The sequence below is a fragment of the Hibiscus syriacus genome, unplaced genomic scaffold, assembly GCF_006381635.1.
Source record: "Hibiscus syriacus cultivar Baekdansim isolate YM2019G1 unplaced genomic scaffold, ASM638163v2 tig00110621_pilon, whole genome shotgun sequence".
NCBI lineage: Eukaryota > Viridiplantae > Streptophyta > Magnoliopsida > Malvales > Malvaceae > Hibiscus > Hibiscus syriacus.
This window is the reverse complement of record NW_024062802.1, coordinates 1,295,699-1,438,710: the sequence shown is the minus strand read 5'-3', so window position 1 is coordinate 1,438,710 and position 143,012 is coordinate 1,295,699. Positions and strand designations below refer to the sequence as shown.

The following is a 143,012-nucleotide window of genomic DNA, read 5'->3' as shown; positions in this document are numbered from 1 at the left end:
GAAAAGGCCAAGGCAGCCAACGAGCGCCGCTACTTTGGTCAGTGACCCTATTTCCTAAAACTAACTCGTAGATGTTATCAATATACCTGAAATCAAAACAACTAGTATCATCTGCAGTCAATTTTATTCGCATCCATTTATACTATTAGTCTTCATATTTCAGAATGCTCCACTTACAATTTTATAGTCTCTCTCTTTTTTCTCGAAATTATTTCAGTGTTATATATGCATTATAAATCCCTAAATGAAGGAGTTGTCAAAAATTGTTGTTGCTTAAGATTAAAGTTGTGTATCTTATCTGTTTTTATACCATTGGTTTGACATAACATCTCCTTCCTTTCTCTTTCAACTGCAGATGATGATGATTAATGCTTTTGGCCTATCATCATATAAGACATTTCATGCACCAAGAAACCGTGATCATAAAACTGTTTCAGGTTATCGACAGATGATTTTGGACTGTTTGTTTATTTTCGATCCTGTTGAAGAACCTTTTCTTTGTTCCCTTTTTTTCCTTGTTCAATATAGCCTTGTGATTCTGGATGCAAAGTGCAAACTGGTTAGTGCAAGTGTTTCTCTTGTAATAAATTCATAAATGATTCAAAGAAATCGCACTATTTTTCTAGTGTGTCCTGAATTTGAAATTATGTTGCAATCTCATTCTAGATTTCATTTCAATTTGTTAACTTATATACCAATAAGCATTCACTTTGCAATGTTTAACATAATAATACTTGGTTTTTGTTCTTCAATATAATCTAGTAATCTGTATGTTGTTTGTTAAAAGCTGAACTTTGTATTTCTTTAGATAATATACGATTGTGGCTGCGTGCAAGATTGGTTTGTCATCCGCACAGCCTATTTTCTTGTTGTAAGATGACTGAATAATCGCATTACAGCTTCTTCGAAATAGTGGGTCAGTGCCTAGGGCTTGGATGGATGAGAGCTGTATTGTATGTGGAAGTTAAGAAGATATCTTGACGATCAATTTGCTTTAAAATTATTTATGAGAAAAATCTCAACAAAAACGAATCGAACAAGCTGGACTTTTCAACCATGTAGCAGTAACTTGAACTGTTTCATGCCCGTCCCTAGGTTTTTGGCACAAATTAGAGAGTAATGTGTTTAAATGGAAATAACACAATGTGAGGTTTCATCGAATGATAATTTCGACTTGTTTCAATTCGAAACTAGGTCATTTGTTGGGTTCCATATTCAACTTGTCAATAACCATCTTCCTGTTTTCCAATACCTGAATAAGGATATCACTGGCTTGGCTTGTAGGGGTAAATGGCCTCTTGTGCTTTCATTCAAGTTCACAACCAGTCCAAAACTGTATAAAAATGGAACAAAGCAAAATAGTCCATACAAAACAAGTTTTGGGTTCTTATAAAACACCGACATGTCTCACGGAACAAGCTTCCAAGCTAGCTGCATAGTTTGATCGTTGATGTAAGGTCGCAATGTCCACATCAGGGAATAGCTCTCTAGTTCTTCGGACGTTGACTTGAGATTTAGTGATTTAACAATCTTATCCTGCAAGAGAAGAAATCAATGAAAGAGAAAATAGAAATTGTTTCAGGACTCATCTTCGTTGATAATGATAGATGGGGTTTCTCTCAAGATCGAAAGTATGATAGTAGTTACGAGCAGTACCTGCATTGTACAATCCTGCTTCACCATACTATATATGATTCCCATCAGAACAGCATAATCTGTCACTTCGGGTTCTCGAAGACAAGATGAAGCCATTTCATCCTAAAGGGGAAAACAAAGGATCTTTCAGCTAGAAAGTCAACTTCCTATAAACAGAGAGTTGAAGTGTAAACACCTACTTCGCTGCTACTTTCATGCGGATGTAGTCCAACACTAGATTCAGCGTCCAGCAAAGGAGATAACTGTTGATTTGCCATTTGCAGCGTAGCTGTGGCATCCCTCAAGTGGCATTCGAGCTCATTCAGCAAGCATTCGACTGCACGCCATAAGTTTGCAAACACTTGTTGATCCTCGCACAACATTTTACTAGATAAAAGTACAGACAAAGACAGTAAGATTGCAAATAGAACATTACCTTTAATCCAATGATCATGTAGTCCATGTAGGCATGTGTATACTTCCGAAAAGAAAGATCATCATGTAAGTGCAAAAGAGAGATAAAATAAGCAGAATTTGGAGGGTTTTAGAAGGCAAATTACTACATATTATCCGATTATAGTACAAATCAGTATATGACAGAAGAAGACACTGAGTGCTCACTGTTTCCATTTATCAACCAGATATGCTTTATCTACGATGAATGAAAGTACTTACACTTGCTCGTATTATGTACACGGTCATGATTGTTAATACAACCAGCTTCAAGGTATGACTTTAAACTCTTTGTTTCATTGGCTTTAAGAACGTTCTCGATCAACTTGGACGCCTCGTTAATTGGAGGGCGCCGGAGAAACTCTGAAAGAGAATCAAGAAAATACTATCATCAAGGAATCTAGCAAGGACACCATCCTATCGATTGCAATGGATAAAAAATAATGTGGATTTTCAAATGAGCCGACCTAGTCCTTGCTGAAAGCCAGTAAGTAGTCTGCCTCCAACGGCCATCAATTCATCAAGTTTTGCCACCCTACAATGTCCCAAAGCATAATTTCGGAATTCGGTAAAAATTAAACGCTTTATCACTTTGATTTCTATTGAAAATGAATATGCACTTAAATTTGCAAATCCGAACCCTTGCTCTAAGGTGCCGACATACAATATCCAAAAGCAATTAAGGAATGAACAAATCAAACCAGATGTATAGAAGCATTGGAGTAAGTTCAACAACTGTGAAGAAAATTTTGTGCTTTGATTACCTTGTTAAAAAATCTGTATAAATTTGGAGCATCCTCTCCTTTGTTTCTCCTTTTAATTTCATATCGTCTTCACGTTCCATTCCTGCCAAAAAGAAGCTTCAAAAACTAGGTCATATAGGATATAACCAAAACAGGAAAAAGGCACGATTTTTAGCAGAGAAAAAACAATCAAAGGGTTAACCTAATTGTCGTAAAAGAAATTCCAGACATTCAAAAAAGGACGGAAATAAATTATCTCGAAGATTACAACATATGAGAATAAAAAAGGAACGAATGGACTCTTTGAAGCATATCATCGAACACCTTTCTTGCGTTGCATACTTACCCTTCTGTACAGTTATTGAACTTCAAGTAACAGTAATTTTATGGATTAAAAGATTTTCGAAGCAGCTATTGTGAAAACAACAGCTAGCAGGCGGAGGCCAAACCCGAACCAGCCAACTTTAAATCCAGCAATGGTTAGCCGTGTCTGTATACTGTTATCTGTTTCGTAAATTTGTTGGTTCTTTACCTGTTAGAAAACAAAATAAGGGGTAAACTAAATATTTAGTCACTTAACTATTCGATTTATTCTGTTTTAGTCACCTAATTATTATTTTTTGAATCATACCTAACATTACGTTTAGTTTTATTTTGGGCGCCCACTTTTAAAAAATTAATGGTGATATTGATATGTCACGTCATTATTAAAAAATAAAAATATCACGTCATTAATTTTGTTAATTTTTTAACGACAAGTTACTAAAACGAAATTAATTGTGAATTTAGAAAAACATGTCACTTTAAAAGAAAAAATTATAAACATGTCATTCAATTATTAATTTTTTATTATAAATATGTTATTTTGAGTTTTTTTAAGAAGATTAATATTTTTTATTACTTAAGTCACTCAGTAAGTTCAAATCTTAATATAATTAAATTATTAAAAATGTATTTAAAATTATCAATAATTAATAATTTTTAAAAGAGAATACTTGAATATTATATTAATATTGTATATATATAATAATATTACTTATTATTAAAAATTCAATAACTATCTGATATTTTATTATAGATTAAATTTATCAAATATTTCTAATCATATTTGGGATTAAACTGAAATAATTTATAAATAATAAAGTTTAAATTTATTTATTTTATTTAAATTAAAATTAAATTAATAAATATGTAAATATAACAGACTAAATATATTAGTATATATATTTACTTAATTGTCGCATTAAAAAATCTGTTTTAACATCAGGTGGTTTAATTAAAACTAATTTGATAATTAGCGACCTACATAAAAAGTATTTAATTCAGTACTCAAAATAAAATATATCTATAGTTTAGTGACTATTTGGATATTTTACCCTAAAAGATATTTTATCCAAAAATGAAAACGAAAACAAAAGTTGGGTCAAGCTTCGGGAAAAAATCAAAATCGGCAAAAAATAAAAGGAGTCCCACTGGAGGTCCCCTACTGTTGATCATCACTGGAGCTTCTCTTTCGCTTTGATTTGCCTTTCTTTTCTTCAATGGCGGGAATAATATACCAGATCTTAGCCTCCTCCACGCTTCTCTCTCTGGGTCTTTACCATCTCACCTGCACCGCCCGTAACTTCCTCAAATCCCCACAAAGCTACTCTGCCAAGCCCTTTTACCCTTTCCCTTTCTCACCCAATCACCGCCTCAAACACCTCCCTCTATATCTCCTTATTCTCTGCCTTTTCATCGCTTTCCTCCACCAATCCATCACCTCCTCCGACCCCGATCCCCTCGTGAAAGGCCGCACCCCCGTTTACCGCTTCATTACCCTCAACTCCGCCGCCGTTTTGTTCCTCTTCTTTCTCGTTTCCCTTTCGCTTCTAATCTCCGAAACTACATCGTTTCTTCCTTTCCCTCCTGATCTCTTCTTCGCCTTTGGGTCCGCTCTTTTCTTCCTCCATTACTCCGTTTCCGAATCCGCTTCTTCTGTTCAGACGTCTGACCTCCAGGCGAAATGCGATTCCATTTCCGCCCGCGTCTCGGCTTTGGCTTCCTTGATGTCTTTGACTCTGGCTTGTCAGCCTAAGCTTTTTGTGGCGGAGGTGGGTCTGGGGGCGGCGATTTGCTTGCAGGGGCTTTGGGTGTTGCAAACCGGGCTTTCGCTCTACGTCGATGCGTTTATACCCGAAGGGTGCCATAAGCTGCTGGATGTTGTGAGTGGGGTCGAGGGATCCACCAAGTGCGAGCTCGACGAGTCGCGGCTCAGGGCTGTGGCGATTCTGGATCTGGTGTTCGTTGTTCACGTTATGTTTGTTGTCATCGTTGTGATGGTCACTTACGCTCTTGTTGCTAAGACTGTTGGGACGAGGAAACTGGGATCGTACGAGGCATTGCCTGCCAATGCTGCTGATAATAATCATATTCAGATGAAGGCTTTGACTGGCACCCAAGCTTGATCCGTTTTCTATTTTTCTAACTCTCAGCTCTATATTTTCTTTCTTTCCTTTCTAATGAATTGTCAGTTTGATTCTTGTTGTGGCATTCATTTCAAGTATTATTAAGTATGTCAAAGTTTTGAACTATGTAAACTGTTGCCACTTTTTGTGTATACAAGCTATTTCCACCTTTCTCTACTTTTTGAGCTTGCTGGTGGTAGACATTTTCACTTCATTATTGATCTCTCTGTCGTTGAATTCTGTATTCATTGGATGTTAGTCATTGGTAAATGGAAATTAAAATTAGTCCAATGTTTAACAGCGTGAAGAGCGAAAAAGAAACTGATAGCTGATGGCAGTAGGCGATCTTTTTCTCTTTATATAAAGGGTTACTTTTCTGTTCGATTGTGTTATTGTTTGAACTACATGTGTTCAGAATCTGAATCTGTAACTTGATTCCGTGGAATAATTTGGTCTTATATCGTTACTTTGCTTTCTTATATCAATTTGTGCGCCATTAGTGTAATGATATAGAATATTTGATCTTTAAGCATCTATAATATGATTGTCATGTTGTTTTGAGTGCAAAATATACTCCATAATTGATTTGTAAGTTTTTTAGCACAAACGTGCATCTCGACTACAAAAGTCCTTTGCCTTACGCCTAGATCTACCCTTTGCGCCGTACTCATTTTAAAGCTAAGATGTCTGGCAGAGAAGACAGTGAATTATCAACCATGTCATTAATCTGTGTAAGCGTCAGATGGTAGATTTTAGCTGGAAAAAAAAAACAAAACAAAACTATACCATTTACCCGCATGGATGTACATCTTTTTAGTAAATCTTTGTTTGTGTATTTTTATATAATTAACATGAATTAGTGGATTTGGTGGAATGTGTTGGGACATTGAAATTTTGTCTATATTGATGAAAAATATAGTGTATAGGCTACCGGACTTGTCTGCATTATTAGCATTACATTTTCGAACCAGATCATATGTAGCCAAGATTTTATAAATGTATCAAGTAGAAGTTGGGATGAATATTTTCGAAATAGATTTCATGAAGCTGGACCGACAGGTATGTATAAGTAAAGATAGACTCGCATATTGAAATCATATTTCATACTTGAAGAACCTATTTGGTAGCCATTGAGTTTGTATTCATTCTTAGCTTAATATAAATTATCTGCAAGCAATGAGGCCTTCATTTTGATAGTGTAGGGACCTTTCCTTAAACTCTCTTGTCATAAAGATTATTTGTGCATGCTTTCTCTTTCTCTTCAGTTCAATTTGAATGGCACCTCTGGAAAGGCTCCTATCAGAACCCGTCTTCCAGCGTTTCTTCAAGAAAACATCAGAGTACGAACCAGACCATGGTGGCCAATTATGTATGATTTTCGCCTTACCCGATATCAAAGGTAGTGTCTTGAACCGAAATTTCCTATTTGTTGCACTTATGGATTTTCTTGCCATTCGTAACTGTGTGCTAGCAAGTTCATATTGTTTTCTTGTTGCTCTTGTGAAGATTAATATTGATACACATATCTATATCCATCTATTGTCTTTGCATTCGAGGAAAATATGTACCGTCTGATGAGTTTAGAATCCTGGTTATTATATGTCGAGAAAAAAAAGGAAAGAAGGTGCTGTGAAAGGGGGGAAGCTGAAAAAAAAAGGGGGGGAACAAAGGTCATAATGATTAATAACCATTTACCAAGGGCGTTTCTTGTATATCTTTTCAATTATGTACTTAAGCTTTCAACTTAGAACTAATTGGTAATAGCTAGAAGGTCCCAACGTGGGTATAAAACTATAGGAACCTAAGACTTTGTGGGTTACACCAATTAACACTTCTCCAACATGTAGCACAAGGGATGGCGTGTAATAGAGAGCAATCGAGCTACTGATGTGTGTTTTAGTTTCAACAAGCTACTGAAATCTAGTGTTACAGTCCAGTAGAGAGAAATCGAGTGTTATCGGTGGTGTCTGGAGAACCGAATCGTGTGTAATACATAGTGTCTGAATTTGGGGAGAGAAGGCTTTCACTTTCAGAATCTTGAAAAGCAAAACTGTTTTACCAAAGTTATGCTACTTGTGTGATGTTGCTCTTGGTCTTTCACGCATCCTGTGTTCCTCTTGCCGTAATGTCACATTTCGAGAGCTTGCATAAACTTTGGTTGTTTTCTCTTTTTTCAAAATCAGTTGCTCTCTTCTGTCTACACAATTCAAAGTTACTGGTTGAACAGACCGATCATCGGTTTCCGATTCAATCAGTTCAACCAACTAACCCCGTCTGGTTCAAACAATACTGACTGCAACCGGGAACCAACCATTCATTTTTCCCTGAGAAAGTGAAGTTTTTGAAATTTTCTCACCATTTTTGCGATTAGATAATACATTTGGTCAATTCGGCCAAAGATGGTGTTCTAGCTCTAATTTGTCCGTATATATTGTACACATAAATATGTGCATTTTTCAAAGTCTATATAAGCGTGTTGAATGAATTCTGAAAAACAATACCACTATTAGCCAAGAAAAATAGAAGGTTCTAAACTGTTTAAAGAGAATAGTATTTATAATAAGCGACATAGATGCAGGATGGGCCAAGGAGACGAGCATGGACAGTCGTCTCTTGAAATTTTAAAATATTCTTATATTTTAGTTTTGTTTTGTGTTTTCTATTGATAATCTATTTTCGATTCCTCGAAAATTTTATAAATTCGTTCTCCTTTACAATTTTATAAGTTTATCTTCCTAATATAAATAATATATCCGTCCCTTACGTAGATGCAATTACAGCATGTCTTGTCTACATTTTTAAGTATTCAAATTAATAAGCTAATAATATCTTAAATCCCAATCAAAATTAAAAATTTAATTTTTTTTATCTGATATTATCAACTTAAAAGTAAATTATATTAATCTTTTCTATTAAATAGAGCCTCTCCACCATTAGTATTTGTTCATGACAACTTTATTTACCGAAAACATGAATTTGTGATAGTTGTTAATTTAGGATCTCCGGCTTTTTTTTTAGATAACGCTTCAATATATCATGTTAATTTTTTATAACGAAAATCAATTAATAATAATTATAATAAAAACAAATTTTAATAATCAAAGTAAAAAAAATTCTAAAAATCCAGTGATCGTGAATATAATTTATTCTAAAATTTTAACTCCTCACCACGCATTTCAAAGTTCTATCAACCACGTTAAAGTTGTTTCGTTTCACTTTATCCCAGTTAGATGTTCGACTCGTTACTCGTTAAAATAATTTACTGCTCAACTCGACTCGTTATTCGTTAAGCTCATTAAAAAATTACCTTATTTTTTAACTAAAATTAAATTTTACTAATACTATATGAGGATATTAGGGTTGGGTTTTTTTTATTAAAATAATATTATTAATTAATAATATTTTATTATTTATTAAAAACAATAGATTAGTTAACTTATTTTTTTTATTATCTATTAATAAATTAATTATTATTATTTAGATTTATTTTTTGAATGAAATAATTTTGAAATAATTACTAAAAATATATTTTAAAAAAGTAACGAGCTGCTAGCGAACTTATCGAATCAAGTTAAATTTTGTTCGGTTCAACTCGTTAAATTCTTGAGTCGAGTTTGAATTCAAGTTGAACTAACTTAAAACAAATATTTACCAAATTTTAATCAAATCAAATTCAAATTCGTTAATTACCCATAATCCCAGCTTTTCACAATACAGATAATGATAGACTTCTTCATGCACTTTGACTTGACTTTGAGTGTGGCGGCCACCGCGGGTGGTCTTTTCTTTTGGCTCGAAAATTTTCCAATTTATTTTTTTTCCGATATTAAATAATTAATATTCTTTTGAAACGAATATTATTTTATATTTATTTTAAATTAATTAAAAGGATTCTCAATTTCTCCATTTTCTATTCAAGAAAGATTATTAAACTAATATTGTTGTAAATAATAAAATAATTATTTAATTTTTTAGGGTAAATTATCTATTTCGTGTTCTATCTATTTTTATATTTTTATTTTATGTCATTTAATTATATATATATATATATATATATTATAAAATTGTATCTATCTATATACTCTTTTCTATTATGGTAATTGATCATTAAATTTGATCATTAACTTAACGAAAATGATGATGTGTCATGATATAATGATAGTTTCAGTTTTTAAAACTTATACAGTTTATTAATTTGGTCATAATTTAAAATAATTCAACAATTCATTATACATTTTATGTCATGTCACTAGGGATGTACCTTTATGCTAGAGAGTGAACTTCTAAAATTTAATTAGGGGATAAATTATAAAATTAGAGAGAACGAAAATAAATTTTTAATAGAAATACTTAAGAAATCTAAAATATATGATAATTTTAAATTTTTAATGGGAGAATGCCCCACCTGCCCCCTCGATCTATCTCTTCATGTCACCAAGTCAACAATCAAACCTAACAACCAATAATCAAAATAGAAAAAATACAAGGTTAATACAATTTTGTCAAAAGAAAATTAGATAACTAAAACATAAACACAAGAATAAGTGAAGGATCAAATAAATAGTTTATCTATTTATTAAGTTAAATACTTAAAAATGAATTAAAAATATAAGAAATGATATTTTTATTTAAAGCACACACAAATGTTTTAAATTTACTAGTGGTAGGTATGGTTACCCTTTCATTTTTGCTGTTAGAATATGAATCGGCACATAAACATTGACTCTCATGTATTTTCACACAAAATTATAGACAAAAATCACATCTTTTTTTTGTTTTATTTTTCTTTCTTACTTTTAAAGGAAAATAAAGCTTTCGATTCTTCGATTTTAGATCCATTGCCCCTCCAAAAACAACTGCAATTGCAATTGCTCATCTGGTTCTCATTCTCCGTTAGGTAAAGTTTTTTTTTGGTGTTACGTTTTATCAACAAACAACAACAATATTGCCGCCCAGCATTGAATCCATCGCATTTAGATTCCGGAATCGATTGAACTTCGACTAGATCGGATCAGATATTGTGTTCATAGACTTGATCCTCCGCTTCGTTTCCCTTTATCTACACAGATGCTGGTGTATGATGCTTTTTCCCCTTTTATGTTCTTCTTTTTCGTATGGTTTGAACGATTGATGCTGCATTTATTGTCAATATGTACTGTAGCTCTGCTAAAGTTTTCTACTGCCTGTTGGTTTTTCAGTTTTTCTTAGGGGGAATCGAATTTCTAAATCATGGGAGATTGGGTCATTGGAGCATTCATCAACCTCTTTGGCAGTATTGCCATAAACTTTGGGACAAACCTTCTTAAATTAGGTCATAATGAGGTAACGGTAGTTGCTAAATTTTTTTCCTGTTCAGTATCCCCAACTCATGTACTTCTAGACATGGTTATGTTGCTGAATTAGCATTCAGCAACACTAGATCATGTCTGAGCTTTGTAAAACTCTTGCTTTTTTTTTGGATTACGTCTGAATTCCATTGATCTGGTGGATTAGTTAGTCTTTAGTCTTTACGTCCAAAGTAAATATTATTCTGCTTCTTTTTCCTAGCATATGGTGAAAGGTCGTCAAATTTGGAAATAAATGTCATTTCCTTTCCATATTTCATTATTGATTAATTTGTCCATTCCAAGTATAGTGTAACGGCTTTGAGTTTATATCTTAATACTATTTTGCTTGTCCGATTGGGTCATACTTAAATGTGCAGAGAGAAAGATATTCCACAATGGATGGGGAAGGAATGGCCGGAAAGGTTCCGTTGAAACCTATCATATACTTCCAAACATGGAGAGTTGGTACTGAATTTAATAAATGGGTTTTCTATTAATGCTATATGTGGAGTGAACTAATGTTGAAATGTAATTCTTCATTTGCAGGTATCCTAATTTTCATTCTTGGAAATTGCCTAAACTTCATTTCCTTTGGTTATGCTGCTCAGGTTAGTACCCCCACCAGCCTTCTGATCTGAATAGGCTCGATTTCAACAAAATTACATAGTAAGTTTCCTCCATAAGGAAGCTCTGAACAGCTTTAGCTTAAATGTTGTGGGCTTGATGTAAAGTTTTATCCTTAACCCTTTGTTAGTTGTAAGTAGCTTTAGAAAGCTGGACAATCATTAATTGTTTACTTTCTATTGTGAATTATTGTTTGTTTGGGACACTGCAAAATAACATGGCCATTTGTTTGTGGGTAAAGAGGCTGCTTGTTTCTTTTTCTGTCTCACATTTTCCTTATTTCTTCCTCTGCAGTCACTTCTTGCAGCCTTGGGATCTGTTCAGTTTGTATCCAACATTGCATTTGCTTACTTCGTGCTAAACAAAATGGTTACTGTAAAGTATGTTTTACTCTGAAGCTAGAGTTAAAGTTTGATAACTAGAAATGAGTCAATTTTATTTCCTGGAATAGTCTCCAATTCTGTCTCATTGACACTCTTGTTAGTTGTTATTTCAGGGTACTAGCAGCCACTACATTTATAGTTCTTGGAAATTTTTTTCTTGTCGCCTTCGGCAACCATCAGTCTCCCGGTATCTGATCTCACTTGATTTTTAGACATGATTGTATTAGTTTTCGAATCCTGGTTGCATCCCTTCCTCCTGACCATCAGCCAGTTGATGAGGAGGAAAGGAAGACATACAACAATACATGTATATAAATGTGTTGGGTCTCTCTCTCTCTCTCTCTCTCTCTCTCTCTCTCTCTCTCTCTCTCTCTTATCTGTCTATCTATTTATATATAAATTACTTGTAAATTTATTTATAAGCATTAAGAGAGAGAGAGAGAGAGACACTTGTCTACATGCAGGCATGGAGATTGAGCTTTGGTTTCACTGGTTCTAAAACAAATGCATGGACGGTTTCTGTTTCCTTTTCAGTTTATACACCGGAACAATTGGCAGAGAAATACAGCAATATACATTCCTTCTATACTGTCTAATTCTGATCTTAGTTGTTGCATTTCATCACTATATCTACAGGTGAGATTTGTGAGTCAACTGTTTTAGTGATTTGCATTGACATTTTTTTTTAACTGATTGACATGCCTTAATTTGCAAACATTCAGGAGAGGGGAAATTCTCCTTGCATTTTCTGGACACGAGCTTAGACCTTATTGGAACATGCTGCTTCCTTTTTCGTATGCTGTAGTTTCAGGAGCTGTAGGATCATGCTCAGTGTTATTTGCAAAATCTCTGTAAGTTGGCTGTTTTAGATGTCATTTATCTTTTAAGTAAAACTGCATTGTGATAAAGTCTAATTCTGAATTTCATATTATCCAGCTCTAACCTTCTAAGGCTGGCAATGTCCGATGGTTATCAGTTGCACAGCTGGTTCACATACTCCATGATTCTTTTATTTCTGAGTACAGCTGGATTCTGGGTAAGAATCATGGCAGAGTTTATATTTTATGCTTCTGCCATGAAGAGTATTTTAGGAGACTTATACTAAGCTTTCTTACCACAGATGGCAAGGCTGAACGAAGGGTTGTCTCTCTTTGATGCAATCCTTATAGTTCCCATGTTTCAAATTGCTTGGACTTTCTTCTCCATTTGTACAGGATTTATATATTTCCAGGAATACCAGGTTCTCCTTCTCTTCTCTCTCTCTCACTCACTTACACCCCAAAATGTATATTAGGTCAAGATTCTTAGTTCAAATCACCTCACTCCCTTCCTGCATTAATTAGTTTTCAGTGTAATATACCTCAAGTGCGGTAACATCGTTTTGCTGGACTTATTTATTTATTTTTGCTGCAGTTTCTTTTTGCGGCTATTGTTTGCAGAACAACCTTGTGTGATATTTGCTTTCAAATAAGTACTTGTCATTCAGTAAAAGAACGAAAGTGAAAATTGATGGCCTTTTCCATTTTCATATAGCTAGTCTGAACAAACCAGTATTCTTCAACTCTACTTAAACCCCTACCTTCTGGATAATGAAATTAGATGACCTCAAATGTGTATTTTTTTTATGAAACAGGTGTTCGACGCACTGAGAACAACTATGTTCATACTAGGAATGATCTCCGTGTTCATAGGCATTTCTTTATTGGCACCTGATGAGCCAAGAGGTACATAGATTGAGGACTTTATGTGATTCTCTATGTACAGATTTAAAAGGTGTGAGCTTATTCTGACTTCTATTTTTCCTCCTCTTAGGTGGTGAAGTAAAGGATAATTCGCATCTGAATTCTGTTATGTCTTCCAGCACTGAAACAGACAGGTAAAAGACAGATTCTCGGTGTTAATAACTTATGTCCGTCGTGGGTTGTGTTAAACGGGAGCTGATGAAATGTTGGGCACAGATAATTACTTTTGTTCACCATCATTGAAACTATAAGTGCCTTCTTCTACTTGCATAGCTGTGTAACTATACTTAACCAGCTGTTCTCATTTTTCCTCGTAGGTTTTTCCTGGCAACGGAAGATGCAGAAAATAAAGAGATGAAATCACTTACACAAAGAACGATGATGAAGGTCGCTGATATTCTTGCCAAGGCGAAGGTACTACAAATCGGATTCAGAGAATTACAATTTAACAAAACCATTATAACACTAAATTGGTGTGGATGTTGATATTGTTAAATCCGTTTTGCAGACATGTGCACTCTCACTAGGCTTCGGAGAGGATTCCATCAATGCATCTGCAGTTCTTGTAATGCCTATGATGTCATCAAAGATAACAGGGTTTAGAGGAAGCGGGTTCGATCGGAGTAGGATATTCTCCATGAGAAATTCAAGTTGGAGTAGGGGTGCGGTGGACGAAGAAAGTGCAAAGATGTTAAATGTAGACGGGGTGCTCCCTCAAAGCCCCTGACAGGGATAGCAATGAGCATTGATCTTGAATTCTTTGTTCTTTACATCATTGGTTGTTTAGTAACACGGTAGCCTAAGATTGATTTGTATAGTCTTGCGTACGTTATTGAAAGGAAAGGAAATAGGAGTATGTAATGTAAATTAAGAAAAGAAAATGCATACTGCCGGACTGGACTACTCTGAGACTCTCCCAAAATTATTGTATTCAAGTGTACGGCAAATAATTTTTGTCAGCAGGTTAGATTTTTACCCATTACAATAAATAAAGGTCAAATTATGGTTTTGATCCCTATGCTTTACTGATATTCAGAATTGAATTCATGTACTCTAACTTAGTATAATTTAGTTATCTACTTGTATAATGTGATTCCTTTATCTAAATAATTAAGACATTAACTATTCTAATGATGTATTATTTTAAGGTTTCAATCGGAATAATTAAAGCTCCATTTTTCTATATCGAACCAATTTTTTGTTCCAATTATTTGAGTTGAAGTTTAGAACTTTTTAGATTGGGTAATTACAAGTTAGCATCATAGTCCATGATTTTTATTTTTAATTTTTTGCTTACATTAGTCCTTGAATTTCTACTTTTTATTGTTATGAAGATGTGGTACAATATCAAAAATTCACGTCACTAAAAAGAAAGATTAAAAATAGAAAAATTGCAACCAACTAACCTAGTAGTTAAATGAAATGTTGTTATTTCTAGAGGTCATGGTGTCAAGGGTCAACTGCAAGGGTGATTGAGTATTTATTGTCAAATGGTTGTTAAATGAAATGTTGTTGATTTTAGAGGTCACAGGTTTGAGCGTCAGCGACTGCAAGGGTGATTGAGCGTTTATTGTCAAATGATTGAGATTACTTAAAACATATATTAATTTATACTCACGTTTAGTTTAATCAAAAAATAAAAAAAAAATTATCATATTTAAAAACTATCATGAACAAAGGAAATAAAAAAATAAATTAAAAAAAGGATATCGAATTTATAAATTAAAAAATAGTTTATTCTATATCAAGATATTTATTATCATTTCGAGTTTTTGTACAATTGAATTCGGATTAATTCTAGGACGGATCTTGTTGGAAGATAATTTGGGGGGGGATAAACAAGCAAACACCCCTCATCAAAAGCAGCATGCAGTTCAAGAAGAAGACCCCAAGCAAAGTGGAAGACACATGCATCTCCTTGATCAAGAAATGCAACACCCTCAAGTCTCTGAAAACCCTTCATGCCTCCATCCTCAGAACCGTCGTCCACCTCGATCTCCACCGCTTCACCAACATCATCTCCCACTACGCTTCACTCGGCTCCATTTCCTACGCCTACACTCTCTTTTCCCACCGCGACTCCTCCTTCTTCAGCGATGATTTCCTTTGGAACATCATGCTGCGCGGCCTCGTCGACAATACCTACTACCATCGCTCCTTGCTTCTTTATACCCGTATGCAATATCTTCCCATTGCGCCTGATAACTTCACCTTCCCCTTTCTTCTCAAAGCTTGCGCTTCTCTCCGCAATCTCAATATGGGTTCTCAGCTTCACGCGCATGCCTTTATATACGGCTATTCATCTCAGGTCTTCGTTGCTAACTCTCTTATTTCCATGTATGCTAAATGCGGCCTTTTTTATTTTTCCAAAAGAGTGTTTGATAAAATGCCTCAGAGAAGTATAGTGTCGTGGAGCGCAATGATTGGAGCGTGCTCGCAATATGGTTTTCATGACCAAGGGTTGTTGCTGTTTACCAGGATGCTGAACGAGGGAATCAAACCAAACAGAGCTTCCGTTTTAAATGCTGCGGCTTGCGTTTGGAGTGAGGAAGTGGCTCCTCGTATACATAGAGTCGTTGTGGATAATGGACTTCATAATGATCACTCCGTGCGAAATGCCTCCATGCTCATGTTTGGTAGATGTGGAAGAATCGACCTTGCCAGAACCTTGTTTGATGGGTTTGCATACAAGGATTTGGTTTGCTGGGCCTCGATGATCGACACATACGCTCGGGCTGACTTGTCTCTTGAAGCTTTGCATCTCTTTAACGAAATGAGATTGCAGTGTATCTTTCCCGATTCCGTCGTCATTCTTGCTTTGATTCAAGCTTGTTCGATACTAGCTTCTTCGCACCTTGCACGAGCCCTTCATGTTGTTATTATTCGATGTCTCCCTGATAGTCGGTTGATGCTGGATACCGCGGTACTTGACCTTTACATGAAATGTGGGAGCTTAGCATATGCTAGAAAAGTTTTCGGCAAGATGAAAGAAAATAATATCATCTCCTGGAGCACTATGATATCAGGGTATGGTATGCACGGCTATGGTGGGGAAGCGCTTTGTCTCTTTGATCAGATGAAGGCCTTAAGGAAACCAGACCAAATCGCGTTTGTATCAATATTGTCAGCGTGTAGCCATGCCGGTTTAATCACGGAAGGATGGGAGTGCTTTAATTCAATGGAAAGAGATTTTGGGGTGAAACCAAAATCCGAACATTATGCCTGTATGATTGATCTGTTGGGCAGAGCTGGGCAGTTGAACCAAGCCTTGGAGTTCATCGAAAGGATGCCTGTGAAACCAGATGCTGGTGTCTGGGGGGCACTGCTTGGAGCTTGTAGAATTCATTCAAACGTAGAACTGGCAGAAGTTGCAGCCGGATCATTACTCGATTTGGATGCCGAAAATCCAGGAAGATATGTTCTCTTGTCCAACATATATGCATCATTTGGAAAAAGAAAAGAAGCTTATAATATTAGAAATTTAATGAAAAGTAGAGGTGTGAAGAAAATAGTTGGTCAGACTAGTATACAAATTAAGGGCAATATTTATACGTTCGTGTCCGGCGATCGATCGAACCCCGAAACGGATCTAATCTATTCAGAGTTGGGCAAACTCATGGAGAGGATTAGACAAGAAGGGTATGTACCGGATTTAAGCTTTGCATTGCATGATGTGGAGGAGGAGACAAGGGAGATGATGTTGTATGCACACAGTGAGAAGCTGGCCATCGTTTTCGGGTTGATAAAGTCGGGATACGGAAGTTCAATTCGAATAATGAAGAACTTGAGAGTGTGTGGGGATTGTCATACTGCTACAAAGTTCATTTCCAAGGTTACAGGAAGGGAAATTGTGGTGAGAGGTTCCCAGAGATTCCATCATTTTGTGAACGGAACTTGTTCTTGTGGGGATTATTGGTGACCTCTGTTCTGGCATATTTATGAGCGTTGCTGATGCAGATTGAGTTCTAAACCCAGCTCTTTTAGAACTCGGGGTCTTTCAATTGATATGATTTACCGGCAAACGAAAAGAGATCGAGTATTATTTAAGTAGTTAAATAATTTGATTGACAAAATTAAAATAATAATGATTATATTAATTTTTTTTCATAAATTAAGTGGTCGTGAATGTAATTTATTCTTTTTTAGATGAGAAAAATAAAAATGAATTGTTGAAAATCAAACCACATATCTAATATCATTCAATAGAAAACGACATGTATGATCGATCATCGATAAATCACGTATTTAGTCCACACACTTTACAATTTTTTAACTCACCTAAATAGTTAAAAGTCAATGTACCAAATGGCTAAAAGAAGTCTTAGACTGGCTTTGGGCTGATTATAAGATATTATTTTATTGAGTCTTTGGTTATTAAAACTTATAAAATGATCATCTGATTATAGAGAGTTACTTTCTTGAGTCTCTCGACTATTAGAAGTTATAATATGGTCATCCAATTATTCATTATATTTTAAACTCGTCTTTTTTTGGTTAAAAACTTAACAATCGTCGGAGTTGGGCGTTAGCATATCGAATGAGATATGATAATCGTTTGAGATTATGATATAAGATTTTATCATAACTTAATTAGCATAGTAACGTCTAACTCAAATTGTTGTTAATTTTTTAATGAACAATGACAAGTTTGAAACGTAATGAATAGTGAGATAATCATTTTATAACTTTTAATTAGGCTCGGTAAAATAATTTTTTATAATCAAAAGATTATTTTATAATATTTTTAATAATCAAGGATTCGATAAAATAATATTCTATAATAAGGTATATATGTACTCTACCCTTTATTATATTACTAAAATAACAGAAATTTATGCCAACAGTGGCTGAGACAAATGGCTAAGGAACGAGAAGAGGAAATAACAAAGAAGCCATTGATAATAGCAATGAAAGGGCATCCAGGCACAGGCAAATCCACTTTAGCTCATGCCTTGGCCTCCACCCTCAAATTCCCTCTCATCGACAAAGACGACATCCGCGACTCCTCTTTCCCTCTCCACCAACAACAACCGGCTGCGTCTCGCCACCAGCTCAACGACCTCTCCTACGAAGCTGTCTGGCGAGTCGCCACTACTCAGCTCCACCTCGGCCTCAGCGTCATCATCGACTCTCCTCTCTCTCGGAGAATCCATCTCGACCGTTTGGTCGAATTGGCTGCGTCGGTCGGTGCTCGAATTGTGATCGTGGAGTGCCGGCCATCGGACGAGGTCAAGTGGAGGGAGAGGCTTGAAGGGAGGGAAAAGAGTTGGCACAAGCCTGCCTCTTGGGGGGAGCTTCAGGAGCTGATTAAAGGGTACGGCGGATGCTCTGAGTACGACGTCGGAGATGTGCCCAGGATGTTGGTTGACACGACGACGCCGAATCTTGGGGTGGAGGAGTTGGTTTCCAGTGTGGTGCAGTTCATTGCTTCTGTTTGGTGTCCGACCCCACCTCCGATGTAATTATGACGTCAATACCTTGTTTAGGGGTAATTTACTAAAACAATATCTAAATTGTGTAAGTTATTTACTTTCTACTCGAGTTAGAAAATTTTAAATTAATTAATTTGATGAAAAAAAAATTAAGTTAAGTTCGTGAAATTCGAATAAGATTGAGTTATTAGAATTTATATTTATATTTAATTATAAATATTTAATTTAAACGATTTTTTATAATCATATATTATATTTATTTATTTATATTTTTTATATGTAATATGTATATATCATGCAGAGTTAAAAAATTGACTTGAATTTGATTGATTAGCTTTGAATTATTCTAGTATTATTTTATGAAGTCAATCAAATTTATAAAATTATGACTCGAATAAAATTTTATTCATCCTTAATAATATATATTATGTATTTTTTTCTAATTAAATGATACCTTAAATAATTTTATCTTTAAAAACTAATATTTTTTTAAATAAAAACATGGTATATAAAATGTTTTTTATTAATCTAATGTGATTACAAATAATATATGTTCTAAAAATTCTTAACATTTTGACAATAAAAAGTTCACAAACACTTTTATAGCTTGTAATGCTCAAACCTGTGACCTCTATAGATAACAATCATCTCTTTAACCATTGAAGTAACTTGGTTCGTGTATATTAAATGCTTTTTAAAAGGCTTAATTTGTAAATTATCTTTATCAGCGTGTTAAATTTTTCGAGTAGAATCTTTAATATTAATATCATTCAAGATCAAATCGAAAGAAATAAGAATAATATGTCAAAACATAAAAAAAGCACATACAATATACATCAAAGATACATATTTATCCACCAACATAGATTGGTTCAAGTGGTAAGTAACTTAATATCGTTAAGTAAGGTTTCACTTAATATCGTTAAGTAAGGTTTCGAGTTCAAATCCTTGTGTATGCAAAAAATCTTTGACGGGAGATTCACCCACCAAAACTAAGTGCGCAATGCGGGTGAGCAATATATCAAACTCAAATTTTAGTCCATTTATTTTGTTCACATATAATTTCATCGTTCAAAATTTTATAATAAATTTATTGATATTATATTTTAAAATAAGATATTAACTTGTGAATCATGTAATAAAAAACGATGTCGAAAGGGATCTGAATGTAATATAAAACTAACAATTATACTTAAATTTAAAAATAAAAAATATTAAAATCATTAAAATAAAAGATTGAATAATTATTCCATCCTTAAAACAAACCTTACAAAATCATAAAATCCTTAAAATATAAGAAAATCGAAAATAATTGTGAGTAGAAGGTGAAAATAGACCCCAGGCCTTATCTTCGAAGGAAAACTTTGTCTGTACGAAACCAAATCCTTTGGTCATTGCCCCAAGATGACAAAAACGAATAGACCTACCCACAAAATTATTTTAATAAAATAAGAAAAAAAGAAGGAAAATTAAGCAAGGGCACTCTTTCCCCGGTAACCATATCCCGATATTTCCCGCAATTCCCGTTGATTTGTTGTGTTTGATTCCGGTACTCCTCTCCTTCGTTTCTGAACTGTTTTTCGTTTTGATTGTTTCGTTGTTGGAAACTTTTTTGGGGGCTTTTAAATTGTTTGGATGTTGTTAATTTGATGTTATGATTGCTTTCTCTGCTTTGATGTTTATGTTGAATGCATTTCTCTTGTTTTCTTTGTCTTTTGCCTTGCAGGATGATTGATTTAGTTGCCTTAGATCAGTGGTGAAGTTTTGTTTGCTTGTTTAGTTTTTTAAGTAGCTCAAAAGATTATTTGACGGAGGAGGATGACTGTTGGCACGGAGGTGATGAGAGGCAAAAGGCCGATGATGGAAGTTCAAAGATTTGGAAGGTATTTTTGTAGAGTTTTAGTATGGAGAAGGTGTCTTTACTAAGTTTGACTGCTGGCTCGCTCAGCCGGCCTTCCTCCATCTTCGGCTCTTATTATCTCCTTATGAACCACCATCTTCCTCCATCACCCCAATCTTGTATCAACTAGTAGAATAAATTATAAGTTCTTTAATTTTGCTGATGCTTTAGTGAAGTAATTGTATCTTAGGGCTGCAAAAAGATCATTGAGAAGGCTTGGGCTCTGCTTTTTTTCGTTCTTCTGAATCATACATATATGTATGTATTTAAATGCTATTTGTTGTCGATTTAACATGTTCACATTCAACCACCATTGGTGGGGATAAACCATGCATTCTTTATTGATATGAATTAATTGTATATGGTACTTGAATTTGATGTCTTGGTGTTTAATACCTTAATATGCCCTGGGATTTAAAGTAATTCCTTGTTGCAAAATTTTCTTGCGTGCACTCAAGATTGCTTTTACTGCAATGCAGCCTTAACTTAGATTACTGTTGCTTGATTGGTGAACTTGAAGATATGCCCATTGTAAATTAGTTTCCGAACTGCTAGCTTTCTTTTGACTACATGGTGTCCACATTTTCACATCATAACCATCCTGCCCTTACCTCTATATCTCGTCGTTCTTTTAATTGATATGGAAAAAAAATTTAGAAAGTCATATAAGATAATAATATGTTTCTCCGATTTTCTTTCAAACATCTTAGAGGAGAATGCAAAGTGGTGCATACTGTATTTGAAATGTCAACTGCATTATTGTTCAAATCAAAGCAAATTATGGATTATATTTTTTCCTTTTTTATTTCTTTTATGATATTCATTTTTTTTCTTAATATTGTTTTAGATCTTAATCATCACGAAGGAGGAGAAGAATACAGAATTGAAGACATAACAGAAATTTCATCTTTTTAGAGTGATTGATCGAGGATTTTGCTTTGATATCTGCTTCTGAAAGGAATATATGGAGATAAAATCTTACCAGAATCAGGCTGAGCTGTTTTGTGAAGGAATATTTACTATCCTATTCTATCATCCCATATACATCAGTTATTTGTGGGATTTGTGCTTTCATGATGGTACGTTTCTTAATCGATTTTTTTTTATAGGAATAGGAGGTCTCATTAAAAACCTCCCTCTTAGTGGACCTTACCCGTAAGGTAAAGCCCAACTAGCAGAAGGAGGAAAAGAGTACCTCAATTTATTAATGAAAGCCAAGTTACATAAGACTTAAAAACACTTTTACATACAACATAAGACCTCACACACTCCTCTAGCTTCTAAGCTCTGAAACAGACACCAACTGAAACAGACAAAATAATCACCCGATCCCCTCTTTTGCTAGCTTGTCAGCCTCACAATTACAAGACCTTGGAATCCACCTGAATTTAAAATTTCTAAAAGAAACAATAGATACAATTTCCTTAACAAAATTTGAAAGGGAAAGAGGAACCAAAGCTTGATCTTTGATCCAATCCACGACAAGCTTGCAATTACATTCAATAACGAGCCTGCCCTTGAACAACCATCCTGAAGAAACAAAGATATCAATGCCTCTTTTTACAGCTTTCAATTCTGCTAAATAGGGATGAGAAGGACCAACATTTTTTGAAAAAGAGATAAGTGTAACCCGATTCCAATCCCTGAGAAGACCCCCTATTCCAGCAACTCTCCCAACTCTACTAAAAGCCCCATCCACATTCAATTTAAAAAAATCTACTGGAGGAGGAATCCACCAGCACCCAGATCTGAGTAGTTCCTTAGAAACAGAGATACTATCTGTCAAGGAAGGATCACCAATTAAAGAATCCACCTTAATATAGGAAATAGGATATTTTGCTAGAAACCATCTTGCTAGCCTTAAGTGAACAGTGAAAAACAGTGAAAGCTTGTTTAGTTTACCATTATCAAAGATAATCTCATTTCTGATTCTCCAAATTGACCATAGCACTACACCCGGAATAAACTTCCAAATAACCGAAGAAGGCCTCAAATCAAACCAAGAACTAAGTAAGGAAGGAGGGTCAAATGGAAAAGCTAGACTTATACCCCCAATAACAAATTAATTTATTCCACAGCTCCCACGAAACTTGACAGAACAAAAAAAGATGCTGGACTGATTCATCACATAGGTTGCACAAAGGGCAGTTAGTGTTCTCCCCTATAGTAACCCCCCTTTTCATCAATTCCATTCTAACAACAACTTTTTGATGAGATAGCTACCAAAGGAAAGTCTCCACTCTAGGAGGGACTAATCCCAGCTAAACACAGTTTCTCCACTGAAATATATCCTCATAAACAGTCTCTAGAGATTTCTTGCACTCTTTGACAGAAAACAGCCCGTCTCCCAAGCCATCCCACAACAGGCAATCCTCCAAAGATTCAATCAGTTTAATGTCTTTAAGGCTGTTCAATAAGTCAACCAATTGCAATACTTCCCAATCACATAGATTCCTCCTTGTTTTAATATTCCACTCCCATCCATTCAAGTCAAAACTACCAAAATCAGCCACATTGCCACCTTTGTTAGTAGAAAGTGAAAAAATCCTAGGAAAAAGAATTTTTAATGGACAATCCCCAAGCCAAATATCCTTCCAAAAAGAGACAGATTTTCCATTCCCTATTTGTATTTTTGCATGAGATCTAAGGCACCCTCCAATGAAGTCATTCTTTGAGAAGTTATTAACAATTCCCCTCTAAATCCACGAGTCTTTATGAGATAGGGCCTTGGTGATATTCAAGGAATGACAACTCACATTATGTTTACTATAAAAGAATTTCTTCCATATCGAGTCTTTCTCATTTGCAAACTTCCATACTTACTTCCCCAACAACGCTCGATTGGTACAATTCAAATCAACTCCTAAACCTCCACTACTCAACGGCTTACAAATCTTTTTCCAACTAACCCAATGCATTCTCTTCTTCTCGCCCCCTCCACCCCAAAGAAAATTCGACATCAAAGAATTTAACTGTTGAGAAATAGTAGATGGCATCTTGAAAATGGATAGGTAAAAAATGGGTAAAGATGAAAGTACCAACTTTATAAGCACCAATCTACCAGCCATGGATAAAGATAAAGCTTTCCACCCCGCCAATTTTCTACTAAAATTCTCTATGTCCGGCTCCCACAACTTCTCTGAATTCTTTTTTACACCCAAAGGGAGGCCTAAATAAACTGTCGGGAAAGAGCCAATAGAACAACCAATATCCCTCGCCCATTCTTCAAGTAAGTCATTCTCCATATTAATACCATAAAGTTTACTTTTGGCTAAATTGAGATGGAGCCCTGTCATTAGGCTAAAAATCCTCAAAACTCTTCTAACATTCTTGATCTGGGTAATAGAGGCTCGACAGAATATAATTAAATCGTCCGCAAACTGTAGGTGTGATAAATTAAAGGAATTTTGATCATTGCCGAACGAAAACCCTTGAAACAGACCCAAATCCACTGCTTTTGTAAGCATCTTGTGAAGCAATTCCCCAACAACATTGAACAGAATAGGAGAGAGGCTACATCCTTGCCTTAATCCTTTATCAATAAGAAATTCTTTTGTAGGGGACCCATTGACTAGGACCGATATAGAAGCTATGGAAATACTTTGTGTGGTCCAAGAACACCACATATCACCAAAACCTATCTCTTTCAATAATCTTATAACAATCTGCCATTCCACTGTGTCATACGCTCTGTTGAAGTCTACTTTAAAGACAACATCTTTAAGCCCTTGTTTCCTCCAACTGTCAATTCCTTCATTGGCCACACAAGCATATTCCAACAATTGTCTCCCCGGAATAAATGCAAACTGATTAGGACTGATAATATCTTTGACACAAGAAATAAGTCTCTTTGAAAGCACTTTTGATAGAATTTTATATAGGCTGCCCACAAGACTAATGGGTCTATAGTCTTCTATACTCTCCGGATTACCTTTCTTTGGGATCAAGGTAATAAAAGCGTGGTTAACCCCGTGTACCCACTCCTTTCCTTCAAAGAAATCTGGAAAAAAAAACTCCATAACCTACTCCTTCAAATGATTCCAGTATTTCTTATAAAAACCCATGGTAAAACCATCCGGACCGGGAGTTTTAGCACTATCTGAAGAAGAAATTGCATTCCACACTTCTTGCTCTGTAAATTCCTCCTCCAGATAAACCCTTTGAACTGCTGATATTTTCATAAAATCAAAATCTAAACCCTCAACCTCAAAAGCTACTTTTGTGTTGTATGCAGTCTTGAAAAACTCATAAACACTGTTTTTTATCTTAACTGGATCCGAAAATACCACCCCTTCAATTTTCAGAGAATGAATGGTATTGACACTATTTCTTTTCATAGCAGTAAGGTGAAAAAACCTCGTATTTTTGTCTCCGTTTTTGATCCATCTATTTCTTGAATTCTGCCACCAAATGCTTTCCTCGATCCTTAACAATCTCCACAGCTCATTTTTGAATTCAATCAACTGATCCCATTCCCCCTTAGACAACATTCCACCTTGTGACTTTAAATCCAATTCGTTTATTTTCACTTCAAGTAGCGAAATAGAGTCTGCCAGCCCTAAATGACTGCTGCCAGGCCAATTTCTGATCTTCTTCTTCGCATTTTGTAACAACCTGAAAATCCCCCCTCTATTCCTCTTCTTCTTCTCATCAACCACACAACCTTCAACCAAATCATCAAACCCTTTCTCCTCTAACAGAAAATTAAAGAGCCTAAAGGGTTTGGGGCCCCAATTGTGACTAACATCCTCCAACAAGACCGGATTATGATCTGAAATTGATTTTGGTAAAAGGCATTGTGAAATCCTAGGAAAGCTGTTCAAAAATCTGCCACAAATTAGAAATCGATCTAGTCTAACCCATGTTGACAACTCTCTGTTACTGCACCAGGTGAAAGATCCTCCTGACATGGGCAGATCCATAAGGTTAGCTTGTTGTATAAATGATCTAAGAGTTTCAATAGCATGCCAATTTTGTGATCTCCCTTGCTTTTCTTCCGGAACAAGATACACATTGAAATCACCCCCAATACAAACTGGCAAATTCGTCAAATTAACATAACTTAGCAGCTCCCTAAAGAATTCCTCCTTTTCAGCTTCAATAACAGGTCCATAGATATTAATGAAGACAAACTCCTTTTGGCCATTCAAAAAATCGATTTTATGATTCGTTTAATCAGTTTGAAAACAGTTCAGTTGAATTAGAATGATGATTTGCATCTATATGATTATTAAGCTACATTTATACCTTTTCACTTACTGGTGATTCTTTTTCATTTAGCTTTTATTTCTTTTTAGTTTTTTACCGAAATTTCTCTCATTTCTTATGTTTTAAGTCATTCTTTTTTATTTCTTTTAATATTATTCCCCTTTTTTTCCTCCAAAATTTTGACCATTACCCTTTTCCAGGTCTATGATCATACACAATTGTTTTGCAATGTTTACTTTAAGAGCTACCCTAGTCTATCAAAAATCAAGCAGATTGAGTGGAGCAACCGGTGAGTTATATCTCTAGTTAACATGATTGTGTTCTTACTATTTACTCTTATCAATATATAATTAATATCTAGATGCTTTATGTAGATCCATATCAACCTTTCATGCCATTTTCATTGCAATGATGTCCTTGTACTTTGTGTTTTAGTCAGACCTCTATTCTGACCACCAATATACTACTGGCCTGGTTACTTTCCGAATTTCTGCACTGTCTACATTCACGTTGGGGGTGGAGATACTCTTTTCTTTTTACTCTTGGGCGAAAACTCTTGGATCAGGATTAACTTTAATCTTCTATGTTCTTTTATGCTTGGTTTAGCATATCTGATATTACGAAGAAGTTGATATGCCTTGACTTTAGTCAGATGCTTTAGGCATTTTACAGGCTTGTCTCATTTTATCTCCGGTGTGAAGATTTATTATCAGAATGAGTATCACCATTACATGCTCGTGGCCTTGTTTCCATTTTATCTGTCTGATAATCGATATCTGGTGCAGGGCTAGGTCAACACATACCTGTCTCACTAGAAGCTTGATCAGTGGCTTGTCTATGATGTGTCTTAAACTGCCTTGCAGTCAGTGTTAAGGGGCAAATAGTTCAGGTCATTTTGCTTGGAGCCTTTCTAGTTGAAACAATCAAAACCTAGGGAGCATATCTACCAAATTAAGTTTTTTGGCCTAGTATCTTTATTGTCATTACTAGGATAACTAAATCCCAAGAAAACTTGGGTGATAGCTCTTACTCACGTATGCCAGTACTTTCTGTCAGGACTAGGATAATCTAATCCCAGGAAACTTAGTTGATAGCTCTTGCTCTATCCATATATTTAGAACATGACGCAATATCTAGAACGTGCTTCTTTTAGGATTTGGTTGAAGTAAGCATTTTCTTGACTTCATTTCGATAGGCGCAAAATGTTAAAATGTGCCTCAAATCTCTCATCTAACCTGGAAAGAAGTTGATATTTTATGGTATTTACCCTCTTTTTATTGCAGAATGATTAAATATCAAATGAATTAATACATAAATATGCAAAATGTCATGAAATTACATACCAACCTCAGACAAATTTACTTAATATGCAACCGAAGTCGGTGTTTAACATCACCATAAGCCAATTGTTGCCTATTATACGTACAAGAGGGAGTGATATTGCTGTAAGTTCATCTTGCTGAAACTACTTTTTTTAACAGGTATCTGTTGGTTACTTTCTGGTTGACCTTGGGATGATCATTTGGTTTTACCCTTTTCTGGGTGGAGTGGAGTATGCAATTATTTTTATTGTTTGATTATTATCTTCCCCAATTGTCTCATCTTTCTATAGAGGCCTAGTTGGTGAGTGGGGGTTGATCTTATCGTGATGTAAATCAACCTAAAATCTGTTATCTTCACCATCTTCTGTCGGTAGCAGCTGTAGCGTACTCTATGTTGACAGGGGAGGGTCAGCTTTGTACGTTCATGGTACTCATCTCCGAGACTACAACCCCTGGGATCAACTTGAGATGGTAAAGACTCAACTATGTATCAGCTGATTCTTCCTGTAATTCATAAAATGCAATTCAGTTTCATATGTTAAGGACACCTGGGTTCATATAGGTATCTCGACACAGCTGGAATGAAGAGATCCAGAGCATACTTGATTAATGGAGTTGTAATATTTGTAACTTGGCTGGTGAGTGGAGTTGGTTTACTGCTTTCGGACCCCTTTTTTTCCTCGACAATTTCGGACTTGGGTTGCAAGGGTTTGAACCTGAGCTTTCATGCCATGCCTCACAAGTCTCTTGAACTTTGATGTTTTTGGCAGGTTGCAAGAATAATCCTGTTTGTGTATCTATTTTACCTACGGGCGAGTGTTAATCATCATTGTGCCATCGGTCCTATCGGTTATGAATCTAACGTTGTTCGGAAAGATTATCAAGGGAATGAGGAAGACATTAGCTAAGAGGCAGTGGAATGTGTTTCGACAAAGAAAGCCTTCTTTTTAGGCGTAATTATTGCCCTGTGCATCCCCTGTTCCACTTTGTTTATGTGTAAATGGTGAGATTTGACAAAGGAATCTTATAGTGATTAATATCATCAAGGAGGTTTAACAAATATATATATATATATATATATATCAATTTAAGTATGCGAGCTTTGAAACTACCAAGTGAACATCGAAACTCATCTTCTGAATATCAAAATTCAGTGTTAAATTTTGATTTCTTTAATCATTTTAAAGTAAAACTACTAAAGACTCCTGTTAAATTTCGAAACTTGATCTTAAAATACAGATTTAACCTTTCTTAAGTTAAACGAAATCCTTAAAAGCGTATTTATCACCAAACATGTATGATCATATTTTCACTTCGAAAAATATATCCTAAACATGCATCCACATTATATGCCGATATATCATTCTCTTTTAAATTTATATTATTCATTTAATACTTGAACATAAAGTTGAACTTGATTTTTAATTCATCAAGTAACCTAAATAGTTGAAGGAAGTATTGTTCTAGCTAGAGGTTTTAAGTTCAAGTAACTACGTCTACGTGTGTGCGTTATAAATGACTAAGAAAGATTTTGAACATATATTACCTTGTAATCACCTTAGACTATTCATAATTTGGGGATAAATTTAGAATGTTTAAAAGTTCATGGACCAATTTAGAATGAGAGTTATAGTTTTGGGATGAAATTAAAATGTGCAAAAGTTTGATATTCAATTTATAACTAGGGTTGTAGTTTGGAGATATGTAATGCAATTAACTCTTCAATGATTTAACAAATAGATTATCGTAGTTAAACCATGACGTTATCCTATGAATGACAGGAATCTAGACGGTGTAGAGTTGGACGATGTCTTGGTTGCTTATCCTTCTTGGCCAATTCATATGGTACTCAAGGAGTTGTTATGTATGTATGTATGTATGTATGTATGTATCCTTTCAAGGATTTTACAATCATCTTTCTCGATGCTATGCCTCGAAATAGCACGAGCATGTTCCATTGAACTTTGTAGGCTATATATTTGTCTTGTTCTTCAGTGACTATATTTCAGCAATCCATCAAGCTTAAGCTTAGATGTATCATGTTTACATGAGAAATTTGTTCAACAAGACAGACAAAACAAGCATCCTTGTATGCACCAAGCCTTGTGATAAAAAAAATGGCTGATACTGCCTTATGTGAAACCCTCAAGTGTTCATCTTTCACTAGCATAAATACGAATATCTCATGAAAGGAAAACCGGAAACAATAAACGGTCAAGGAAAATGATATCGACATATTCCGCACTCTAATACAAGATGCGGCTATCTAGCGTTCGAGCTCTAAAGACCATCTTTTAAGGTATGGGCATGGGCATGGGCATGGGCATGGGCATGGCATGTTCACTAAAATTCCAGAGAATGATTTCCCTATACCTCATCAAATGAAGCCCCAAGTGGGGGACTCCCATTGAATATCCAACAATTAGATTCTCTCAAGGTGGAGGGAGTTTTGAGATCTCTACAAATAGTTTGTGCAAGGCTTGAGGCTTTGAGAAAAATGGCGAGTGGTCGGCCCCTTTTAGACGGAGTACTTTTTCTGGTGGGCTTGAGTTAATCATCCTCTCTTGAAGCACCGTTGGTATGGCATTATCTTCGGGAGTTTCTATGTAAAAACGCCTCACGGACCCATATTTCATGTCAGAAAGTGAAAGCTTCTCCAAAACTGGTGCAAAAGGGATCGGCCTCATTGACACAGATGCTAACGCTACATCCTGGACCATAGAAAAGTGGAGTAAAACCAGCAGTTGCAATGGCACACGATCACAGAGGCATTACAGACACATATACAAGAGATGGAATAAGTCTAATTTGAACAAATAGAGAATCAGAAGACAAAAGTCATCGAAAAGTTTTAGACAATCAAGTTAGAAGGAGATGTTAAGATACTGATTGCATAATGCGTACACATTTCCATTTACATAAGAAATTTTACCAAACCAGGGGGGGCCAAGGGCCCTGCCACTTGCCAGCATGGTAGAATATCTAATAAGTAAGCCAAATTATCTTGTTATATGACATGCAAGTCAAATTAATTAAGAAAGAAATCATTAATCCCGAGTTCAGACGTACCTTGGAAGGACTTTGGTTGAATAACAAATCCCGCAATAAAGACTTGTCTAGATCTATAGCAGTTGGAGGATGGCCATTTCCATTAGCATACACAAATATCTGAGCTTGTCGCATTAGATCATTGGATCCTGACTGGAACAGTTTAAGCACTAGTTACATAAAGTCGTAAAGTTGTAATCGTTAGATTAATTGTTCATGGAAAGTATTAACAAGGTGTCAGATACGGATGTATGTCCAAACCAGGTATTTTCACATTTTTAGATTTTTTAAACATATTTAAAGGGTCATATCCCCATGCTTATGTCCAAAAATACATCAAACACGGATGTCAAATACTGATACTTAAAAGAAAAATGAAAAGTTGGAGCAACATAGTTAACAAGTACCATATAGGAATATGGGTGACTTAATATATTCAATGTTGAGAGATAAGGTTAGCCTCACTTCCTTCACAAGATTACAGTTTAAAGACCCAGGGCAGACGCTTATGGTGAAACAAGATGTCGATGCCAAAGATTCAAGCAAATCAATAAGTTCGGCAAAAAGTGAAACTACAGACGCTAAAAACAGACAGTCAACGGAAGTGCATATTTCAAGTCCAACATCATTAGAACACATCTGCAGAGAATAGTTTTCGGAAATTAAAATAATGATTCAACCAATACAAACCTGTAGAGAAAACATATCAAGAGTACTTTGTCCATTTATCAGCATTGCAGCAGCCACAAAAACAGCCTTTGCAATTTTAAAAGGAAACAGCTCCATTGCATGCGATATGCATGCACCACCAAAATCATGCCCGACCAAGATCACCTGCAAAGTTTCAAGGCAATGAGGCCTTGTTACCAATCTCTTAACTACATCAAACTTTCCAGTAACAGTGAGGATAAAAAGTTGTAAAAAAAATGTTCTGCAAAGCATGGTTAGCAGAGATATACAAGCGCCAATATAAAGTACAATTTAATATACCCCATAAAGGCTAGTTAATGGGCAGGACACACGTTGAATTGATTAACAAGCTTTAAATTTAATGTCCGTCTGCACCAGAAAAAGTTCTTCCAAACACGAAGAAGCAAGCTGAAAAGGGAGCATATGTACTGGAACTAAACAAGTAAAGAAAGAAATAGAGAAGAACCTTCTCGCCTTCGGAAAGTTTTTCAAGAAAATCAGTTAGTGGCTTCGCATATTGTGAGAGACTGGTGATGCCATTTGTGTCGAACGAATGAATGCCAGAACCTGTTAGATCAACTGCAGTAGCTTTGAAACCACCTTCCTCTAGGAGTGCAATTGTTTTATACCAACACCAAGCACCGAAGCCTCCACCATGGACAAGGACAAAATGATTTGTTTCCAAATTATCGAGCTTGTCCTGTCAAAAGGAAAAGAAAGAGAGAAAGATCATAATCGACATTTAAAAGGATTAAAGTACACCTAACAAGCAAAGTTGCTTATGGTAACAACTAACAAAGAACAGAAAATTAAACAAAACCTGTAAACACGCAGCCTTATAGACAAACCATTAACATATTGATAGAATTTCCAGCAAGCCATAAAGAATTTGTCCAGAAATTTTATGAGCTTAGCTTTAACTTATCCAGCTGAATTCCATAATTAAATCAACTTCTCAAATAGCTAATTCATTTTCCAGAACTACAAAATCTAGCATTTAGTATCAGAATTAACACCCAGATTGCTAAGAATAATAAAAAAAAATTTAATACCACAAGTAACCAATAAAATTTTTGATCATTATCTTCATATCCCTCGTGATTCCCATAATCTAAATACAATTATAAAAAATTAATATAGTAACCCATAAAATAAAATTGGAAAATTAAAACCCAACACTCAACAATAATGACCTGCGCCAACCAAAAAAGCACCTATACACAATAAATTACAGAATTGAAAAAAGTTAACACTAATAATGGCTAACCTGGTTAACAAGCTGACGAGGTTGCAAAAGCGGGTCAGTAAGGGACCTAGCTCTAGAACTGGAACTCCGAGGCAACTGACCCGCTTTCTTAGACCCGGAACTAGAATTCGGGTACCTTAACGAAGCCGCCCTATCAAATGGCAATGAAGCTCCCCCGTTTTGCTGCCTGAACAAGATCGCAGCTGCCAAAGCCTGCTCTTGAAGCACAGCATCATCGAGCTTGTCCTTTCTCGACGATCGGACCCTAGCCCACCGGTTGCTGGAATTGGCTCCGTTCTGCTGGTGCTGCAACCGTTTCGCTACCGTTTTATGAGCAAAGCAGGTGCAAAGGTTTCCCATTTTCTAGGCTGCATGAAGAGGAAAGAGAGAAAAAGGCTAAGAAAAGAGAAAGGGAGATAGGTGCCTTATATATAAGTTTTGCATCTGTGTATTTTTGTACGTATAAATATACGGTATTTATCTACCTAGAAGGAGCGGTGTTGGTGGCTGACGGCGGTTGGATGGTGAGAGTTGGACAATCTATAATACCCTCTTTTTGACTTTCTTTTTATTTATTTTCTTTTCCAATTGTAAACCCTACCCCTCAACCTCAAGAGGTATTAGTGGAAGGATTGTGGGATTGGAATCACACATTCCTATGTTGATTTTTATGTTTGGTTGATTGAGAATCTTATTCCCGGTAATATTTTATTATCAATAGTAGATTTTTTGGGGTATATTGCCGGGAATGTCATTACATTCATTCTCTTAGGTATTGTAACATTACTGGCGTTTTAGACTAAAATGTCTTTAAATTTTTATTTTTTTTTCAAAAATATCATTCTCCTGTCATTGAATAATAAAAATTCTATGAAGGTTAAATTACAAATTTATCCTTAAATTATTTAAGATTACAAAAAAAAAATCTATATTAAAAATTTTATATGAAGTTCAGGGTTAAAAAATTTACCTTTCATTAAACTTTTTTTTATATTTTAATTTTGTAAAAAAATACAAATATTATGATTTAATTTTTTTAAAGAAATATAAATATTTTACAATTTGTAATATTATACAAATATATAATAATGTCAATTTGGTCAAATACATTCCAATAATCTTATTCTTTAACCAACACGGTAATCTTACATTCCTGCTAAACCAACCAAACACAAAATACAACATTCCCAGTAATCCTATTCCCTGGTAATCTTTTATTCCCACTGGTAATCTTACATTCCGTTAACCAAACGCACCCCAAGTGTAAATTGCCTAATTACTACCATATCTATATTATATCTATATATAATTATTTTATTATTATTACTAAATATGTTCTTAATTACACTATCAAAGTTGTTTATCTAGACACGATTTTGTTGATCCTCTAATTAAATTTATACCATCTTTAAATCTTTATTTTTTTTCAAATATCATTATTCCCTAATTGAGTTCGATTACTATTGACATTTTCTTTCTTTTTATAGATAAATAGTAAAATATTAATTCCTAAATAAAATATTAATTAAGTCTTAAATTTTGTAAAATTACTTAGATAATAGGGGAAAAACAGAATTTGTTTATACCATGGATTAAAAAAGTTGACTTTTACATTATAAAATACGTCTGAATTGTTTGACCACATCTGAAACACATTCAGATTATTTGACGTTTTTGGAAAAACAATGTTCAAATGTTAGCTTGCAAGCATGCATGCATCTTGAGAAAGTTGTCGTGTGATCCTACGTCTTCTCAAATCATCGGATACTCTGTATCTTCTCAGATGTCACCAGGTGATTCGAATGTCTTTAGTAAAATATTATAATAGTGATCCTATATGGAAAAAAATATTCTAATACCTAATCTGAGATTTTTCTCAATATATTATTTGAGCAAATTTTTCGTTGAAAATTCAAAGAATAATATTTTTTACTAAATATTATAGATTATCACTCTTATTATAAACTTTTTGGTAAAATATGCATAGTTATATCTTGATAAATTAATGATGATGTTGATTTGTCATCGTAAGATGATGTCACGTAAAAATTATGATGTCAGTAAATCTGTTAAATTTTTGTAACATGTGGTCAAAATAAAATAAAAGCGCAACATTAGGTATTATTTAAAGGAAATAGTCAAACTTACGAAAATGAAAACACTGAAATAGTTAGATGACTAAATGTATAATTTAACCTAAACTTTTACAAAGAATCACACTTCTTTAATTTCAAGGGGAACTTTTCTTTCGGGCCGGTTAACAACTTTTCCGTCATTCCAAACAGGAAGTGAGACCGATCTCTTTCCGCTTTAGAGAATTAAAATAAATAAATAAATTGGAAGTTCCATTAAAAATATGTTAGGAAGATTCCAATAACTATAGTGAGTGTTAATCTTTTTCAAGGATTTTTTACTAAAAAGTAAAATATATTGTATATTTTTATCAATGTGAATGGTTTCAAAAGTAATTTTTAATCACTTATTAATTATTAGAGATTGAAATTTAAATTTTATCTGATGTTATTTAAAAAATTAATAATATAATTTGTTTGATGAAAAATTAAAATTAAAATCAAAAATAGAATATATATATATTATAGTTTAAAATTTAATGTTCGGACGTTTATATATTATACACATAAAAAAGGTGTTATTGAACATGTATGCATCGTGAGATCATTTCAATTGGTCAAAATTAAGCGATTGTGTGAATAACGTTGAATTAAATGTTTGTAACTTTTAAACTTCTTCTTAGATCATGATGAATTATAGACTATAGTAATGATTGGATGTTGTCTTCAAAAGAGATATATTTATCTTTTGGTTTAAAGATGATAAATATTTTTTTTAAATTAATAATTTAAATTTATATATTTTGATTATGTTGTTAGTTAAATTTAATAATTGTTTATTAATTGATGTCATATATTATATCATATTTTACATTATACTTTTTAGAAGTTTATTTTTTTTTAAATTGTTTAAATTTTAATTTTCTTTTTAAAATTTGTTTTAAAAATGTTATAAATGTCATATGTCAAAATCATAATAAGTTACGTGATAATGATATATCAAATAAAAATATTAACATTTAAAGGTTAAAATCAATAAATAAATATATTAATCAACGGGGTCAATTCAAGTTGTGAGCAGTTTGATATCGTTTAAGTAAGGATTTGAATTCGAGTTATTCCTTACTGGAAGACCCACCCTCCAAAACCAGGTGTATGACGCGGATCGATCCGAATTAATCAAGGCGAAACCTTGATTACAATATACACTTTAGTATTTAAATTTTGTATACGATTGGGTACTTAAATTTGCTCTTAAAATATAATTTTTTTTTACTTAAATTAGTATTTGAAATCCATTAAGGGTGTGTTTGGTTGGGGGAATGTGAGATTTCTATTGGAATTGAATCCACATTCCCCGTTTGGTTGGTCGGGAATGTCATTTCCGGTAATCTTACATTATCAATAGTGGATTTTTAGGTATATTACGAGAATGTCATTATCTCTTTCCTTAGGTATTGTTGGATTATCGGCGTTTTGGACTAAAATACCCTTAAAAATTTACTTTCAAAAATATCCTTATTCTATCATTGAATAATAAAATTCTACGAATGTTAAATTATAAATTTATCTTTAAACTATTTAGATTTACAAAAAAAAAAACTATAATTAAAATTTTATATGAAGTTCAGGGGTTAAAATAAAATTTTACCCTTTCATTAAACCTTTTTATATTTTCAATTTTGTAAAAAAATTATATAAATTTTATGAATTTAAATTTTTAAAGAAAATACATAAATATTTTCAAACTTGTTAAAAAATAAATATATAACAAGAACAATTTGGTCAAATATACATTCTAATGATCTTTTATTCATTTAACCAAACACGGTAATCTTACATTCATGCTAAACCAACCAAACACAAAATACAACATTCTCAGTAATTCTATTCCCTGGTAATCTTTTATTCCCACTGGTAATATTTTATTCACACTAGTAACTTATTTCGTGAACCAAACGCACTTTTAGTATTAAATACAATGCGAGGTTAAAAAGGGAAAACCAAGCACAAATTTAGTTGTGATCATTGAGTTCAAGTCCACATTAATTTATGCCTGACCAACAGATTACATTATCATTATGAAATCTATTTTTGGTCATGCGGTGCACATGTTACATGTACTTGGTAGAGTAAACTTCCCACTTGCTTCCTCATTCTTTAAGCTTTCTGAATGGCTTGACTGTTTTGGTACCCAATTCCTTAACTTAATGCCCATATGTTGCCTAGTTATCAAAAGTTTGTGTTAATCTCAATAATTCGTAGATTTATATCGTATTTATACGTTTTTTGTGTTATTGTTACATCTAAAATATTTATAAGTTTGTGTTATTATATAATATAATTTTCTAAATTCACACCCTTAACATTAATTTTTATGTACTTTACTGTATTAGCACGTGGTTTCCATTAGCAAGAGAACATCTTTTGTGACGTTGAGAGGGAAAAGTGAGAAATAATTTATTGAATGAAGTGGAAAGAAAGCATGGGTTTGAATAATCATGGCAGACATGATGTGCACATGATCCTAGTAAGCAATTATACACTCGGTAATTGGCACGCTTTACCCTTTATTTTTCTATTTTCCCCGAGGTATTTTATTTAGAGTAATATCCAAAATTGAGGCAAATCAAAATTACTAACGCAAATATATAAATTGAGTAAAATTTAAATGGATGTGTGTATGATTATTGGACTAAATCGCATATCTCTAAATTGGTATTGAATCAAAAGAATATGTTCTATTCATACACTCGGTAATTGGCACGCTTTACCCTTTTTCTATTTTCCCCGAGGTATTTATTTAGAGTAATATCCAAATTGCGGCAAATCAAAATTACTACGCAAATATATAAATTGAGTAAAATTTAAATGGATGTGTGTATGATTATTGGACTAAATCGCATATCTCTAAATTTGTATTGAATCAAAAGAATATGTTCTATTCATGTCGATCATTAGATCTAATGCGATTAAAAAAATTCCTTTGATATAATGGTTATTAAAGGGATCACAAAGTAACAGAATCAGCTATGCCTAACCAACTCATAAATCCCTTTGAGCCGCTTGATTTTGTGGTCCAATCTCTTGCAGTTCACTTGATGCAAGGGGCGTGTCATGATTAGGGATGGGCATGGGATCTGAATCCGACGGGTTTCGACTCGATCTAATCGGGGATTTTTTAAAAAAAAAAACCGGGTTCGAGTTGGGTCGGGTTTGGTTTAGGGTGAAAACGGCCGACCCGACCCAGAAAAAATATATAATTTCACCCTATATATTTATGAATAATTACAATAACACCTATCTATATATTATTTTTTTCAATTAAGTAACTGTTTTTATTGAATAAAAATATTTTTGATTATTTCAGGTCGGGTCGGATTTTTAAGTTATATATAAGGTCGTGTGAAAACTTGTTTTGGTCGGGTCGGGTATCGGGTGGAGGACTCCTTGTTCTCGGGTCGGGTGGACCAAAAACTCGACCCATGCCCATCCCTAATCATGATCATTTTGTGACACGTGATACCTCTTGTACGTTGAGTTAAAATGCCGTATTTTTTAAACTTATTAAATATGTCCGGTGGTAAAGTAAAATAGAATGTTATTCTATTTTAAGATAATAAGTATGAACAATTATATTTGTTGGGTGTATATATATTGTCAATACATTAAGAAAATTCTAAATATATATTATTTTATAATTTTCCCATACTAATAAAAAATACCATAATTTTTCTAAGGAAGAAATTCATCAAGGACACAAGTGTTTTCAAATTACTAATGTTTTACATAGCAGCTCATTAACTTGCTTACTGTGGTCTGTTACCATTCCTATTTTATTAATTTCCTTTTAAAGATATGAAAATAATTACATATAACGAAAGTCTAAGTTATATTTCTGTGACACCTGTTTAGTTTGATAGGGTATTTTTTTCATTTTTGAAGTATTCATTTTAATTCGATTGATCTTAATAATAAAATGTATTATTATTTTAATTAAAGGATCTAACTTCGAACAGCTGTGTGTACGCGTTGTTGATGGACTGAAAAAACTCTAAGTATATTTTATTTTGTAATCACTTATGACTATTTTAAAAAATAATTTGATAATTATTTTATATATTAATTTTGAGTTTTGGTTTTATTTTAATAAACTTATTTTATTTTATAGATTTTTACATTATTTAACAAAAATTTCAAAGTCCTTTAACAGTTTAATTTTAAAAAATGAAATTTTTAAGCGAGCAAACAAAACTAATATGTCTTATACAATATTTTAAAGTTATCATCATTAGTACCCGATTTGGATTGGTCAATCAATAGATCACACGCCAATAATTAATTCAAAAAAATAATTTCACATTATAAAAATAAAAATAAAAAATAAATTATAAATTAAATACAAATAAAATTTTAAATGTAAATTGAAATTTATAAATAATTATCCATTTAAATATTAAAATTTAATCTCATTCTCAATTTATTCATTCTCTTCACACACCCTATTACAAGTTTTTTTTATTAGTATAAGATAAATACAATATAACATATGTTTAAAGATAATTCTTACACATTAAATAATTAAAAATTGTTGACCACCTATAGAATAAAATGTAAACTTGGATGTTCTCTTAGATAACAAAAGAGTTTATTTATTTAAAAAATTAAAATATTTATGTTAATATTATCAATAAAAAATATTAACGATACAGATTAAATTATCGTAAAACACTCAAAAAAAATTAGAATACACAATTTATATTTTTTTCTAAAAAATTCACAGAATGATGTTCATAGGTGGGTCATGGGAAGAGAATGATTTTATTTTTGGATTGGGAACTCAAAACCCAGCCCAATTGAATCCACAACAAAACCATTTTAGACAAGCGAAAAGATTTATAAGATGTCTGTCGTTTAAGATTCTTGTCTTGTGGACAAAGAACATCTCTCTTCGAAGTTGGCGGTTGACTCCCAAAGGTAGTTTCTCTCTTTAATCATCTCCTGGGTATTTTAATCCCATGCTAATTTTATTCTAATTAGTTATTAATCGTATCTTCATCTTTGTTGCATAGCCGTTGTAAGGATTTTTGGGATTCTTTACTCCATATTTTGGTTTAGCTTCATGGTTATACCCAAACATATACAACTTGGAATCCGCTAATTCCTTGTTCATTTATGTGTGCATGAAGAAATTTTGTATGTTTGTTTGCAATCGTTTTTTAAACCCTTGTTGTATATTTCATGTCGGTTTCGTAGTCTATGTTCGGAATTCGTGATTGTGAAACTTTCCTTTGTGTCTTAAGATTTAATTCTTTGTTCTTAGAAGGGTTTTGAGTATGGGGATATTGGGATATGATATGAGAATATGAACCCCAAATATATGAGAAGGTTTGGGGAAATTTGAACATCTGTTACTCGTACTCGAGTTCGAGTAACATAGGTTTGGGATGTAATATTTTAGCAGAATTTACTTGAGCATTTCGTAACAGACATTGCCTATGTTATGCTGTTAAGTTTGATTCTTTGTGTAGCTTAGAGATAGGCAAGGACTTGGTGCCGACAGAGGTAAGATCGTTTATAGAAAGGGAAACCGAGTTTTGGAAAAGGATGGAAAAGCAGCAACCTGGTTCCTCGGATGATAGTGGTGAAGGTCGAACTGATAAGCTTCCTGAGGAAGTTGGTCCTACCAAGACTGATCTAATGAATTGTATCTCGACTCTAACTTTATCGGATGATGGAATTAGTGGAGAAGATAGTGATTCATTTGATGCAAACGGGACAAACGATGTTTCTGTTGCTTTCGTTAAGACTCCTGTTATTCAATTGAGGAAAAAACTTCTTGTTCTCGATGTGAATGGATTGCTTGCTGATATAGTATCTCGTCCTCCAAAGAATTACAAAGCAGATGCACGCTTTGCAGGACGAGCAGGTAAGAAGCTTGTTATCTGAGAAATTTATTTGCTCATGTTAATGTTATGTACAAACTATTTAAAAACTAATTGTGAAATTCTTTTGTTTTCCAGTTTTTAAGAGATCCTTCTACGACGATTTTTTTAGGTTTTGTTGTGAGAGGTTCGAAGTTGGTATTTGGTCTTCACGAAACAGGTACTTTTCCAAGAAGAAACGAACATTCGATTGCCTTTCTTAGTGCTCAAACGTTGTCATTGAGCATCGATACATTACTGTTAATTGCTTGATCAAATTACCTTTTTCAGGAAAAACTTGGAAAGAGTCGTTGATATTTTGCTGGGAGATATGAAACAAAAGTTGCTTTTCTGTTGGGTAAATATAACGGATTCTCTGCTTTTTTTCTATGTTCTGAGAACATCTTTGTTACCATTGCATGTTATTATCCATACCTAAAACATGATCTAGCTGACTTTAGACAAGATTGATAGTTAATCTCCAACGATAGTATCAATTTAATCTTCTAGCTATTTGACCTTTGCTTCGTATGAAAGGAAAAATAAAGGCCCTGCGTGGTGCCAGATCGGTAGTTGATCACCAGCAAGTGCAGATTGATTCTTCTAGCCATTGTACGACTCCTATGTATTTTAAAGAAACACCGTGCTTTTTGATGCCCTACCAATTAACGAAATTTGATTTCCTTACCTTGAGGGTTAGGTAACATGGATTAAGTTAGAAAAAATCAAGCATTCCCATTCACTGATTTTTGCATCAAACACTATTTTCATGTGCATTTTAACTTGAATGTTGCAACTCTGATCCAATTGCTTTATGCCCGCAATGATTGTTTAGGATGCATCTCACTGCACTGCAACACGATTCAAAACTCCCGGGAATAGATATAAGCCCTTAGTTTTTAAAGAGTTGAGGAAGATTTGGAGAAAAACCGATCCCGATCTTCCATGGGAGATGGGATATTATGATGAATCTAATACGTTATTGATAGATGATTCTCCCTACAAAGCACTGCTTAATCCCGTAAGTAAACCGACTATTGTATTTTCTGTTTATGTCCCCAATATTTTCCTTTGTCTTTTCAAATAGATCCTGATCATCGTTTACGGTTTTCTGCTATTGTTTGATCTTGTAGCCACATACTGCAATATTTCCTCATCCATTCGAATTCGGAATGAATGATAATTCATTAGGTAAGACGATTTCTGAAATTATTTTAATGTTATTGAGTTCGGTTTATGTTCTGTTGACTATCTTGTTGAGTTCGTATTTATTTCTTCAGGCATCGGTGGTGATCTTAGAGTTTATTTGGAAAGATTAGATTCAGCTGAGAATGTACAGAAATTTATAGAGCAAAACCCATTTGGTCAGGTAGCTATTACTGAAAGAAGCCATGACTGGGGCTTCTACAGCGAAGTTTTTGACGTATGCGTTCATTCTCGAGTAGAACAGCTTGGCTGTTAGTTTTGAATCAATTGATTGAAACAAGGTTTAGCATGGTTTTTTTAGACAATAGTTCTCGAAAATTTGTTTCTGACGGGGAAGAAGGGCTCGTTTACGTCGGGACTCGATCTCCTAGCCGATTGAATATTCAATGGTTACCAATTGTGCCACTATTCTTTACGGTGCGCAGTGTTTATTCATGATTTGATTCCTTTTTGTGCCATAATTTATTCATATGCTCCTGGCGTGACCATGGTGCCATCCATAGATCTCTCCGGTCAGTGACTTGTAAGAATGTGAACAGATGATGAACAACCACCACCGTATACGATGTCAAATGTTGGAAGACGGTGGCTCTAATACTATATCGACGACAAAGGGATAAAGGACAAAGGAATGAAACAATACTCTATTGTTGGCTTCTAAAGATGACGCATTCCTAACCATATCCGATTCATCAAGATATGGTAGTAAGCAAGTCAAGAATGTTGGGTTAATCGATTGAAATTTTCTCAATTAATATTTGTATTCGATTTTTAATTCATATAAAGGAAAATTCATTTACATTAGCCTATTATAAGGTGGAAGGTAACGTCTATTTAAAATCTTTCACCATTGATGCTTTTTACACATCCGCATATACAGTTACTTGAATTAAGATCTTTAAGGAGAATAATATTTCTTTAATAATTAAGGTTATTTGATAAGTTGATTTATGTATACTTTTATAACTTCTAACATATAAATGTTTAATATAATAGAATATGGAATTGATTTTAGAAAATTACATGCATAACCCCTTTAAATTTTCCATTTCATTAATATTTCATATAGGGATTCTTACGTGCTAAGGTTAAGATCCGTAATTAAATCTTATCTTTTAATGCACTTCAAAATCACAAATAAGCTCTACCCTTAAGGTTCACACCACCCAACCTTCCTTTAGCTGAACACCTTCAAATTGGCAGCATGAACCTCCCTTTTCAAGTTATTGAATTTTTTTTTTTACTTCTAAAGGAAGACATAGTTTGAGAATCTTTATTTAAAAAGTAGTGGGTGTGTGAAATCTTTAAATTAAAAGAAAATCAATTAAGCTAATGAATTATTTTTATGACATGACGTGCGACATCAACCGATCTAAAATATTTGTTAAATTTAATAATAAATATTAGTCAAAATAATAAAACGATATTAAAAATTTTAAATTTATTGGATGGCAACTATAAATGAATAATCCATCAAGAAAACCTATGTACTCTCCCCTTGTTTAATGCTCAAACTATCTTGGCTCCTTTATGAAACAACTTAAAATGACAGCATGAACTTCCCCTTTCTAAGTTGTTGAAAAATACTATTATTATTATTATTATTATTATTATTATCTAATTATAGTTGTATCGTTAGTAACCGTACAAATTGGTTAGGATCCAATTACACGATATAAAACTCTTTTGGTTTTATACAGATTTAAAACCGTTTGATGAATAAAAATAGATGACTGAAATTAACTCATTATTTTTTTTCAGTAAATATATTATCATTTCTTACTACTAAACTCAACTATTTATTTTTACTTATCTAATAATTTTAAATTTATATAAAACTAAAAGAGTTTTATATAATGTAATCAGATTTTATCCCGTTATAAATTATAATGAAACAAATAAATAATTATTATTATTATTTTGGGAAGCAATTTTAGTTTTAGGATGGTGATAATACTAATGGCTTAGTTGGTATATTTGGTCCTTGCCTGCCTTACGAAATGTAGCCATCCTTCATGTGATTCTCTCGCTTTATGCATGTGTTTGTGCACCCCCATCCATCACCATCAATCATGCATCCTTATTTTTCTTCTCTTCAATTTAATATCATTCCATGATAGTCCAAGCAATATCACTTCCCAAGGTTTCATTTCCATTAATAAAACTCGAGTTAGGGTATCTTTTTTCCTTGTTTTTCCTCTTCTTTGAAAGTGACGTGAAAAAGTATTTTTAAATTATTTAATTTAAATTATAAATATTTACTGTTTTTTGTTAAAATATACATTTTTATTGATAGAATTATTCTTATATATATTTTTTTAAAAATATGAAAAAATGATGGTATAAATGAGGATATATAAAAAGTTTACTCACACATACTTTTGATAAAAGTAAGAAGTTATAAAATTCAACTTTTGAAAAACATTTTTGATTTGGTACTGATAATAAACCTATAATTTGTGAGAAGGCTCATATATATATTTTCAAAATTTTAATCCAGCTTTTAGATTTTTATTTTATTTTATGACATCGAACTATATTCTTTTAAATTCTAACAGTAGAGAGGTAAAGAATGATGAGACTAACAATATACCTTATTTTGTGGTGACCAAACTGAACGATGATGATCGTAGATCATAGTTGTTTTCCTTAAAGTTTTGGATTGAAGTTTCACAAGTTTAAAGAGATTTTTTTCTTTTTGAAAAATCTGAACCGATAGACTGATAAAGGATGATGAGGTAAGTTCATCTATGTTTGGAGTGGTCGAAAATGATGTACAGATGACAGTGTTAACGACGACATGGGATTGAGATGAAACTCTAAGAGTTTTGAAACTGTTGGAAAGATAATAAAATGAAAAAAAGCAGAAAAATTGTGGAGACTTCCACGTCAATAAAAAATCAGCGTCAACATATTATTTTTTATTTAGCTCCCGAGTGACAAAAAGTGACAAAAATTAAAATCATTCAAAATTTTAGTGATCAAATTAAAATTTTTAAAATTTAACTATCAAAATAAATATATGATTAAAATTTAATGATTAAAAATATAATTTACAATTAATTTGTTGTTATATAAAAAGAATATAAAAGTTCAAAAGCCAAACTTGTTAAGTGTTATAAATGGAATATAAGTAAGGTTAAGGGTTTCAATTCGGTATTTACGAATGAAACAAATTGAATTAAGAGAATATCCTTTATAATGGGTCAGTGCACAACTCAATCTAAATTAGTTGATCAATAAATCTAATATTATTGGTTAATTAAAAAAACGAAATATGAAAAACCGATGGTTATACAAAAAAAAAATGGAATATGAAAATAATAGAAAGTAATTGAATGTATATTTATGTTGTTATCAATGATAGATCAAAGTCCAGGAGGGGTATCTAATGGAAAGTTAAAATGTTAATGATGGTCCATAAATTTATGGTATTTAGGATATATTACTCCTATAATTTTTTGAATTAAATTTAAAATTTGAAAATGATATTCTTAAAATAGTAATAAATTGGTAAATTGAAATATAAATCATAAAATAGATATAAAAAAAAGGTTGGATTTCTTTTTACGTACATAAAATAAATCCAATTTTCAAGTTATTTGTTGATGATGCTGTCCGACAAACTCCACATGCTCTCATGGAAGAAACCTCCGGACTCCGCAGTCCACATGGAGTCTGACCCACCCATTCCCAGTCATTATCTCCTTATACAATTTTGAAAATTTAACATATCCATCATTTTTATTTGAGTTCCATTTTGAAAAATAAAAAATATAATCATCGTGATATTAATTTTATTCTAAAATTTAATTAATAATGAATAAATATTAATTGTTGGTGGAGGTAGAAAAAATACAGCATCAAATATGATAAAATCAATACACTTGAAATTCAATATCTAAAATAACGTTTTGTTGGACATAAATATCGTCACCAAAACGACGTGGTTCTGTCCACATCGTCAATGGTATAATAGAATTTAAAATCAAAATTTACTATTTTTTAATAGTTTGAGATAATTAAATATGATATATGTTCAGAATCTATTTTAGCTGTTGAAAACACGCATTCAAACAATACTCTTTTAGTTACTAAAAATACTCGTTAAATTTATCAAAATTTAATATTATAATTAAAGAAATTAAAAGTTTAAATATATTAAAATTTAATACTATAATTAAAGACTTAAAAGTTTAATAATATGAATGATATATAATCTAAAACCCAGTGGTATATTTACTCTTAATTTTAATATAATAACACTATCATCGCTCTTGTTAAATACTCCGAAGCCTCTTAGCTGCCATTTCCGTGGAGATAGGCGAAAGGCAAACCGACTTTTATTTGTTGGTTTGTTTCGTTAGGTCCCATTTTCCCATTCATTTGTGTCTGTTCTTTCCCAGCTTTGTGGCAGAAGATATTGTCTGCCATTGTTCTGCGAAGCCCAAGGAAGAAAACGTTTTATCCCATTGCAAAGATACATAATTCATATATATATTTAGCCTTTTGAACAGTAGTTCATATGGTTTCTGCCAATGCACGTAACATGTTCGACATTTGGTTAAGTTGAAGCCAGAAAGTGAAGATGCCTGCAAAGTTGATGCATTCAGATGGAAACCCAGATTTGCAGAAGCAATTTGGGTGCATTAATGGACTGTTTCGCCATTTTCTTGGTAGCCCACGCGTTGCCACTTCGAACCACAAAGGCGTTTTACCAGGTAATTTAGCTCTCTGCAATTACTAGCCATTGTTTCTTCTTCTGAAAATAAGTTAAACCTTTTGCTTATAACATTGTATAATGTAGACTAAACCAGTTTGGTTGTTTCTATTTTTTTTTATAGTTTTTCTACGTAAAATTGTAAATTTCATCCCGAAAATGGAGAAGTTATTCCAATTAATACGTAGAGGATTAATAATTTATATGCAACAGATTAGTGAAAGTTAATTGTTTGAATTCAGGTGCTTGTATTAATTTCTTAATTTTCTGTCAAATTCTGTCAAATCAGAGTTGGTAAAGTGAGGGGATGAAATACATAATTAGATTTTTTTTTCCCTTGGCGACTTACTGATATTCATTATTTGTCTAGGTTCAAATGGGAAGCATGGAAATAATCTCAAAACAGCTGAGAAAGAGAAACAAAGATTGTCCTCCGAATCACCCCGAACTTCCTTTTCGTCCTCCACTTGTTCATCGAGTTACTCATCAGCTGACTGCACCAAAGCATCTCGAGCTGATCGACATCGATCTTCGTCAAGCCAAACCGGTTTTCGTGAAATCCCGGAGCAGGGAATATGCAATGATAAACCGCTGGTTTCTTTGCAGTCAAGCCAACGTTCAGTTGAGCTTAGAAATATGGTTAAAGACTGCATCTACAGAGAATCTGGCGGATTATCTGTTAAAACTAGGACGAAAGAGGCTGCAGGGAAGCACCAGATTTTGAAGTACATAGATTCACCGAGGCCCTTGCAGTCACTAAAGCCTGCAATGACAAGGAACACCAGTCTCAGTAAATTAAGTCATGATTTTTCCAAGCTTCGAGAAGTGCCTAGAACGGCCGACGGATGCAAGGATGGTTCACTCGCTTTCGTGCCAAGGGATGCTTGTCGGTTCTCTTACGATGAGAGGAGATCGCACGATGGGGTTAAAGTTAAGCTCAAGGATCAGCCAAGGTTGTCGCTCGGTAGTAGGGATGTCTCCATCAAAGTTTCAACAAATGATACGAAATCGAAGTTCCTTCTAGGAGAGCTAAACACAAGAAGCCAACAACAAGAAACTGGAAGCTGCAAAGGACCATCCAGTGTTGTAGCCAAGTTGATGGGGTTAGAAACATTTCCAGACCCTATGCTAATCCATGGGAATCGATGTTTCCGGATCAAGACTAGTCAGGATCTGAAAGATGATCCCGCTTCACTCTTATCGAGATTCAATGAGAATAAGAGAAATCAAGTTTCTTGTTCTCCAAGAAATTCAAAGAAGGAACCCAGCTCACCTCATTTGATAAATGCAGACTCAAGGAAACCTGTTGCAACTAGATGTCCCAATGAACAGGCCCCTTGGAAGCATATGGATGGAAGCAGAGATCAAACACCGGCTTTGAAGTGTAGTCGAGAAACTCCACCTATAGCCCAAAACGCCTCTCTAACTGTTTATGGTGAAATCGAGAAAAGGTTGGTTGAACTCGAGTTCCAAAAGTCAGGAAAGGATCTCAGAGCACTTAAACAAATACTTGAAGCAATGCAGAAGTCTAAACAGATGATAGAGACCAGAAAAGACGATCAAGCTTCAAATTTTGCATCTCACACAAACAGCATCCTTGGTCAGAGCTCAGAAGCACCCAATTTGAGAAAGGTACAACACAGCAATACAGTTTCTGCCATTGTTAAGGGAACTAGTACTCAAACACACCTTAAATCCCATGTAAAGGTTATAAAACCAGCAAAATGCATGGATAATACCAGCAATTCTTGTTCATTAGCAGTTGGAGCAGGCAGTTTAAGTAGAATTCGTATCAGTAGTAGCCCTGCAGTTGCCGGAAATGAAAAGATTGACAAGCGACCATATAATGAATTAACTCTAAGACCTAATTCTCCTAAGGATCTTTCAAGCCGCCTCCAATCGAGGGATAAGACGACTTCCAGAGCTCTAAGATTCAGCCAAACTTCAAAAGAGCTTCCACCTATTGCTCAGCAAAACCCAAAGCTGGCAACGAGCTCAGAGACCGCACGCCTTGAACTGCAGCAGAAGAAGCTTGAATCAGAAAAACCTCGTCGAATTTTTCCAGCATCAGGTCAGTGCATAAGCAGAAGGCAATCAAGCAGACTACAAACAGAACCAGGCTTGACACATTGGAAATCCGGGAATAAACCCCACAATTCGCAAGGAGATGCTAATATCAGTGCAGCCACATGCACGGATAGATCTTATAAGATGGAGAGACCAGTCTTACAAAAACAGGAAAAAATTCATAAAGTAAGCGTTCTTCCTTCATTTCATTCATATAATAGTTTGATCATCTTTTAATCAGCTTACATTTCTATCAACTCAGAATGCAACAACAGAACCTCCAAGTACAGTCATGGAACAACCTAGCCCGGACTCTGTTCTAGATGCCACATTCTATGGAGACGAATCACCGTCTCCTGTGAAGAAAAAATCAAATGCCTTTAAAGGTTATGCTCGTGTCCTTGATACACGTACTCGTATTTGACACCCTCTAGTCCGTCTAACACAGCGCTTAGACAGTTTACAGATTGAATTCGTTTCATTTTCTGTCATCACAGATTATGAGGGTCTTATTGCTGATGAAGCAGATCTGAATAACAAACAGCTTCTATTAGAGGCAGTTAACGAAATTATTATGAGAAAACCAAAGAGACAGCAGGCAGTAAGCTATTTATGTTCAAAAACAGATAATTTACAAACTCCATCAATTATAAGCTTGGATGATGAGGCTGACAGTCTGCAAAGCATCATATCAAGAGATTTGACGATCGGATCAATGGATTGGGCTGATTGCAAGAGAGAAATTCCAGGGGTTGTATTAGATGTGGAGAGGTTGATCTTCAAAGACTTGATAGGTGAAGTTATCTGGGGTGAAGCAGAACATCCTCAAGGGTAGCACTGTTTGTGAAGTTATGATATCTTATAATGTTTTGTTTCAATAAAGAAGGTTGTATCTTTCTTTATTTTCCTCTTAACTTCTTTAGGGTTATAGTTTCAAATAAAGCTTGGATGAAGCTTCCCTTGATCATACCATGTAAAGTAAAAAAGCTTGTGAAATACATGTTGCAATCTTATATATACGCTATATATATATATACAAGTAAACATTGTTGTATCACAAAACATATGGATTGGACAAATAAATATATGGTATCAGTAGGTGTAAATCAATCGTGCTTGAATGAATAAAACTGTGTTCGTTTGTTTATTTTTTATAGTGTTAATGTTTAGTTTGTTTTCGTTTATTTAGTTTTGAAGGTGTTTATGTTCGTTTAGCGTTTGCGAACATGTTCATTTAACGTTTGCGAACATGTTCATTCAACATTTGAGAACATATTTGTTTAATGTTCCTTTAACATTAGGCAACCAACGCTCTCTTTTTGTTCTTTTATTTGTAAGCCAAAGAAAAATAGTGATATTATGCCATTGGTCCTTATTTTCTTAGACTTATAGTTTGAACTCCAAAGTTCACCTCATATTCAATTTAGTCCATAACTTCATCAATATTTAAAATATAAAAAAGAAAAAGAAAATGAGAACCGAGGAAACGAGTCGATAAATGAATTTATAAATGAGCTTATAAACGAGTCGATAAACGTACTTGTAAACGAAGCAATAAACGAGTTTATTTGTGAACATAAACGAATCATGCATACCTATATTAATATTAATTCATTATTAAATGAACATAAAATCAGCCGAGCCGTGCCGAGCCGAGACGGCGGCGGCGGTGCACGAGAGCCCCCCTTGTTCTCTATCACTCAACAAGGAAGTGGAATGTCAAGCCTTAAATACCATTCCCAATAGTGTTTCCAACACTATGTGGGATTGAGCATTACCAACACTCCTGTCTCCCCTGAGGCCGCTTAACGTTCTCACCACCAGCTGCAGTACTGATTGGTTTCACCGCCTTTGGCATTTCCCGAGCCATTAGTATTTCATCAATGCCTGGTACACGTAAATTGCCCTTTTCTTGTTCTTGGTTATGATCCATGAGCACTCTCGAATCGGAGGCTTTTCCCGGTCAAGCACACTCGGAACTCGGAACAGGATAGCGATTTTGCAGAAACTGGTTCGGGACGTCAGTTTAAGTAGTTGGTTTCAATCATTAATTTTATGATTTGTTAGGAGATGGTTTAAGTGATACCAACCTACATGTATCCATGTATATGTACTCTTATCCTACTGCCTACCTGCAACTGACCCTACCATCATGTTAATTGCCTTTCCCAACAAATACTCTGCAAAACTCGAATATTTGAAGGCATTGGAGATTAAAAAAATAAAATAAAAAATCGAGTTAAAAAAACCCCCAACGAATCAATCCGTTTTTGAAAATTTAAAGATAATTTTTATTGATTTTTTAAAAAACATTTAATTATTATTAAACAAATTATTCTACCGATTATATCCATCCGACAAATTGGACCTACAAGCTACAACATTGATGATTTGAATTCATATTCCACGAACAATTGAGATTAAAGTTTTTAAATTTAAAGATAATATGATTTTTAATATATATATATATATATATATATATATATATCATTAAAAGCTTTAACTTTTTTATTCCGTCACTGCTAACTTTCGAATCGACTTAAAATCAAAATACGTTAAATTCTTGGCCAAATGAATCGTTATTATCGTTAGGATCAACTGTTGATCGTTCCATTCATTAGAAATTAAAACCAAACGAATGCAAACTTAGAATCTTAGGACATTTTTTTAAAGAAAATTTTAACATGTCATGTCCGTATTTCTTAACCGTAGCTAATGATAGTGTTTATAATGAAAGTAAATTAAAAGTTTAATGATTATAATGTAATATTTAAAAGTTAGGTGATAAAATTGAAATAGTTTTAAAAGTTTAGTGATAAGGAGTGTAGTTTATCCTTAGATAAAAATTCATTTTGTCCACTGGAAATATTGTAAGAACTCAAAAGAAAAGTAAAAATCCAGGCGGCTACTGCTGACGGAGTTGACCGCCAGCGAAAATTGATCTCTCCCCTTGCGAAGATTTCGAAGCTGCTCTCCCATAACAAATCTCCTTATTAGGTATTTCATTGTTCCTCATCTGCTACTATTAGTCTATTTTAATTATTACTTGCTTTGGAGAGCCCAATTCTAACAGCAAATCCATTTCGATTTCTATTTATGCTTCTAACGAACCCTAATTCTTCGTTCCGTTTCAATTTGTCTTAGTTTAGAACACCGACGCTTGGTTTAAATGTTTTAAGGTTTCTAATTAATTCATTTTACTTTTTGCCTGGGTTTTTGGCTGAGATAGGAAAATATGAAAGAAAGAAAGATGGGCTTGAAGCAAGCTATTAAAAGTCTGGATGCGTTTCCTCGTACGGAGGAACATTTGTTGCAGAAGACTCAATCGGGAGCGCTAGGTGAATTGTCAATTTTTAGATTATATTTAACTAAAAAAATGACGCTATTCATTCATTTGAATCGCTACTAATTGTTTTTCTTTTTCAATGGTAAAATTCATTGTTATAGTTTCCATCGTTGGTTTAGTGATAATGGCCACGCTGTTCTTTCACGAGCTTACCTATTATCTTCCAACGAATACTGTTCATCAGGTTTGCATTTTTTTGGTAGTTTTAGTTATGGTTACTACCTATTTTTATGTGGTTTAATTCGCCTGGATGGAGTAATGACATTGCTCTTATGTGAATTTCTTTGAACGTTATAGAACCAACTCTCAAATGTTTACATTTTGATTTTGTGGGTCAATAGCTTATCTATTTCCCAAGGTTTTCATAGAGGGAAGTCGCACCGGGAACAAGTTTAAAACAAACGTATTCACTGCCTTAAACATGCTTGTATAGTATTGTGTCCAATTCTTTTGGCAGTTTGTTGGATACTCTTTTGTCTAGGTTTCTAATTCATCACAATGAATGCTTTAATCACTTGCTTTCATTTTTATGTAATAATCTTCTGCAATCGCATCTATATGTTCCCCTAAACTACTTAATTTACTGACCTGCCAAATATTAGTCAAGCTAAGGTCAATTTACAACAATTCCAACATTTTTTGCATTCAATTATCATGTATAAGATTTTAACTAATCCTTTTAACTCGGCCTCCACTTATTTGAACGTTATTTAAAAACCATCAATCCTTCTGCTGTTCTACAACGTTAATTCTCCAAGCCTAACTTTCCTCAAGTTCCATTAAGGCATCATTTCTGAAAACTTTTACTGTAAGCACCCAAGCTTAAGTTCTGTAACAAAATTATTTCCTCTCCGACCTTTCTGTCTGATTTAACCATTGAGGGAATTTTGTAACCAGATATGATGTCATTAGTAGTTTGAGAACATTTAAGAATAGGTAAATTGATCTAACTGCTCAGGTATTTGGCAGATGTCTGTGGACTTGAAACGTGGAGAAACACTTCCAATTCATGTTAATATGACATTTCCTTCATTACCTTGTGATGGTTAGAACATCTCTTTTTTATGAAAATTTCCTTTTATTTGTAAATTCTGATAATCTCATTTAGAAATTGACTGTTGGCTGTTTAATTATGTTATTTTTGCAGTATTAAGTGTGGATGCCATTGACATGTCAGGCAAGCACGAGGTGGATCTTGATACTAACATATGGAAAGTAAGACAACTTTTTGTTTTCAGCAAGACTTTATTGTTTTAACAATCATTGTACTAATGAATCAGACATTCTCTTAAAAGGTCCTCCTTTTTATCATTTAGAAATGAATTTGGGATTTATGGTAAGATTTCCATGTTTGTTATATGGCTAACAAGGTTAAACCTTCTGCAGCTTCGCTTGAACAGTCATGGCCATATCATTGGCACTGAATATTTGTCTGACCTTGTGGAAAAGGAGCATGCTGCTCACAAGCATGGTTTGTGCATCTACCTAAGGGTTTTAGTTTTTCTTTTTACTAGATTTTTCCATGTTCACGAGTAGTTATGTTACCTGGACATATTATATGTATCAAGGACACAACATAGTTTGCACATTGCACAATGTTGCTGATAGTCAATACTTTTCCTTTTCTCTCTTTCCCATTTTTTAGGGTTGGGTGGGGTGAGTAAGCATAAACAAAACAGTAGAACTTTCATAAAGATGGCGTGAAATGCTAAAACAACCCCACTTTTCTCCTTCGATAAAAGATATGAGTCACTTCGAAAATGAGTCATAAGCACTTTGCTTTAACCACTTCTCCGAGTTCTAGATTATTTATCATTAACTTTTTTTCTTAAATGACCAAATTGCTCAGCAGATTTTATTTAGATAAATCTGAGAGTTTACTTGTTTCTTCTGGGATACATTAAAGCAGAAATCTGTTTATATAGATTTTTACAACTTTGTTTAGGTCATTTATGGTTCATGTGAGGTATATATAGAGATGGAAAATGGTTGTAATCTGATATTTTAAGGCTTAAATTATTAATTTCTTGTAGCAAATATGATCAGGTGATGAGAAGGAACATCATGATGATGCTGAGAAAAAGCTTCATGCACTTGGCTTCGATCAAGATGCCGAAAGTATGATCAAGAAGGTGAAGCAAGCATTGGACAATGGGGAAGGATGCCGGGTATTTATCCAAAGAGTTTAAATTTATAGTCTTTTGTAACTATTCAATGATATTTTACTTCTGGGCCCCCCAAAGGGTCGAAAATGGAAGAGTATAAAATCTACTGATCTATAAATGTTATATTTTGTGCAGGTTTATGGGGTATTAGATGTCCAAAGGGTGGCAGGAAACTTTCACATTTCAGTTCATGGGTTAAACATTTATGTTGCTCAAATGGTTATTAACCTCTTAATGATCTAATTTGATGTCATATCCTAAATTATGCATGCGTTCAGCTTTGTCGTGGTTAGAGTGCTTCTGTGTGAGTAGTGATAGCACATGGGAGGTTCTTGTTTAAGTTTGATTGATGGTCAAATGCATGACTATCAATCAAACCCTCAAAACTCTTTGATTTATGTCAAAATTTATTTCTCATGTAGGCTATGATCTCAAGTATTAGTTTTTTCAAACCATTGTCTTCGTTATTATTAGGCAATATAGGTGCTTTTGGTATTCAGCTAGCATTTTATTTTATTTTATTCCTTCAATTTATAATGTTAAATGTTCTGCTTGTGATTTCTGAATGTGTTCATGTGCGAACTTCATCAGTTTTAGTTTTTAATAAAAATTCCAGTAGCGTAAGGAAAAAGGCTGTGAATGACTTTAATTAGAAATTTTGGTATCTTCTTTCAAATTTAAGTATCTCGTTCTGATCTTAAGAGCTGTCAAGCTTGAAGAGAAAGCCTAGCCTAAGATTTGAAACTTTGTCTAGAGTGAAGAATTTAAAATTCTGAAAATAGCTTGCAAGAATGTGCTAGGTTTGTATATACAATATTTTCTCTATTAGTTGTTTGGCACTTTCAGTGTTGAGGATATCTGGAATATTGTCATATTTAGTTTCTTTTCTACATGGCTTTTCCTTTATCTGCAAATTAAGTTGAAGTCCGTTTTTCTTTGCTCACAGATCTTTGGAGGAGGAGCACATGTCAATGTAAGTCATGTGATTCATGATTTATCATTTGGGCCAAAATATCCAGGACTTCACAACCCCCTTGATGGTACAGTGCGGATTTTGCACGACACAAGTGGAACATTCAAGTATTACATAAAGGTTTCTACTACTAAATTCTCTCCTCTATAAACTATGGCATTAGTTTTAGAACTGCTTCCGGTCCTGTATAATAGCAACACATCTCTATTCATTCAAGTGTTGTCTTCACCGTATTGTAGATTGTCCCTACCGAGTACAGATATATCTCAAAGGAAGTTTTGCCGACAAATCAGTTTTCCGTATCCGAATACTTTTCCCCTATGAAGGAGTTTGATAGGACTTGGCCTGGTTAGTTGGATGTGTGGCTTTGTAAACATCACAACTTGTTTTGCACCTTCTGCTAGTAGTTGCTAATTACTTTTACCATTCTGTTCAGCTGTTTACTTTTTGTATGATCTGTCACCAATCACCGTGACAATAAAAGAAGAGCGCCGAAGCTTTCTCCATTTCATCACTCGACTTTGCGCAGTATTGGGAGGGACATTCGCTTTAACAGGTTTGCAACATACAGCCACTATTAAATGATCGAAATTTACTTATAAACACTCTATTTGAAAGGTTTAGAGTTTCAAGCAGAAACCAAATTCCAATTTTACTGGTTAGAATTTTCTTGCTATTTCGCATACACTTTCGGGTGATAAACCGACACTTTTATGCGCCAACCAAAACAGGGATGCTAGATCGTTGGATGTACAGGCTTCTCGAAGCAGTGACTAAAGCAAGCAGTGGCCGTGCTTATCGGTAGAAGATTGGTTTCGTTCGGAGCGCAAAAACAGTTATAATGCAGAGTGAGGATGAAAAGAAGAATACATACCCCTGCGGGAACTCTTACGGCTGTTGTTATGGCTTTCCTTAATTATTCTATTGCAGTGTTGGGTCGATACTTTGAGCATTAAGATCTCCTGAGCTTAATCATTTTTTGTACTGCCATTACTTTTCTTTTTATTAAAGAATAATCGAATGTCTTTAACAACTTAATTCGATCAAGTTAAATTTTAAAAGTAATTTTTTAAAATTGATTCCAAATTTATTCACATGCCATAGGTAAATCTTAGAGCTTGTATGCAGTTGCAACTTACATATGATATGGCCTTAAGGTTACATCATATGTGACTTGATTAAGATAGATTGGAAATGCTCACGTGCGACAGTCTTAATATACGGCTAAAAAAGATTCTATCGGTTTTGTTTTTGTTATTATTTAAATAATAAAATCGATAAAAAATGACTGAAAATATTATTATTTATACCGATTTTGTTATTGTTTAAGATATAATCGAGTATCTAGGCATACTTTCTTTTACAATTATATTTCCCAAGGTTTTGAACACTTGTTTGTCATGACTATACTTTAACCTAAATATCCAATATACTTGGTTTTCACCCAATTTGATGGTCACTTCACTATTATTATAATAAATTGCGTGTTTTTATTAGTTTTTTTAAAATTTAGGAAAAATTATCAAATTGATTATTTTTGTTTATTTATGTAATTGATTTTTAAAAATAATATTTTTCATTTATGTTATCGATTTACAACATTTTATAATTGTAATGTTAAATGTTATTAGTTCGATAATGTAGTATTTCAGTAAAAATAGTTAATTTTTTTATATGACTTGTAAACTTTAAGTAAAATGTTAATCTGATTTTTAAAATTTAGGTAAAATAATAATTTGACGCTTAAATTGTAGATAAAATATCAATTTAACCTATGAATTCAACCAAGGTCACCCAATGCTAGTCATCACTTTTGACCTCTTAAACACAAACATGTTGTCTTTTTCATCTAAAAATACTTCGAATTCTACAATTTTAATCGACAATCTTTAATCTTTAAACAAATTAAACTATAATAATAAGTTTGTCATTAATATTATTGTAACAATAAAGACACTAATTTTTTTAAAACAACGCATAAAAAAATAAAAACACTACATAATAAATTTGTAATTAACATAAAGACACTAAATTTTTTATTAACAAATTTGAAATAAAAAAGTGTAGGACCAAAGAAAACAAAAAGAATGCATAACACAAGTGTAGCCTAAGCACTTGGCCATAATTCCATGCTTTAAGTTTTTGCTATAAATATTTTCAAAAACATATTATAATCATATTTGTCTATAAATTCGATTTCTTGATATTTCATTCCATCTCGTTATTAAATCTTATTTTATAGAATAAATTAATCAAATTTTGTTTTGATGTAATATGATCAGTCATCACATGGAACCCGATAAATGATCACGTGCGGCAGTCTTAATATACGGTTAAAAAAGATGTTATCGATTTTATTATTATTTAAATAATAAAACCTTTAAAAATTATCGAAAATATTATTATTTCTACCGGTTTTGTTATTATTGGACGCTTTACCGAATTTGATAAAGCGTTACCGATTTTATTATTTTTTTCTACTAATTTTTTTATTATTGGGTATTTTTACAGAAAATATTAAAAAAAATTGATGTTTTAAATAAAAATAGTAATATTTTAAGTAATTTTTTTTATCAATTTTATTATTTAAATAATAATAAAATTAATAATACTTTATTTAATCTTATATTAAAATATCGTACTGTAGAACTTTACTGATTAGCCACGTACGCCCGACACTCTCAACTTCCCACGTAGGCCTGTAAACGAACCGAACGCACACGAACGGAGGTATGTTCATGTTCGTTCATTTAATAAATAAATGAACATAAACGAACACGAACATAAACGAACAAAATATTTTTTGTTCATGTTCGTTTATTAAGGAATATAACTTGTTCATGTTCGTTCATTTAATAAATAAACGAACATAAACGAACACGAACATAAACAAACACGAACATAAATGAACACGAACATAAACGAACATAAACGTTGGAGACCCTACCTAGGGGTATAAACGAGCCGAGTCGAGCTCGAGTATTGCTGAGCTCGACTCGAACTCGAAAACTTTCAAAGTCAGCTCGACTCGACTCGAAAACTCGCGAGCTTAAAATTATCAAGCTCAACTCGAACTCGAAATATAATATTGAAACTCGACTCGAACTCAAAAAAAAATTTAAGATCTTGATTCAAGCTCGATTCCGAGCTCGACATTGCCCCAAGCGCAAAAATGCTTAAACCTATTATCCCCCATCTTCTTTTATATAAGTTACCAACCCCGAGCTGCTTGTTTGCTACTGATGTCGGATTGCATAACGTTCCTCCACTTTCTTTCTTCTTATCTCCTTCAACAACAGTCGAGATGAACACAGATTGTGTTTCATGTGATTGCCGACCTTAATCCATGGGATCAAACAAACATGTCCTTAGCTTTGTGCTATGTAGAAGTTGAAAATTGGGAGATGAGAGAAGTATGTTGGTTTATTGTTCACACCAACTCATACATCAAAAACCATTCTTTCTCGGCTGGCTAAACTTTCATATCCGGATGGTGCACAAAATTTGTTTGATGAAACGCGTTAAAGAACTTCTCAACCTATGTAATAAGGCCTAACCATTATTGGGTTCTTGAGTTCAAAGTAAGCTGACTTGAGTTGTTGGTTGATCACTATTTACTTGTAAATTCGAATACTCCATTATATATGAAAGAAAAGAAGATTATTTGAGTAGAAGAAACAGTGCTTAATACTTAACATCCCTTCCAGAATCCATCACCTTTGGACTTGGTTTCGAAAGCAACCGGTTTCTGGGACTCCTCTTTGCTCATCGGATAACCAACTGGTGGTGCAGTCACATAGGGTTCCGGCGCAGTAGATGTTGACGGTGCTGGGTATACAGCTTATGGATCGTTCAAAAAGAACTAAACTGTGTTAATATTATTGGATTTTCCAAATAAAATTGGGTTAATTATGGAATTGGTCATCAGAATATCATATTAATTAATATTTTTAAGATACTTACAAATTGGTCACCAAAATTGATTTAAGAAGATTAGGTTAAACATAAATGAATGGACATAAATGAACATAACCGAACGAACATAAACGAACATAACCGAACGAACATAACCGAACGTTCACGAACGTAAATGAACGAACGAGACCTATGTTCATGTTCGTTCATTTAATTAAACGAACACAAAATCTTGTTCATGTTCGTTCATTTATTAAATAAACGCACATAAACGAACTTCCCGCCGCACGGTTCATGAACGGTTCGCTGAACGTTCAGTTCATTTACAAGCATATTCCCACGGGTTTCCTCTTCGGAAACATCACCTTCTAATTATTAATAAAAATTTAAATATACTTTAATTGTTAATTTAATTGTATCTTATCACAATTGATTTTAATAATAATATGGGGGTGGGTCCCAATAGCACCACGTGGCGTTCATGCGAGTGGTAGTGATATTGATCATAGCAGAGACGGGAGGCACATGGGAGGTGTTTTGCTCAAGAAAACCATATGATCACATGTGCTTTTCCCTATAATTCTGTTGCCACTTTATCTATGGGTAAAGTAGACAAATAATATTTGATTATGAGATGTTATTTTATTTAATTATTTGATTATTAAAAATATAAAATAATTATTTATATATCTTAAATTTGTCTTTTTTATTAAAAATTTAATAGTTGTTTGAGTTGATATTAATATTTTAATTGAGAGATAATAAAATTATATTTTAATAATGTCTACGGGTATTACTATTGATTTCAAGCATTAATTTGACGACTTAATATAAACGAATATTTGATCCACAAAATACAACTCAAATAGTTTTAAAATCATATTTTATCATATCTCAATTAGACGATCGTTGTTTTTTTAACGAAAAAAGATGATTTTAAAATATATAAATATTCAAATGATCAATTTATAACTTTTAATAAACGAGTAACTCAACAAGTCAGTCATCTATAGTCACCTAATCGATGAATCATTTTATTACTTTTAATAATCTAATAATTTAATAAAATAATATCCTATAATAGATGATTATTCTATCATTTATTTATTTACTTTTATGCAGGTGATTCCAGAGTCCAGACTAACATAGCTCACTCACTCGCCCAACGGCGTCTGGGGATTTTGGCTATTTGTTCCACCAGACAGCTTTCCACCCGCTGCATGTGCTCTGTTGTACATTTTTCCTGGCTCTTATTCCCTTTACCATGCCACATGCAAGCACTACACGACAAATCCCCCTCACTTGCTTTTGTATAGAGCTTGAGTTTCACCGTCCCAGCTCATATCCTAAACGCCGTACACTTTGGGGAAACCCAAAACCCGCGTGGGGTCTACGACCCTCGTGGGTGCCATTCGCAAATCTATCAGCTTTAAAATGCCTAATTCTTCTCTGAGTCCTTATATCCAAAGTCTTTTGTATTTTCGAAATTTAGCTCCTATTTTCTTAATTCTAGTAATTTAATTCTCGATTTGTATTATGTATGCATTAAAGTCTTTTTTTAACTCGTACAGACACTATTATATCGAAAGTTGAGCCCGATTGAGAATTAAAATGAGAGATAATTTTTTCTTAGTAATACAGGTAAACTTAGTTGATTAATAATTAAATTGGTGAAAAGACTTGCTATTAGCTGATATATTTCAGTATCTAAGAGAAAGGTGTTCCACTTATGTTTTCAAGTCTTCTTTCCCATTTGGAACATCCCCTATAGCATGAAGTTATCTTCTGCATCTAGGAAAATCCAACTTTGTATGCTTTTAGGTAAGAAAAAGGAACAAACCATCTTTTGTGATGCAGCATCCTAAAGAAAGAGATGTCTTATATGTGATTCTAGCTTTTCTATACCGACTTCTTTCAGCTATGGTCACTTCATTTGGTCCTCTGTTGCCTTTAGTCTTATCCTGTGACATATTCTCTTGCTCGACGTTTGTGGAGTGCAACTGTCTCAAGATACCAATCTACCCCAAACCCTCTTAACTTCTGTTCCATCCTAATATTTCAAATTAGGATATGGTTCTCTTTCATTAACCCAGTTTCATATCTTCTTTTAGTTAAATGTCAAAACGTAGCAGTTCTCTGATGGTTTATTGAGTGACGTTAGTAATAAAAGAATTATAGTTCTCTCGAAAGAACTTTTCTTTAGGTTCGAATAATTACGTCTATAGGGTATATGTTAACAAATACTACTTTGTTATTACTCCAGACTTGTCTGATGATGATACTATGTGCTTTGCTTGTTTGTAGTTGGTATTTAGTTTTTAACCCCTTTATTTATTACTTCAGAATCCATGCAGGTGGTCGCCATCGGCATGCTTTCATCGGCATTGGATTTCGAGAAAGAACAGAGGCGTATGATTTCCAAGCAGCCCTGCATGACCATATGAAGTAGGCTCTCATACATCTTACTGAAGTTTCTGTTATTTCATTTGCTTTCTTTTCTGCGATTTCTTAAGTTCATATTGCTTTGTTTTTTCGAAGAGTACGAACGAGTAATGTACCTATACTAAAGCAATGCACTCTTTGAATTACTTGAACAAAAAGAAAACTACGGAAGAGATGGAGCAGCAGTTCCAGAACACTTCCACAGTTGATTACATTTTAAAGGAGGGGGAGACCATTGTTCTTCAATTAAAGAATGTATGCCTTCCTACATTCTTTTAACACTATACTATAACATCATTTCATATCCAACTACTTTCTAAAAGGTTTTCTGCTCTTTTTTATGCTAATTGCTGAGACTCATGGAGGTGGTTCTAGTGTGAAGTCGAAAGCTTCGGAGCTCGGCATCGGCAAGCTGTCTTTGGCAGACAAAGGCAACCAGAAAGATCCCATCCTTAGCATCAAACCACCACCACCTCCACCGGAATCACTTTCACCTGTAGGTAGCCCTCTTTAGTCACCTCCACAGTCTCCATCATCACCATTTTCAACTGTAGATAAGACTAGAAATTCTCCGACAAGCTCACCCTCGAATCTCCGATCAGAGGGTAATTCAGAAACGAAGTATACAGAGGTGTTTTATATATATATTTTACATAAATCAAACATATCCTAAATATTCATTTATAGTGTAAAATCAAAATCATAATTTGACCTTACCTGACTCGGGAGGTGTTTTATGCGTATAGTATTTCTATTCGGTGGCAATTGGATAAAAGTTGAATAATCGTGGTAGTGCCAAGTAACTAAGCTTTCGTCACAACACACACAACCTAAACACGTGTCCACTGATTATTTTCTTAAACGGATAAGATGACTCGCCTCTCCCATTATGATTTCTCACAACACGTGTCCCAAATCTCCAACTCAGCGTCACACGTGTCAGCATCCATGCACGTACTTCCATCTTCTCCACCACCTTCTTCCCTTCTATTTCAAGGCCAACTCGGTGTTTCACTCTCACAAACAAATACAACAACCCGATTGCTAAAAGAGAACAAAATCCAACAACCCGATTGCTAAAAGAGAACAAAAATCCAATCGGTGAGATAATGGCGTCCCATCAACTGAGTCTTAGAGAGAACGCCACGGCCGAGGAAAACAAAGTACCTAAGATGGCCACTCATTTCGAGTCCCTTGCCGAGAAGGCGAAACAGCCGGATGCCGGTGTTGCCAGACAAGTCCCTCACAGGGAGCGCCATGAGCTCGGAGGGAAAGTCGGTGACATTAATGTTTCAGCCACGATAGTGGCGAAAACGGAGGGAGATGGTGTCGGAATAGGGAGAGGAAAACAGTTTCAAGAGAGGACGAGAGAGCCTAATTACGCTACGGGGAAAGTCCAAATGAGTGCTGTGCCTGGACAAGAGAGAGGTGCTTCAATGGAGTCCAAGGCTAAACATGGGATGGAGTCTATTGGTAAACACGAGGGCGATAAAGATAGAAGGCGTAGCGCGGAAACTGCTGCAGAACGAAGGAATATCGGTAAGGAAGGTGAATCAGGTGATGAAGAATCGGCCAACCAAGCGCTCAACACAGCGGCGTACACCAAAGAAAAGGGTCAACAAGCAAGGGAAACCTCTCAACAAAGCGCTCAGTATGCCACAGAGAAGGGTGGACAAGTGGCTGACACTGTTCGTCGAGCTTCGCTGCAGGCGGCGGAGATAGGTGGACAAGCAAAGGATACCGTCGTTGAAGGTGCGAAGAAGACCAAAGACACCGCGGCCGGAACCCTATCGAGTGCAGGCAGGACTACCGCAGACTACACGGTGCCGAAAATGGAACAGGCGAAAGACTACGCAACGCAAACGGCGGTTAAAGCGAAAGATTCTGCTGTTGATGTTACTAAAAACGTCGCGAGTTATACCGGAGAAAAAGCGGTTGCTGCAAAGGATGTGACGGTAGAGAAAGGCAAGGAGGCGGCTGAGTTGGCAGGAAAAGGGGCTGTGGATGCGAAGGATAGAGCTGTCGTAGCTGGCTGGAGTGCGGCGAATTATACGACCGAGAAAGCGGTGGAAGGGACAAAGGCAGCGGCGAGGATGGTGGAGGGAGCGGCGGAGTATACCGGTCAAAAATCAAAGGAGCTTGCCGCGACATCGTTAAGGGCGGCCAAGGACGCTGCTTCAGCTGCTGGTGAGATTGTGAAAGAGTATACTGCCAGGAAAAAGGAGGAGGCGGCGAGAGAATTAGAAGATAAGAGATCATCAAAAACACAGGTAATTTTGTACCTTATTTATTTTATGATTCTGGGAACTGTGTTTAGTTCAAATATAGTATTACATTATTCGTTCCAAATTTTTACTGTTATTGGTTTGAAGGGTGAATACATTAGTTACCAAGAAGAAGAAAGCAAGGAGAGACCGAGTGAGACTCGACAACAACTCACGGATTTTCCGAGAAAAACGAAAGAGAAAATCGGGGAAACTGCAAAACCAAGGGAAAGACCGAGTGAGACTCAACAACGAGGCGAGAATTTTCCGAGAAAAAACAGCGAGGAAATCGAGGAGACTCCAAAGCCAATTGGAGATGGCCCGAAGCAAAACTTTCAGGGATCATCGGAGACGAACAAACGTGGTGGATTTACACAGGTTTATTTATATAGCGACAAAACTACCTTTGTTTCTTTCATTATTTTAATAGGTTCCCACTGACATAACAATTTGTTAATCATTTTGAGGAAACTGAGAAGAGAGGCCATGAAGGAGCAGTGGAAATGGAGAGGAGAGAACTCGAGGGTTCTGCGGGTAGAGATGAATCGGGTGTGTTGGGAGCCATTGCTGAAACGATAGTTGAAATTGCACAGAATACAGCCAACCTTATTAATATTGCACCCGGCAACAACCAACCCAAATCCCAGAGCGGCGACCGACGTGAGTGGCGTTGAAGTAGTGAGCCACCACGTGGGAAACGGAACATGGACGTTTATTGAATAAATAGGAGTGCTTTGTCTTTGTTTTTGTTATCAAGAATAAAATAAGTTGTGTTGAATTTGTTAGTTTCATACTCTTTGGCATGGACGTTATTGAGGATGGTAATTTCATGTTGCAGTATCTCGATGGAGTAAAGATATGATGAAGTTCTGAACCCAATTCCATCAAATTGCAGGAGCAAATTACAATGTTTTCAACTCTTTGAACCTTATTCAACAACAGTTTCTTCCCACTACGTGAGAACACCAGCTACATAAAATAACACAATGCTACCTGAGATGAAGAAAAAAGAAACGAAAAAGGATAGGATCAAGAGAAGCAGGGTTGCCACTGAAGTGTTTCACCAGCAAACATAGGAACGATGTCCCCGAAATTAAACGAGAAATAGCTCGGGACCGCCCATGGGTTCTTAGTCATTTTGATTTTTTCGGTGTTTCTCGGGAGACCGTAGAAGTCCGGTCCGTTGAAGCTCGTAAATGCTTCTAATTTATCAAGTGCACCCGCCTATAATAATCCGTAAAAACAGGCTTAGGTGTGGTAAAGTGAAATCAAAATGAAAGCTATCCGAGTATCAATCAACAACAACTGTTAGTATCAGATCAATGAGATATCCCTCGAATGTTTAACCACAAACTTTCTGCAAACCCACAGCTGAACATATATTACTCGGACGTGATTTTATTCAACCTTTCCTTAACCCCATTAATATAGTTCCTCTCTGATTCGAATTCCGTTGCAGCATTCAAGAAAATAGTGAGAAGCTTATTATTAATAAGAAAACTACCTCTTCGAAGACCTTAGCATATAGCGATAATGCAACAGGGGCACTGTAAATGCCAGCACAACCACGAGGACATTCTTTTCTTCGTCTCTCATGAGGAGAACTGTCAGTTCCCAGGAAAATCTTTTGCTTCCACTAGTCACAGCAGAAACAATAGCCTTCCCTGGGGTAAGACAAACACACACAAGTCTGTGAAGACATGATTATTATAACAAACTCTGTTGAATTTATTGGACTATAAGTTCTAAAACCATAAGAAACAAAAGTATACCCATATATCATAACTACACCCTACTTTTAAGAAACGCAAATGATTAGTAGAAAGAAGTCCCAAATTTTGAGTGGAACACACTGTGGGTTTCTCTTTTAAGTACAGGAAGGCAGTAATTATGTGGCTGCATTCCTCCTTGGAAAAGAGCATTTCTATTGAGAATAAGATGTTGCGGAGTAACAGTTGCGGCCAAAAATCCTAAAGCGGAAAACAAAAACTCATGAGCTAAATGAGAAGCAAGGAAGAAATTTAAAAGGGCTTTATTGTTTCTAACACTAAAACAAGAAATGATGAGTATTTGGCAAAAAGTTTACCTTCTTTGCCAGACTCTACAAATCTTACAGCATCCATAGTGGTGATATGCTCCATCACAATCTTTAGTATAGGAAGCCTTTGAATTAAAGGTTACAAAACAGTGTCGATGAACACTTTCTCCCGATCAAAAACATCAACATCAGACTCTGTGACCTCTCCATGAACCTATAAATTGATCAGATTTGATATTATACAAGTTGAAAGCAGCAAAAGTACAAAAAGAGAAAGCAATGTCTTGAAATATTGACAATGTTATATAGGCTGTACTTGCTTGTCATATGATATCTAAGAAATCACACTGCCAATGTACAAGAGCCTTGTAGTTAACCAACAAATAATAGTGAACCTAGAATGGTTGAAATTATTACCAGCAATGGCATGTTTTCCTCAACCATCGCTTCGAGAACTGTTAGGCATTTCCCAAACAGATCTGTAACACCGTCTTGAGAATTTGTGGTTGCGCCAGCAGGGTACAGCTTAACAGCAAAGACAACTCCACTCTTCCCTGTCAACACATGAGACCCAATCTTCAGCAAAACTACAAGACTCAAGTTGAAACAAATGGGGCCAAATAACAAATAGGAGCTATTTGTTTTAAGTGCACTTCCTCTACAATTCTAAATAAAAGGACTAAAATAAAATGGCTGAAACTGCAAGAGCCTGGCACGGAAAAGAAGGAGACAGATGAGTTTGGTAGAGGTTTTCCACATGGGGAACAAAAAAGAAGAATCATAGACACCATATGAAATATGAGATAGACTTACTAGCGAGCTTGATCTCATTCGGACTGGTTTTATCTGTTAAATATAGAGTCATTAGTGGAGTGAAGTTGCTATCAGCAGGCAATGCTTTCAAGATTGATTTCTGATAAGCAAGAGCAGCAGCAGTGGTTGTAATAGGAGGCTTCAAATTTGGCATTACTATTGCCCTTCCAAAAAGCTTTGCACTGTAGTATGAATACTAATTAGGAAGCGGGCCGGGGGGAGGGTGGGGGGGAATCAATCATTCAGATAATTTCCCCATAAATTGAATAGTAATTCAAGTCAACTAGGGGTGAGCAAACGGTTGTTTGAGTTATTTTGATCAAAGATTGTACTGAACTAATCAATCCTATACATATTTCAAATAATAGATATTGAATTCAAACTGGTATAGGTCCAACAATTTAAATCTGGAAACAATAACAAACTCAAAAGCACAAAATAATATTATTTAAGACATTAACCAAAATACCAGTTTAAACGTTTAACTGAATTGCAAAAGTGATTTCAGCCACTTGAGCAAATGTAATCACCAAAAAACTGAATACCCCAAAAGTCAACAACCAGAAAACGTTATTAAAAGCAAAACAACCTGTGAGGAGCAACAGCTTGAAGAAGGTCCCCATCTCGGAGATGAAGATGCCAATCATCGGGTTGAGTTAGGGTGAGTTCCATCTTCGGTCTACCGTACTTCGATTTTCTCGACAAGTCAAAACTTTGTAGAGGATAACTTCCAATGCCTATAACAAAAGGTACAGTTAAACCAAGTACAAAAGCAAGGCAAAACCATGAAAACGAGCAATGATTAAACATCAAAGAAAAGTGAATGATGGGAATTATAAAGGTTAGAATAGAATCTGATTCAAACAAAAAGAGCTTTATTCCTCTCAAAACTAATAAAAAATTGCAGAAGCATCGGGTCTTATAAAAAGGAGCAAGTAGAAAACAGGGGATTGATAAAAGAAAATGAAGACTATGCATACTTCGCTAGGCCTGGGCAAAACGAATGTATTTTTCATTTTAGTGGGAGAAGAGCAGCCTAGAATCTCGTTCTCTCAAAGTTTTGTCTGTTCAAGCAGAAACAATAGCAGCAGTGAAAATACTTCGTCTCATTTCAACATTTTTTTCCAAGCATCTGATCATTAAAAGAAAAGGAAAACAAAGGAGTTTTGTTCAGAGCATTGTATTGTATAAATGTGGATGAAACTGGGAGAAGGTTTCTTGCGGACATTTTATCAAACAGTTAGGCTACCAAGTGCGCTGAGTCGGGACGAACAAATCACCTGAATATTTTCCGTGCTTGAAGCTCGATGCAAGAGTGCTTCCCTTGCAATCAGATGCAGCGAGAACGGTTGGCGGGGCAGTACTTACTGTGACCATCAGCTACTTTAAACCCTTGAACAGAACACGTGCTCAATTCAATTATTTTATTTGTTTAGGGTAAATTACATTAGTAATCACTACATTCAATATTTTGTCAAAATATGACAAGTTCTCTGACTTAGTTTAGATATTGACTATTGTCTTTACTCTTAGAAATTTCAAGCTCGACCCACCTTAATCTATTAAGAAAAATGATATAAATGCACCATACTAACTGGATTATTAAAAATAAATCAGATTATAATATAATGATTAAATATATAATTTATGCATAATATAATGATTAATAATAAAATTCAAAATTATAAAAAATAGGATAAATTACATTGATAATCACAGAACTTTTAGGATGCTTTCATTTTAGTCACCGAAATTTTATAACTTCACCATTGGATTCACTTTCTTGGTATTATATTAATATTATCTTTAATTTTAAAATTGAATTCAAGACGTTAAATATTTGATATAACTTTGATATTGTCATGTTATTGGTTGTATTATATTTTTGTCATTATATTTAAAGTAATATAACTATGGACATTATTACCTTATTTGTTATATTAATTTTTTCCTTTTTTATTTAATTATAAGGTACTTGTCCTGCCCAAGTTGAGGATAGATATAGAGTTTTATGATATGAGGTGAACCTATAAAATTTTAGGAAACAAAAACATATTATCGATAAGAAGTACAAATGAAATTTATAAATTATATAAAAATTAAAATTTGTAGAAGAATGACCGCCTCCATCATAGTTATCCCTGGCCCTAAAATCAACATTTTTAGAATATTGATGGATAGAGGATCCGCATGCATCTTCGGAATCAACTCCCCTAACAAGCACAAAATACTGTTAGACGCATAAATCCACTAATTGGTCGAGTTACTAAAGATGCTTATATTATCCGACCTCGTGTGAGTTTGAATCTTAACATTTAACTTGAAAATGTAATACCTCCCTCTTTAATCAAATATTATTAGACGCACACTCACTCGCAAGCTGAATGCGCACCAAGCTACTGTTTTCCAGCAATCGACTTTAACCGAGTTGTCCTATAGACTCATTATTCGAAAGGCATCAATGATATCATAAATGCGTACCTTAGAGCCTTGGAATGGTGAACGTCTGTTGTTTCCAAACTGAAATGGTAAATGTCTGATCATTAACAATAATAAACAAAATAAGTAGAAACATACATGTGATATTTATTCAGAACACCACCTTGAAATAAAGGAATTTCCCGCCATCGAACGTACATCGGATAGAAAAGCAACGAATACAAGGAAAGAATACAGTCTAACCTCGTCGTCAAAAGATAATATCTTCGTCCTTCGCCCTGCTTGCAGACAGCATATTGTGAGCTGAATTTCTTGAAACCCCATTCCGCAAGGAAACTTTCTCGGCGAACTCGAACTCCTTCGCAGCAACTAGTTTTTTCTCTGTTTCCCTCTTCTTATAACCTTGTATCTTCTTTAGCCTGAAGAAATCCTCCCTTTCGAGCTCATCTAACTCTCCCTTAATGTAACTTATCGTATTCTCCAACCTCGGCTTCACAACATTCTCTAAAGCATTAACCCTGCGGTTCGTCGTCTTGACTGCCTCATCGAGTGTTAAGAATGATGTCTGAAGAGAAGCAAGCTCGACTAGAACCTCGATTGCTTTCGCGTAAGCAGCACGGCACTGCTGGACCTGTTGTCGACCTCTGTCCAATCCAGTCAAATCATTCTTGGTCTCACCTTCAGTAAAATACTCGAACTTGGGAAGCTTCACTCCCGCAACATTCTCTTATCGTGATCGAACTTTAAGAGAAGCGGTGTGAACATTCTCAAGCACGACATGTTTGATGTTCTTACCAGCAACATACTTGGCCTCAGTAAGCGAAAACGAGGAGATTTTCATAATCTCTCCCATTGATTCTTTTGTAGACACTATCTTCTTAAGAATCTGTCGAAATTGTACAGTCAAGGCATCGCTCTTCTTCTTGAGAAGTGCATGACCTCTTGTAGCACCCACAAACCGAGCTTTCATGATTCCAAGCATCGTAACAGTTGGAACCACGTTCAAGCGCTGGCTTTGACCTGACATTTTTCAGATATCTGAAACAAGAGAAAATATAGGTAGGATTAATAAAAAGTGACAGAAAAACAGGTGAAAGGAATGGAATTCAAACTTATTCATCCGAATAGTGTACATATTTTAGTTAAATACACCTAGTCGTTGACTCGTAATAAAACTCACTGGAAAGATAAAACTTATCTAGAGACAAAAATAACAAAGACTCCCTCCCTAATCTTGAAAGACTCCTAAAAGACATTAAACTTTTTAATTAACGCATAATCCAACATAAAGAAATTAGAAAATATTGCTTAGCCAACCATCGAACAGAGGTAAATAAATACAAATCTCAGTAATTTTTCAATCTTAAAGGCACGTCATCGACTTTATCTTAACTCATCAAGCCTTAAATTGTTCAATTAAACTGCATACGCAATATAATGATTCTATTAAGCAGCACAATCAGACAACCATGAAGCAGTAAATAGTAAGTCCTATGAACTGATTTTCTAATGCATGCATCTTTTTTTACAAGAACAGCAAATTATGGGAAACTATTGTCATTCTTGTTAAAAAGATGCATCTTCTTAGCTAATTCAATTCCTTTCTGTACAGAAGGAAGTAATTCACCATCAATTGCTGATTGACCTTTATTATAAGCCTTTCACGTATATATTACATTCTGTCTTTTCGTTGGCACAACTTTAATATTCTACACATCATTTTATATCTTGACCATGTTTAAAATTTGAGGGTGCTGCCTGTATTCGAAAAGTTGAGGGAGAGAAGACTACGGTGGTTTGGGTATGTCCTTAGGCGACAACCGTCGGATGCCGTCAGGAGGGTAGAGTCGATTACAGCAAACGGTGTCTGAAGGAGAGGACAACCAAGGAGGAAGTGGGTAGACTGCTTGAGAACTGATTTGAATGATTTAGCCCTTACCGAGGACATGACCTCTGACATGAAAGTATGGAAACTTAAGACCAGGGTAGCCGAGTATTGTGCGTCACAGCCATAGGGCGTAGCATCTCTGCCTTCTTTTTAATACCTTTGTAGTAATTTCCATGACTGCTACTTTTTATACGTTTCTGTCATTGGAATTTGTGAAGGCTTATAACTAGGGTAGAGGAGTAGTGTTGTCTTAGTTTAGGTTTTTACCCATTTGACTATATTTCTTATCGTAGCTTGCTATCGCTGCCTATTGTGTATCATTCTCTTCATGTTTCCTCTTTTTAAATTTAGTTGGGACTTACGTTTTTATCTATATGCAGAGATTTTACGCAGAGATTACTGTCCATTACAGACACGCATATGAAGATTTTATATGAAGATTGTTCAACTATGTATTTATTTATACATGCATTGTATTTTATCTTTATTTTTAATTTTCTGTCTGTTTGAGGTCTTCCACGGAAGCTACTCTCAACCTGGCGTTAGATACCATCTACTACCTGGCGTTAGATACCATCTACTACCTTACTTCCCCTTACATCATTACATATGAGAATAGGATTTTATTATTGACATTCCTACTCAAAAACGGACATCTACAATACATGACGGACACCAGAACTTAAAAGTGAGTATCAAAGATTCTTAATTAGTCAATGAGATGGATGGCTGGCGCCATGGGACAATTAGAGAAATCCTCTAGGCGTGAATTTGAATCGAATAACGAAAAGAGAAACCAGATCCAATAATTTTCTAACGAAAAAATCACCTAGAATAAAAATCAACTACTTCACCCAGGTGAAAACACCAGTGATCAAACACTCAAATAATAGCCCAACTCAAATGATCAAATAATATATTTTCAAAAGTGAAGGATAAATAACGAAGAAAAAAATGATAGAGCATCGTCACCCGTAAACGGAACGGAGTTTAGACGGCCGGCGTTGGAACTTGAACGTGATGGAGGAAATTGGGTTTTAAGCAGGTGGGTCCCTTACAACATTGCTTATATTTTATTATTTATTTTGACTTTGTTGAATCCACTCTTTTCTCTTCGGATCCATTTTAATAAAATTATTATTATTATTATTATTATTATTATTATTGATTAGTGTTCTTAAGATGCGATTAAGTGCGAGATGATTTAATGATGGTGTGAAATTACGGTTTTGTATATCCAATTTTGATACTTACATATATAGATCTTTTATTTAGTTACATTAAATATCCTAAATTATAATTTAAAATTTAAATTCATCTTAAATTTTAAAATATCTTAGTTAAGTTCTTAAAATATTAATATTATATAAAAATCAAATAAATTAGACAGTTATTATCCGAATATTAACTACGGTTTTTTTTATTATAGTACATCTAATAATAATTCTTATATCGATCAAATATTGTTGTTAACATTTTAATATTATATCAATAAAATCTTTCTATTAATTAAATATTAGCTACAATATATTTAAAACACGTAAATTCATATAAGGGTGAACAAAATCAGATTTGATTAAAAATAAAAAAATTAATTTGATTCACAATTTTATAAACATTATTCGACTAAAAAAAAATAATACTTGAATAACTCAAATATTTTAATAATTAATGTATTAACTTTTAAGTTTAGCTCGAGCTTCTCAAATGTATCACATATAAAAATTATGAATATATATATATATATATATATATATATATATATATATATATATTGTATATGATTATCGAAAGTCGTTTAGATTATAATAAATTAAGTATCATAAACATTATAAATATTTACAAATAAGTTTAAACAAAAATTTGAACAACTCAAATCAACTTAACTCGATTTTATAAATTCAACTAAAAAAATTATAAAAAAAACTAATTTAACATTATTTTCAATTTTCACACATTTTCAAAATTAAAAAAAATCAATAAAAACTAATTTATTTAACTTAAGAATCTAAAATATTTTTCAATTTAATATCAATTCCAATACCTTACATTTTTACACATTTTTATTGAAATCTAACTAATAATATAGAACTACATAAAAATAATATTTTCATAATTCTACCACAATAAATTCTCTCTAAACTTGAATACAACTCAAAACTCAAATTTCATTAAAACAAACAAACTAATGAAATGGTAAAGGAATGCCATATAAACATTTAACTTTAATTTTTGAAATAGAATAAACAGTAATAATTGTTTTGAATTTGATCAGTTTCACAAGTTGAAGCTGGCTAGTGAGACCTTGCAGGCTAAGACACTACATCATGACGACTAAAACCATTTCCAAGTTCACAAATCAAGTATATATTACCTTTAATTGTAAGACCATCCATCCCTATCAGTAATAGGTTCAACGGAATACGAGCCCCATGCATTATAATATAACCCCGTTTGACAAGGGTAACTTTATTTTCATGGAGATTACTAACCCCGTTTATTTTGCTTGCATTATAATATAAGCACAATGAAGCCTAAACCCCGGAGCCGGCGAGTCGTCGTCTCGAGGCATTTGATGTGGATACCTGCGCGAGCTTGTCGGCTTCATTTGACGCCATTCGTTCCTTTAGTGGCATGTAATGCCGTAGCCATACACCGGTATAAACCTGAAAATTTGATTGGAATATGAGAGATCTAAAAATGACAGCTTGATACCTTTAAAAGTGCAAACTTTGTAATTCCTTTTACCTTCAAGTAAAAGTTGGTAGGGATTTTTGCAATCAAAAATACAGAATCACTACACACTAGAAGAAAATAACATGCAATATTATATAGATTATAATCACAAACATTGACAGTGATAAAAATTCTCTATTTTTGCAATCAAATAGGACATGTTTGTGGAGTTTCCTAAGAGACATATCGCGAGCTATTCGAGACTGATTCGGTCAAAGTTCGGTCAACTCTCGAGCTCGAAATCAACTAGAAATCTTAACGAGCTGAAATGAGCTACTTGATATCTGACTCGAAAAGATCATGAACAACTTGAAAAAATAATATATTAAAATTTTAGATTTTTTAAATCAATTATTATTAATATTAACATTTATATGTTCTTTTTTTAAAAAAAAAATTACAATATAAGGCTTTCATGTACTTGCAGTTTAGGTTTGAGCTTCAATCGAGCTAAGTCTAAGAATATTTTGAGTTCAAGTTTTTAACTCGAGTCGAGCTTCAATTTTTTATTTCGAGTTCGAGTCGAGCTTGATAATTTTAAGCTCATGAATTTTCGAGTTAAGTCGAGCTCAACACTGCTCGACTCAGCTCGTTTATAAGCCCTAGCTTACACAAATTGTGTATCAAATAATTTCCCGTCTTATATTTCGTTCCAACTATCAAGGTCATCAGGCAGAACAAAATAATAATGTAGCTTGAGTCTCAAAATATGGACTGACCTGTTGGGGTCTTATTATCTTTGTATCAGGATCATCTAAAGACTCGCGCCAGTGTGCCAAGTACCCAGCCATCCGAGGGATTGCAAATAATACAGTGAAGAACTCCGGTGGAAATCCCATAGCCCTGTTGAATAAAAACTCAATTGTCACCAGTCTTAACACTTGGAGGAGGAAAAACTAAAATGCATCTTATACATTTGTCTAGGTTTTCAAAGTAAGCAGATAAATTAATCTTATTTACCGGTATATTAATCCCGAATAGAAATCAACATTTGGATAAAGTTTCCTCGTAATAAAATACTCATCGGATAATGCAGCTTTCTCCAAACTAATAGCTACCTGCAAAAAGAAAATAAATAAGAGGTAAGAAAAAGAAAAGCTTATTAAAACATTTACATCAAACCAAAAACAATTAGGCATGAGGGGGAGGGGGAGATGGTTTATGTAAAAGAAAATAATTTGGAGGGTCGTCGATAAACACCTCAATAAGAGGATCCCGGCCGACAATAGAAAAAACTTCCTCTGCCAATTTCTTTATCACCTTTGCCCTTGGATCATAGTTTTTGTATACACGGTGCCCAAAACCAGACATTTTCCGCTTCCTAAAGAAATAAATATATATATACAAAAGTAAATAAAACATTTGAGAGAAAATATAACACTGCAAGTTGAACCTTTAGGTTAATGCCACTTGAACTTAACAGCAAAACTCATATGCAACATTCACCTGTTCTTAACACCTTCAATAAACTCAGGAATGTTCTCTACTGATCCAATCTCGCTAAGCATCTTGAGCACAGCCTATAACAACCAAAAACAAAAAGATGGGGAAAAATCTCAGGTATGACCGGCACGAACAACTTATGATAAAAAGAGAATTGATATACTTAAATAAACAAACTGACAGATAATATTACATGTCAAGAGAATTATATAGTCTAAACAATCATGTTGTAACACCATTCCTTTGGAACTTGAATTCCAGGTCATTACTGATAAGCATTGAGTTAAAATGAAAAAGAAAAATCTTTGGCTCTCCATACCTCGTTTGCTCCACCATGAAGAGGTCCATATAATGCTCCAACAGCTCCAGCTAGTGCAGTGTATACATCAACTCCACTACAGATGCAGATACACACTGATAGTTAATACATAGATTTGTTGTTGTTCTAGCACAGTAGTGCAATAGCATTAATAGACCTACCCTGATGCAAGATGCCGAGCAGCAGCTGTGGAACAGTTCATTTCATGTTCTGCATGTAGTATGAAAGAATGTCCAGAACTCGAGCTAACCGAGGGTTGGGCTTGTAAGACCGGTTGCCCCTGAGAGTTATTTAAATGGACACATTAGATAGGAGGAAGGCCAAGATTTTGCCTCCTAGATGGTGATTACGAGGTTAAAATAGCATTAAGAAAAAGATATATGGAAGCCAGAAGATAAAACTTTTTACCAAAACATAGCCATTAATGAGAGTATCAAAGGTTCCAAAGAACATACATTGAATCTAGCATATAGAGAAAGTTCTCGGAATAAGATAAGTTGCTGGAAGGAAGAACTGGAGGCCTTCCTGCCATCCTCAGATAAGCTGCCGCAGCAATGGTTGGTGCCTGAAAGAAGAACAAAGTTTTGTACTGTCTTCAACATAACAAAGAAGTGGTAAACCCAAATCCATAGAACAAATAAAAGTAACGAGATCACACACCAGAGTTAAAGATATGACCTCGTGAATAGAAGCAGCTACTTTAGAGAACAAAAAACAGAGGGAAAAGGAATTAAAAGCACATACCTTTCCAAGAATGCGAGCTATTTGCTTATCTCTCACTTGTTTCGACTTATAAAGATCTTGGCCCTGCATTAATAGTGGATATAAATTACAGGAAACAGAAGAGAAACACAAAACAGAAGAAAAAAATAATAAAATCTTCTTTCGTTTTTTATGTTCTATAATAACAGTGCACGTCTATCTTCTTCTTTTATGCTCTAATGCTGGTCTGGAAAAAGCTAAAGTTACATTTGACTTCAGTAAAGACATTAGGCCAGAGCATGTTCTTATATCATACGGATCGTTTTGAAAGTCATAAGTTGCAAAAATGTTGTTACCTCATAGAATACATACATGCTTTAACATTTGGAAAATAGTCTCTCGAGACAGGAAACAAAAAAGGTAAATGTAACATCCAATATCTTAAAACAATTTTATCTTAGAATCCTTACAATTCCAAAACGACTAGGCCCACTTACCCTAACTTTTTCTTCGAAAAAAACAACACTAACAACAATTTTTATCAGTTTTCGCTACCTATGTGCTCTTATAGACCCATATCATGACTGAACAAAATACTAGAGCAACAGAATATCAATTCAAATGAATCTTCAAAAGGCATTAATTCAAAATTAAACCATCAACTTACTCTGAGAGCAGGATTGGCATCAGGGTGAAAAACAGAAAGGGCGCTCATTGCACTGACAAGGACACCCATTGGATGAGCATCATGGGGCATTGATTGTATAATGTCCTGCAAGAACAGAAAAACGTGAGACAAGTTGAATAAAATCTGTTAAACTAGAAGTAATAGACCTGATTAATAGTAATGCTGAAAAGGAATCAGAATTTGGCCCATAAACCAAAGAAATTAAAAAAAAAAACAACGGATCATATTTATTATAAACATCATATACATTGCAACATCCAAGGACTACAGGTTTATTTTCTAGAAGAAAGAAAGCATACCAGAATCCCTTGCGGCACAGCCGAATGCTGGGTAACAGCAAATTCCCAGTCTGCTAGCTGACCTTCAGAAGGCAAATTCCCATACACTGAAAAGTTGGAAGCAAATTGTTTAGACACATAACCAAATATATAAGTTAATGCATGGTTGCAATCAAAGACAAAATATTATAAACCTTCATTGATCCAGAGCAAATTTGATAAATTCTTGTTGAAAATAGTTTGCAATTGATATTTTAAGTCAAAGTCATGTCTGTCAAATTAGTGATTAGAGAGGATCTTGCTCTTTCCATGGATACAGATAAAAAACTAGCATAAGTTCCAGCTTAAAAGTAACAAGTGGCCATCTACATTGAAATAGCCAACTCCCTTTACCATAAAATCCTTGTCAATACCTTACCTACCATTCATTTAAGTTTCTTCTTTTTCTCACTGTTTTCTCTCCATAACCCTGAATCAATCTTCAAGACACTATGTCACATGATTTACATACAATCATCACACGCATCGATTTAAAGAGAACCTCAATAGGTGATCCATGAGATTTCAATTCATTTTTTCAGTATGAAGTATCTTTTACAAATAATTAATCAAATCCTACAAACAATCACAGATTGGATAAAGAAAAGAGGTGGTTGTAAATTTAAAAGCATATCAAGAGGTAAGCCACTTCCAAGAAACTGGAACTCTCAGCCAATTCTTCAATTGTATACCCTCTGTATCTAAGGATCCCTTCGTCTCCATCTATATAAGAAATCGACGACCGAACCGGAGCAGTATTCAAGTAACCCGGATCATAAATTTTCAGCCCCTTGTCATCTTTCCCTGTCGTTATCTGCAACCAAATTAAAGCTCAAAACCAAAATTACATCCCCTAAAATTCAGAATCAGATTATTATACATAAATCAAAACAAATATACAAACAAATTGCTTTAAAAAAACCTTTTTAAAATCGGTAGCTCTGACGGTGCCTTCGGTTGAGACAGGGACCTGGTACTTCTTCCCGGCTCGCTCGTCGACGACGGTCAACGAACCGCCAACGGAGGAAGGGGCGGCTTGAGCCGACACGCACCCCGGCTCGAGAACGGAGGAATTCGGGTTGTTGGAGGACCAACCAGGAGCCGCCAAGTGGGCAGCAAGCACAGCCAAACGTGCCTTTGCTTTCAAATCTTCCATTGATGACATCTTTTAAAAGAAAATAAGATATTAATTTTCTTCTTTCTTTTGGAGTTTTGTTTGGTTTTCTCTTACGAGCTTGTCTTTCGGTTTCAGGGAGATGTGTAATATTAGACTAGCACTTGTGCATTTGTTTTTCCTACTACTTCTCCTTTCCTTCGCGCTGCAATATCACGTCCTGAACATGATAAATGAAATATTAATGTTGCAAAATACACCAATAGGCTTTTTTTTAGTATTTTCGAATTTAAATTCCAATTTTATATTTTATAAAAAATATATATATTATTTTTATTTAAAAACATCACTTTTTCTATTATTTATATTCAATTTTTTATTAATCGTTAATATGACAGTTCTAATAGAACAAGTAAAATAAGTTTCTGATATAATATATTTGTAATCCTTATGGATTTGACATTTAATCTTTAAAATAAATAAAATAATTTTATACTATGTTTTCTTTTTTAATTTTTCACTCACATAACCTATTATCTATAAGATTAATATTATTTTAATTCTTATATAATATGGCATAAAATATTAAAATGGTCACTCAACTTTTAAGATGTTTATAAATATATTTTAAAAAATACAATTAAATCATCTACTTTTTAAGATATTAATATAATCATATTTATTAAGAGAAATTTTTAATCATTTAATCGTTGAATATGTTAATGATGTATGATTGAGTATTCTATCTCATTTGATTTATCGAAAATAATTTAAAGGTAAAATGCATGAATATGTTGAATAAGTTAATGATACATGAATATTTCAATAATACAATTGATAAAAAAATGAAAAAAAAATATAAATTACAAGTGGTAGAGGGTTCAACTTGGCTCTCTTGAAAGAAGTAACCTAATCTTTAACTCCTATACCAAATTAAAAAAATTATTATATAATCAATAAAATAGTATTTATATTAAAACTAATGATATTTTATGAAAATATTTATAGTATCAAAAATAATATTAATTACAATATATTAATTTTATAAAAAGTTATTATTATTTATGTTACTTACCTAATAAAATAATAGAGAGGAGGATTAAAAATAGTTAAAATATTTATTGTAACTTAAATTGTCATTTCTTATAAAATATATGTCAATAAATATTTATATAATCTAAATTTGTGATAATTTTATAAGAATAATAATCTTTAATCACATATGACAAACTCAAACAGGGCAAAAAGAATACATTTAAAAATATATTTTTATGATTTAAAGATACTTTATAATAAAATAATTTGATTATGTTGACGTCATAAAACTTTCATTTATTATTTTATGTTATTAATTAATGGGTTGATGGAAGGTGTGTTTAAAAGTTGCACGTTATCGGCAGTCAGCTATTTGCATTCTGCAAAAGTGAATCCCAATCCGAAACCGCTTTTTATCTTATCCGTCAGTTAAAATTTAGGATGGTTTGTTTGTTATTTAATTTATTTAGGGTTGAATGTTTAATCGTTTAATATTTAATGTATTTATTTCATATTTTTAAATAATTTAGTATCGACTGATTTAATAAAATAATAGTGAATAATTCAGGCCAAACGTGAAAATCGTTCGTGATTTGAACGTGCCGTGTTATTCATCCACGTGTGAAACATGCCGCTTTGGCAGATAAAGTAGCGTGTGGGGATTGTTTTGTCGGAATTGAACAATCAATAGTCCTTGAAGTTCTCAATACTTATCTGCCGTATGACTCCAAACTTTTTGTTTAAGTTCCAAGAATTGTGGATTATTAAATAATCAGTTCTGTTAATTGTATTTATGTTAAATTTGTGTAAATTATTTTTTGTTTTAATCCTACACATGTCTTTAAACAACCTGATTATTTTAATCATAAATCTTAAAACAAATTTATATTCTTAATCTTAATATTTACTTTAAAAATACAATATTTCTCTATTAAATTAAAATAAATATATACTTTTAAAATCTTAATTTTTTAATCTCAAAATTTTAAATTTTATAAAATTTATATATCAAATTAAATTCTTTTTCGTATTAAAGATGTCAACCGATAAAATGATAAAATACTCTTTGAAAACGTAAGATTTAATTCACGATTGAAAAAGTATGTTCCACATTGCTTCAAGCAGAGTCCAATCAAACCATACAAAGGGGCATCGGCGCATTGCATAGTTTAATTGAAATCCCTTGTAAGCATGGGTAAAGATGCTAGAATGCAATTTTCAATTATACAAGTATAGTTTAAATACTTTCTTCATATATTTTTATTGATATTCTTATTTTACACTACGAAGCGATGCAACAACTTAGCTCATATTTCTACTTGTTCTGAGGAACTCTGTTCTTGTTTTCTGAATGACTATGAACCATCCATCAGGTGTATTGTGTGTCGAGACTTTAACTCCACAACGAGTCATGTTGGCACGACTCTCACCTGTTGATTATAACAAAAATCCTTGGCTAAGTTTACCGGATTAAAATTAAAACGTCCAACGGAATGACCGGCTAATCTCTTACATTTTCTAACTTCGACTGAAAAGCGAGTTCCACTTCCTTGCGGAGGCTTTCAACATCTCTAATGTATTCTCTGTGATCATCCTCCAACATAAAATCCTCCAATTGCTTCTTCATCCTCTCCAAAGCTTCACCCAATCTGCAAAACTCCTCGAAAACCATTGCTTCTGTCGTTTTCAGTCGTAGAATATTCTTAATTGAAACAAGCGCATGTGAACTCGAGGTCAGACGCATCAAAAATCAATGAAAAGAAATACCCATCATCACATCAATAGTTGTTCGTGTATGTAGGCCACAAAACATGAACACGTGGCTAAAGAATTACCTTCTCCTGGAGATCAAGGTCACTTGATGCAGTAAGATCAACCACAGACTTCAAGAATAAACGGTTGCTGAAAAATTGCATTTCAGCTTCATCTATTTTTTCTAACTGGCACTCGACCAGATCACCAACCAGAAACATAGCCTTCGTACGTAACCTAATATCCACGCTGGGACTGCTCAATATTGTTGCGGAAGACGACTATCGGATAGAGTAAAATCGCAATTGATAATTTGAGAAACTAAAAATGAAGATAAAAGAGACACAAAATTTACGTGGAAAACCCCTAAATAATATAGGGTAAAAACCACGGGCAACGGTAGAAGAATTTCACTATGAGAAAATATGAATTACAGCTTCTCTCGATCGACCAAGGAGAAAACAATGATAATTCTCTTTTGATAAAAAAGGAGAAAATAACTCTCAAGAAACTCTCTAAATTCTCTCTAGTATTGGAAGAAAACTAGAATGCTTTGGGATGGTTTTGAAGCTAAATGAGCTAGGGTATTTATAGTTGAAACTTAAGGACTAATCTTGTAAATACCCTAAAGTGAAAGACTAATTTTAATTATCCCTTTTAATTTTTCAACAAAGTTGGCTGCCTAATTTTGTTCAAAGCAGCCGGCTGCCAACCAACTTAGACTTTCAACAATCTCCCACTTGAAGATTTGATTGGAACAATCATATCTTCACACCATTCTTTCTACTTTGTACCATCATGTTGCTTACGTTTCTGACAGGCCACAAGAGGATCGACACCAAGTAAATTTATCAGCGTTGATCGCCTTCGTCATGAAATCTGCTATGTTGTCTTTGGTATGGATCTTCTGCATATCTACCGTCCCTTCCTTCTCACGAATGAAATGGTATTGAACTCGTATGTGCTTTGTCCTTGAATTAAATGTTGGATTCCTTGCTAGATGCAAGGCGCTTTGACTGTCACAAAACAGAGAAACATGCTCTTGATTATGCCCAAGCTCCTCCAATAGCATCTTCAACCAAATTGCTTCTTTACTGGCTTGTGTAGCTGCTACATATTATGCCTCTGTTGTGGATGTAGCCACAACTGACTGTAATTTTGAAACCCATCTTACAGCTCCACCAGCAACTTTGAGCACATATCCTGTAGTAGATTTGCTTTTATCCAAATCCCCTGCATAGTCAGAATCTACATAACCATTGATTAGTAAGTTTGATCATTCGTAACATAATGCAACATTTGAGGTCCCTTTGATGTATCTCAGGATCCTCTTTACTGTATTCCAATGCTCTTTCTCTTTTCCTGGATTCTCCATGTACCGACTAACCACTCACACTGCTTGTGCAATGTCTGGTCTTGTGTATATCATAGCGAACATTAAACTTCTCACTGCTGATGCATACGACACTCGAGACATCTTCATCCTCTTCTTCACTGCTAGGACTTATACTGGAGGATAATTTGAAGTTAATAGGAAGAGGGTAGAAATTGGCTTACAATCTTGCATGCTAAATCGTGACAAGATCTTCTTCAAGTAATTCTTTTGTGAAAGACAAATCTTCCTATTACTTCTGTCTCGGTGAATTTGCATCCCTAGAATCTTGTTTGTTGATCCCAAGTCCTTCATTTCAAATTCCCTAGTCAGTTGTGCATTTAATTCTTCAATATGATCTTTGATGGGTCCTGCAACCAACATGTCATCCACATACAACAACAATATAACAAAATCGTTATCACCAGACCTCTTGAAATAAGCACAAGGGTCTGCATTAAGTCTGTTGTATCCAAGGCACATAATGAAGGAATCAAATCTCTTATACCAACACCTCGGTGCCTACAGAGATTTGTTCAACCTGCAAACCAAGTTCTTCTTTTCTTTTTCTTCAAAACCTTTAGGCTGGAGCATATAAATCTCTTCTTCAAGATTTCCATGAAGAAAAGTTGTTTTAACATCTAGTTACTCTAGATGTAAGTTCAATGTAGCACATTGCCAAAACTACTCAAACTGTTGTTAGTCGAACCATAGGATAAAAGATTTCATTGAAATCAATACATTCTTTTTGAGCATATCCTTTGACCACCAGTCTTGCACGATACCTCTCCACTTGATCATCACCATTTCGCTTGATTTTGAAGACCCATTTGTTACCAATTGGCTTCCTTCCTTGTGGTAGTGGCACAAGGTCCCATGTATTATTTTTATGAAGGGCTTCGATTTCTTCTTGCATCGCCATCATCCATAGTGAAGCATCTGAGTTGTTTATTACCTCCTGGTATGTTGATGGCTCACCGTCCTGTGTTAAAAGGCAGTATGCACCATTTCATTCTATAACATAATCTGAGTGCCAATTGGGACGTCTTCTCACACGATCTGATTGACGAGTTGTTGGAGCTTCAAAACTCTCTGATTCTTGTTCATCATGTGTTGGTTCTGCTTCAGAAGAATCTCCTTGTTCAACCTCTTTTTCCACATGTATCTGTGTAGTCTCTGACTTTTCAGTGCTATCATCGTCTTTTTTTCTTTGTAGCTTATCTTCTACAAAGATGACATCCCTGCTGATAATCACTTTGCGGGCAGTGGGATCCCACAAGTGATACCCTTTTACTCCATCAGCATACCCCAAGAATTTTTATTTCCTGGATTTTAGATCCAGCTTTGAGATTTCTTGGTAGTTATACATCACGTACACAATACTTCCAAATATATGGAGGTTTGAATAATCAGCTGATTTACCAGTTCACATCTCCATTGGTGTCTTCAGCTCTATTGCAGTTGATGGAGCTCGATTCACCAAATAACAGGCGGTATTGACTGCTTCTGCCCATAATGATTTTTCTAGGTCTGCATCCCTTAACATTGCTCTTGTTCTTTCTAACAAGGTTATGTTCATACGCTCTGCCACTCCATTTTGTTGAGGAGTGTTCGCCACTGTGAACTGTCTTTTGATGCCTTCTTTCCTGCAAAAGTCATCAAATTCTCCGCTTGTGTATTCTCCTCCATTATCTGTTCTGAAACACTTGATCCTATTTCCAGAATCAAGTTTCACCCGCGCCTTGAAGTTTTTTGCTCCACCTAGGGATGTAACCGGTGCTTGCCATACGTCAGAGTGAACCAATTCTAGAACACTTTTGCCTCTAGAATTTGATTTGTTGAATTTCAACCGGTGCTGCTTACTTGTTATGCAATGGTCACACAAAGGAAGTGTTACCTTTGTTAAGCCTGGAAGTAGGTTTTGTTCCACAAGGACTTTCATTCCTTGTTCTGACATGTGTCCAAGTTTCTGACGTCATAGCATTGCAGAATTTGAACTACATGAGGCAACAGAGGCTTCTGCTTCTAGCAAAGTCTCTCCCTTCAGCATGTACAAGTTTGCAGCTATCTTTTCGCCTTTCAGCACCACAAGCGCTCCACGGAACACCTTCATGATTCCTTTTTGTGTTTCAATCTTGCTTGCATTATTATCCAACAATCCGTAAGATAATAAATTTTTCTTCAGGCCTTTCACGTGCCGCACATCTCGAACAACTTTAATTGTTCCATCATATATCTTCAATTTGATGGTTCCCACGCCAATGATCTCTAAGGCATGATCATTGCAACTATACACAGATCCTCCTAAGACAGGTTCATACTGATAGAACCATTCTCTTCTTGAGGTCATGTGATATGTTACTCCTGAATCAATGAGTCATATATCTGTAAATCTTTTTCTGCCTTCCATGGTGGTTGACGCTTCACAACATAGAGCATCTCCATCATCTGAAGTGTTTGCGGTATTACCTTGTGGATTGGAGTTTTTATTTAGACTCCAACAATCCTTCTTCAAGTGACCCTTCTTTCCACATTTGTAGCACTTTAAATTCTTCTTGCTCCTCGACTTCGATCTACCATGTTTGTGACTGTTGCTTTGGCCACGTTCTGTTGATCTCCCTCTCATCATTGTCAATGTTTCTGCTTGTTGCAGATTTACTTGCCTGTCTTCCTTGTTCTTGCGCCGATTTTCTTCTTGTAGAACAGAAGCTGCAACGTCATCGAAGACTAGACTGATGACATTACTGTTTGTCAAGTTGATGAAGAGTTGATCATACGAATCTGGTAGAATTTGAAGTAGAAGTTCAGCACGTTCTTGTTCTCCTATTTTACAGCTTAAGGATGTAAGCTGAGAAAATAAAGTGTTCAGTGTATTTAAGTGCTCCGTCACTGAAGTAGATTTTGGCATACGGAGAGTGTACAATTTTCTTTTAAGGAAAATTTTATTGTGCAGCGACGTTGCCTCGTACAATTTGGTGAGATGATCTCATATCTCCTTAGCTGTCTTCTTCTCCTCGATGCTTTACAATACTTCATCTACTAATGCTAGATGAAAGTTTGTCATAGCATTCCCGTCCATTTCGATCCATTTGTTGTCATTTGAAAAATCTACCGGCCTTTCACTGATAGTTGCTAGACATCTGTCTTTCCTCACGATGACCTTCATCTTTAATTTCCACAATGAGAAATTTCTCCCATTGAATTTTTCAATATCAAATTTCGTTGCCATAACTTCTTTTACGGATAGCTCCCACTATTTCACTATCGTGAATAGTTCTCTGGAACCTTCAAAAAATGGGTTATAACTTCTTACTTTCTTATGTTGGAGGATCCACCTTTTGGTGGCAACCACAAAGACAATAAGCAGATATTACACACTCTAATCTGACTCGGATACCAATTGTTGCGGAAAACAGCTATCGGATAGAACAAAATCGCAATTGATAATTTGAGAAAATAAAAATGAAGATAAAAGAGACACAAAATTTACGTGGAAAACCCCTAAATAATATAGGGTAAAAACCACGGGCAACGGTAGAAGAATTTCACTATGAGAAAATAGGAATTACAACTTCTCTCGATTGACCAAGGAGAAAATAATGATAATTCTCTCTTGATAAAAAAGGAGAAAACAACTCTCAAGAAACTCTCTAAATTCTCTCTAGTATTGGAAGAAAGTTAGAATGCTTTGGGATGGTTTTGAAGCTAAATGAGCTAAGGTATTTATAGTTGAAACTTAAGGACTAATCTTGTAAATACCTTAAAGTGAAGGACTAATTTTAATTATCCCTTTTAATTTTTTCAACAAAAGTTGTCTGCCTAATTTGTTCAAAGCAACCGGCTGACAACCAACTTAGACTTTCAACAATATGTCCTAAGAGGGAAATTGTTGTCAATCGCAATTTGCAGGGGTGCATAAAACAAGGGCAAACGCCAAATTTGATCTTAGATCACCTGAAGCAGCTTGTCTCCAGCCTCCGCGAAGAACAATTGCTGACCAGCCACATTATTTCGGATCAAGGCTGAAACAGCATAAAATGCTTTAGTGGCTTCATCTGCAAAACTGGAATTCACCATTTTCATAAGTGTTGCCAATGCCCCAAGTTCCAGGACCTAAGACACATACAACTTTGCAAAGTTAGTTGATGTAAACTATACGTCGATCAGATGTCGAGAGGAAGATGACTTACCTGCTTCTGAACATATGGATTATTTTGACTTGCTTTCCCAATTATCCATGCAGAAATTTTCCTTACATCTGAGTCAGAGTGATCAAGCTCCCGTATAATCACACCAAGGCCACCAAGTTTACACATATCTGACAAGCAAAACCTTGATGATGTGAACCACATTTCTATAGACATAAAAGAGCAGCCTAGAGGAAAAATAAGAGATAGCAAGGACGAAGCAAAAGATACTACAAACGAAAATAAAAACACAAGTACTTATAACTAAACCCAAAACCCTAATAAAATACAAAATATACTAAATATAAGCCTAGAACCCTAATAATGGGGAAAGAAATAAAATACAAACTAACATAAAATAGACTAAACAATAAAAAATAGCCTAAATACATGCAAAGGTTACAATTGTATCCAAAGGTGTAAAATTAATTCCTATATAACTCATCCTTTAACTGGTATATTTTCATTCTCCCCTAGTTGGACGGAAATTCTACCTCAAGTTCTTGAAAAAATCAAGCAAAGAAATTGCCTATGAACAACTTCACAAGTGGAACAAACATGTCTACAAAGCAACTTGCACCTCACTTTAGAGACTAAAATTTGCAATAACCCTAGCATGAATAGCTATTTAGAGACATAGGTAGCCATATTACAGTGTACTAATACATATTAGCGACTTTTCAAATCCCTAATTTTCTTTTCTGTGGTCTCAATCGTTATTTGTGTTTCTTTTGATACCTTTTATACAACCATACTGTATCAAACTTTCACAACAACGCCCAAACAAATAAAATAAAAAACAAAGAAATTGAATATGAATAATTTCACAAGTGGAACAAACGTCTGTACAAAGCAACTTGCACCTCACTTTAGAGACTAAAATTTGCAATAACCCTAGTATAAATAGCCTTTTAGAGACGTAGGTAGTCACATTACCGTGGACTAATATATATTACTGACTCTTCAACTATAATCCCTACTTTTCTTTTCTGTGGTCTCAATCATTATTTGTGTTTTTTTGATACTTTTTATAATACCACAACAAAGCCCGATCAAATAAAACCTAATATAGTAAAATTAGATAAAGCTCGATAATTTCCCATTCTGCCACATGAAGCCACACTGCAATTCTTGTGAGAAAATTGTAAATATTGTACACATGCTTACAGAGAAAGGGTTAAATCTTACTGAAAAAGGTTTGAATAATGAATATTTTAGGTTCAGTTAATAGCAATAAAGTGAAGAAATGACACTGGGCAACAACATTCACATGAAGATAAAACCCAGAATTTTAAATTTCTAAAGTTTTACCTGCAAATAGATACTCGTGTCAACAATTCAGATGATTCCTTGCATAAATTATTATGGCAATAACTTGAAAGAAAGGGATAAATATCAATTCTTGAAGTCGCTAAGTAATCCAGCTTTGGGCAAAAACACCACTTACCATTTGCATTATCAATTGGCTCAACCAGTATCAAAAGCTCTTCCAAAGCACGGTGGCGATCCTCCAAAGACAAGGATAAATTCCGCAAGTCGTCTAATGCAATTTGCATCAACTGTGAATCTGATGGCATTTTTAACTTTTCCATCAGTTCCTGTGCAACAGAATGCATGGGTCATTATGTTCTATATCACAAAGAAGCAAAAGGGATGTGAGAACTGCAAGCAACGGCAATGAAACAAGGGAAAAGGTTGACAAAGCTATTGCTGGTTTATAGAAAGTAACACATTGTTTATTTTTAAAAAAAATTAATTTGGGACAAGTATAAAACAATAGCTGCTTAAAGATAATTTTCAACCTCTCAACATTAAATGCTCACACCCTTGGCAACTACGGTGCTTGAACCCGGGTCCTCAAGAAATAATAACAATTCCTTTATCATGGAGGCCACTTATTTGTGCAACACATTGAAATATGTGCCATCAGCACATCATTAAATTTCACTCTCAAGATTTCGACTAAAAGAATAGAAATCCTATTATTTATAGAGTATATATTATCGATAGATCATCCATACAAGACATATGTGATAAGTGATAACATCAGGCAAGAATAGCAATTCAACTCATTTCCACAATACAATCACAATAACCAAAGACATTGTTATCTCAGTTGATTCCATTCAAACTATGCAGCACATCATATTATGATAAATAAATCAGAAATAAGGAAAAAACCTTTATTTCCAACTGACGCTGCCTAAGCTCCTAGGGAGAAAGACGTTGAACATCTAGCGCCTTCTCCTTAAGTTTTCCCGGATCAGAATGACCTGATTCATAGAAAACAATTGCAATAACCAATTTTCCCTCCAATAGTTAAAAAATGTCAGAAATATGGAAAAAGATCAACAAACCTATGGCCCATTGCAACATTCCTTCTAGGGTAGAAAATCCACCTTCGATGTCATCGGAGGTGGCTGTGGAATCATCGGCTTGCCCAGCATTGTGCGACAGATCTCCTTCCTCTTTTGCGGTTGACCAAAACAGCCCAGCAGAAGCTGACTTATTTTCGCGCTCGTCGCCGCCATAGCCATCCCCATAAATAACAATAATAATGTCAATTTACTCCATTCGTAAACGTCAAGATTCGAATTTAAAATCAATAATAATCGTATCAGCTGTGCCGTTAATCAATAACTTTTTTTATTGAATATAAAATTATAGATTCGAATTTAAAAGTGAATCTAGAGATTTAATTGTGTGGTTACAAAATTTCAAGTTTAGTATTCAAAGAGTTATAGTGATTAGATTTGTCGCAACCGTCTTTCGGGTGGACTCGGAATTGGGCTTCGACTTAGGAAAATGTGGATTGGAGTCGTCACCGATCTTTTATTCTAAAACAAATAGGTAGATCGAATACCTCATTTCTTACCTGATCTGCGTCGTACCAAAGATGTGTCGGATCCGGGAGTCGGTTACGGTCAAGGAAGGATTAGCACCCTTGAACCACCCTTTCGGTACTATGTAATTTCCAGTTGTCTTTAATTAAGAAAAATATAAGTTTAAATTACAAGGTAAGACTCTAGTCCTAATTACTTACCGTAGATTGATTTGAAAGTTGTACCCTTTAAAAGTGAACGTGTTAGATTGAAGAAAACAAATAACATAAAGAAAATAAAATAAAGGGGAAAAAGAATAAAACGAGATAAAAAAAAGCAAAGACAATATACATAAATAAATGGATAAATAAATAAACAATATGAGTAAATAAATCAAGATAAAAATAAAGAAAAATAAATAAATAGATAACTAAATAAATAAGATGAGGAAAAAAATAATATGTACATATAGTACAATTGAAAGAAAAATATATATAGTAATAAGAAATATATACATCAAAACCAAACAAAATAAAACATATACATAATAAATAATAAATATTTAAAAATAAAATCTACCCCCACAATTACTCCACCGAAAGTTGGGGGAAAATTTAATTGAAGACAAAAGCGGCCCCTTCTAGGACATAGTCCAAATTAGGTATATAAATAATATTTAATTAAAATACAATAAAAGTATATATATATATAGGTAATATCATATAGAAAAATATAAATAAAAGAAAATAATAACAAATATATGACAATAATAAAATAAAAATATGTGTACAAAACAAATAAAATACGATATATATATATATATTAGAAATACATAGAATAATTTTAAAAAATAATATATATTTATTATAATGGGTATATAGGTAAAATATATAAAAGATACGTATATGTACAACAAATTAAGTAATATGAAATAAATAAATAATAGTATAAGTATCAAGTTGAATTGAAATATATACATATACGATTATAGGATATTATACTAGAAATAAGAAATGATTATAAGCATAATTAGTAATTCATGATATAATAATGTTGTACCAATAAAATGTAAAAGAATACACGCATATCAGCATAAATAATACAAAATATACAATAATAATATAAGGATTTAAACGTAATAATTTTATATATATATTATGGTGTCTAAATTGAAAATAGAATGAAATTTAAGGCCAAATTTGATAGGAATTCGAATTACACTTGGAACCAAAGGGGCAAATTATAACTTTATAAAAACAGAGGCATCAAATGCACGTTTAAACCGTTTTAAAGAACATATCTGGATTGTTAAATAAAATTAAAACAAATGAAAACTCATTCTCCTCTTCTCGCCAAAAACGAGCCCTCCCCTTTTGCCTAAATGCTCTCGCCTGTTCTTCAGAAATGAAGAACAGGCCGTGGTTCTTCATGAACCCAGAAAACGCCACCCTACGCCTCGCCGTCGCCGTGAATGCGCCGGCCGTCGTTCATGGCGGCAAAACTCATCTCTTTTTTTTTTTATTATTTTTTTTTGAAATCTCGAAACTTTTGAAATCCCTTTCTGAAAACAAGATTGTTTTTCGAAAATAGATTAGGAAAAAACCTAGATCTAAAAAAGTTTTGAAAGAAAAAAAAAAATAAATCGAATGGCCTCCCTTCGTTCCTCGACCGTTCGGTTTTGGTTTAGTTCGAGCCAGATATCACGCAAAATCAACATGCAAGGGAAGCAACCGAACGAACAAGGTAAAAATGAAACACTACCTTTTATTTCTCTCGGAATGTTACAGCAAAGTGCCCTGAAAATATGTAACCCTTAGTATTTTGCAGTATTCCTTCTGCGTATTTTGTGTATCACCCGTATCTCTTCCCTTTTTTCCCTCTTCATCCTGTTCACTTTACATGTATTTATAATCTAAGAATACTAGTCTTAGTCCCGATTTTCTAGCATTTTATTTGAACTAAATCACTGCTTGGTTGGTTGTGGATGTATCCTTGTATCTCACGTCGTTATGCTTGTTAAACATGCGAGAAATGACCGTGAAAGGAGGCGTGCGGCCGTGAAACTCGGGAGTTGGGACTGCTGGGTCTTCAACGGGGGAGAACGGCGCTGATGGAGTGTGTGAGGCTAGGGTTCTTTGGAAACCCTAAGTATACACGGGTTTGGGTCTTGGCTGGGGCCCTTGGGATTTGGCCTTTATTGTTGGGCCTGTAACAGAAATTTAAGGATGTAAATAAATTATAATTTATAACATAATATAATATTATATATATGTATGTATTATGATGGGCGAATTTCAGTGTCTTCAGCTGCCCCTCTTTGCTCGTTATCGTGTAATGACAATAGAGCAAAGATTAAAAGACACAAATTTCGTCCATATCAACTATCCTCTGTCACAGAGTTGAAATTTGATCAAGAAATGACTCCCTTGTCGTGGGGTTGAGTCAAAACTGGAAGATTCTGAGCACGAAATCCTTCGTTGCGAAGTTGAAGACGAGCTCAAAGCTTTTGACAAGTGGCCTCTGAATCATCTTCTGGTTCAAGGTACTTCGTCGTGAAGGTGACCCTTGATCTGAAGACTATGGCGTTGTGGTGTTTACAGATGACTCCTTCGTCGCGAAGTTGGATGAATCTGTTGGTGAAGTTGGTATTGTATATAGCTCCTTCGTCGTGAAGTTAAACTTATACTGTCTTGAGTCCAAAATCCTTCGTTGTGAAGTTGAAATTGGCTCTGAAGTTGGGAAGTTATTTATTGACAACCAGCGGTCCCTTCGTCGTGAAGTTGAACTTGCATTGTCTGGAGTCCAATATCCTTCGCTGTGAAGTTGAAATTGGCTCTGAAATTGAGAAGTTATTTGTTGACAACCAGCGTCCCTTCGTCGTGAAGTTGAACTTGCGTTGTCTGGAGTCCAATATCCTTCGCTGTGAAGTTGAAATTGGCTCTGAAATTGGGAAATGTTTATTGACAACCAGCGGTCCCTTCGTCGTGAAGTTAAACTTGCATTGTCTGGAGTCCAATATCCTTCGTTGTGAAGTTGAAATTGGCTCTGAAATTGGGAAATGTTTATTGACAACCAGCGGTCCCTTCGTCGTGAAGTTGAACTTGCGTTGTCTGGAGTCCAATATCCTTCGTTGTGAAGTTGAAATTGGCTCTGAATTTGAGAAGTTGTTTGCTGACAACCAGCGGTCCCTTCGTCGTGAAGTTGAACTTACGTTGTCTGGAGTCCAATATCCTTCGCTGTGAAGTTGAAACTGGCTCGAAATTTGAGAAATGTTTGTTGACAACCAGCGGTCCCTTCGTCGTGAAGTTGAACTTGCGTTGTCTGGAGTCCAATATCCTTCGCTGTGAAGTTGAAATTGGCTCTAAATTTGAGAAATGTTTGTTGACAACCAGCGGTCCCTTCGTCGTGAAGTTGAACTTGCGTTGTCTCGAATCCAATATCCTTCGCTGTGAAGTTGAAATTGGCTCTGGGTAAAACCAGCAAAGATATGCATATATGCGATGGTATGGATGTCATGCTCTTAGGTATGCCTAAAATGTATGGGCAACATATGTTATTCTGGGCTCTGGAGAGAAATCTTGATTTCCGGTGGCTTGTCATTGTTGACTCTTGATTTTGAAAGCTTGAAGTTCCGATCTCTGATCTTGAATTCTTCAAATGTCTGAATCTGATGTGCACATTCTGTTTTTTTTTTTTGGAGGTGCTCCTCAACCATCTCAAGCATGTGCATGAGCCTTGATCGGCTTCTGGGTACCTGTACTTTTCAATGAATCTTTGTACAGTAATATGCGATTATCTTTCATAAAAAATAAATAAACCATTAGGTTTAAATCTAATTCAAGATGCTCGAAAGGAATTGGAGGAAAGATGGTCTTTATTCATAAGGGAGGAGAAGAACAAATAATACATGGCAAACATTCTAGAAGACGAATACACAATGATGTGTAAATGAAAGTCTTAGATCTCAGTAACGTGGGCACTTCTGAGCTGAAAAGCCGTTTGGTGACTTTGAATGCAGCCTTTGCCAAAGGATCTTTGAAAATGCGACAACGTTTGGGAGGGTGCAACATTTCTCCGATTTGTTGAGTTCGTAGAAGATTCATGTGCCGGGATGTTTCCACCGTTAATATCCAAATCGCCCTTTCCGGGTTTTCAACTTGTACCCATCCTTGGTTGCAAGACGCCCTTTGCGGGTTTTCATCTTGAACCCACCTTATTTTCTCTTTTTTTCCTCTTTTTCTTTTTTCAATTTAGGGCGCCCTTTCGGGTTTTCACCCTAAACGTTCTTCTCTTTTTGTTTTTGTTTTTTTTTTCAACTTAGGATGCCCTCTCGGGTTTTCATCCTAAGCGAAGTATTTCTTGACTGCGTCCGAGTTAATGGGATGTGGCAGCTCAGGTCCGTCCATTTCAGCCAGGATAAGGGCTCCTCCGGAGAAAGTCTTCTTCACGACATAAGGTCCTTCCCAATTTGGCGTCCATTTTCCTCGGAAATCTTTCTGGACTGGCCAAATTCTTTTTAGCACTAGATCCCCTTCACGGAATATTCTCGGGCGTACCTTTTTGTCATGTGCTCGGATCATTCGTTTCTGATAGATTTGACCATGATGAATGGCTTTCAGTCTTTTTTCATCTATCAGATTAAGCTGATCATATCTGGATTGTGTCCACTCTGCATCATCCAGTTTGACTTCTGACAAGACCCTGAGAGACGGAATCTCGACTTCAATGGGTAACACTGCTTCCATTCCATAGGCTAGTGAAAATGGAGTTGCCCCAGTCGAAGTTCGTACCGAGGTTCGATAAGCGAACAAAGAAAAAGGCAACTTCTCATGCCAGTCTGTAAGTTCAGTTGTTTTTTCCACTATCTTCTTAATTTTTGTTTGCTGCTACTGCTCCATTCATCTTTGGTCTGTAAGCAGTGGAATTGTGATGTTTTACGTTGAACTGTTCGCAAGCAGCACTCATCATCTTGTTGTTCAAGTTTGTTGCGTTATCGGTGATAATCCTTTCAGGTAGACCATACCGACATATAATTTCTTTCTTCAGAAACTTGTAAATAGTGGATTGAGTGACACTGGCGTATGACGTAGCCTCTACCCATTTCGTGAAATAGTCAATTGCTACGAGAATGAAACGGTGACCATTCGAAGCCTTCGGATGGATTTGCCCGATAACGTCCATGCCCCACACAGAGAAAGGCCATGGTGACGTCATTACATGAAGCGGATGGGGTGGAACATTTATCTTGTCTCCATAAATCTGACATTTATGACATCTCCTAGCATAGTTGATGCAATCGCTTTCCAGTGTGGACCAAAAATATCCGCATCACATTATTTGTCTTGACATCATATGCCCATTTGCATGTGCTCCACAAACTCCGTCATGTACTTCTTCCACTATCATTTTTGCCTCTTCAGCATCGACGCACCTTAACAGAACTTGGTTATGGCTTTTCTTGTATAAAACCTCTCTGTCAAGGGCGTATCCAGCTGCCAACCTTCTAAGGGTTCTCTTTTCGATTTCGGTGGTTTTTTCTGGATAACTCCGATGCTTGATATACTGCAGAATGTCATAGTACCAAGGCTTAGTGTCTTTCACTTCTTCAATTTGGTAACAATGAGCTGGGTACTCATACGACTGCATGTTAATTGGCATCATTTTAGACTCCCCGCCAGCCTTGAATGCGGCTGCCAAGGTAGCTAAAGCGTCAGCCATTTGATTTTCTTCTCTAGGCACGTAGTGGAAGGTGACTTCGTCGAACTCTTCGAGCAGATCCAACACTAGTTTTCGGTACTCTAACAGCTTTATATCCTTGGTTTCCCACTCTCCTCGGAGCTGATAGATTACTAAGGCTGAGTCTCCATACACCCGCAAAGTCTTTATATTTTGCCCCAGTGCAGCCCGAATTCCCAAGACACATGCTTCATATTCTGCCATGTTATTGGTACAATCAAAGTTCAGTCTGCTGGTAAATGGGTAGTGACTCCCTTCTGGGGAGAGGATTGCCCCGATGCCATGTCCTAGTGCATTTGATGCTCCATCGAAGTGCATTCTCCAGGAACTGTCCGCTAACATGCTTGCTTCCTCTACAGATATGGCCATTAAGTCTTCGTCTGGGAAATCAAAGTCCAGTGGCTCATAGCTCTCATCAGTTCTGCTTGCCAAAAAATCGGATATGGCGCTGCCTTTTACCGCTTTTTGGCTCACGTATTCGATGTCAAATTCAGACAAAAGCATCTGCCATCGGGCTAACCTTCTGGATAGAGCAGGTACACCCATCATGTATTTTAGAGGGTCTAACTTGGAAATCAGCCAAGTGGTGTGATACAACATGTATTGTCGAAGTCTTTTTGTAGCCCAGACTAGGGCACAACAAACCTTCTCAATAGGGGGATATCGGACCTCGCAATCGGTGAACTTCTTGCTTAAGTAGTAGATGGCTCTTTCCTTCTTCCCAGACTCGTCGTGTTGACCCAGGACACACCCCATGGAGCTCTCGAATATGGAGAGATACTAGAATAGAGGTTTTCCTGGGATAGGGGACATCAAGACAGGAGTGCGAGATAAGTACTCTTTTACCTTCTCGAATGCAATCTGACAGTTTTCATCCCATGCCCCAGGGCTATTTTTTCGAAGAAGGCGAAAGATTGGATCACACTTGTCGGTTAACTGAGATATAACCGAGCTATGTAATCAATCTTCCTAAAAAACCTCGGACCTCCTTTTGTTTGTGGTGGAGGTAGACTCTGGATAGCCTTGACTTTATCAGGATCAACCTCAATGCCTTTTCTACTGACTACAAAGCCTAATAGCTTCCCGGATGTCACCCCGAAGGTGCACTTGCTAGGATTCAGCCGTAACTGAAATTTTCTCAATCTCTGGAAGAGCTTTCTCAAATTCTCGACATGTTCATTCTCAGTCTGTGCCTTGACAATCATGTCGTCGACATAAACCTCGATTTTTTTGTACATCATGTCGTGGAACAGGGTCACCATAGCTCTCTGATATGTTGGCCCAGCATTCTTTAATCCGAAAGGCATCACTTTGTAACAGAAAGTTCCCCACATTGTGACGAAAGTGGTCTTCTCCATATCTTCAGGATGCATCTTGATCTGATTGTACCCCGAAAATCCGTCCATGAACGAAAAATATGCGTTCCCGGCCGTATTATCCACCAGAGTGTCTATGTGTGGCAGAGGAAAGTTGTCCTTGGGACTGGCCTTATTAAGGTCCCGGTAATCGACACACATGCGTACTTTCCCGTCTTTCTTCGGCACAGGCACTATGTTGGCCACCCACTCAGGGTATTTGGCTACTTGGAGAAAACCGGCATCAAATTGCTTCTTGACTTCTTCCTTGATCTTAAGGAGCATTTCTGGCCGCATTCTTCTCAGTTTTTGCTGCACAGGTTTGAATTCTGGTTTGATTGGCAGTTTGTGAACTACCATATCTGTGTCTAGTCCCGGCATGTCTTGATACGACCAAGCGAACACATCTCCATACTCCTGAAGTAAGACTATCAGGTTTTTTCTTGCTTCAGTCGAAAGAGTTGTGCCGATTTTAACCTCCTTTCGATCTTCCTCAGTGCCCAAGTTTAAGATTTCGATCGCCTCCTCATGTGGCAGTATTTGCTTTTCCTCATTTTCTATCATTCTCAACAATTCGGTAGGCAAGTTGTACTCCTCTTCATTATCGTATTCATCAAATTCCCCAAGACAAATGGTTGATTCAAAATCCACCTCTGGATCAGGATCATCAGTGCCCACATTATCGTTATCTGGGAACCTGAAAGGAAGAAGATATGCATGTGTGAGAGGATGATATCCCACACGGAACGGTCAAGAACTAGCTTTGAGAGTAACTGGAAATGAAGTACTGGAATGAAGGGGCTAGAGAATGAATTCAAAAATAAAAGAAAAGTTTGTTTGCCATGGAAAAGAAAAATGCATCTTTTATTAAACTTAAACCAAATGTTTATTTACCCTTACAAAAGATCACCTATTGCCCCGGGTATAGGCAAATAGGGATAGTTCGAATATTACTCTGAAAGATTCTTGTAAACCACAGGTAGTTCCTCCACCGACCAACTGCTAGGTACAAACCCATGTGGCAGAGGGCATATCCTGGATCTATCTCCGTTGTCAACATCTTCTGTGGTCATGGCATTAACGTTCAGATCTTCCAGAGCCGTTTCTAACTCGGATATGGTGGTCTCAAAAGACATAACCACCTGACTTGAATGTTTTGAAGAGCGGGAATGTCATAGGCTTCCATTGGAGTTCGTTTCCAGTCAATCTGGCCAACCTTCTCTCCCGGTTCTTTTGGATCTCCTTTCTCTTTTCATGATAACTGGGCTGAAAACCGAGCCCAAATTGGTCTAATTTTGAGATAGGAAGGACATGATTGATCATCCCTTGCAAATATTTCCCAAAACCTTTCCCGGTTCTGGCGCCTCGGCCCAGGGTTTGCTTGATCTCCATCCTTGTGCATTTGGAGAGTCGAGGTCTTGGGATTCTCTTTCCTTCTGCCACGAATGTGGTATTCACAAATTCCAAGGAGCGGAACGAACATTCTACCGCTTCCTCGTCTATTTCGATGTATGGAGCCTCTATGGTCACGCTTGCCACGATATCTTCCTCAGCGTTGACAATTACTAAGGCCCCATCAATGACAAATTTAACTTTCTGGTGCAACGTGGAGGGTACTGCACCTGCTTGATGAATCCACGGCCTTCCCAAAAGACAGCTATAGGACGGCATGATATCCATCACAAGGAACTCAACATCATAGGTGGTGGGATGGTCATGGACCTATCTTTCCATCATCAAATGCTCGGACCACATTCTGACAAGCTCATATGAGAGGTATCTATTGGTAGCTCTTCAATGTAATCGAAGGCATCACGTTCAGGGCTGAACCATTATCGATTAAGACACTTGGTAAAGCGTGCCCCTTACAGTAGGTAGTAATGTGTAACGCCTTCGTTCGGCCTCTTCCTCCTGATGGAATCTCATCATCTGAAAACGAGATGAGATTATCAGCTTGAATATTATTCACCAGTCGATCCATCTTGCTGACTGGTATGTCTTGTGGCACGAACGTTTGACTAAGGACATTCAACAACGCTTCTCGGTGTGCTTCCGAGCTTAAAAATAGTGCTAGCATTGAGGTACGTGTAGGTAGGTTGTGGAGATGTTCTACAATGTTGTACTCGCTGTGCTTCAAGATCTTGAGGAACTCTTTAGCTTCTTCCTCCTTTATAGGTTCATTGACGACTAGCACATCTTCTTTGAATAGCCCTAGTGGTCTTTGCCCCACTTTACTATTACCTCCTCCGGAAGTACTCACCTGACATTCGTACTTCCATGGCACTTGCCGATTGTCCTTATATTGAAAAGGCCGCGGTGCGGAGATTACCACCTTGGCTGGTGTTGTCACTGTCATGCTTGCCTTAGGGGTAATTATCAAAGGACTACCCCTACCAAATTTTCTATCTGATGATTCTCCGGTGGCACAAACATCTGCTTCCAAAGAATCTTGAATTTCTTCGTAAACTCCAGCTCCTTTCGATCCATCATGAGCTGGACTAACATCTGAACTGGGCAATCTTGCACTTTATGCCCTTCTTGTTGTGGTAACAACAATGGATACCATCTTCATTTTCTGTCGTATCTGGATATGGTGCAAGAAATCCTGCCTTTACCATTTGGCTCCATACCCAAGCCAAAGGAGATTTGATCTCTGAAACACTCGATTTAACCTTCTTGCCCCCTTCGGTAGTAACGGCATTGATTCCTGTCTCCTGATGATTGGGCAAGGGATTCTGGGCGACGTTTGGTGCTCCGGAGTTAAAAGTGATCCAATTCTTGTTACGCATTCGTTGCACAAGTCTCTTGAATGCGAGACAACTTTCAATCGAATGCCCCTGCACACCGCCATGGTATTCGCAGTGGGCGCTCTCGTCATACCATTTCGGTAAGGGGATTTATTGGATTCATAGGATAAGGCGACACTGCATGAGTGTCGAAGAGCTGTTGGTATAATTCTTTATACGTCATGGGAATGGGGTCAAACTGCTCCCTTTCCCTTTCTCTTCTTGGTTCTCTCTGGTTCTGTCTAGAAGTACCGGATGGTACAGCTGCTGTGGAATTTGAGCTTGAGATCGTTACCCCTTTTCTAACACTGTAGGTGTTTACATTGTTGATCTCTCACTCTTTGTTCTTCATGGGAGGTTTTTTAGTGGAGTCTCCTCCCTCAATCTTTCCTTGTTTAATGGCCAACTCGATCATTTCACCGGCCATGACTAAATCTGAGAAACTTCCCGATGTGATTGCTACCAAGTGCCCGAAGTAAGGTACCTTCAAGGTCTGTACAAATAGTTTTCTTGTTTCCTTTTCATCCAAGGGTGGATGAACTTGCACAGATAAATCCCTCCATCTCTGTGCGTACTGTCGGAAACTCTCATTGTGTTTCTTCTCTAGGCTTTGTAACATGACCCGGTCTGGTCTCATATCGTTGATATGCTTATACTGCTCCAAGAAAGACTTGGCTAGGTCTTTCCACGTTTTGATATGAGTTCGGCTAAGCTGGTTGTACCAACGAATAGCTGAACCGGACAGGCTCTCCTGAAAACAATGGATCAAGAGCTGGTCATTTCCGCCATATCCTGTCATCTTGCGACAGAACATAGTGATATGGGCTGAAGGGCAACTGTTCCCGTCGAACTTCTCAAACTCCGGAACTTTAAACTTTGGTGGAAGCACCAGGTCTGGAACTAGGCTCAGCTCCATTGCGTCCACTCCATAATAATCATGGTCTCCCTGGACCATCTTTATTTGATCTTCTAATATTTTTATTTTTTCTTCCATCTTTTTGGCTTTATCTTCCTCATCAAAGTCTGGGACATGATAATCATCCGGATGATCATCAGGGATGATTGTAGAAGTTTGTATCTTCACAGCAGGTGCAACTTTCGCTTTGGTAACGAATGAGTCCCCGGGTAGTGCTGCTTTCCCTTTAGTAGCAGATGCGTCCCCGGGTAATATTCCGGGTGAGAGAACCACTTGCGGGGTTGGTGGTATGGCCACCCCCTCGGAAGAGATGCCCCCTGATGCACTAGCTTGCTGTAGACCCGACAACTTGGCTACGATTTGATCGACCAAGGACTCCTGATTTTTCTTGATGGACTCAAGAGTACTTTCACCGTTCTGAGCCATCTTATCTTCTAGTTCCTTTTGAAGTCTCGCCATGTGCTCTTCGATCTTCTCCATTCTGGCTTCCATTTGTCTTTTTTTTGTTCGAGTATTGTGCGGGTGATGTGTATCTGATGCTTGCGGTGGTAAGCTCGGTGTCTGAGACATGTTCTGTTAGTTAATACGAATGTAAAAACATGGAAAATATAAAACAAACATGAAATATAAAATGCAAGGAATGCAATGTATGATGTATGCAATTGGAGGCATTGATCCAGAAAAGTGTTCATTATTATAAATAATCCTTATTCAGACAAAAATGTTTTATCTTTTTAGAGACATAAAAACAGATTAAAGGTACATTTGGACTAAATCCTCTAGACCCCAAACAGCTTCCAGTAGGTTAACAAGTCTTCTGCCTTCATCTGTCACTGGTTGAATGCCTTGTCGAACCACACCAGCTTCCCTTGCTATACCGTGAAGATGACGGGCTGCTTTTTGCACTTGATCCAGGAAATCTCGTATGGTTGCGTCTCGGGCCCTCACCCTTCGTTGTGCTTGTTCCCAACGGAAACGCCATTGTAATCCTCCGTCGAAAGGCACTATCTGAAGCTCGTTTGCTTCCTCTTGAACCCATCTACAATAGCTTCTAACTCAGCTATTGTCTTGCCATCTTTCTCATGTTGTTTTTCTAAGTCAGCTACCCGAACTCTCAAGCGCTGGTTCTGATATTGACTATCTGCCAAGCGTCTTTGGGCAGTCTTCATCTGTTCCTTCCAAGCTTTCTCATCAGGCCCCTCAAACTTCCTTTTCAGGCTATGAGCTTCGTCTTTCCAGTATTCGAGGTTACCTTCAACTTGGAATTATCCTTGACCTTATCTTGATACCCTTTTCTCAAGTCTTCGAGCTCAAAACGGACTCTTTTTTGTTCTTTTTCCAGTTTTTATGCCCGATCTTTCTGAGAGTCAACATCAAGCTTCCACTGATAACGTTCAGCTTCAAGTTCCTTTATTCTTTGCTTCAGCTCATTATTCACGGATTCAAACTCGGTCTTGGCTCTCGAGTTCAGAAGGGACATGCCTGAGATGTTCTTCCATGGTCCGGGTGTCATCACAGTCTGGCACAGGGATATGTCATTTTTCTCAATCTTCGCCACTCCATAATCCGGAGTGAGCATGCTTCTGGCAGCTACAACATCCTCCGGAATACTTTCCTCCACGATCGGCTGCTTCTTTGATCAACTTTTTATAGCTGTCGCTGTGATACTCAAACTCTGACCTAGCTAACCCGCATGTTGCTGGGACAAACTGACATGCCACTGTCTAAGTGCTAATAAGAATAGCGGAGCATACCCGATGCTCCCCAAAGTCCAAGTAAGGTCACAGTGTCAGAGTCACCACATCGGAAAAGAACGTCACTGAGAAATACCAAGGGGCTCTCCAGACAATATCCGGTCCTGAAGATGCTTAAAGACCTTCATCCATTTTTCTTTCGAAGCGCCTTCATGCCATTTCAAGGTGATGAATTCACCTAGAGGTGAATAGGTGTGCTGAAACGGCGGTAGGCAACCCGTTAGTCTTCCAGAAGTGGCTGTGAATCCAGACCTGAAGGAGTTGAATACACCCAGAAAATCTTCCTCCGCCAGTTCTTCGGCAATGATGAGAGATCGAAGGTCTCAGCCAAGATGGCTGGTGCTGGATTGACTCTTCTCGAGAGTTGTTCGAATAGCTCCACTACGGTGGCATCGATGTATCCCAAGGTCTTTGGGAATAAATTAGACCATACAGACCTAATGCAAAAGTCTATTGTCTTCCACTCATCGGGATGGTGCTTCATTAGTTGCTTGATATGAAGCCAAGAGATTCCTTCTCCACTACCCTTACATCGAGCTCGGTCAGTTACCCATTTTCTCAACTCCGGCAACCTTAGCTAGTGCATTTTTGAAAGGTTGACTTTAATGTGCTTAAGGTAGGCCCGCTCGAGTTTGATGTTTTCACAATGCAGCAGTGTAGTGTACTCTTCTATGGTGGGCACCATGTCTTCCCGGTTAAAGGTGAAGCAACTTGTAACATCCCAAACTACGGGTTAGTGACTAAATCGTAAATTTCAGAATTTGATAATAAAGTAGATACTTGAATAGTTCAATGATTTATTTGAGGATATTTCCTGAAAGTTGTTAGTAATTATCTAAAGAATTAAAGGGCAAAATGGTAATTTGTCATGAAAGATATTTTTATCCCTTATTAAGAGATAAAACATGAGAAGAAAGCATTTCATCTTCTTTCTTCCTTTCTCTTCTCTCCCGTAAGAGCAAGGGCAAAGGTAAGTTTCTTCATTAGTTGATTATTTGTTCAATTCAAGGTTGGGTTTTGATTATTAGATGATAATTAAGCTTAAGGAAGCTTAATTTGTTCTAAAACAACAAGATGAAAGGTATATGAGAGATTAAAGATTTGAGTTCTTGAATCAATCTTGAAATAGAATTGATAAGTTGAATTTTAAGTTGAATTTGACTTGTCATCTATGAGATTAAGAAGTTAGAAGTGTTAGAATTAAGTTTGATAACATGAAAAATTTGATATGATTATTGAATTCTATATGGAGAATAGAATTCTAAGGTTTAAGATGAAATAAATAGATATAAATTAGTTTAAGTATGTATACTTGAGGTAGGAATTGAAAGGGGATGAATATGAAGAATTGAAGTGAAATAGAGAATTTTCGTGTAATGAACAGTATTTTCTGGGTTGGAACGAAAATTTCCAGATTATGCAAAGGGAACCGATACCCCCTGGGGGGGATCATTTCCCCTAAATGAAAAATGAAAATTTTGTTTATTAAACGGCTTAAGTTTTAACATCAAATTTAAGGTTTAGGCTTCTGATAGTCGTTTTGAAATGTATATTTATGTAGATATTGAGCCTAAACAAGTTCTGGAATAATCAAAGGATTAGGATTGAATCAAAGCAAGCAAGGCTAAGGTGAGTGCAATTTAATTGTACTTATGCTATCGGAAAATTGGCTCGCGATGAGCCAGTGACGGAGTTACTATGGTAAGAAGGGATCCTAAAATGTTATATGATTGGTATGATTCTTATGAGGTGCATTTTAGTTTATAGGATTATAAGGAATTGGACTTGTGATAAGTCTATTTTCATAGTTGTTGTGTATGGATTATTGATTAATGATGTGAATGACATAAAGGTATGTATACTTGATTATATGAAATGATATGTGCTTATATGTGCTATGTGATTTATGTGATATGCCATATGGGAAAATAGAGTGTGAACTTTAGGAAAGGATTATATGATGTATATATGAAATATGTGAACAAAATAAGACATGCATGTTTACATGAATACATGAGAAATAATATAGGTAATATGATATGAATATATGTGACTACGTGAGAAATAATATATGTCTATGAGAAGACATAAGAACAAAGTATAAGCTATGTGATATATGAATATGAATTCATATGAAAAGTGACATGTATTACATGAAAGTAAACTACGTGATTATATGAACATGTGAATGTGAATCACATGGAAATGTTCTACGTGTAAGTGAATTATGTTTTTATATGAATATATGAAATAAATAAAGAATAATGCCCATGATATGTGTCATGAGATCTAGAGGTATAGTTGGCATGCCAAGAGTAGAGGGTACGCGGTCCTTCGGGACAAATTCTACGTGGTCCTTCGGGACGTATATGTATTCTTTGGAGCATGTATGAGGTCTTGTGAGACACATGTTTGATCCTTAGCATATATATGATTCTTAAGGAGTTTATATGAGGTCCTTAGGGACATATTATATGGCACTATGGTGCAATTCTACGTGGCACTTCGGTGCATTTCTACGCGTCCTTCGGGACAAAATTCTACGTGGCACTACGGTGCAAATTTATATGAGCTGTGGTGACAGCATAGTGCACAACCTCACAGTACTCGCATACCTTAAGTTCTCAGTAATGTACATGGGCCTATAAAAGACATTGAAAGTGTTTACAAGATTCATATGTGATATTGTGTGCTAAGTGAATGTATTTGTATATGAGATTGGTAATTATTATGCAATAGTGAGATTTGAAGTTTATATTATATGCTGATATAGTATATAAGAAATTAGTGATGAAATGTTATATGGTTTTCTTATATATTTTATATGCCTCACTAAGTCAACGACTTAGCGTGTGATTGTTTCACGCGTAGGTTGAGAAGATGACGGTTGAAAAGTTACTCAAGACAGGTCAGTTTCTCCTTTCCATAGATCAGATCAGAAAGAAATGTATAATGTGTATTTGTAATAACGATAGTGGTGGCATGTAAATAAATGATCAAATCTGATAAGTTTTAACGGTTTTGAAAAGTCATACGAATGAGTTGTAATGTTTTAATGAGTATATATTAATAATATTCAATTATTTTGTTAAATAAATTGGGAAACATAGATGGGAATTTTTATAATGATGAAAGGTTAATTTTTATAAGTTAATATGTAAATTTCGGAAAATATTGTAGCAGTTACTGTAGCATGAGCAGTAACCGCGAGTTTGAACAAAATTTTCCAGTATCTTAAAGGGGAATCGATTCCCTGCTACAGGGAATCGATACCCCCACTGTTCATCGCACTATTCATTGTTCACTATTCATACCGTATTTTTACTGTTCACGAATACGTATTTTTGAACTTAAAATTTTATAACAAGCACAAGTGAACCATATATGGTCGTATTTTCTTAATACAAATTAAAATGCTCGATTATTTTGAAAGGAAATCGTTTTAAAAAGTCAATGTGACATCTCGGACTCGTATTCGGGTCGGGTACGGGTTGGGGTGTTACACAACTGTATCCCGGGTTCCAGAATTGAACCAAGGCTCTAATTAAGGGCTCATCAATCTTAACATGAAGCAAAAGTGCAACATCACCGTACCGTTGGCTGAACTTCTGTTTCACCTCATTCTTCCAACTGTCCCAGATGTCCCGGAGCTCTTGTACGTCATTCTGCTTTAGGCTGATCGAGGCGTAGCTAACCAGCTCTGACACATAGCTGCCTTGAAGACTGTCTCCCTTTTCCTTCTGAGTCTTCTCGGACCATAGTCGTACCTCAGGGTTTTAATCTCTTGTATTACAAACACCTTTATCCATTAATTCAGATTATTTTGTGCGTAATGAACGTCTTTTTAGGGATCAATGGCCTCTTGTTATGATGCAAATGCTAAAAAAACAAACACAAAGGTAAAAAGTTAGTAAAAGTAGAAATAAATAAATAAATGAAAAAAGAAGAAAATGTCAAAGGGGAAAAAAACATAGGGACAAAAACATGGTTAGGTAAACAATGCCCTAGGTTTTGGAATATGGTTTTGGGGTAGGCTCTATTTCTTCAAAAGTCTCCCGGTTTAGGTTCTAAAAGGTAGTCGAGTTCTCCTTGCCGGGGCCCCCTTGGGCTACCAGACCTTAGTCCTAAACCCATCACAGGCTTGTGTGGACTAAGTTAAACTCGGGGACACATTCCCTTATGTCTATGCGAGAATAAATTCACACGAAGACAAGGTATATGAATCCCGAAGGCTACTTGCTAGGCATATGCGGTGAATAAATTCACACGAATGCGTCGCTTTCACCCCCACTTAAAGGGTTCGGAGCTCGGGTATAGAGCCTTTGGATGAAAAGGTTTGGAAAGCTGAAATCATTAGAAAACGGTCAGTCCAACTATTTACTCGAAAAAAATATATAACCAAAAGTAAGTAATAAGGATCGAAATGTTACCTTAAAGTTCAAACTTACCCTTTTCGTTAAAAAGACAACTGGAAATTACCTTAGCCTGACTCACTTACCTGTGTCCCCAGTGGAGTCGCCAAGCTGTCGCAACCGTCTTTCGGGTGGACCCGGAATTGGGCTTCGACTTAGGAAAATGTGGATTGGAGTCGCCACCGATCTTTTATTCTAAAACAAATAGGTAGATCGAATACCTCATTTCTTACCTGATCTGCGTCGTACCAAAGATGTGTCGGATCCGGGAGTCGGTTACGGTCAAGGAAGGATTAGCACCCTTGAACCACCCTTTCGGTACTATGTAATTTCCAGTTGTCTTTAATTAAGAAAAATATAAGTTTAAATTACAAGGTAAGACTCTAGTCCTAATTACTTACCGTAGATTGATTTGAAAGTTGTACCCTTTAAAAGTGAACGTGTTAGATTGAAGAAAACAAATAACATAAAGAAAATAAAATAAAGGGGAAAAAGAATAAAACGAGATAAAAAAAGCAAAGACAATATACATAAATAAATGGATAAATAAATAAACAAATATGAGTAAATAAATCAAAGATAAAGAAAAATAAAGAAAAATAAAAATAGATACTAAATAAATAAGATGAGGAAAAAAAATAATTGTACATATGTACAATTTGAAAAGAAAAATATATATATAGTAATAAGAATATATACATCAAACCAAACAAATAAACATATATACATAATAAATAAATATTTAAAAATAAAACCTACCCCCACAATTACTCCACCGAAAGTTGGGGGGAATTTAATTGAAGACAAAGCGGCCCCTTCTAGGACATATAGTCCAAATTAGGTATAGATAAATAATATTTAATTAAAATACAATAAAAGTATATATATATAGGTAATATCATATAGGAAAAATAATTAAATAAAAGAAAATAATAACAAATATATATGACAATAATAATAAAATAAAATATGTGTACAAACAAATAAATACGATATTATATATATATATTATATATATTAGAAAATAACATAGGGAATAATTTTAAAAAAATAATATATATTTATTAATAATGGGTATATAGGTAAATATAAAAGTACGTATATGTACAACAAATTAAGTAATATGAAATAAATAAAATAATAGTATAAGTATCAAGTTGAATTGAAATATATACCATATACGATTATAGGATATTATACTAGAATAAGAAATGATTATAAGCATAATAGTAATTCATGTTATTAATAATGTGTACCATAAAATGTAAAAGAATACCCGCATTCAGCATAAATAATACAAAATAATTACAATAATAATATAAGGATTTAAACGTAATAATTATATATATATATAGTGTCTAAATTGAAAATAGAATGAAATTTAAGGCCAAATTTGATAGGAATTCGAATTACACTTGGAACCAAAGGGGCAAATTATAACTTTATAAAAACAGAGGCATCAAATGCACGGTTTAACCGTTTTAAAGAACATATCTGGATTGTTAAAATAAAAATTAAAACAAATGAAAACTCATTCTCCTCTTCTCGCCAAAACGAGCCCTCCCCTTTTGCCTAAATGCTCTCGCTTGTTCTTCAGAAATGAAGAACAGGGCCGTGGTTCTTCATGAACCCAGAAAACGCCACCCTACGCCACCTCGCCGTCGCCGTTGAATGGCGCCGGTCGTCGTTCATTGGCGGCAAAACTCATCTCTTTTATTTTTATTATTTTTTTTTGAAATCTCGAAAACTTTTTGAAATCCCTTTCTGAAAACAAAGATTGTTTTTCGAAAATCGATTAGGAAAAAAACCTAGATCTAAAAAAGTTTTGAAAGAAAAAAAAAATAAATCGAATGGCCTCCCTTTCGTTCCTCGACCGTTCGGTTTTGGTTTAGTTCGAGCCAGATATCACGCAAAATAAACATGCAAGGGAAGCAACCGAACGAACAAGGTAAAAATGAAACACTACCTTTTTATTTCTCTCGGAATGTTTACAGCAAAGTGCCCTGAAAATATGTAACCCTTAGTATTTTGCAGTATTCCTTCTGCGTATTTTGTGTATCACCCGTATCTCTTCCCTTTTTTTTCCTCTTCATCCTGTTCACTTTACATGTATTTATAATCTAAGAATACTAGTCTTAGTCCCGATTTTCTAGCATTTTATTTGAACTAAATCACTGCTTGGTTGGTTGTGGATGTATCCTTGTATCTCACGTCGTTATGCTTGTTGAACATGCGAGAAATGACCGTGAAAGGAGGCGTGCGGCCGTGAAACTCGGGAGTTGGGACTGCTGGGTCTTCAACGGGGGAGAACGGCGCTGATGGAGTGTGTGAGGCTAGGGTTCTTTGGAAACCCTAAGTATACACGGGTTTGGGTCTTGGCTGGGGCCCTTGGGATTTGGGCCTTTATTGTTGGGCCTTTATTGTTGGGCCTGTAACAGAAATTTAAGGATGTAAATAAATTATAATTTATAACATAATATAATATTATATATATGTATGTATTATGATGGGCGAATTTCAGTGTCTTCAAGATTACTAGAAGAATGCTATCAAAGTGAATCAAAATATTTATTTAAATGTGAGAGAAAACTTTAAGGTAAGGAATAAGGTGTTATCATTGTATACTTTTTACTTATATTTTTATAATATAATGTTTATGCGAAAACATGTTTCCGATAGTGAAAACATGAAAAAAGAAAAGAAAACAAACACAATAGTAGAGTTTTTGAATGATGATTTCGGGTTGGAAGTAGTTGGATGTTTAATAAAATTTTTCAACGTGTTCTATTTAAAATTTGATATATTTATTAGATATTTTGTTAAGTGTATTAAAAATTATAATTTATAAATAAAATAATTTATTTTTTAAAATTTTTTAAAATTCAATTTTTTCAATAATTATTATTAGAGAACTAATGTTTATCACTTGTTTTACTCCAAAAAAATATTTACATTTACTTTTCATTTATTTGTCATGGAATTTTAGTTTGAGACTCAAAATGGGAATTGTTTGACACGTGTCAAAGAAAAAATATTGGATAAAGTGCACCAAATGATCACTATATTATGTTTAAATAATCTTTTGATCTATTCATATAAAATAATAAACTTTTGATCATTGAAGTTTTAAAAATTACATTATAATTAATAAATTTATCAAAATATTACAAAATGATTATTATATTTTATAAAATAGTGATAAATTTTAATAAGTTTAAGAATTATTTTTTCACGATTTCAGTAAATTTAATATAACATTTTGCAATAATTTAATAAAATTTTATGATTATTTGGTAATGTTTGGAAAGTTTAATAACAATTTTGTAATTTTTGAAACTTCTTTGACCAAATAGATTATTTGATAATAGTTAGTGAATAATTTGTCTATTTTACCAAAAATCAAATGAAACTATAAGGGTAAACTATATTAGATACTATTGGACTTTGCCTGCTAACTTATTTATACTATTAAACTTTCAGTTTTACCAATTATACCATTAAATTTTAATTTTATATTCAATTATGTCACTCTGTCATTAAGTTAGTAATATAACAATGACATGGTTAACGATTATTGACGTGACTCATCACACCAAAATGACATCATTTTAGTACCTGTTTTAATATTAAAATAATATAATTTTAGACAATGAACTATATGGGTGTATCAATTTTGCCACTAATTTTTTAAATATTTTATTTTTTTGACATTGCACTTTTTAGTCTCCGTTGACAACCAATCACCACCTATCATCAATCATTTTTCGCAAAAAATTAACACCAAACGTTCACATTTCATTCATTTTTTATCTTATGATTAATTTTCCACAAAAGCCAATCAAAATCATTACAATTAAACATAAAATTTATAATTTTTAGATGTTTAGAGACTTTTTTAGATTTACAAAATTTGAGGCGTTTGTTCAAGAATTTAAATAGCGAGAAGTATTATTTTGAAAAGATGAACAACATACCTCAAAACTAGTCTCATTGGATGGTCATTAAAAGAGATTGGAGTATTAATACGTAGAAAATTTAAATGGATTTTCATTGATTTTTAGTGAAATACGAACGTTTTGATACTGATCTTATCGCGAAAGATTACCTATGACAAGTAACAATTGGTTATCTGCGACGACTGAAAAGTACAATGTCAAAAATATAAATTGTTTAGAAGTTTAATCATAAAATCAATATACCCTTAAAATTGAATGCCTAAATCGGTGTTGTTTCCAATATTAATAATCATCATCAAAATTACATCATTTTGATATTATAGGCCACATCAACGATAATTGACATAGCATGTTACTGATTTAACAACATAGTAACATAATTAAATATAAAATTAAAATTAAATATTATAATTGATAAAATTAAAAAATCAATGATATAAACAAATCAACATGTAAAATTCAGTGATAAATTATGTAGTTTACCCATATAATAGTGAAGACAGCTCACTTCTAGTGACTTTAGACTTACCTAGGGATGGCAATGGGTTAGGTCGGGTTTTTGGGTCACTCGACCCGAGAAGAAAGGGTCATCCACCCGTGACTCGACCCGACCCGAATATATGACTTAGAAATTCAACTCGACCTAACCCGAAATAATTAAAAAAATATATTTTTATTCAATAAAAACAGTGACTTAATTAAAAAAAATTATATATAGAAGAGTAATATTATAATTATCCCTAAATATATAGGTAAAATTATATATATATTTCGGGTCGGGTCGAATTTTTTTCACCCTAAATCTGACTTGAATCTAATTTTTTTTAAAAAAACTCTGATCCGATTAAATCAGATCGAAACCCATCGAATTCGGGTTGAGTTGCCATCCCTAGACTTACCCATCCATCCAGAAGACGCTTTTAAAGGAAGCTGCTGTGGACAGCCCCTCACGTGGGCATGGAGATGCTGCTACAAGCTTCAATCAATCACCCTGAGAAGCTTTAAAAACGAAACTTCAAGTTCTTTTTTCTCTCCTTTTTTTTGCAGTAAAATTCATGGTTTAATCACCAAAATCCTCTCTGCCAAAAATTCAAGCTAATAATATAAGATTTATTAATTGACATTACTATAAAGGCGAGAAAAAGGGGGGAAAACCGATAAATCTCCATTTTTTTGGTAAATTGATCCCTTGCTTTGTCCGTCAGTCTCAGGCTCTTGGGGTTTATCACTTGTTGCTAAGCTTCCTTTACGTCGTCTTCGTTTCTACATGTACATCGCCGTTAAGGTTCCTGAAACGAGATCTCTGTTTTTTTTAAAATGAAGAAAATATATATATATATATATATAGAGTTTTGCTTGGTTAAATGATGTATAGGATTCGGAGTAATTAAGATGTTAATCTGTTTAAGAGTAGAAATGGCTGAACTAAGCTGCATTAGTGAAGTATGATAGAACAGAATAGAACATTAGAGTAGATCCAAGGTTTTTGCCTTTTATGTTTGATATTACATTGTTCCCTGTAATTTGTTATTTTTCCTTTAGTGTTAGCTCAAGTGAAGCTGCTTAGTTTGAGAGTTTGGGAGAATATATGATTTTTAAAATAAGCTGGTTTTCTCAATTCACTCTTTTATTTAGAGGTATTATGTTGTTTCTCTTGTATGTATATGATGATTTCCATTGTTTTATCTCCAGTCTCTACTTTAGTATTTTTCTTTTCTGAACTGTGAGATTTTTTGTTTGCAGAGTAACAAATTAAACTGTATGCAATTCAAACTCACTGCTAGTAAGAAAATGAACCGGTTAGTTTAGTTTCACTCTTCTTTTATCAATTGTATGTATGGTTTCTCCAGTTAGGAGTTGATTGAATGATTGCATGACCCTCTATCATTGATTTACTTTTTCCGGTTTCTATTGCATTGGTGCGTCCAGTTCTAACATGTGATTAATTGCTCTATTCACTTTTTCTGATAGCATTCTCTGGTTTAGTTTTCAACCAAGCAGCTTCTGTTAACCGGTTAAGTAAAAAATGGAGAGAACAGGACTAATAAATACCTGAAAATGGGGGCTATGCTAGCATTCTTTTCTGAAGCAATCTTTCTGCATATACCTACATGTCTACTTATATATGAGCATACCTTTGGCATTTGTACCATCTAAGAACGCAGATGATGGTTTAAGTCTACTAATAAAATTTGATAGTGAATTAGTGATAAAAGTTACATGTTCGATTGTTATAAATGTTAAACAGTTAAAAGTGTTAAATGACTGATCCTTTCTGTTGCCTTCCTGATTTGAAGTATTTGTTACCAACCCAAGGTCTAGACACTAGTGTTTAATGTTTCCCAACAAAATTGTGCATTCCAATAAGCACACGACAGCTGTCAAGCGCTAAAAGCTTGCAAGTGTGAATTATATATTATAGGTGAAATCTGAAGCGTGCCAAATACACTAATGTAAAGAAGAGTGAAACATTGTCAGTCTTAATTTCTTAACTTGTATATACTGTGATCTGCTTACGTATTTTTAAATTCCTTACCTATTCATGTTGTCTTTTGAGTTGCTCTCAGTGCTCTGAAAAATCTTTTTATTTAACTACATCCAGAAACAAGCAGAAATGGCTACTGAGCTGGTCAATTCTGCCACAAGTGAGAAATTGGCTGAGATGGACTGGGCAAAGAACATTGAAATTTGTGAGTTAGTTTCTCGAGATCAAAGTTAGATTTATTTTTCCTTTTATTTTTTATTATGTTGAAAACGATCACTATGAGTTTTGTTAAAATTGGCACCACAATGTATTCTTTTGGGTTGCCTATATTTTGTTGGAGTTTTTATTTTTGTTGGTTTTGTTGTATATATTTTCAATATACAGGCAAGCTAAAGATGTTGTTAAAGCAATTAAGAAACGATTGGGGAGCAAAAACCCAGATGCTCAATTATATGCTGTATTGGTCAGTACATGCTATTTTTGCTTAATAACTGACCTTATGTTGTCCTATATCTTGTAAATGCATTTTCTAACACCCACTTTTGCAGTTGGAGATGTTGATGAACAATACAGGTGAAAATGTTCATAAGCTGGTGATTGATAATGGCATTCTCCCAATTCTTGTTAAGATAGTCAAGAAAAAGGTGTAAATTTGTTTCATTTCTACATCTGTTTGCTTTTCATTGATTTTTCAAAAAAAAAAACTGATTGTTTTTTTTCCACCTTTTGTTGCAGTTGGACTTGCCAGTACGAGAGAGAATATTTTTCCTTTTAGATGCTACACAAACTTCTCTTGGTGGCGCTTCTGGAAAGTGCCCTCAATACTATTCAGCATACTATGATTTGGTGGTAGGTACAGACATGAAACATGTGTAATCTCCATACTTTGTACATTTTGGTGGATTAGAGAAAAAAGTGTCCTCTGGGAACCTTGTGCTATGTTTTTGACTTGCACACAATTTAAAAGCTTTTTTCTTGATATAACATGTAGGATATGAAGGGGGGTTTTAATGAGGCCTATCTTCTATAAAAAAAAAAGCTTTTTTCTTCATTCTGCCTAGTACTGATGTCAGTCAAAGCCATTAGTGGGTTTGGTTTAATCATATGGTTGCTGCATTTTATACGGATACTGTTCAAAATTTTTTGAGTGAAAAAAATCTGTACCCCAAGTGTACACTCTTTGTGAGGCTATAGTAGTTTAATAGTATGGGTATGTTGTTGCAAGTACTGTTGTTCGGAGTTTTGTAATTTCTTCTTGGTTGTGGTGGAATAGTGAGTGAGATGGCCTTCACTATGCTTTGTCTGTAAATTCTTTTGGCGAAGTTTAACTAATTTTCTCATTTTTTCACAAAGAATTTTCTTCTCCCAGGCCTTCTCCTCAACCTACATTATAGATAAACTTCCTCTAAACCTCTATATGTTTTTTTTTCTTTCAAAATGCTCTAAAAAGTGTAGCTCTTTCTCTATCTTTGACTGTGTTCTTTTTCTTTGATGGCAAGTTCTAAACTGTGTTATTTCCCTGATTCCTTTAAAGTTTAAATCACAAAATAATCCAAAATTCTGTTTTACGTTACCTGATTTGAAAACCTTGTGTAAAATTTGTTGAACCCAATCTTCAATCAATAATTACTATGAGAAATCTAGAGGAGTCCATTCTGTTAGCATTTTGTGGTTAGGTTGACTGGTTGTACTGTGAAATCTTAATGCCTAGGAGTTATTGAAGTTAGTGAAAATAATAAGAGCATGCATGTTGTAGAGTTGAAGCAAGTATGCAAGTAATCATCCTAGAATCATCATTAATATCTACTATCAGAAGACATTGATTACTTTTGTCAGCGTATCACTGAATTAGCAGCAGATTGAGTTTTCTAGGGAATCAAGCAAGTGATTGTGAGGCACATAATTCAGTCATTGTGAGCTCGTTCATACCTTCCTGAGATGCTTGTACTGAAATGCAGCTTGAAGAAAAAGTGATATAGAAGTGTATGTCTCCTTTGATGTCCATTTCATGTTTTTAAAGACATTGGTTTCATTCATGGGCTATCTTGTGACAGTTTCAATTTCTTTTTATAGTTATACTGTAAATAACTAGATATGGCATATTTTGTTCTTAGCTTTCTCAAAGTACAGTTATGAGAAAGATGAACAGCTTGGTGAATCTGAATTCCCCCCACGATTTCGGTATTTTCCTAAAGCTTTTCATTATTGAAAAGTTTTCCTCTATGGTCATTAGGTGTTCCATCAAATAGCAATTACGATCCAATACTAATATTTTTAACATGTTTTCGTGAATGTAATTTTGAACTCCTGCATAAGTAGTTTTTACTTGTTTCCTTCTTCACAACGTACAATCCATGTTTATATTTGTTTAATCCTTTCAGAGTAGTGGAGTAGAATTTCCTCAAAGGCCTCTACTACATCAAATCTACCTGCTTCACTACCAACTAAACCTAATACGCTTAATGGGGAACTCGCATCCGCCAGACAGGAGGCAGCTGCAAAGCAAGCAGAGCCTCAGATTGTTCCGGAGTCCAGGTAACTTTTGTATCTTTTGGCAAATTTGCACTAGATGTGAATTTTTTTAGCTATCCATTGTGCCAAAGGTTAAAAAAAAGAAAGAAAAAATCTACCTTACTAAAAAAAGAACTCACTAGAATATAAACAGCATATGAATCCATTTGAGCTTCTTTCTTGTCTAAAATGCTTTCTTCATTGTTGGGGCAGTTGGGATATGTTTGTTTGTTCAGGCTATATCTGTATTAGTTTGTATTAAGATTTAATTTTTATGCTTCCTAATTGCTAAATAAATTGCTAATGCATTGTAACATTAGAGATTTATTTTTCCGGGAAACAAAATTCCTCAAATATATTTTTCTCGTCACAGTATTATTCAGAAGGCCAGCAATGCTTTAGAGGTTTTGAAGGAAGTCCTTGATGCAATTGACACTCAAAATCCTGAGGTATAGGTGATATTTCCTCTCTTTATGATTGATGTATTTTATTATCCTCAGATGCATGTATGAAATTTTGAGTTGGGATGTCCTTTTAACTGCCAAGATATGTTTTCTTTTAGGGTGCAAAGGATGAATTTACACTTGATCTTGTGGAACAGTGTTCATTTCAGAAGCAGCGGGTGATGCATCTTGTGATGAGTTCTCGGTAAGGTTGTGTGTGATTATGGGCACGGTTTACTTTGAATGTGAAAGAAACTACTTACAGAGTAGAAATTATATGAGTTATAATCGAGAAGGTGGACTTGGAGATTATTTGTTTATTGTCTTCAAAACACTAGGATGCGTGTGGCAAATTCTTTACATTATTATTAATTTCTAATGCAAAAATGCATATAGAAGTTCATTTCTTTGGAATTTCAACTTTGTTGAATGCTGTCTTTTTATATTCAGGGATGAGAAGGCCGTTTCTCAAGCAATTGAATTGAATGAGCAGCTCCAGAAAGTTCTTATCAGACATAATGCTCTTCTATCTGGGAAGACTACTGTTTCGAGTAGGCCAACATCAACAGAAATACCGAATCATTTTGACCATGAAGAAGAGGAAGAAGAGGAGCCAGAACAACTTTTTAGAAGGTTTGTCTTGTCTTTCCAAGATTCAAACCTTCCTAGAAAATTAATAAACCTCTCCCGTTTCATTGTATTTGTTATCTTTTTGAGATGATGGTGTTAGGTTGGCTAATTAATTCTCCCAAAAGCTTTATCTAATAAGAACAAACCCAACTATTATATTTAGCCATGTTGGAATTAAGTAGGTTTGTCTTTTGACTCGCCCAAAAGGATATCGCAAAATGTTCTAAGATTTTTTGTCACATCAGACGTGTATAACATCACATTTAGGACCTTCTCGTCTCAATGCGATATGCCTTCCTTTTTATGAGTCAAACAGCATAGTATTTATGTTCACCATGTCAGCTTGCGTGCAAGCAAGATAAATGCTTAATGTTTTGCACGTGGACCAGTGTAAAACGGAGTGCATGTTAAAGAAGGATTAGAGAAGCAATAAAACACAATAGGGAAGAAGACAACAGGTTCAGGATCTGAACTTGAGAGTTGCACCGTGTTATTTTGGGATTTGGGTGATCGAGTCTCCCAAAAGCTGACCTATTGATTCTAGATCTAACAAATGTAACACTTCTGTATAGAGTGATAAAGTTTTCGTACTCTATTTATTCTTCTGTATAGTTTGTTGTCGATTGTATACATTGACAAAATTCTTTCATCCCAACTGTGAAACTGTATAGGATGCAAAAAGGGAAAGCATGTGCAAGACCAGAAGACGAAGAGTACTCCAGAGAGAAGCCACACTTGGGTTTGTTTGGATCGAACATTCTGGGAGAGGAAGAACGCCTAAACCGTCCACTTTTTCCACCACTGCCGTCAGAACCATCATATGAAAACAGTGCAGATCCTTCAACTGTTGCAATTCCTCCCCCTCCTGCAAAACATGTTGAGAGGGAAAAATACTTAAAGGAGAAAAAGGTTGATGGCTCTGCTGTGGCTGGTCATATGAGAGGTTTGTCACTACACAGCCGTAATGTTAGCAGTTCTCGTAGCGGGAGCTTGGATTTCAGTGACTGACCGTAGGTTTGTGTTTCCCTACGACTTATGTTTGTGGATATATTGGTTTCTTCTTACGAATGAAGATGGATTTTCAGCTCTAGTGCTGTCAGGTGTTGGTTGAAAGAGCGACTGAACCTCGAGATATTTTATCGTTTTAACATGTAAAATGTCATTCCAGTCAGAGCCTTATTTGGTGTTCTATGTTTTGCCCGACTTGGAGGGTGGCCGGACAGTATTGTTACTTTCATCAAGTTGTGGCGTCGAGTTCTTCCCTATCCTTTTGTTTTTAGGAGTGAGCTTGTAAAGAGGATTACTTCCCAAATAATTTTAGTAAATTTCTCTTTGATGGCATGGCTATTGTGTTAAGACTCTTCAGTAATGAGCAGTTATGGTACGAGACCATATTATTTTTTTAAGGTTGCAACCAAGCTTATTTCTTTTGCTGCAGTTAAAAGAAAAGGTGATATTGTAATTTTATCTTTCGAGACCATATTGTGGAAAGATAAAATCATGAATCTCGTCAAATGAATATTGAAGATACTTATGTCCAAACAGCTAATCGGAATTCAAATGAAGAGACGCTTGAAATCGAAGTCATTTCCTAATCCAGCAGAACAAAATAAATAAATTCAAAGTCTAGTTCACAGCAAGCAACATTAAAGATCCACCGGAGTTTTCAATTCCGTTTGATAGAGGATATGGCAATAGGTAACATGATAATAAGCTTACCTCAGGAAAACAAAGGACCTAAATAACGAAGACTTAGGAAGTCTCGGCGGCAGGTTGGGTCACTCCAAACTTCTGCAACAACTTACTCACAGAATCAGGTGAGCAAACCTGGTACTTCACATTCCCGGAAGGTGTAAGGAAAACCTCAGCCAGCTCAAGCTTCTCCGAAGTAAGGCTCGTGCTGTCCATAGTTTTACTCAACACCTTCAGCGCGAGTTGCACGGCTTCTTCCCTTGTGATCTCGTCCTTGTAATCTTGTTTTAGCATCGACTGAGCTGCCTGATTATTGGCGCCGATAGCTGCAGCCTTCCATCCACTGTAGTTCCCACTAGGATCACTCATGTAAAGTTGAAATCCGTAGTTTTTGTCCCATCCTGCAAAAAGAAATGAAACACCAAACGGACGAAGACCTCCAAACTGCGTATAACCCTGCTTCGTGTCACAAAGAGACTGAACCAACTGTTCAACAGGCATTGGCTCTTGGTAAGCATATGTGTATCGTTGTGCTTGCACCCTAGCAGTGTTGATGAGGATGTTTGCATCAGACATTATTCCCGCCACAGCACAAGCAACATGGTCATCAATCTTGTACATCTTTTCCGTAGATGTGGAGGTTTGAAGAAGCTTGGAAGTAACTTTCTTTTCACCAACCAAGACAACACCATCCTTTGACAATATTCCGATCGCTGAGCCAGCATTTCCAATGGCTTCCATTGCGTACTCTACTTGGTAGAGACGACCTTCAGGGGAAAAGATTGTTGTGCGGCTATCATATCTCCGAGACATTTTTTTCAATGCTGGTCTACAATTAGAATTAACTAAAAAACAGAGAAGGAGAACAAAGAGATCATTACATTGGAACAAAGGACAATAAACCAAGGTTTTCAAGTAAAAGTGAATACAGTTTTTGATTCTAACGAATCAAATCCACTTCTATCACAGCAGTTCCCTTCTTCAAAAAAGAGTGAACCAAGAAGATAAAAGACACTTGAAGCAGCAAAAACAAGCAGCACACATCCACATTCCAACTTCATGCATTAATAATTCAAGATGCATGTAATGTAAAGCAGTGAAAGGTGTAAATCATGCATAAGAAAAGCCAACATAGCATCAAAGAGAGAAGATGAGCTTGATTTTCTAAAACCGATGTATATACAATCAACTAAGAGCAGTCTTAGATTTATTAAATATTTTATCTCCTTAGTGTGAATCCGATAAGGGCGAAAGACTTTAAAGAAGTGGTCTTGAACACCACCAGTTCTGTGTAGCACCTACCCATTCCAAACAGCATACCGCAAACCCTAATTGAAATATCTTAACTGAGATTAGTCTTCCTTTGTCTCTTTCAAAATTTTCTTTTCCCCTTTTTCCTCATTCACTGATCACACTCGTCAATCATCTCAAAAATAAAGGCTACAATAAATCTGATGCAGGAACCAGAAAGCTATCAAGCATGAATTGGATCATAAATACAGATAAATTATAAAGTCCAAAGAGTGTAAAACCCTTCTCAGTGGACGGTTCCTTAAATTTCAAACAGATTCAACCATCCATCATAGACCCAAACAAGCAAACTGATAAGCAATCAAATAATTGGAAGAAAAAAAGTGAGAAAAAAGGGCACTGACCTCAGATTTCCGACTTTCCGACGGTGGTAGAGCGTGCGAGAAAGAAAGTAGAGAGTTTCTTTTTATTGGAGGTAACTTGAGCAAACGGCGAGCCATTCTGAGCTTTAGCAGAAACAGACCGGCCCATATCATGGGTCTGAATTGGATATTACCCATTATCCATATCATTTAAGCCATGCCATGCTTCAAATGTATTTAATTTTCTTTTAGGACGATAATACTTTTGTTTTATTATTCGAGTATAATGTCAACAAATATTTTTAATGTCTTTGATTATTGTATTGATACGAATTCGATTAAATTTAAGAGTTCTGTTTTACATATAAAAATCAATAAGTTTTTGTCTTGATATTCTCTAATTTCATATATAATATGGGTTATGATTCACAACATTTAGGTGGTGTTTGTTTTTGCAGAGGTAAAATACTTGCAGTCTGCGGACCACATCTGCAGTAGAAGAGGTGGACCAAAAGTCTGCAGTCTGCAAGAAGAAGACTGTTTGTTTTTTAACGTCTGCATACTGCTAAAACAAACTGAAATATAAATAAACTGATTTTTTAAACTATACTCAAATAACCATTTTTGCTATTAATTTTTTAAAAATATAAAATGTCATTAAATTTAATGAATTATTACAAAATAGTCACTATAATGTTGTAATAAATTATAAAAGTTCGATAATATAATAATTATTTTATAGTATTTAGATAAATTTATTAATAATTTTATAATCTTTTAATAAATTTAATAAGTATTTTATAATTTTTTAAATTTTATTGACGAAAATGATCATTTGTATATAACTCAACAACATCTAATATACTTTATTTAGAAAAAAGTTTACTAAGTTTAATTGTATAATATTTTTTTACTAAGTTTAATATATTTTTTCAAATAAAGTATATTAGATATCGTTGAGTTATATACAAATGATCATTTTCATCAATAAAGTTTAAAAAATTATAAAATACTTATTAAATTTATTAAAAGATTATAAAATTATTAATAAATTTATCTAAATACTATAAAATAATTATTATATTATCGAACTTTTATAATTTATTACAACATTATAGTGACTATTTTGTAATAATTCATTAAATTTAATGACATTTTATAATTTTTAAAAAATTAATAGCAAAAATGGTTCTTTGAAGAGGTTAAAAGAGCTTTGAAGACATAAGTCCACGTCTGCGCCAAGAAAAGGACGCGCAGACGTTAGAAGAGTTTCTGTCTACTAAAAAACAAACGGTTTGCGAAGCCCAATGTCTGTTCGTTGTCTGCGCGGCGCAGACATAAGAGCTTTGAAGACCTTAAACAGTGAAAACAAACATCACCTTAGTCTAAAACTTTTTAGTTTTAGGATAGTTGGATGAGGAAAAATCAAAGGATGAGACTAGAACCTTATTTTTTCCCCCAATGAATATCTTCTCATTTTCTACTGTTAATTATTGATTTTGATTTTCTCTCATCTAACGATCCTAAAAAGACGTAAAACTTTTTAATTTCACACTATGTTATTGGATCCTAACTCTATATATAAGATATTTTAAAATGTTTAAATATAATTTTCTAAACATGTAGTTTAAAAACAATATCTAGATACGTGTTTTTACTGTTGTTCGAATGATTCATGTGTACTTTAGACACGAACCATACATGTTTTTTCTTTTTGAATAAAATTAATATAATTTTCTATATTTTTAGCTAAAAAATTCATATATTCTCATTTCTTTCGTTTTGGCATGATAAACCTACTACACTGACAAAACCAAGCTATAAACATATTTTTTTTAAAACAGTTCTCACATTACACGTCTTTATAAAAGAAAAGTGTCATCTTGATAAATAATACTTTGGATGTCATTTCGATAAATAATGTTGAATTATTTTACATTTATATTATTTTTGAAGAAAAAAAAGATTTATTAGACATAACGTCTTATTGTAACGTATCATTAAAAAAAAGTAGTAAAAAGGCAAATGAGGATGTTATAAAACTACAATACATAGTACAAAACAAACTAATATTTATACATGGACTCGACGACATACCTGAGATCTTACATCTGAACATATAACATAGATGAGATCTCACATATGAACATATAACATAGATGAGATCTCACATATGAACATATAACATAGATGAGATCTCATATATGAACATATAACATAGATGAGATCTCACATATGAACATATAACATAGATGAGATCTCACATCAGTAAATCCACTTTCCTCCAATTTAAAAATTATGAATAACTAACGTTCAATGTTGAGCCCTAGACTAATTAAAAAAATATGAAGAATTTGAACTTCATAATTCCCATAAAAGACTAGCCATTATTTTTGTTGGCGTCTAAATTATACTACATTTGCAATCTTTTCAAATTAGACACACAGATTCAATCTTAAACATCGATCGAGTTCAGTTCATTTGGAACTTATGTTGATCAAATTTTTGGAGCTTCACAACCGAACTAAATTAACAAAGAAACGATACCTTAAAGCTTCATATCCATATGATGAACAATAATCCAAATCCATGTATTTTAATATAATATACTACAGAAACCATGGACCTTAAAAAGAGGTTTCTACTCTGATATTGACAACTTACAGCTCACGAATATAAGTTAAACGCTCTGTAGGTTAAGGTTATCCATATCAGAAGGTGCAGCTGCAGGGCTTCAGCTTAAGTGTGCGAGTCCTATACAAAATCTAAATCATATTGTAATATATAAATGTTAACTTAAGATTATCTCAAGACAGAGAAGAAAACGATGGGGGAGGGCATATTGTGGGATTCAAACATATTTCTCCACTCGTGGTAAGAGAGGATAATTTACTGCCTGGATTTCAGCAGGACGCTCACAGTACTTGAAATGTCTGTCAGCTGTTGCTTAGTTTTAGCTTTCCACTTCATCAAATCCTTCAACATTTCCTGTCAAAAGAGGGGATTTCAAATTGGCCCTTCAATGCAGAGCTTAGTATACACACTCACATCACATGCAAATCCATAGATGGTTTGAACACAAGCAGGACTATAATGATTTACATATATCTGTCTGCACACATATATCCATTGGATATGTGATGTTTTATGCGTCTTAATTTAAAAAGAAAAAGACCTTTGTTTGACATCACCTGAATCAGAAGCAACGAATTATCGTGATCCGTCTTTGAATTGGAAGTCACAGATGAATCAGGTGTCACATTAGCTTGATCTTCCCCTTGCCTCCTAGGTGCTCCTAGCTCCTGCACAGTGCTGTTTATAAAAAAAAAAGAGCAGCACCAACGTTAAGCACAATAATATTGTCTCTAATTTGGTCACGAAGGTCTTGTTACCTCATTATTTTATCCATTTCTTCGTTAATCATATCCAGATCTTGAGCACAAACGGGGTCTTCAAAGGGGCTATGACCAGGTTGTTGCCATGCTACTGGGTTCAGATCCGAATCTTGAACTACATCCTGTGCAAAATTAATCAGCTCTTGATTGTCTAACCAGGGTCCCAAGTTACCCCCTCGAAAATTGTCCAGGTTGGTGCTCTCAAACCAATCTTCCCATCTTTCAGAAGTTGTAGGACTAAAGAGATTGCATTGCTTTGATTCCTGCAGACTGCTCAATGAATTTGAAATTTCCAGTATCTGCTGCTCAACTCTAGCTTTCCATGCCATTAGTTCTTTGCACATGTTCTGCTCGCAAAAAGGCAAAATCTGAGAGCTCTATTCACTTACATGGTAATTTCAGATATAAGCACGACAAAAATTAGTCTTGTAACAAAGACAAGTTCTAAAAACTTTAAGAAAAATACCTTCTACCTTATATTTAGCATACATCAGATTGTGAGGAAGTTATTGATTGAGAACAGGGTATTGTTACCTTACCTGCGTAGCATTTAATGAACTTGTAAACTCCATCAGGCGTCCATCTGTCTTCGCTTTCCATTTCACCATTTCTTTCTGCATCTCCTGTAAAACAAGAATTCAAGACCAGCAGCTTATCTTACTGGTACAGTTAATTTCACTCCAAACTATTTTCACATTCACCTCAATTGAATTAGTTTGATCTCGCTCTTGCTGCTCGTAAACAAGCTCCTGCAAATCCCTATTTACAAAGAATATAGGGTACTTGAGATGACAAAAACAAGACCGTCGATAACTTCATTTTAAAACCAATACTTATTTTTCGCACCTCTTCATTTTTGCCATTTCTTCCTTAAGCAGTTTCAGTTCTATAGCACTAGCAGAAGCATGAAAGGGAGCCTCGTCAGGTTTCTGCCAAAATTGGGAAATCCCAGCCTCCTTTCGCTTGTTGGCCAGGTCAGCACTCTCTAGCCAATACTCCATCACTCCACTAGTGTTGTAACAACGGCGAAACCTATCAGTACCTCCAGGTGCTACCTTACCATCAATGTGCTTCAGCAGATGGTCCAAGAGTCCAGTATCACCAATCAGTTTACGGGCTGCCATTCTAAGAGCAGGCCGAGATATTGGATGCTCATACACAGCTCCTTCAGCCTTCATGATCTCTAACATGCTTTCTTCAGCCAGATTATACCTTCAATAATTGTATGAAATATAAGAAAATTTTAGCATTAACAGAAGGGGAGAAAATTAACCGGGGGGAACCAAAGTTTTCACCTTTCAACAGACCATCTATCTATAAAATTTTTATGTTTGTTTTGCTTGCCCTTGTTGGGACCATTACTTGGGCTTTGTTTCCCACATCTTGCAGCCTTTTCTTTTCTTAGTTGGCTGGAGGAAAGGTGCCTTCTCTTCCGTAGTTCAGGGCAAGAAATCAACATTGTTTTCACATGTTTTTTATCATCTTCATCATATTCTTCCTCGATTTCACCAGGTAACTGTTTGGCAGGGCAATCTTCTTCAGTGCCGAAGAATTTAACTTGCCGGAAGACACCCCACTCTGCCATCCTAAACTACTACAGTTCAAACCAACAAAACCCTTTCTTAGATCTTTAAGCTACCCCAGACAACTTCTAAACAGTTCAGAATCACCAATATTCACAATTACAAACTCTAAGAAATTTGACTAATGCAAACAACACTTTTCATATACATGAACAGCCACATAGAAGAAGACCTACATAAAGTCTAAAAATAAATATCCCAGTTGCAAAATGCACCAGGGAAATTTTTACTGACTTCACCAGTTTTTATTTCCTCCTCAGCTACATCATATCAAGAGGAGTTCGTTCCGTTTTCAGTTTAAAGTATATTGCAAATTGATCTCATTTATTTTAACCCGTCATGAGAATCCATTTTATAATCTCAAATAACTACCATAATTCCATCATGATCAATACAAGTAACACAGTGTTCATTTTCAACAGGTGCTCCATCTACATCCAATCCACCCCAAACCTCAAGCCAAGGGTGAAGATAAGTAGAACCAAATTTATAAATGTCACATAATTAGCCTCGGCATAACAAATAACACGAGTCCTTGACTCAAGACACCTCTTCCTGTGGAAGCGGTCAACTAATGAGGGCTACTATACAGTATTACTAGCAGGTTCAAAATCAGCCAACTATTCCTACTTCCATTAGCAATTCCCTAACTCTAGTCTCCACAATCTCAGCCACGTATTTATTTTATTTTTATAAGTAATTACATTCAAAGATCTGCTAAGCCTGACCCCACTGTCCACTATAAGTTATTTGACCATCCTATGGTGCTTTCCAATTAATCAACAGGTTTCTAGAATCTAAAGTTACCTTCTTCACTGAAAGCGTAAAACAAAATCAAAATCAAGGGTTTGACTAAGTAAGAGTCTAAAAGCACAGTTGCTTTACAAATGGCTTATGGGGAAAGGATCAAACTTATACCCTAAGTTCCCCAGAGAGAAATGAAAAAAAATAACCCACTAAAACATCAAACTTCCGTTCCTAATTTCCTTCATTTACTTATTTTTTTCATGGCAACCAAGCAGAGCAGTGTATGAAACAATTTAATATTAGAGGGGAACAAAAGAAAAACATAGGCACATGAACTATCAGAAACAAGAAATTACGGCGGCGGCGGAAAAAACGGTTTACCTTGAACAATAATTAGAGGAAAGCACCAACATTCAATCCATTCTAAAACCCTAACTTCGTTTAAGGAGAATAAATGTTAAATAAAATTAAGGAAGGAAGAGAAAATAATACCCTTGTGATTTTGGTATCAGTTGACAGAGAAATCTTTTCAGAAATACCAATAAGAAAGGAAGGTAAAACAGAAAGGCTGAACAGTCTCAGATTTACATTTTAGCCGAAAATTTCTGCTGCCGAATATATTCGTCCTACTAAAAGTCTAAAACCCTAACCGCCCAAATTCCCAAAACCCCTTTTCTATTTATTTTAAAAATTACTTTTTTTTCCTGTAAAAAAATTACCTTTTTCATTTTTCAAAATAACATTTTTTACTAAATGGAATTGTCACGAATCTATAATTTAAAAAAGAGAAAATAATTTCAGTGACTAAAAAACCTAGATAATATACGATTTTAACTAATTTTTTTTGGATTTGCGAAAATGACCAACAAAATCGTAATGCGATCTCTAATTCGCATTGCGATCTCCACTATCGCAAATTCGCGTTGCATTTCGCGTTGCGATAGTTGAAAATCGCGTTGCGATTTTTCATTTCGCGTTGCGATAGTTGAAAATCGCGTTGCGATTTTTCATTTCGCGTTGCGATAGTCTACAATGTCGTTGCGATTTTCCAAATTCGTTGCGATAGTCTACAGTTGTCGTTGCGATTTTCCAAATTCGTTGCGATAGTAAAAAAAAAGATTTTGTTTCTTAAGAATTTTCTCTAAAAAGATAGTATCCGCGCGGACGTGTCGAAGACACGTATTACCATTACCATTACCATTACCACGACCACGACCACGACCACGACCACGACCACGACCACGACCACGACCCGACCCGACCCGACCCGAGACGAGACGGACGGCGGCGGCAGCGCGCGAGAGTCCCCCTTGTTCTCTATCACTCAACAAGGAAGTGAGAAAGCCAAGCCTTAAATACCATTCCCAATAGTATTTCCAATACTATGTGGGATTTGAGCATTACCAACACTTGTTCCCAATACTATGTGGGATTGAGCCTTAAATAGTGATATTATTTTTGAATGTTTTGCTTAAAATTGCAATAATCGCGATTGATTGTAGATTGACTTTTAATTATGACATATTTAATCGTATAATACTAATGCAATTAGTTGCTGATTCAGTTGTTTTAAGGTGCATGATTGTTAATTGTTTCCTGAATAATCACATTGGATTGGAAACAAGTGTTGGTAATGCTCAATCCCACATAGTATTGGAAACACTATTGAGAATGGTATTTAAGGCTTGGCTTTCCCACTTCCTTGTTGAGTGATAGAGAACAAGGGGGACTCTCGCGCGCCGCCGCCGCCGTCCGTCTCGTCTCGTCTCGTCTCGTCTCGTCTCGTGGTCGTGGTCGTGGTCGTGGTCGTGGTCGTGGTCGTGGTCGTGGTCGTGGTCGTGGTCGTGGTCGTGGTCGTGGTCGTGGTCGTGGTCGTGGTCGTGGTCGTGGTCGTGGTCGTGGTCGTGGTAATACGTGTCTTCGACACGTCCGCGCGGATACTATCTTTTTAGAGAAAATTCTTAAGAAACAAAATCTTTTTTTTTAACTATCGCAACGAATTTTCGCAACGAATTTAGAAAATAGCAACGACAACTGTAGACAACTGTAGACTATCGCAACGCGAACTGGAAACACGCGATTTTCAACTATCGCAACGCGATACGGAAAATCGCAACGCGAAATGCAACGCGAATTTGCGATAGTGGATATCACAATGCGAATTAGAGATCGCATTGCGATTTTGTTGGTCATTTTCGCAAATCCAAAAAAAATTGATCAAAATCGTATATTATTTGGGATTTTTGGTCACTGAGGTTATTTTCTCTTTAAAAAAATTAAATTAATTACACGAACCGAACGACTTTGGTGATAAAAGAATTGTTATTATTCCTTAATACTTCGAGTTCGAGCACTATAAATGCTAAGAGTATGAGCGTTCAATGTAATTTGATTGATAGTTATATTTAAACAGATACTAAATTGTTCTTATTCCATATTAATAAAAAATTAAATTAATTAAATAATATAAAATTACAAACCCAGCTCCTAAATATAATGTTAATCGGCTTCATATTAATAAAAAATTAAATAATTTATTAATGATTAATTAAATAAATATAATTATATGTATAATGTTAAAACTATTATAGATTGATATGATATATATGTGTTGTATAAACTTATTTTTTAAACTTTTCAATTATAAAAATTCCAACTTCCACATATCAGTAATTGAATTTAAAAAATTATTATAATTAAAATTTTGAAAATAGAAAATTTTCATCAATACATAATACGATTATATATAAAACCATTGTAAAGCTATTAAATAGTGATTAAAAAAGTGTACACAAAAGGTTTAATAATTTGCACCTTTTTCACAATGGTCCAACATGTTTTTTCATCGTCCATGTTATGCCCGTCAAATGTGCAGGTCAGGTTAGCCGTTAGCCTCGAGTTGGGTTAATTTTGATTTTGAATTGAAGTCATTTTCAGTCTAAATTATTTTAGATCAGGCTCATTTTATAATTATTTAATTAATAATAAAATATTACTTTTATACAAAATAATTTTAAATTGATTTTTTATATTTTTCATCCATATCAATTTAAGGACTATTACTCTTTCTCCTCATATTTTAATTTTTAACTAATATTATTGTGTCAATTTTAGGCACTTAAATTAAAAAAAAAACTAATGTATTTTAAGTATTTATTTTGATAAAAAATATTTTAAGTATTCAGATGAAAAAATAAATACTTTAATTAAAAATATTTTAAATATATTCCAATCATGAATTTCATTGATATATTCTTTCCCTGCAAAAATTGCTATCGAGTTATGAGCAACTCATATGAACTTTACTTTTTTCACATTTAATTTTATTAGACTTTGATTTGGTCCAAGTCACCTTCAAATTTTCAATTTCGTCGTCGAATTTGCTTCCGTCGAAAGTTACCTTTCCTTCCGTTTCATTAACTATATAACTGTCCTACGCAAAACCCAGGACTGATCTTCTGTACCCAACGCTTACAACCATGTATCTGGGTTTTGCAGAGTGCATTCGAGAATGGATGTAAACTAACAAGCACAATGGATTCAGACTTCTAACCTGTTGCATCGAAGTTGCATACGAGACCTGTCGGTCTGCAGTTGTTCCTTCAGGTTATATGTCAATGCAAACTAAACCCAAAGCATTAATGGATCTGTTGACAGTCTAGTTGAGATGCATACAATAATGCGTGCGCAACAGCAAACGAAAACCATCGATAGGAAAACAGCTAGTGGAGATGTTCAAGGTCCCGTGGTGCCGATCAAATTCTAGGTGGAATGCTAAAAGACGGTTTCAGACAACTAAATACAAGGCACTGAATATCAGAACAGGAGAGGCAAGAAACATGATATGAAATTCAGCTGGTCTCTTATTATGCATGTGCAATACATATTTATGAAAATATACCATTCATTGTAGTAAAAGGAATTATGGAGGATGACAGTTCGGGCAGAAATGTCCTTCACATTTTACTTTGAACAGAGAGGTACTTAGTATGGCGCCCCTGTGCGATAATTTTCCCATTCTTTTTCTTCCGAATCTCAACAGTGATGACGGCAACAGTCTTCCCAACACGCAATGCCTTAGCCTCTATCTCAATTTCCTCCTGCATGAGCAACAATATGCACATTAATAAAAAGGCATAATGCCAAAAATATCACCCAACATTTACCAAAATAATCATTTTGGCCCATTTTTTTTTGGAGCATTTTGGCCCACAACGTTTCACTTTAGGACTCTCTCTATAGATGAAAAATATTAGTTAACACACAATTAATGCTCCAAAATAGGAGACTTTTTTAACCTAAAATGAAATGTCTAAAACGCCTAAAAAAAAGGACTAAGTGATTATTCTGTCAAATGTTAAGGACCTTTTAGCCCTAAGGTGATTATTAGTTAACACACAATTGAACCCTCATTTATCCTAGTTTTTTACTCATGGATCACAAATTCAACTGAAACCCCATCATCAGATACTAGATAGCCATACAGAAAGGACAAAACCAACACTTTAATATCACAAAAGTTGTAAACTTGCATAACTAAACTAAAATGATGAAAAGAGATTTTGAGTTGAAACTCCGGCAAATAATCAAGCAATCTAACCGATCAATGCAAATTCCAAACCAAAAGATTTCTTATTCAAAGCACTTCGAAATGAAGTTCAGACCATGTTTCATGCATGTTAACCATCAAATATCATCGGAGTAAGGCTATCGTAGTCAGACATTGAAGGTAAGGCTATCGTAGTCGCCTAGTCGGACAATAATTAATGGGAAAAAGGTGAACAAACAGATGGACTTATTTATTTTGTCATTAATGAAATTGAACAAGATTGTACCTGGATTTCAATCTGATAGATTTCAGATGCATTTTACTAAAAAAACGAGACAGACAAAAGAAAATTGTTTCTGAAAAGAAGGAATAGTATTGAGAGGGAGCTTCATTTTGGCCTAAAACTACCTACTATCTGGTAGCCAAATTGGTTCCGATTCTAGCCAGGTCAATAGGCTCCTAGCTCCTATTATCTCTGTTCACAATACTCAGAAACCAAGATTTTAGTGAAGGAGGACCTACTACCACTCAGCTCAATAGGCGTTGGACTCGGAGAGAAATTGTAGTTAACTAAACATACCCCATGGTCATGATCTAAAGAAGTTTTCAGGTATTAACAAGCTCTAAGCTGTCTAAACTAATATTCATTCAATAGACTTGTTGATGGGAAGTCGTTGTCGGTTCACCCTTCTGGTTTTAGATTCCTATCTTAGTCTTGACGACTACTCATAAGTTGGCAAAGCTAATAGATATTGTCATCTGACCGTAGATTTGACTCTGGTAGGTCAATATGGGCATCAGGAGGTCGCGACTTCCACTGTGAGATCATACCTCCAGAGGTGTTCTTCCGGGCTTCCACTGCGGGGACGGATCTTGCGGGGAGGTTCGGAAAGGGTCTAACAAGACTTATTCTAAGATTCCTATTATCAGAACTCGTAGAGAGATGATGAATCAGTTTCCTAAATTTCTTTCAAGGAAATTCAAAAGATTCAAATTAAAAGATCAAGTCAAGCAATTAGGCAAGATTAGCAAATCCAGGAAAATTTTGGATAAAAAAAGATGAAAAGTAGGAGAAAGTCACTAACACCAACAAAAGCAGCATCCAAGTAAGTAATACTGATTTCAACAGAAACTCCACTCGAACTGGCTCCGTAGGTGTAAACAACCGCAGATCCGACCAAATCCACCAGCGATGCAGTGGCTCCACCGTGCAAGAAATTACCCGCGTTCTTTTTGCACGATTCAAAGCATCAACCCAAAAAAAAACACCCAGATTAGAAAAAAAAACAGCAATAATCAATAAAAGTACCGATTAAGAGCAACAAAATCAAATTTGTACCAGTGATTTGAAATTGAGAGAACAGAACATACCAGCAATCGAGGAGGAACTTTCATGGAGCAAAGAACTCGACCCTTTTCGATGTGGTCAACATGGAGACCTTGCCTGATGAAGTTCTCGAAGAACTTGGAAGGCATGCCATTGATGGTTGAGGCGTTCTTGTCTTCCCCTTCGCCAACTCCTTTCTCCAAGTATTTCTTTACGGTTTCCAAATCCATCGGAAAATTTGTGGAAAAATGACAATACAGATTAATCTATTTATCGGGCTAAATTGACACCGTTTTTTTTTTATTTTACCTTTCTGACAACGTTTGATCAATATTTTCAGAAGTAACACACTTTCTGTTGAGTTGGCAAAGGCGCGTCCCCGGGGACGCGCTTTATCCGTGTTTCGCTGAGTTGGATGCCACGTGTGGACGCGCCTTTGCCATATCAGCAGACACGTGTGGAAAGCGCATCCACGGGGACGCGCCTTCCATTAAATGTCATAAATGCCCCCATCCGTTTTTCTTAACTACCCCTCCTCCTCCCCTATATAAACCCCCTCAACCCTCCCTCATTCTTCACACCAAAATCATATTCCATCTCTATATAACTCAAATTCTCCAACTATTTGAGTTTTAAATTTGTTATTAGTGGTAAGAAATTTTTTTTATGTTAGTATTTTTTAAATAGTTATTATTTTTTATATTATATTTATGTAAATATTATTTTTTTATTAAAATAATATTTATATAATTATTATTTATTTAGAATTATTAATTTTTTTTGCTAATTATATTGTTTGTCTACAGTTATATGGAAAACGAAATCTGTTGCGATTGGATATTGATCTATCTCCAGACATTTTAGCGATATGGTAATATTTTTTATAATTAATGTTAATATTTAAATTTATTTTTATTTTAAATTTATTATGAATTTATATTAATTTTTATTTTTTATAATGTATATTATTTAGGATGCTGATCGTATTTTAGAGACTTTTATTAAAAATCCACATATACCGACACCGGAACGTATTTTGCCATATTTGGCTTCTTTCGGGTTCGGGTATATTGCAACAATTATAGGCGGTTGCAAACTCGAACCTGTCCTAATTTCTGCACTGATTGAGAGGTGGAGGCCCGAGACACACACTTTTCACCTTCCATGTGGAGAGGCGACAATTACATGGAGGATGTCTCTATGCATCTGGGGCTTCCCGTCGACGGAAATATGATGTGTGGTATGGCGGATGGTGATTGGCAATCAATGTGCATTGATTATCTTGGAGCTGCTCCGCCAGAGTTTAATGGAGGTAGAATAGATTTATCTTGGTTGAAAGCTAATTTTGAGGTTTTAAATGAAAATGCTTCAAAGGATCAAGCAAAGGCATGTGCTCGGGCATATATTCTACGAATAATTGGAGGAATATTGATGCCCGACAATCTCGCAACCAGGTGCATTGTATGTGGTTGCGACATCTGATCGATTTTGATGAAGCTGAAGATATAGTTGGGGTGCTGCAGTTTTGGCATTTCTCTTTAGAGAAATGTGTCGGGCGACCAATTATAAGAAACTGCTATCGGGATGTCTTCTGCTTCTACAATCATGGGCGTGGTTCCGCATGCCTTTCTTATGCCCGATCGTGAATGAACCATACGTATTCCCCTTATTGAGGTAATTTCGACTAAATTTTGATTTAAATATTTTCAATTAAATAGGGTGATATTTAGTTTATATTATATTTCATAGGTGGTCGATGAAAAAAAAGGACCATAAAAGTATACCTACTGGTTAGAGAAATTCGTTTACTTATTGATACGAAAGCTGGGTCTGAGGTATGTTTTTAAATTTGTTTAATTATTAATATTTAATTTAAAATTTAGATATAATTAGAATATTTTATTTATTTGAATTGTATATTTATATTTCAGTTTCAGTGGATACCTTATGCGAGCGATGAAGTGAAAGCTTGCATCCCACCCTACCTTAGTGGTCATTAGAGGTATGGATATCGGTTATACCTCTTATATGTTATGCTATTATTGAGTGGCATCCATTGATCGCGTGCTCCGTCAGTATGGTTGTACGCAATATATTTCCTAGAGCTCCTAGGAATTTAGACGAGTGCATAACATAGATAGACGAGGAAAGAAATATGTTAATTGGGTGTGGAGACACCTTTGCCTTTGGGAGAACCGATACACTGTTGGCCCCTCGAATATTACGCTGAAACTGGTCATATGGTTACGGATAACTATATGACTGGTTTAATGAAAATGGGAAGCCGTTTCTACTTTCGGCGGAAGCACGAGGGGTTAACATTCCTAGGCGCCGAGAAAGACGTCAACCGTCTCAATATCATCGTCTCCCGACGCGTGGACGGAGAGAAGGCGCTACCGGTTCTGCATCAGTCCCACCACAACATCCTTATTCGTCGATGCCGCAGGGGTACATGCCCAGCCCTCCACTTCATATGTCAAGCCCACCAGTTTATGCCATCTCCACAGGGTTACATTCCGAGCCCGCAGGGTTACATTCCTACCCGCCATGTTACATGCCTAGCCCGCCAGGTTACATGCCTAGCCCGCAGGGTTTTATACCATATGGAGTGCATATACGACTATGTTTAATGATCCATCATATGGTTCATATGCATTTTATTTGCCTGGTGGTGCTTCTCTCGGACACCTCAATCTCCATCTGGATCACATACATCGATGCCAATGTTTCCACATTCTCACAGTTCCCGGGAGCGGTGGGATTGTTACTAGCACTCCTCCAGGGTCGTTATTTTATACAGGCCCTTCAGCCCCTTCAGCGTCATCTACACCAAATGAAGAAAATGCTGCTGATGATGATAGTGAAGATGAGGAGACTGAAGAACAAGTTCCACGAAGAATCCTCCACGAAATAGACAACCACCGCCATGTGGAACTCATTCGAGAAGACGACATCGGTGATCCATTATATTTAATGTTATTTAAATAATATATTTCAGAATTTTATGTAATTTGGTTATGTTATTTAAATGTTTCGTGGTTGTTACATACATATTTTTTAATGTTATTTTTTATTCACATTTAACATTAAATGTTTGATAAATGTTTTTAAAATACAAATTATATTATTCGAAATTTAAATAAAAATAAAAATAATATTATTCAAATTTAAATTTAAAATATAATTATAGTATTCGAAATTTAACATTAAATTTCAACTTAATATTCCAAATATATTCGAAATTAAAAGTTATATTCCAATTATAGTTCACAATACTTAAATTGAAATTAAATTTATCCATACATATGATTTATCATTAACATATATATTAAAACGTATACATTAAAATCAACTTATGTTGAATTCATCGATCGACGGAATCTGCCAAGAGGGGGTGAATTGGCAATTTATTCAATGTCACAATCAACTTATCACTTCACATTTATTCACTTTATCCATAACATTTTATCTAATTTATTCAAACTTCACATAACGTTTTAATTTAAGTTATTCTTAACTTGCTGAACTTTCAAAAGAAGTTAAATTTTGGTTATAATTTACCTTATTTACTGATATCTAGTGTCCCCGAGGGACATGAGTGACATAATAGGCAATGATAACATATTCTCTGACGAAATAATGGAAGGCGTCCCCGGGAACGCGTCTTCATGTGAATAGTGAAATAATAGGTACTGATATATCTAGTGTCCCCGAGGGACATGAGTGACATAATAGGGCAATGATAACATATTCTCTGACGAAATAATGGAAGCGCCCCCGGGAACGCGCCTTCATGTGAATAGTGAAATAATAGTACTGATATATCTAGTGTCCCCGAGGGACATGAGTGACATAATAGGGCAATGATAACATATTCTCTGACGAAATAATGGAAGGCGCGCCCCCGGGAACGCGCCTTCATGTGAATAGTGAAATAATAGGTACTGATATATCTAGTGTCCCCGAGGGACATGAGTGACATAATAGGGCAATGATAACATATTCTCTGACGAAATAATGGAAGGCGCGCCCCCGGGAACGCGCCTTCATGTGAATGTACTCCGATTATAGACACTATTATATGCAACGTATTATAAACTTTCAAAACAAACTTCAGTTCACAATCTTTCAAATTCTCAAATTCCCAAACTCTAAATTCTCAAATTCTCTGAAAATGAGTCGTCTTTCTGCTGTTGTTTTGTATGATGGAGAAATTAAGGAAGCTGAAGAGGGGGTTGTTTTTGAGTCAGATCATTATATCCCTTTAACCTTGAAGAGAAACATCACAATTGAGGAGTTAATCACAAAAATTTCGTTAAAGATTCGTGTAGCAGGCCAGAGAAGACTATCTTCACTTCAGTACAGATTTCCTACTGAACTTTTTCCGCTCACGTATACATCATTTCAGCTTTCAAACGATGATGATGTTTCTATGATGGTTGATGCTCATATGGGGAGTTCACAATCTCTTATTGAAATGTATGCCACTTTTATTGAGGTTCGTGTAACTCGTGGTCTCTCATATTCCTCTCACTTTGGCATTGCATATCAAACTGATCAAGTTGATAGCCCGATACAACTTATATGTAATGATTTCACATCATTAATGGTGGATCCAACGCCATATACCATGCCATCAAGTTCAAGAGGAAGGCATTCATCTGCAACTGCTTATAATCTCAACCCACGTGGCTTCACCAATAATCCATATGGCAACATCTCTTCTACTTCAAGGGGCAGACATTCATCTGCCAATGTTTTCGACTTACATATGGAAATGCCAACGAGACGACAGTCTATTCACATCCCACATGATACAATGGCCTCAAGTTCAAGGGGAGGACATGCAAGCGGGAACTTATTTGACCTCAACATTGGATTATCGAAGGAACCCTCATCTCCACCCGAAGAACCTCTTCGGGAGCCAGGTGCAGATGGTGCTGAAACGGGATTATTCGTTGAACCTAACTCACCACAGTTTAACGTACATTCTGATGATGACGAGGATGACGTTCCGATAAATACAACACCAGCCGAACTTCTGCACATATGTTGAGGCTGATTATGATGCAATGTATGAGCCTGAATTTCCAGATCTTCCTGATGTTGGCAACTATGGACTTCAATCATCAGTCAATGACGGTAATTTACATATTGGAATGGAGTTCTCATCGAAGGAGGAAGCAATGATGGCAATAAAGAGTTACAATATTCGTAACTCAGTTCAGTCCCGAGTTGATCGATCTAACACGGAGAAATATGTCTGCTACTGCTCGTCCAACGTCACAACGGATGTCAATGGATGGTCCGTGTATCAAAGAGGAAGAGGAAGAACAACTTATGGGAACTAACCAGATACAACGGTCCTCATACATGTTGTGCAATAGGTATAAACCAGGATCATCCCAACTTGGACTCCAACATTATTTGTCAAGCAATCATGCCCATTGTCAAGCAAAGCTCTCATATAGCTGTTGCAGTGTTGATTTCTGCTATACAGTCACAATATGGGTACACTGTCTCATATAAAAAAGCGTGGTTGGCAAAACAGAATGTCATTTGCAAACTTCATGGCGAATGGGATTCCTCTTACAACGAGCTGGCCAGTTGGTTTCATGTTGTGCAAAGACTTAATCCCGGGACAATTGTTGAGTTCGAAACTCAACATCATTACGTGAATGATCGAATGGTTCGCGATCGCTGCCAATTTTACCGAGTCTTTTGGACTTACCCTCAGTGTATTAATGCAGTTAAGTACTGTAAACCAATTGTCCAAATTGATGGTACTTTCTTGTATGGGAAATACAAGCAAGTTTTATTATTGGCTGTGGTCTAAGATGGAAACCGCAATATTCTTCCTGTTGCGTTTGCCCTCGTTCAAGGAGAAGACACTGAGTCTTGGGCTTTTTTCCTTAAAAATTTACGTTTACATGTTGTCACCAGGGAACGAGTATGCATTATTTCAGACCGAGGAGCCGGGATAAAGCAGTAATGGACTCTTTGGGTACAATGTATAGACCTCCACATGTTCAACATCGTTATTGTGTCCGTCATATTGCTGCAAACTATTACGGAAAATACAAGAAGAACGATGAACGTCAGTTAGTCGTGCGGATGAGTATGTTACTTTTTCCCAAATTTTCTATCAATTTCTTATTACTTATTTATACTTCATATTAACTATTACATATTCCTAATGGCTTAGGTTACGAACTCTTACCTCAAAGGTTTGAGTCGATGCTACAAGAGCTGTTTGGCAAAATAAGAAGGGTGCGAGTACATTATGGACATCAGCAAAGAAATGTGGACAAATGCATATGACGGGGGGTATCGCTATGGTCATATGACAACAACTTGGCTGAAGCAATAAATTCAACCTTAAAGGGGCGCGTCATTTACCAGTCACGGCGTTGGTTAAAACGACTTTTTTTTGGGTCAACTCTTTGCAAGCTCGGTGGACAAGCTCTTACTTGGATGCAAAACGGACATATTTACCACCCAAGACTAGTAGTTGATTTACAGAAAAAAGTGGCTGCATCAAATGGGATGTTAGTTACAAATTTTCTCGCACCCGTGAATTGTTTCGTGTAACCGAAATGCCACGTCCGCTGCAAGGGATTGAAGCTAACTCTTTCAGAGTTAATCTGCAAGAGAGGTGGTGCGATTGTGGTTTCTTTCAAGCACTCAAATATCCATGCTCTCATGTCATTGCTGCTTGCTCACATTCGCATTTGGACTACAAAAATTATGTTGATCCCGTATACCAACTTTCACAAGTATTCAAGGTATATGAATTTGAGTTTCCGCCCATAGGAAACGAAAGAGACCCAAATGAGATTCAAACTTGGCTTACAATTGTACCAGATCCATTGCTATTGAGGGACTCAGGTCGTCCAAAATCTACTAGAAACATTGTGATATGGATATTCGGGAGAAGTCAACAGAACAAAAACGATGTGGCATTGTAGAAACATCGGCACAATAGAAAAATGTCCAGCTCTGTTATCATCATATAACCGTTAACTCTTATATAATTAATATTGTATTTAAATGAATGTTTTTGTTTCTAATAATTTAATGTTATTGCATTTATATAATTTGTCAATGTATGTACACCTAAATAATTTTTTTAACTTTTAAATACCTAAATATTTAATATATTTATTTAATATAATTAATATTATTAGTTATAATTTTTTTAAAAAAATAATAATAATTCCACCTTCTAAGTAGAGAAAATATTAAATTAAACAAATTAAAGTTATTAAAAAATTTATGTATACGATGACACATTTCATGTTCTGATTGTAGGATTAAATTTATTAAATTAAATTTTCAATAAGACTAATTTATAAAATATGTAAGTCTTGAAGATTAAATATGTAATTATACTAATTTATTAACTTATGCATCAATATTTTCGTTAAATATTGATATGAGATGACTAGATTGATAACATTAAATAATTAACTGATAAAATTAATAGATCGATATCAAAATCAAAAATATAATATAACCATATGTGTAATATTATAATTTCATACATTTTTCCTATAACTACAATAAAGTCAAAACTGGTTTTCATATATTGTTATATCATATTATGTAGATAATTCACTCCACCTTTAACACATATAACAAAATTCATTTGATAATCTTACATTATAATCGAACATTTTCATAATATATTATTAATTTATAATAATATAAAATAAACTATTTATTATAAAACAAAACGTGTCCTGAGTTGGCAAAGGCGCGTCCCCGGGGACGCGCCTTCCACACGTGGCATCCAACTCAGCGAAAACACGGGTAAAACGCGTCTCCGGGAACGCGTCTTTGCCAACTCAGCAGAAAAGGTGCTACTTCTGGAAATATTGATCAACGTGTCAGAAAGGGAAAATTTAAAGCAAATGGTGTCAGTTATGTAATTTAGCAGCTTTTACCCAGAACGCAACGTTCTTATAGAAGGTCAAACTGGGCGGCTGCTCTCCTCTCTGTCTACCGTTTTTATGCAGTATTTTTAAGAATATTTTAAAAAATAAAATTAATAATGATATATCAGTAATGATTTATTATTCTTCTATTTTATTTTTATTTTGATAATTTAATTGTTTATCTTAAATTATATATAACGCTTATATTTTATTTCGGTTATTCATAATTAAAAATCAATTGTAATACTATCATTGTAATATTTTTATTTTTCAATTTTCATGTTATTATTATTTTTATTAATTTTTAATTAATTTTATTCCATTAATAAAATGGTGAGGCATATAATCAAAAATATATAATTAGTTTATACTAAATATCTTAATCAACTAAATGTTTTTAGTGGATATACAATTTGATCCCGAAACATTTCAAAAATATTAACCATTAATTAAACTAAAAATTTATTTATATTCTATCGAAATTATTATTTAACTTATATAATAAAAAATATAATTAATTTATACTAATATCTTAAAAACTAAATGTTTTTAGTGGATATACAATTTGATCCCGAACATTTCAAAAAAATATTTAACCATTAATTAAACTAAAAATTTATTTATATTCTATCAAAATTATTATTTAACTTATACAACTATTAAATTAAAGATTAAATAATTTTCTCACTTTATTTGAAAATACATATAAATATCATTAGTTGTAAACGAATTGAGTCAATCGAGTACTATTGAAAACAAATATATAAATTATATATTTTTCAACTTGTTAAAAAATAAATATATAATAAGGACAATTTGGTCAAATATACATTCCAATAATCTTACATTCCTGCTAAACCAACCAAACACAAAATACAACATTCTCAATAATCCTATTCCCTGGTAATCTTACATTCCCACTGGTAATCTTACATTCCGTGAACCAAACGCACCCTTAGGGTTAGCTGGATGTCGACTTGTTGTTAATATTATTTTTATATATAATAAAACACCAATGGTGTTATTTGGACTTTACAAGCAAGGGCGGAACTTGTCTTCAGAGTCTTTCGTCGCCCCCATTACTATGCACTTTGGTAGCATCACATTGCCATCCCTTGGCTACACACCTCCTTCGCATGAGTCACACGTATAACAAATCGTCGATAACCCTTCGTAGTCTATGAGTTAACTAAAACCATCAACTATAATCTAAAACCCTAACGGCATCCACAACCATAGTGAGTGAAGCAAATCTTCTCCACTTCCCTTTTCTAGTGTTATAATCAATATGGATATGATACTTTGCAATTATTCTGGACATCTCTTTTGTATAATACTTATAAGATAAACCAGGTAGATGTACCCAAACAAGAATCTTTAACGGATGATCTTTCGTAGTTGAACTGTTAGGTAGCTATATATCATAAGGGTCGGTCCTGACATTTTAGGGACCCTAGGCAAAATAAAAGATAAGGACCCCTAAAAAAATAATTTAAGCCCCTAGTGTATAGTAGAGCATGGATATCTGCTCAAGTATTTATAATGGGCACTACTAAAGCTACCGCATATTACTAAGGACATCTCCAACGCTGTGCTACAGTGGAGATATTTCCACTGTAGCGTGCTCCAGCCCTGCGCCAGTTCCATCGCCACTGTGCAGATTTGCTACAGTACCGCGTCACATCTAGTGCGGTACTGTAGCTCGCGCTAGATTTTGTTTTTTTAGTTAAAATATATTAAATTATAAGATAAATAAAAATATATTTAAATTAGATAAATAATCATATTAATTTTTTTGTAATTTTTCAGATTTTTTGAATTTTTTCTGATTTTTTTATTTGTAAAATTAATATTATAATAGTTAAATATTGTGAATAAAGTAGAATTAGTGGTAATGTAGAGATAGCCCTGGAGATGAATTATTGTTTCATGTCTAGAGTAGATATAGAGATGCGTTAGAGTAGGGATTAAGACTGGAGATGGCCTAAACATACCAAGTGTGGGGAGTATTACTAAACATACCATGTGTGGGCCCCATTTTCGATGATTGTAAAGGGAATCAGGCCTTACTTATCTTCTTGTCATATTCTTCAACACTATCCCAACATTAATTCCCTTTTATTTATCTAATTTATTCAAAAACATTAATTATCGAAATAACTTTCATTTTAATTTATTTATTAAAAAGTAAAATTTATCGGATATATTTTTTTTATCAGATATATTTTTGTTTATGTCACATGTTTCATTTATCGGACAAAAACTGTTTGACTTTTTCGTCTTTGTCATATCCTTACACAAGAATGTTTGTTTATGTCACATGTTTCATTTATCGGACAACAATTGATTGTCTTTTTCTTCTTTGTCTTATCATTGTTAACACAAGAATGTGCAAAGAGAGGCAATTGTAGACAATCGTTTTTATCCGGATCGAAAAAAATATTTTAAATATTATTATTAGTATTTTTATTATTAATATTAATATTTCTTTATTAATTATTACCTAACCTAAAAACTCATTACCTATTAAATAAGCATCCACTAAAAATCTGCTACCTATTAAATAAAAACTCACTAACTATTAAAGAAAGAAAACTTTATTAAAAAAATTGTGTGTTTAATAGATTTATTGGTATATTTAGACAAACCTTTTTTTATAATATGTATGCATATTACTAAACCCACATTATATAAACCAACGGTATTATATTATAAAGACAAGTGGAGGCAAGTATTTATAATATGCATGATTTTAAGGATAAAAACAATATTATATTATAAAAAGGGTATTTTTTTAGGGGCCCAAGTATTTATAATATAATATGCATACATATTACCAAACTCACATTATATAAACCAACGGTATTATATTATAAAGACCAGTGGGGCCCACATCTGATAGATTTAGTAATATCGGGTAGTTTTAGTAGTGTTTAATAAAAAAAATAGTGTTATATTAAACTTTGGCCCCTAAAAAAATTTGGGATTTGCGATTTAGTCTAAAAAATTGATTTTTTTAATTATTAAACTTAAAAATATTTTTAAGAATGGCCCCCTCTAAACGTGGGCCCTAGGCGGTCGCCCCTCTCGCCTACCCTCAGGGTCGGGCCTGTATATCATGGATCATCCTCGGGCCCTTTAGTAATATCCTCACGCAGTTTTTTTCCGGTGCAAAACGAATGTCAAAATGCTTCAAAATGTTACAAAATGGTCATTAATATTTTTTATTAATCTAGGACGATTATAAGGTGATATATATGTTCGAAAGATTCTCAACCATTTGAATATAAACACTCAAATACCCCTGCAGATGTCGTGACTAAACTCGCGACCTCTAAGGATAACAATCATTCTTTTAATCAGTAAGACTGTTTGGTTTATGTTTGTATTATTTTTATTGAGTAAACTACACGTTTAGTGTCTAAACTACTTTATTTCGTTTTGGTACCTAATTTTATTTATTTTCAAAATCATACATAGTTAGTTTATGTTTTATTTTAGTATCCCCGTTAAAAACTTAACGGTGTGTTGACGTGTCACCTTAAGATAATTCCACATCATCATTAAAAAAAAATTTAAAAATGTCACGTCGACAGTTTTGTTATTTTTTACGACGAGGTACCCAATTGAAACTTAAACTAAATGCTAGTATGATTTTTTAAAAAAATTAGTATCAAAACAGAACAAAAGTAATGGTTTAAAATATTAAACGTGTAGTTTACCCTATTTTATCTTACTTTTTATCACTAGAAAGATTGGATATCATGCCACCATGTTGTTAATATCTAATGAATCCCATTGACTATATGTTAAATGGTGTTGCACCTAACAAATTCAACTCATTGCCACCATGAAAACAACCCTTGGTCACTCTATTTTTGTTCTCTTAATTATCATTTAAACATATGCAGTTATATAGGGTCATTTATGACATGTCAAATACCACTCATTTAGCAGAGGATGATATCTTCTGCCTAGATCAAGTAATTGTCACCCATACTCTTATATTAATAAATGTTCCTAAAATTTTAAATAAAGTACGGTTGAGTTGTGATAAATTAATTGTTACTTATCATTAATGTATTTACTTTATTTTGGTGTTGAGATGCTTATCCTTTATCAGATATAACGATATTTATTTATATCGTCTATTTTTTTAATTATCTAATAAAAATTCCCAATCATGTTCGTGTATATCCTATATTACTATCCACTGATTAATTTTT

General features: G+C 34.8%; 15 protein-coding genes, 2 long non-coding RNA genes and 5 pseudogenes across 19 annotated transcripts in view; 13 read left to right on the top strand and 9 right to left on the bottom strand.

The window, feature by feature from the left end:
* Positions 1-623, top strand: part of LOC120136165 — a 926-nt gene extending 303 nt beyond the window's left edge. Inside the window, exons 2-3 of the long non-coding RNA XR_005517310.1 lie at positions 1-37; positions 356-623. The exon at positions 1-37 is cut by the window's left edge and continues 102 nt beyond it. This is a non-coding gene — a long non-coding RNA (uncharacterized LOC120136165). The remainder of the gene's footprint in view (positions 38-355) is intronic.
* Positions 624-1,324: 701 nt separating this feature from the next.
* LOC120136198 lies at positions 1,325-3,302 on the bottom strand. The gene is made up of 8 exons (XM_039152304.1): positions 3,178-3,302; positions 2,853-2,934; positions 2,556-2,623; positions 2,311-2,451; positions 2,072-2,113; positions 1,836-1,972; positions 1,657-1,758; positions 1,325-1,536 (listed from the first exon to the last, which is right to left on the bottom strand). Exons 2-8 carry the CDS (start codon positions 2,930-2,932, stop codon positions 1,408-1,410), a joined length of 699 nt encoding a protein of 232 aa, XP_039008235.1. The 5' UTR covers positions 2,933-2,934; positions 3,178-3,302; the 3' UTR covers positions 1,325-1,407.
* A 1,016-nt stretch (positions 3,303-4,318) lies between these two features.
* LOC120136197 lies at positions 4,319-5,489 on the top strand. 2 transcript variants are annotated; one of them, XM_039152302.1, is made up of 2 exons: positions 4,319-5,351; positions 5,382-5,489. In XM_039152302.1, exon 1 carries the CDS (start codon positions 4,373-4,375, stop codon positions 5,276-5,278), a length of 906 nt encoding a protein of 301 aa, XP_039008233.1. In that variant the 5' UTR covers positions 4,319-4,372; the 3' UTR covers positions 5,279-5,351; positions 5,382-5,489. The 2 variants fall into 2 exon arrangements, with proteins under 2 accessions (XP_039008233.1, XP_039008234.1); XM_039152303.1 differs by having other exon boundaries at positions 4,319-5,348; positions 5,379-5,450.
* Positions 5,490-10,221: 4,732 nt separating this feature from the next.
* On the top strand, positions 10,222-14,192 carry LOC120136195 (probable magnesium transporter NIPA8). The gene is given in 15 exon segments (XM_039152300.1): positions 10,222-10,353; positions 10,477-10,600; positions 10,983-11,070; positions 11,152-11,213; positions 11,524-11,609; positions 11,726-11,799; positions 12,147-12,182; positions 12,185-12,248; positions 12,335-12,463; positions 12,549-12,648; positions 12,733-12,852; positions 13,246-13,336; positions 13,425-13,488; positions 13,672-13,768; positions 13,863-14,192. Coding segments are annotated over 14 exon segments (1,323 nt in total). The 5' UTR covers positions 10,222-10,353; positions 10,477-10,507; the 3' UTR covers positions 14,082-14,192.
* A 1,020-nt stretch (positions 14,193-15,212) lies between these two features.
* LOC120136194 (pentatricopeptide repeat-containing protein At3g26782, mitochondrial-like) lies at positions 15,213-17,348 on the top strand. Its single transcript, XM_039152299.1, has one exon. It carries the CDS (start codon positions 15,222-15,224, stop codon positions 17,271-17,273), a length of 2,052 nt encoding a protein of 683 aa, XP_039008230.1. The 5' UTR covers positions 15,213-15,221; the 3' UTR covers positions 17,274-17,348.
* An 862-nt stretch (positions 17,349-18,210) lies between these two features.
* LOC120135889 lies at positions 18,211-18,816 on the top strand. The gene has a single exon (XM_039152054.1). It carries the CDS (start codon positions 18,211-18,213, stop codon positions 18,814-18,816), a length of 606 nt encoding a protein of 201 aa, XP_039007985.1.
* A 2,819-nt stretch (positions 18,817-21,635) lies between these two features.
* On the top strand, positions 21,636-28,273 carry LOC120136200 (annotated as a pseudogene).
* A 1,060-nt stretch (positions 28,274-29,333) lies between these two features.
* Positions 29,334-32,718, bottom strand: LOC120136196 (putative methylesterase 11, chloroplastic). The gene is made up of 6 exons (XM_039152301.1): positions 32,222-32,718; positions 31,421-31,654; positions 30,955-31,098; positions 30,286-30,417; positions 29,560-29,927; positions 29,334-29,524 (listed from the first exon to the last, which is right to left on the bottom strand). The coding sequence occupies exons 1-5, from the start codon at positions 32,558-32,560 to the stop codon at positions 29,649-29,651; spliced, it is 1,128 nt and encodes a 375-aa protein (XP_039008232.1). The 5' UTR covers positions 32,561-32,718; the 3' UTR covers positions 29,334-29,524; positions 29,560-29,648.
* Positions 32,719-39,199: 6,481 nt separating this feature from the next.
* On the top strand, positions 39,200-41,707 carry LOC120136019. The gene is made up of 7 exons (XM_039152142.1): positions 39,200-39,249; positions 39,804-40,201; positions 40,296-40,377; positions 40,488-40,554; positions 41,032-41,217; positions 41,330-41,387; positions 41,477-41,707. Exons 2-7 carry the CDS (start codon positions 39,880-39,882, stop codon positions 41,656-41,658), a joined length of 897 nt encoding a protein of 298 aa, XP_039008073.1. The 5' UTR covers positions 39,200-39,249; positions 39,804-39,879; the 3' UTR covers positions 41,659-41,707.
* Positions 41,708-45,778: 4,071 nt separating this feature from the next.
* Positions 45,779-49,199, top strand: LOC120136050 (protein LONGIFOLIA 2-like). 2 transcript variants are annotated; one of them, XM_039152167.1, is made up of 4 exons: positions 45,779-46,123; positions 46,493-48,375; positions 48,452-48,575; positions 48,717-49,199. In XM_039152167.1, the coding sequence occupies exons 1-4, from the start codon at positions 45,991-45,993 to the stop codon at positions 49,022-49,024; spliced, it is 2,448 nt and encodes an 815-aa protein (XP_039008098.1). In that variant the 5' UTR covers positions 45,779-45,990; the 3' UTR covers positions 49,025-49,199. The 2 variants fall into 2 exon arrangements, with proteins under 2 accessions (XP_039008098.1, XP_039008097.1); XM_039152166.1 differs by having other exon boundaries at positions 48,687-49,199.
* A 1,894-nt stretch (positions 49,200-51,093) lies between these two features.
* LOC120136002 (endoplasmic reticulum-Golgi intermediate compartment protein 3-like) lies at positions 51,094-55,677 on the top strand. Its single transcript, XM_039152126.1, has 12 exons — positions 51,094-51,186; positions 51,419-51,527; positions 51,637-51,719; positions 52,505-52,580; positions 52,683-52,750; positions 52,922-53,006; positions 53,582-53,703; positions 53,836-53,919; positions 54,647-54,793; positions 54,913-55,021; positions 55,110-55,229; positions 55,405-55,677. Exons 2-12 carry the CDS (start codon positions 51,425-51,427, stop codon positions 55,476-55,478), a joined length of 1,071 nt encoding a protein of 356 aa, XP_039008057.1. The 5' UTR covers positions 51,094-51,186; positions 51,419-51,424; the 3' UTR covers positions 55,479-55,677.
* Positions 55,678-60,360: 4,683 nt separating this feature from the next.
* Positions 60,361-61,569, top strand: LOC120135888 (uncharacterized protein At1g03900-like). The gene is made up of 5 exons (XM_039152053.1): positions 60,361-60,409; positions 60,507-60,573; positions 60,893-61,033; positions 61,174-61,285; positions 61,386-61,569. The coding sequence occupies exons 1-5, from the start codon at positions 60,361-60,363 to the stop codon at positions 61,542-61,544; spliced, it is 528 nt and encodes a 175-aa protein (XP_039007984.1). The 3' UTR covers positions 61,545-61,569.
* A 570-nt stretch (positions 61,570-62,139) lies between these two features.
* LOC120135887 (seed biotin-containing protein SBP65-like) lies at positions 62,140-64,077 on the top strand. The gene is made up of 3 exons (XM_039152052.1): positions 62,140-63,300; positions 63,403-63,672; positions 63,762-64,077. The coding sequence occupies exons 1-3, from the start codon at positions 62,140-62,142 to the stop codon at positions 63,966-63,968; spliced, it is 1,638 nt and encodes a 545-aa protein (XP_039007983.1). The 3' UTR covers positions 63,969-64,077.
* A 143-nt stretch (positions 64,078-64,220) lies between these two features.
* On the bottom strand, positions 64,221-67,480 carry LOC120135983 (annotated as a pseudogene).
* A 1,339-nt stretch (positions 67,481-68,819) lies between these two features.
* On the bottom strand, positions 68,820-71,507 carry LOC120135803 (annotated as a pseudogene).
* A 1,179-nt stretch (positions 71,508-72,686) lies between these two features.
* On the bottom strand, positions 72,687-77,932 carry LOC120135825 (citrate synthase, glyoxysomal-like). The gene is given in 14 exon segments (XM_039152016.1): positions 72,687-73,138; positions 73,928-74,051; positions 74,169-74,266; positions 74,409-74,529; positions 74,655-74,728; positions 74,971-75,046; positions 75,132-75,198; positions 75,201-75,250; positions 75,426-75,535; positions 75,715-75,777; positions 76,340-76,444; positions 76,660-76,745; positions 77,311-77,491; positions 77,600-77,932. Coding segments are annotated over 14 exon segments (1,530 nt in total). The 5' UTR covers positions 77,843-77,932; the 3' UTR covers positions 72,687-73,006.
* Positions 77,933-85,860: 7,928 nt separating this feature from the next.
* LOC120135885 lies at positions 85,861-88,681 on the bottom strand (annotated as a pseudogene).
* Positions 88,682-110,968: 22,287 nt separating this feature from the next.
* On the top strand, positions 110,969-117,005 carry LOC120135818 (annotated as a pseudogene).
* Positions 117,006-117,559: 554 nt separating this feature from the next.
* On the bottom strand, positions 117,560-119,395 carry LOC120135816 (proteasome subunit alpha type-4-like). Its single transcript, XM_039152007.1, has 2 exons — positions 119,291-119,395; positions 117,560-118,480 (listed from the first exon to the last, which is right to left on the bottom strand). Exon 2 carries the CDS (start codon positions 118,446-118,448, stop codon positions 117,696-117,698), a length of 753 nt encoding a protein of 250 aa, XP_039007938.1. The 5' UTR covers positions 118,449-118,480; positions 119,291-119,395; the 3' UTR covers positions 117,560-117,695.
* A 2,479-nt stretch (positions 119,396-121,874) lies between these two features.
* LOC120135815 (protein DYAD-like) lies at positions 121,875-125,630 on the bottom strand. Its single transcript, XM_039152006.1, has 8 exons — positions 125,355-125,630; positions 123,939-124,304; positions 123,490-123,855; positions 123,345-123,402; positions 123,183-123,266; positions 122,641-122,990; positions 122,440-122,560; positions 121,875-122,236 (listed from the first exon to the last, which is right to left on the bottom strand). Exons 2-8 carry the CDS (start codon positions 124,226-124,228, stop codon positions 122,138-122,140), a joined length of 1,368 nt encoding a protein of 455 aa, XP_039007937.1. The 5' UTR covers positions 124,229-124,304; positions 125,355-125,630; the 3' UTR covers positions 121,875-122,137.
* Positions 125,631-128,813: 3,183 nt separating this feature from the next.
* Positions 128,814-131,098, bottom strand: LOC120135817 (acyl-coenzyme A thioesterase 13-like). Its single transcript, XM_039152008.1, has 3 exons — positions 130,894-131,098; positions 130,608-130,751; positions 128,814-129,073 (listed from the first exon to the last, which is right to left on the bottom strand). Exons 1-3 carry the CDS (start codon positions 131,077-131,079, stop codon positions 128,930-128,932), a joined length of 474 nt encoding a protein of 157 aa, XP_039007939.1. The 5' UTR covers positions 131,080-131,098; the 3' UTR covers positions 128,814-128,929.
* LOC120135819 lies at positions 130,067-130,545 on the top strand. The gene is made up of 2 exons (XR_005517291.1): positions 130,067-130,181; positions 130,427-130,545. It is a non-coding gene; the product is annotated as an uncharacterized LOC120135819 (long non-coding RNA).
* Positions 131,099-143,012: the final 11,914 nt, after the last annotated feature.

Coding starts and splice junctions, on each gene's coding strand:
- LOC120136198 (XM_039152304.1), bottom strand. CDS start 2,932: ATGGAACGTGAAGACGATATGAAATTAAAAGGAGAAACAAAGGAGAGG. Junction 2,624..2,852: donor TATACAGATTTTTTAACAAG/GTAATCAAAGCA, acceptor GGGACATTGTAG/GGTGGCAAAACTTGATGAAT. Junction 1,759..1,835: donor CGCATGAAAGTAGCAGCGAA/GTAGGTGTTTAC, acceptor TTTCCCCTTTAG/GATGAAATGGCTTCATCTTG.
- LOC120136197 (XM_039152302.1), top strand. CDS start 4,373: ATGGCGGGAATAATATACCAGATCTTAGCCTCCTCCACGCTTCTCTCT.
- LOC120136194 (XM_039152299.1), top strand. CDS start 15,222: ATGCAGTTCAAGAAGAAGACCCCAAGCAAAGTGGAAGACACATGCATC.
- LOC120135889 (XM_039152054.1), top strand. CDS start 18,211: ATGGCTAAGGAACGAGAAGAGGAAATAACAAAGAAGCCATTGATAATA.
- LOC120136196 (XM_039152301.1), bottom strand. CDS start 32,560: ATGGGAAACCTTTGCACCTGCTTTGCTCATAAAACGGTAGCGAAACGG. Junction 30,418..30,954: donor TTGATATGTTTTCTCTACAG/GTTTGTATTGGT, acceptor AAACTGTTCCAG/TCAGGATCCAATGATCTAAT. Junction 29,928..30,285: donor TCAACCAAAGTCCTTCCAAG/GTACGTCTGAAC, acceptor TCTATGGTCCAG/GATGTAGCGTTAGCATCTGT.
- LOC120136019 (XM_039152142.1), top strand. CDS start 39,880: ATGGAAAAGCAGCAACCTGGTTCCTCGGATGATAGTGGTGAAGGTCGA. Junction 40,555..41,031: donor AAAAGTTGCTTTTCTGTTGG/GTAAATATAACG, acceptor ATGATTGTTTAG/GATGCATCTCACTGCACTGC. Junction 41,388..41,476: donor AATGAATGATAATTCATTAG/GTAAGACGATTT, acceptor TTATTTCTTCAG/GCATCGGTGGTGATCTTAGA.
- LOC120136050 (XM_039152166.1), top strand. CDS start 45,991: ATGCCTGCAAAGTTGATGCATTCAGATGGAAACCCAGATTTGCAGAAG. Junction 48,376..48,451: donor AACAGGAAAAAATTCATAAA/GTAAGCGTTCTT, acceptor CTATCAACTCAG/AATGCAACAACAGAACCTCC. Junction 48,576..48,686: donor AAAATCAAATGCCTTTAAAG/GTTATGCTCGTG, acceptor CTGTCATCACAG/ATTATGAGGGTCTTATTGCT.
- LOC120136002 (XM_039152126.1), top strand. CDS start 51,425: ATGAAAGAAAGAAAGATGGGCTTGAAGCAAGCTATTAAAAGTCTGGAT. Junction 52,581..52,682: donor TCCTTCATTACCTTGTGATG/GTTAGAACATCT, acceptor TTATTTTTGCAG/TATTAAGTGTGGATGCCATT. Junction 53,704..53,835: donor ACAATGGGGAAGGATGCCGG/GTATTTATCCAA, acceptor TATTTTGTGCAG/GTTTATGGGGTATTAGATGT.
- LOC120135888 (XM_039152053.1), top strand. CDS start 60,361: ATGAAGTTATCTTCTGCATCTAGGAAAATCCAACTTTGTATGCTTTTA. Junction 60,410..60,506: donor CCAACTTTGTATGCTTTTAG/GTAAGAAAAAGG, acceptor GACTTCTTTCAG/CTATGGTCACTTCATTTGGT. Junction 60,574..60,892: donor GACATATTCTCTTGCTCGAC/GTTTGTGGAGTG, acceptor GCTTGTTTGTAG/TTGGTATTTAGTTTTTAACC.
- LOC120135887 (XM_039152052.1), top strand. CDS start 62,140: ATGGCGTCCCATCAACTGAGTCTTAGAGAGAACGCCACGGCCGAGGAA. Junction 63,301..63,402: donor AGAGATCATCAAAAACACAG/GTAATTTTGTAC, acceptor ATTGGTTTGAAG/GGTGAATACATTAGTTACCA. Junction 63,673..63,761: donor AACGTGGTGGATTTACACAG/GTTTATTTATAT, acceptor AATCATTTTGAG/GAAACTGAGAAGAGAGGCCA.
- LOC120135816 (XM_039152007.1), bottom strand. CDS start 118,448: ATGTCTCGGAGATATGATAGCCGCACAACAATCTTTTCCCCTGAAGGT.
- LOC120135815 (XM_039152006.1), bottom strand. CDS start 124,228: ATGGCAGAGTGGGGTGTCTTCCGGCAAGTTAAATTCTTCGGCACTGAA. Junction 123,403..123,489: donor GAAATGGCAAAAATGAAGAG/GTGCGAAAAATA, acceptor CTTTGTAAATAG/GGATTTGCAGGAGCTTGTTT. Junction 122,561..122,640: donor GAAATGGATAAAATAATGAG/GTAACAAGACCT, acceptor TTTTATAAACAG/CACTGTGCAGGAGCTAGGAG.
- LOC120135817 (XM_039152008.1), bottom strand. CDS start 131,079: ATGGATTTGGAAACCGTAAAGAAATACTTGGAGAAAGGAGTTGGCGAA. Junction 130,752..130,893: donor AAGTTCCTCCTCGATTGCTG/GTATGTTCTGTT, acceptor TCGTGCAAAAAG/AACGCGGGTAATTTCTTGCA. Junction 129,074..130,607: donor TGGATGCTGCTTTTGTTGGT/GTTAGTGACTTT, acceptor TTGCTCATGCAG/GAGGAAATTGAGATAGAGGC.